This window comes from Lepidochelys kempii, chromosome 18 (genome assembly GCF_965140285.1).
Source record: "Lepidochelys kempii isolate rLepKem1 chromosome 18, rLepKem1.hap1, whole genome shotgun sequence".
NCBI lineage: Eukaryota > Metazoa > Chordata > Testudines > Cheloniidae > Lepidochelys > Lepidochelys kempii.
Window position 1 is genome coordinate 22,003,753 of NC_136397.1, and position 144,179 is coordinate 22,147,931.

General features: G+C 44.4%; 1 protein-coding gene across 6 annotated transcripts; it reads left to right on the plus strand.

Annotated features, from left to right (window-relative positions):
- The first annotated feature begins 675 nt into the window (after window positions 1-675).
- AJAP1 (adherens junctions associated protein 1) lies at window positions 676-113,825 on the plus strand. 6 transcript variants are annotated; one of them, XM_073316611.2, is made up of 7 exons: window positions 676-976; window positions 48,355-49,130; window positions 87,100-87,187; window positions 89,846-89,944; window positions 92,171-92,413; window positions 94,442-94,573; window positions 104,467-113,825. In XM_073316611.2, exons 1-6 carry the CDS (start codon window positions 948-950, stop codon window positions 94,512-94,514), a joined length of 1,308 nt encoding a protein of 435 aa, XP_073172712.1. In that variant the 5' UTR covers window positions 676-947; the 3' UTR covers window positions 94,515-94,573; window positions 104,467-113,825. The 6 variants fall into 6 exon arrangements, with proteins under 6 accessions (XP_073172712.1, XP_073172713.1, XP_073172714.1 ...); XM_073316612.2 differs by having other exon boundaries at window positions 89,849-89,944; XM_073316613.2 differs by having other exon boundaries at window positions 48,373-49,130.
- Window positions 113,826-144,179: the final 30,354 nt, after the last annotated feature.

Genomic DNA, 144,179 nt, shown 5'->3' on the forward strand with positions numbered 1-144,179 from the left:
CCCCTAGTAGTGCAACCCCCCCGTGCCCCGCAGTCCCTGTGCAACCCGCAGATGCTAGGAGTGCAGCCCCCCGGTGCCCCGCAGTCCCCACGCATCCCCCTCCCCTAAGCACGGCAGACCCAGGCCAGCCCTCACGCCCCCCGCGCAAGCCCCCCCCGGCAGACCCCGAGGCGGAGCGGCTCAGACCCCGAGGCCGGGTGGGTGTCCGTGGGGGCGGGAGGGGACGGGGGGTGGGGGCGGGTCGCGCTGCTAACGGGGTTCAGCATCCTCCGGCGGCGGGGGCGGGGGGGGGCGAGTGACGTCAGCCGGGGCTGGCCCACGCGGGCTTGGGACCCGCTGCCCGGGAGGCGGGCGGCGCAGAGCGGCCGGGGCAGCGCGCGGGGCCGCAGCGAGGCGTCGCCGGCTGCCGGGCCGAGCCCCTCCCCGCCTTCCCCGGCGAGCCCCGCCCGGCGAGCCCGCCTCCCGTGGGCTAGGCAGCGCGCGAAGGGCAGCGGCGGAGACGCGGCTCGGCTGCGCATGGGGCTGGCTGGCGGCGGGCCGGGGGACGCGCGGGGCTCCAGCACCTCGGAGAGCGACCTGAGCCCGCGGGCAGGAGGCGCTGCCCCCCCCCCCCCCGCGCCCCTCCCGGCTGTGGCCGCGGCTCCCTGGGCTCCGCCCCGGGCTCTGCTGGCCCGCGGGCGGGGGCGGCGGGGCGATTCCGCCCGCCCCGCTTCCATGCGGGCACGCCGGGGTTCCCGGCCCCCGCCCGGCTGAGCGGGGCGCGGGCTGAGGCGGAGGGGCGCCCCTCTGTAGCCCGCCTCGGCAGCAGGGGAGAGCGGGCGCAGGAAGGACCCCCCCCCCCCCCCCCCCCGGACGCCAGCCTGAGTTTGAGCCCGGCGTGTAACCGCGGGGCGGCACAGATGGCTGGGGAGAGGAAGATCTGATCCTAAACTATTTGAAACGTGACAATGTGGATAAAACAGCTTTTAGCAATCAGGTAAGAGGCGCGAGGCGGCCCCCCCCCCCCGGTTTGGTTTTGGATCGTCACGAGTTTGTGTAGCTGGGTTCCTGGGGATCACGTTTTGTTTAGACATTTCCCCCCCCCCCCCGCCCGCCCCGTAGTTGGCATGGGTTGTACAAGATGAAATGACCTTTTGCTTCCTCCGCTGTAGTTTTCGCCAGGCTAACGTCTGTTGGGCAGTTTCTCTTGCAGAGTTCTGGTGAATCAATACCTTGAGGAGAAACCGGTTTAGTTAAAGAGTAGACCTGGCACTGCCAACCATGGTCAGTAAGTTACTTTTCAGCCCAAGTGTTGATCTGATTTGCCCAATCCTTGGACTTTGGTAGGACCAGATTCCTATATTGGGCGGTTGGGTATGAACATGCAATGCTATGTGGAATCACTATTTCAGTCTGTGCATCCATGTAATTATATAGTTCTACATAGGCGCAGTCCACGCACCAAGAAAATACCTTCTCCAAGCACATTGAGGATGTCTTTACAAAAGTATGCATATACATAGATATATAAAAACGTTGCATAGAGGTTTTATCAACATGCTGATGGCTGCAGTGATGCTGACTGAAAAACCTGCACTTGGTTAATGCGTGTGTCTATGTAACTATCTGTTTGTAATAGCCGTGTATATATATATATACACACCTGCATATACTGCATAGGTTGTACACAGGTGTATGCAACAGTCTCTATGTACACATGGAAGCATATACACAGACATCTTTGTTTGATATATGTATTTGGATGTTTAACTGGCAGGAAACAGTGGATGAATAGAGCTGTATAATAAAATAACTCTAGCATGTAAGTATCTCCCTGTTCATCATCTTTTAAAGAATGGAAGAAAAAAACAATTCTTTCTCTTGCCTCTAAAGTGATAGGTTGAAATAAATCATTGGGATTCAGATATTAATCTGATAAAAGGATTTATGCAGCTTGGTATGCAGTATTTACACACATATATATAAATTACAAGTGCTGAGGAACGTCAGACATGCTAAGGATAAGTGGTACCAGCTGTATCGAAGGCTTAACTTCTGTGTGCAAGTATTTGTGTTCCTTGGAGATTGAACGTTTTGATACTCTCTGTAGAGTGATGGGGAGAAATTGTGAAAGTAAATGTGTTTTTCTTATGTCTCTCCACTGGGATGCACTAGACTCTTACTTTGGACAGAGAAAGAAAGGAAAAGGAACCAGATTTTATGAGCAAACTCCCACCTCCGCTAAAATCTTTCCAAACATAGTGAATGATGATCGAGATTCATTGCAAAGCTATGTGACTCAATCGTCTGTTTTGGGGGTCGTGTGTGTGTGTGTGCATGCATTAACCATTATTCTCAGACTGATATATGTATAAGTCTGAGAGTATGGTTAATAGTACACTCTTTAAAATGCAGAAGTAAAATACCAATCTTGTAAAATACTCCAGGAAGTTTCTATGTAAGAGTAGACATCAGTTGGTTTATTGCATCAAGATAGTATCAACCCGATGTAGGATTATGTAGGAGTTTTCCTGTCACTATGGAAGGACCTATGGTGCAGTGTTGCAGTGAACATTCCAATGAGCATATTTGTTAACATTTAGCAAATCTGTTTCACTGAACTGTACTAAATAAAGGCCTTTTCACACAGATTGTGCTTTCACAAAGGGGGGGGGGAGCAGCTATGATGGCCCTTTTAAAGAGTTTTAAAGCTGAGATTGGGTATTGAGTTGAGTGTGACTCGAGACAGCTTGTCTACTTTCAGAGAAGTACTCAAACAGACCCTAGCTGGTCTTTGTTCCAGACAAAATGGAAATGCTCATTCAATGTCCTATCAAATTTAGTGTCTAATTTTCTCAGTGCTTTGCCTTCTGCCTCCTGCCTCTGCTTTGCCTTCTGCCTCCCGAAGCAGTAATCAGAAAACTCGCAATTCTTCCAGGTGTTTCTTCAGTATAGTGAAGGGTATCATGCGATTACTTCTGGTAGGAAAGTAGACAGACAGACAGACAGACAGATGTGTGCGAGTTGTAGATTAATCAAGAAGTACAACTGAAGGGGAACAGAATCTAAGTGTTATGTAACACATATTTATTACTGCTGTGAAGTCATCTGGCTGAAGTCTTGTTCTTACGATGATGCTGCATATAGGAATCAAAAGCATGATTCTTGCTGCTGATGTTTGAATAATTAAAAGAATCATTATTTTTCTTTATTTTCATTGTGTTTTAGTGGGGTTAAATTTAAAGTGGCAACATAGAAAAAATGACCAGTGAAGAATAATACATTGCTCTATGATTCACAGCAAGACACGCCTAAGTGAAATTGAAGAGGATTGTACTATGATTTTGGTCAAATGGGTAAGGTAGAGTTTAAGTCACAAAAATAAGCTGTGTCTGGTGTTTGGAAGAATGTTATTAATGTGTATGTTTTTATTTTCCTGGTGGGACAGTCATATAGCCTCTTCCAGTCTCTTGCTGTAGGGAGCTGCGGGCCCAAGTGTCTGCTGGACAGACTTCTCTGCTCATTCCAGCTTGCTGCCCTTTGCATGATGGTTTGCTTTGCTGTATAGCACCAGTACAAACTACTTATAAAATTGTGCTACGCAGCTGTCACTCTGCAACTGAAAACCCTGGGGGGGGGGGGGAAGAGTGAGGCTGCTGAAATGGACAGGTTGAGATGAAAGTAGCGAACAATCCTAACCTAGCAAGGGCATTGACAACATGAGACAAGAGGTCTTTTCCATCACTAAGTCGCCATGTGTCTGCAGCACAGACCTGGTCTCATTAGGGACGGGGGCTTTTTTTTTTTTTTGTTGGTGGTGAGCCTTGAGCCTGGAGAGGCCAATAGAGTAGGCAGTGTGGACTGAATTTTGAGAGAGCTGTGTTTAGGATAGCAGAGACCTTAAGCACCTGATCCAAAGCCCTTTGATGCTAATGGGGACTTTCCCACTGACTTCCCTGGGTTTGGGACCAGGCCCTAAGAGAGAACTGTCCACTGACTTTTAATCAAGCTCTCGCTTAAGCTCTGGAGTATGGAGCGGTTTTATTGTTTATTTTTATATACTTTATATTATTTTTCCTGAGCTTCTTACTGTGAGATTAGTATATACACAGCCACCCACCATATCTGGGGTGGTGACAGCCACGTGATGAATTCAAGAGCCAGGTGCCCAATAAATGGATCATGCACCTTGGACTTGTGGGAAGAGGGCAGTGGATGCAGTCAATCTCCCTGCACCTATTGTAACATCCCAGCCCTTAAAGCATCTTCAGACTGTCACAATCAATCAGTGAGGGAGATGCTGTTTAGTAGCAAGGATGAGGTCTTTAATGTGTCTGTGGTATGAAAATTGTGTCCCTAATGACCCTATGGAATTACTGCTAGCTCAAGTATGAAGATATTTTTCATTGCTTCCCCCAACTTGAATTGACTGGAAGGTGAAGGCAACAGTGAGGTAGACAGGGTTGTGGTGTCAGGCTGGAACTTGCAGAAGACAATACTCATGGAAACATCGCAGACTCTGCTCTTTAGTGCTTCAGCTTTAAACTATCAACATGAAAGCCATGGCTATCACTTCCCTCTCCTGATCACTTTAGGGATTCCTTTGTTATTCCTCTGGAGTCCAACACACATTTCCATCGCCTCGGAACTGTAGTCCCTGCTTGGCCTTATCAGCTCGCTCTCTCTGCCTCTGTTTCATTTTTAAGAAGAGATAACAAGTAACTTTCCTCCTAACCTTTTTTGCTGCTGTAGCCTCTCTCGCCAGCTTCCGCTTCAACTCTGATTACATTCTGGCTTTATTTCTGACCTTTCTCCTGTAATTTTTCTCATTTTCCTTTAAGAGCCGCTAGGGAAGCAACATAAAAAAAAAGCAAAAGACCCTTCCAGCTCCCAGTTCACCCCAGTACCTTCTTCCCCTCTAGGCCCTCATGGCTGAGAGGGATGTTTCTCTGGTCCCCCAATGAAACTGATATCTCCTGCTCCAAGGGCAAAGCTGCAGGGTCTGCAGCAGCAGTTGTCAGCTTGGAGACCAGTTGTGCTCCTAAAGCAAGTAGGAACAAGACTAACTCCTAGACTCTTAACTCCAGTTTATCTTCAGTTCTAGCTTCTTCATTTCTTTAAATGGGAACTTTCCACTTCCAAAATTCTTCTGGGCAGAGAGAGAGAGAGTGATCCTCAAGAGACCCAATCTCTTTCAACAATTTGCTAATTACTCCCCAGCCACTGAGAGCTTCCATTAATAGTTGTTATCCTGACCAGCACTGCAACTACCCTGATCCATCCCATCCCACCCCACTCAGAGACAGGAGTTATTAGTGCCATGTCCAGAAATGTGATTGTCCTGTGGTAAATTGGACTGCAGCTATGTATGTATAAACCCAACAAAATTGGGAGCTTCACATATTAGCTCTTCTTTCTTTTAGCTGTAGCTGTGAACATTCCTTCTTTAGGTGGAAATTGGATATTTTAAACAATATTGCATAGTCTTTACAGCATTTTCAGATCAAAACCTATTGGTGGTATAAATAAACATGTTGCTTGCAGTTTCCCTTTGGTTATGTAAAACAAGTCACTAAAAGCATATAACCTGGCATATTTGCATTGAGATAACTTTAATGGCCTTATAGTTAGTGCTGAAACAAAAAGTTAACGTGCATTTCTCTCATCAAGTTCACACAGATTCAGCCAGCCATCAAAGATGTGAACCTTGCATTCTCAGTGCTACTGTGAATACCAAATAGTGGGAGTTAATGGTTTCCACTAAAGAGGTTTTCACGTCTAGTAAATCTGTGCCGTGTCTGAGTCCCAGCAAGCTGTTGCTGGATGAATTGATTGCCACAGAAATTCATCTAGTGTCAGCGACTATGATAGTTATCAGCTACAATAATACTTGAATAAACTGCACTTTTATGCAGCAGTTCATCCCTTGTAACAGGCAGCAATTTCACAGATGAGAAAAAGGGAGATGTGCTGATATGAACACCCCTCTTCCCAGTGGTATGAATAATTGTTGTAATAATATTGGAATCATCACAGTATTGCCTTTTATTGTGTGTATTCAACAGAGTGAGAGCTGGAAGCTGGCTGAGTCACTGAGCAAGCACCTCAGCCTGCAGATGCTTTGGAGGCTTTTATTCTGGAGCGCCTGGTCCCTGGGCTGAGCGCACCAAGGAGCTTCGTAGAGATTGTACCTCATGTTCTCCAGGGTGGGGTCCAGCTTGCATATCTCTCCTATGCTCGAACCATGGAGCAGCAATAATTTCTGCATGAGACATGCCTGAGTGCTGTCCTAAAATGCCTCTGCTGGCCCTAGGAAGGCTACTTGCCAGTCCAGCGTTCGTTTACACAGTGACCCACTGATTCCTAGATTTCCCCAAGCCGTCTTTTGGAAGAGTGCACCGTAGCTTATCCGTATCCATAAAAAGGATACCTTGGATTGTTGTATGGATAAATGCAATGTTAGAATGATCAACTGGCTGCCCATCTGCTCTGGGGTTTTGAACAGTACTGCTTCAGTTTGCCTTATATAACGGTCATATGTTTAAAATAAGTCATTGCTAAATTTTCTTCAAAGGGTAACGTGCAAGCGGCGTCTAAACTGCTGTGAAGATTAGCTCTGAAAGCCGACTGTATGCCTGATCTCAATTTTTCTGTTTGAAGTCTGGCCCAAGAGGCCTCATTGTTACCCAGTGCCGTTCATGTGTGTATACAAGCAGTGGAGAGACATGAGCCGAGCTGCCTCACTCAGCAACTTTATAGGGTATATGTGGCTGCTCTCGGCATGTCTGAGATTAATTATGAAAATATGCTTACACCTTTAAATATAGCTAAGGGGAGACTGACTAGGAGGAAAGATTAAGGGAATTAAATATGCACAGCCTGGAAGAATGGAAGACACAGATCTAGTGTGCAGATACCATACAGAATGGAGGAAAGCATTACTGTAATTAGTTAGGAGTGATGATAAATAGTTTACAGTAACTCAAGACCAGTCCTGTTTGGATACTGTAGAAAGAACCCCTTCTACCTCCTCCTCCTCCACAGAACAAACCGTATTGCCTAGGACTAACCCAGGGAATGGATCCACAATCCAAGATAGTTGGTGGAATTCAGACCCCTCAATATCCCCAAGTCCCAGCTTGACAAGCACCTCTTGGGTGCTACCACTCTAAGGGACACTCAGAGAAGCCTAGTGAAAATGAGGAGGGAATGGAGGGGGAAGGCTTTTTCTTGTTTTTCCTTTGGACTTGCCAAAGCTGGGACCTGGCCTAAACATCCAATACTGCACACTAAATAGTCCCAGAGATGAACATCTCCCATTTTATGGGTGGTGACAGTGAGGCACAGAGAGATCATGGCCAAGATTTCCAAAAGTGACTAGTGGTTTTGGGTGCCCAACGAGGCCTGATTTGTCTGAAAGTGCTGAGCACCTGACTACTGCACTAAAGTCACTTGGAAATAGAACAAGTGTTTAACAGTTATAAATATCTATAAGACAAACCTCTGAACCCAACTGTTCCTTTGAAGAAAGAGTCAGAACAGCAATGCATATTTCTTTGTGACTCATTTTATTTTGACCTCTGCTATAGAGCTTGGTGGTTACAACCAACATAATTTCTTATGATAGGGATGCACTTAATTTAATTTCGCTCTGAAAGATGTTGATGGAATTTGGACTGCTGAGAGGTTTAAACTCAATCTCTGTTGCCTGAACTTAACTGTGGGAGATTTACCCGCCTTCATCCTTCAACATTAATTTTAGTTTTAGGGAGATTCTTTCTGAATTGAATATTTGGCCTGGCATTGAATCTGTTACTTTCCAGCTTTTATCAATTTCTTCTCTGGTCTCAGCATCTGTATGAGTCAATTCTGCATTAAAACCTGCCTCCGACCATTGTCTTGGAATGGCTTTAAGCTGGTTAGTACATATCTGTTAAGAGATACGTGCTCAGACACTATGGTGATGGGTGGCACTGTAAAACCCTAAGATAGATAGATAGATAGATCATTAACTAGAAAATAAGAGAAATTCTTCTTCCTGCATCATGTATTCGATAATCCTGGGAAGTATTTTAATTAAATAATACAGGGAAAGAGCTTTGTGGTTTTAGTATTCCAGGTCCTCTAGGAATGAACTGTTTTCAAGCAGACCCTTTGCAGTTCAGCTCTGACCCAACAACATAAACATCTCAGTTTCTCTAAGGTGCACAACAGTATTAGGAAGCAGATCCTTTTTGATGAGGTTTACTAGGTAAACGAGTGAAAATGAGTGGTATGGAAGAAAACACAATTTATATTAGCAGAGCTAGCTACAGTTACACAAGCGAGCATATAAACATTTCTGAAACACACACAATGTAAGACCAAGGTGCATGGTACCCTTTAAAGAAAGGTCTCTTTTGGGTTTCTTTCTCCTGAAGGTGATTACTCTTTGGAATTCCTTGGCTCAGAGATTCTCTGGCCTAACAGGTTCCACATTACTGGGAATGAAGAAAACATGGAAGACAGGTATCAGTGGGTATATCAGGGTATAAAATAGGATTGAATATTGAGCAGTGAAGAATCATGTTGTTTAATTTAATCTCATCTGTCTCTCAAAGTGTTTCTAAGGTGCCCAGTCACCATAGTATTTGGGCACAGGGGCTCACAGGGTTGAACTTGCTAACTACAAAGTAGGATTTTTTTTTCCCCCTCAGCTCATATTGATGAGGAGCTTGAGGTCTTCATCAGCTTCCCGTGGAGCACCGAACAAGGAGTAAAGATGGAGGGGGCCAAGGAGCATAAAGTCTTGAGGCCTGCTAGCAAAACTTTGGGGCCTTCCATACAGACTCCTTTCATTACTCCTTGCATGGACTCTTGGCACCTCATGCTTCAGGATTTACACCAGTCTATGGCTATTAGGGATTAGTATGAGACCTCCAAGGGGGAGATTATCCCACATCTGCCTACTGCAGTGTTTCTTGCCCCTTATTCTGAAGCATACGGTACTGGCCAGTGTCAGAGACAGGACTAGATGAACCTATATCTTCCCCTCAACTCCTTAGTTTTACTCCTAAATTAAACCTCCCCGTTCCACCCCCAGCAGCAATCAGCTGGGTCCAGCACCACCATCGGCTACCCTGCCTCAATGTTCTGGCTGTTCCCCCTTCTAACTCCAGGGAACCTGGTCTCCAGAAATCACCCTGGGAACATCCCTTAATACTCCAAATAATAGACATCCTGCAATTTCAGGAGAGCCTCAGTTCTTCCATTCTTCTTTTTCAAAGATTATTTAAAGAGAAACATTGATACCTGGAAAGAGCACGATCTGTTGTTGCAGTGTGTCATACACATTAACGTTCAGCTGAGCAGTGGCACCTGAAGGTCTGGAAAGTCACCCGAACCAAGCAGTATGGAAAAATCTTTTCTTCAAGGTTTTGAAGACTAATATTTCATCTGGAAGGCCCCTTTCCAAGGAGATCATTTCAGAGCTAACAGGATGGATCAGCAGATAGTGGTTGATTTGCCTAGGATTTCCCTGTGGATTTTAATGATCTCAGGTGCTGGCTCAGGCTAGGTACTTGGTGAAGTGGAAATGCTAGTTAAAAGTTTCAGTGTGAATAACAATAAGGAGCAGACAGCATATGGCAAAAGGGAGTTTAAGTTCCTTGCCCAGCCAACCCTTTCAGCCTCCTGATGTCCAAAGGTGGGATAAAGACATCACCGGAGAACCCCAAATGCAGGGGAATTAGGATGAGTTGGAGATTAATTTCCTTAACATTTCCTTCTATCTGTGCTCAGGGATGCAGCATTTCTGATGTCAAGCAACAATAAGAGTGAGAGCAACCAGGCTTGCTGGAGAGGGATGCACAATTGTGCCTGAAATAAGCATGTTCCCAGGCAGTGGGGACATTTAAAAGAAATAGAGCCAGCTAGCATACAGATAATGGCCTCTGCCAGAGTGATACCTCAAATCTTATCATTGCCTGCAACCGCTCAAGTGGTGAGAAGGGGAAGAGACAGCCTGTGAGATCAGGATTCAGTTGCATTAAGACAACACTGTTTCTCAGCACAGGGTCACCCTCCCATCCCAGTATATAGCCACAGAGAAATGCTTCTGAGCTTGCTTCTCTTATAACCTCTGCAGATAGCATATTCCACTTCAGCTGAGTCCAGCTCCGCCCTCCCCACCCAGGCTGGGCTCTCTGACAATCAATGAAGAGAGCAAATACCTGGGTGAGATCTGCTGTTCAGGGAGTTAACTCTCGTCAGGCCAGCTGCTGGAGGGGTCTGTACACCAGGTACTAAATCCTTCTCTCAGCTACAGGGGCTTAAACTGGAGCTACTCCATTGATTCTTCTGGATTTACTCTCCTTCCATGGCAGTTCCATTATTTTTTCATTTTAAGTTGTTTTGTGAATTCTAGAGCTGGTGGAAGGTGTGGAGTCACCAGGGCACTGGCAAGACTATGCACCCTGCCGTGCTGTGCCTCTGACAGTGCCTGGAGAGCCCCTTGTCGCAGTCAGACTGAAGCGCGGTTGGCCCTCGTCTCACGCTGCCAGCTGGGTTCCCAGCTTTGATTCTGGTTTTGGTGCTGTTGGGGAGGGGATATATTTTATAATTTATATAATTATAATAATTGTATAATTATTATATAATCCCGGGGGGAGGAGATATCTTTTATTGGACCAACTTCTGTTGGGGAGAGAGACCCGCTTTCAAGCTGCACAGAAAGCTTGTCCCTCTCACCCCGCCTGTCCCACCTTGTCTCGCTAATATCCTGGGCCTGACACGGCTGCGGCTACACTGCACATCTTTTGACCTCAGGTATTTAGCTGGCTCCCATCGCTGCAGTGTTCGAGTGCCTTGCAGCCTAATGTATTTATTCTCACAACACCACTGTGAAGCAGGGTAGTACTATGATCCCCATTTTACAGATGGGGAACTGAGCACAGAAAGACCAAGGCCCTAATCCTCCAAGGTATTTAGGCTCCTAACTTCCATTCAAATCAGTGGAGGTTAGACACCTAAATATCTTTGAGGATCTGGGCCTAAATGACTTGCTCAAGGCCCACAAGAAATTAGAACAGCAGGAAATTGTACTCTGGTCTCTGAAGTCCCAGATTATGCCCCTAATGCCTGGATCATCTTTCCTCTCTCATAATTGACAATAGCTGCTGGCTTGTACTGAATTGAAGTTAGAGGATAAAAGCTACCGTGTTCGTTTGCTGATCTCCCTAAGCAATGCAGCACCCACTCCCTCTTTGCTAGTTATCATGAAGACATTAAACTTAAGTAAAAAAACTCCACCCCGACTCTCTCTGGGAATAAAGCATTTGACACTGTTTGTAGAAATGTTCATTTTCAATTTTAATCTGAAAAATGCCATCTCTGAAGAATTGTGATTTATAAATAAAGGGAGGAATTATATTTCAAGTCAAATAACATGTGATTTTTTTAAAAAAAAACCATGCTCTGAAGGTCTTTCTCACAAGCTGTAATTTAATGGAAATGTTATTGCATTGGCAAGTGCATTGTATTCTTTCTTATAATAGCTACTGGTACGTAATAAATTTTGATGAGTAATACCACCAACAATTATAAATACAGTGCTCTTTTCACATGATACAGCATGTGAATTTGTGCTTGTTGCTTTAGGATATAAATGCCATTTGTTCGGAGCCCTTGCCTGCGAGTATCACAAAATGTTTCTGTATTTCTGTAATGAAGAATGAGGATCTGTACATATCCAGCAAGAGAAGTGTGGTGCACAGGCAGACAAGGGGTATGGACTGAATTTACTTCTGGGCATGTTGTTAACTGCCCACAGTACAAAATGCTGTCAGTGTAATGTATGTGTCAAAGCTGGGAAGCAGGGCCAAACACTGGAATTTTTCTCAGCCTTTAATCTAGTGAAATCCCAATCGAACTCTAAGGGAGTTTTGCCTGAGTAATGGCTCTGTAAAAGCTGATTTAAAAAGCTCACAATCTGGTCCTGTCTGTCAGTAGTAAAGAGTCTCTTGCCAAAGGAATAAGGTTTGTGCTGGCATGGTGTGTGTGAGCCTGTGTTTGTGAGCTGAAGGAGCGAGTGAACGTATGTGAGTGTGCCCCAGTGAGCCAGAAATGAGCGCACAAGGGAGCTTGTGCAGATGTAGCTGTGTGTGTGACAGAGGAAGTGCATGGACTGAGCGAGAGAGGAGGGAAGGGGGGTTGTGCAGGTGTGTGTGTGAGAGAGAGTGGAAGGCTGAGTATGTTTGAGAAACTACGTATGAGGGGAACTGAGGGTTTGATCCTACACGTTGAAGTCAGTGGCGCAGCTCCCAGACTGGGCAGATTTAGGCCATGAATAAGAAGTGGAATGTATAAAGCTTTAAAGGGATAAAATCCAAGACGTGTGTCCCAGAATTTAAATGCAGCCACTTCCTCGTCTTTTTACGGTACTCAAATAAAAACACGGTTTTATGGAATTTAACCACAACCTCTTGGCAATCATTCACTCCCATCTATAGGGCACTTTGTCATAGCAATGTGTTGCTTAAAACCTACTGCTGCTGTAGAAATGTATGTTTTGCTAAACTCTCAAGCATTGGTTTATAGCTCTATAAATAAGGGATGTGAATGGCAGGTTAGCTGAGTAACTATATTAGAAACTGTGATGCTCAAGAGTTACAAAGACTGGTTGATCACCATTCAGGAAGCATCTGGGTAGGTTAAGAGCAACTAGTCAGACCTGTATGTTTTGCTATTTTAATGTCTATTATTTAGGATAAGTGGCAGAGCTTGGACTAGACCTCATAACTCCTTGCTTTGTACTTAGTCCCCTAGACTTGACCCTGCATGCTATAGAAGGCTTGGTGCACCATGTGTTCTGGTGTGAGCAATGTCACCTTTTCCAGGTGTAATGTTTGCCCCCATATAATTAATTCCCTAAAATGACACAAGACCTTGTATTATGATGTCACCGCCCCCTCTTCCTCAAACAAGGCTTTAAATGATGGAGTGTTAATTAATGCTAAATTGACATGGATTAGAACATCCACTTCAGTACCCAATGAAACTGTGGTGATTAATGCCATGGAAGCAAACAGGAAATGAATGAATAATTATTTCCTGCTTCTTCAGCAGTGTGATCAGACATCTGCCTTGCCCCTTTGGAATCACTTTCACTTGACCAGTTGAGGTGCCACATTGTGAATGTCTGAAGAGCACGTGTGTGTCACGTACCCTGTGCTAAATCTCCTGTGTTTTTAATAAACTTTTTCTCTGCTTGGAACTTCACATGTTGGAATTTTTGATTTGAAGAATGCTGCATCTCCAAAAGGAATAAGCTCATTTTGTTACAAGCAGTTGACATTTAATAGGTTTTCTCATGAATGAATGGGGAGATGCTTTATATGCCTTATTGTTCCTTGCTTTATAAGAGGCTCTATACTGCTCTTTAGCAGTGAAGTTCTATGAAGTGAAAAATTCAAAACTTATTCTGGGTTCCAGTCAAAGTGACACACTCTCTGCCAAAATTAATTTTGATAGTTTTGTTGCAACAGAATGGAAACATTTGTTATGGGCTTTACCTTGAGACTAGGCAGCACAAGCTGCTTTTAAGAGGAAAGGATTAAATTCGTTATACTCTCTTTTCATCCTTCTCTGAACTGAAAAGGTCCAGGCCCCTAAGCTTTGCAAACCTGCTGTCATGTGGACATGGCACTGATCTCTCAGATCACACATGCCCTGGTGCTCCCAGCTGGACCTTCATTTTTTGCAAGTGCAAACAATTGTGGGGACAAGGTTGCTCCCATGTGTATTGTTGGGTCTTTTGCAAAGATAAGTTCTGTTCCCATCAAGAGCTGAGTTTCCTCTGCTCTCTGTGAAAGCATCTCATAGTGATGGTGAAGTACAGAAGACCAGACCAAGGGTTCTTCAGAAGGACTTGTATTTTAGAGGGGCCTGGGATTAACTCAATACTAGTTTCACATTGGCCTGCGAGGATCCAGGGAGTCCCCTATTCCTTTTTTTCCCAGGGAATGTAAGAGATGACGGCCATAATGCAAGATGAGGCTATAGCTTTTCAGGTATCAGAAATTGTAGTATGATTTGCAATTTAGAGATGGAAGGGACCTGTTAGATTATTTAGTCCCTTCTCCCATAATGATAGCACAGGATGTGTCTATGTAGGCAAAATTGGGTTGAGATGATTCAACCACACATTTTCACTGGATCTATTTGTTCAGGAGGAGTCTCTCTTTGTTACTCAACTCATGGGGATAGCTCCTTCTGGCCAAGTATGGCCAAGGGCACATTGCCCTGTAAAACCTGCACCAAACATGTACGGTCAGAATAAAAGTGCATGTATGGGGAGGATATTTTAGGCTCCTGCTCGAAGTTCACAGTGAATTCTGTCACCAGAGCCCACCCAAGGGGCCTAATTCTCCTCTCACATCAGTGTAAATTAGGAGTAACTGTTGAAGTCAATGGAGTTAAAGTGGTGGAAGATGGGTGCATTTGGAGTATTCTTGGGGGAAGAACAGTCAATTACAACACAGCTTGTGTTGCATGGACAAACCAATGGAGTGAGGGGTGAGCCATGAAGAACAGCGCCTTCACTGCTGCCTTCACTTTCTGAAATCAAGAGCCAGATGGCTATTAAAGTCACAGTGACACCAGCGTGAGTGCCTAGAACTATTGTGTCCCCATGGTGCAGTGTGTCCATGTGGTGCAGTGTGTCCCCGTGGTGCAGTGTGTGAAATGTGTCCCCGTGGGGTGTGTGTGTGTGTGTGGGGGGGGAGTAGAAGTAAAGGAGTGTCAGGCACAAAAACGTGAAGCAATAGAAGGCCAAGAATGGTAGCCTGCCAGCCTACCCCTTCCTACAGGAATGCCTACAAGAAGCTGAGGTCAGGCTGCATCTGTGTCTTGAGGAGATTAAGCAATAATGAGATTGAATGAACTGTAAAGCTTGAAATAAAGCAACGAGGAAGAAGAAACCCCTCATCCTCATCTCAGTCTGCTAGGTTGAGACCCTGGACTCCCCTTTGCAGAGAATTATTTGAAATGTTTTATATTTCTTGCAAAAGTCTTTTCTTTTTAACAAATTGCAGCTCAATCTAATATCTGACTAGCAATTGGACTTGACAGCCTCTGGGCTCACAAACATGCTCCTTGCAAAAAATAATGCCCCTGCTGAGTCACATTCACCTTTATCCTGCAGAAGGTCACCCCTGCTGTGACTGTCACCATTATTGCCTCAGTCAAAAGTCTGCATGCTGCCAGCATGAGACTGTGATCTTCTTCTCTGTGTGCAATAAGATGGCCGTGGCAAAGGGAATTCCTATTCTCCACAGAAAGGAAAAGAAGAAGAAGAAGAAGAAAACGTGCTTTACACTAAAGGCATGTTGTGGACCTCTGTGTGAAGGGGTCAGAGCCATTCCCCCAGGATTGCTCTTAGTGTCTTAAGTTTTTTGTTTTTCTCCATCTTTTTAGCTCATTTCATTTTCTATTACTTAGAACCGAGCTATAAACCTCCTCCAGAAGCAAGCCACAGTCAGCAGTTTCAGCAGCTTTCAAAGATGTTTTTTTTTTTATTGAAACTTGTGCTTTTAGGGATGAGATTGACACTAGAGCAGAAACTAGGACAGACAAGGACCTCCCTGGCACAGCAGAATGGGCTGACATGAGAGTTTCCAGGGTTCTCAACATTGGTTGTTATAGCTGTGTAATTTTATTTTGAAAGCCTGGATGCTGGCAAAGTGGTTAAGCCCCATGCTTACCCATAGCACTGTATAAATAATAAACAGGTCAGCTATTGCACTGTGAAGGGTATCCCTGTTCCTGCTGCCTCTTGTTCTACTTGGAGTAAATGAACCGTGTTTCTTGTGCTAGATACAAACTCAGTACAGAAGAGACTGTCTTTGTCCCATACAGCACCCAGCACAATGGGGCCCTGATCTATTACTAGGTACTACCACAATACAGATAATAGTAATGATTAAATTCTACCCTTGGTTTTGTAGCCATATGTTTGTATCCATAGCCTTGTTGCACCAGGGCAGACATGCTCGAAGCCAGTGGAGTGGCTACATCAGAATCTCTCACTCTTCTCCAGCATCTAAACTGAACCTTGCTTGTTCCAGCTCAAGAAGCCTGTCTAATTTCTCTGGTACATAATTGATTTATCCTTTTAATGAGAGAAGTGCCCAGGAAATGAGGCAGGGCTCTTTAATAAGAAAAAAATGACTTGCGTGAAGATGCAGCACCTGGAGTTGAGAGGCCATGGATTTTTGAAGGCATGAGACCTGCTCTGGAAGGTTTGCTAAAGTCTTCAATTACATTATTTTCACGCACAGTTTCTGTTTGGTTTCATCTAAAAGGGAAACTTCTTTGACTTCCTGTAGACAAAGGTGTAGGGGCTGAGTCTTCTCTCGCTTGAACTGGTTTTAAACCCATGTTACTCCATTCAATTCAGTGGAATTACTCCTGATTTACACTGGTGAAGGTAAGAGGAAAACCAAGGCCCCATGTATTTTAAGGCCCAACCCTGCAAACACAACTGAGTGTAGTGCTTACTTCTGAGAGTAACTGAGCACATCTGAAGTACTCACCATGGTAAGCACTACTCTCAGTGCTAAGTATTTGCTAGATTGAATAGTGTCTCACTCAGACCTGGACATCACCAGCTGTGGCAGCTACAATGACATATAATGTAGTAACAATTCAACTGGACTCTTTTTTTTTTTTGCTGATGTAGGTTTTCATGAGTGGCTAAATTACCAGGTATTGCAGCAAGTGTGCAGTGAGATGGAAGATTCATTAAGAAGAACAAGGCAAACTTCCCCTCAAACCTTCTCCCTCCCCTTGACTGTTGCCTTCTGAGCAGAGAGGACACCGAGGCAGTGTGGAGACTTGTGTTCTCACTGATCACATAGGCATTGAACAGAATCATCCCACATGTAATAAGCAGCTGCAGGGAAGCAATGATCAAAGAAGCTAACGTTTGCAACAGAGCTTGTGCCACTGACATTACCGAATAACAACTGCACTGCAGGTTGCTGGGCTGGCTGGCTAGCTGTCTGTGGTGCGTCTCCTTTCTTTTTGCACCAGATATCATGTCTTCATTTCTTCTAGTCTCTTACGCTGATATTTTAAATTTTCTTGCTTTTCTTGTTCCTTTTGTGTTCTGTAAACGTCTGTAGATGTTCCTTTCTCTCTTGCTTCCTCAATTGTCATTGGGTCTTATTTTGCCACCACCCTTTTGTCCATCATTCATTTCCTTGTGGTGGTGATCAGAATTTTTCATGCACTGTGCACTAGCTTGCAAAAGTACCTGCTACTTTAAAATCAGAGGGTCAGAGCCTGAGCTCAGTTACAGCAGTGTAAATCTGGAGTATCTCCACTGACTTCAATGGATTTGCACCCTGTCCCAGATCAGAATCAGGACCAGTTATTGTCAGTGTCCATCTAAGCCTCAGTAACGCATGTGTGTACATGATTGTGTAAGGCCATTGTGAAAAAGCGACTACACAATGGACTTAGGGTATGTCTACACAGCAAGAGCTGTGTACGGGTTAGCCTACTGGAGCTAGCTTGAATACAGATAGTGCGGATAATAATAGCAGCAAAGACATATGTGCCCAGTGTCTGTGCCAGGCTTGTACTGCCCAGGCTGTGCTGTCTTCACCACTGTTGTTACCCGCATTAGCTGGATTCAAGCTAGCTCAGGCAGGCCAACCCATACTCAGTTCTTGCTGAGTAGAAATACCCTTTGGCTTCGGTTCAGCAACTAACTTAAGCACCTGCCGAACTTGAAGCATGTGAGCAGTCCCACTGGAGTCAGTGGTTCGGTTCACATGCTTAAAATTAGGCACATGCTCAAGTAAGTTACTGAATTAGGGCCATGGGCCATTGTCCGTCGCCCGGGCTAGATGAATGAAAGAGGCATGGGGCCATGGGGGTCTGGGAGCCCCTGAAACAATTGTATTTAATACAGTAACATGCATATTTTAGTGGTTTTGAGTTCAAGCCTTGGAATGAGGAATTCTTGAGTTTTAATCCAGGCTCTGATGCTGATTCCTTGGGGCAGAGCTTCTGTACCCCATTTCCCCCATCTGTAAAAGGGGAATAATACTTCTGTCACCTGCTTTGCGTGGGGTTGTGAGGATTAATTATTTAATGCTTGTAAACTGCCTTGTAGGTTGAAAGTGTTACACAATTGTTGCTAGTATGATAATCATATTTTTATTTATGAAGGTTCCATACAATAGTGCTTCTTACTTTGAAATGGTGAGTAGCTCTGAAAATTCCAGTGGTCCCAGGGATACCAGTGATCGAGATAGAACAGCCCTTTTAGAACATCCAGTCCCACTACAAGAGCCAATGCAGGACTGTGTCCTAGAGCATAGATTATAAGTGTGTTGTCCACAGAAGTTACAAAAGTCTTCCTTCCACGCCTGTTCTTTTATGAAAAACAACCCCCAAACTGTCACCTTTCCAAGGGCTAACTGGATTCGTATCCCGCTTTTAAAATGTTCATTTGTTTATTTTGTCATGTAAAAAAAGCTTGATCATTCTGCAGAAAATCTGGTTGGTTCGTAAATTGATTAGACAGGCGATAAACGTGAAAAAGTCTGAGAATTCAAGAGCAAGGCAGAAAAATAACTCGTTTTTCATTTGTGGCTATAGGGAAAACACAGATTCCACATACAGCCACATCGATCACTGTCTGCATCAAGGATGCCAATAAACTAAATCTGGCAACTTTACTTTTCAACTTCTTGATGGAAAAAATGAATATTGCATTGCTCAGCTTTGGAGCAATGACAGCAAATTGGATAGCATTTGTTACAAGGGGTATGTAATAAAATAACCCCCTGAAACAATAGTGTGGCTTGTATCACGCTGTTACGATGATGATTATTTGTATTGCCCAAAATGGGCTTGTTGCTGAACAAACACAGAAGAAGACAAGGTGCGTGCTCCAAAGAGTTGATAATCTGAGGGTGCGTCTACACCAGAGCTGGAGACGTAATGTGGAGGAGATGCATGTGTTCTAGCTTTGATGGAGCTAGCATGCTAAAAATTGCAGCATGGCCGCAGCTGGCGGGACGGACTAGCTGCCAGAGTGTGCACTCAGAAGTCTTTGATGGGATTGTACTTGGCAGCAGCTAGCCTATCCTGCTGCGTGTGCTACCGTGGCTTCACTTATATTTCGCTTGCTCGCTCACTGAAAGGTAGCATGCCTGTGTCTGTTTGAGCTGGAAAGGTTGGGAATCGTTAAGAAAGGGATAGATAATAAGACAGAAAATATGGTAACGCCTCTATATAAATCCATGGTATGCCCACATCTTGACCGCTGCGTGCAGATGTAGTCTCCCCACCTCAAAAAAGATATATTGGAACTGGAAAAGGTTCAGAAAAGGGCAACAGAAATTATTAGGGCTATGGGGATAGTCTGGAGGAGAATCAGGGGAAGTGGATACTGGGAGTGAGCCAAGGTTGGGGATTAGTGGGATAGAGAAACAAAGGAGTCAGGAATGGAGGGATTCAACACCAGAGTCAGGGGAAAGAAAGTTGGTGGGAGGGGCAGCAAGCCTCCTAAGTTCTGGTTGAATTAGAGGGCAGCTGTTAGAATCTGCCCTGTCCCCTAATAAGGGAATCTGTTGAAGGTCATGCAGTAGTAGCAGGCCTAACCTTCAGGTCCTTTGAGTGCTCAGGCAGGCCTTCGCCAGTGGACCATTCTGCCTCCATAGCTCAGACCTGCTTTATTGTCATTCATCTTCCTGCACCCCAAATCCCTGGGGAAAGAGCAACATCATAATATTTTGTCAGCCATGAGGGGCAATGTGACTCTGAGGTAAAATCTCATCAAGATGCTGTTAGATCATCTGGGGAATTAACAGACCTGTAATTTTGAAAGGAATATGTATTTAGTCTGGTCAGTCAAACCAATATCATTCTGAACTTGCCTGGGCCTGAAGCTAACTTATCCTGTTTTTATATATTCCTCATAGCATTAGAGACAATCTCTAAACACTTTGGTTTATTGGTTTCATACATAGATCATGGTCATTTTCCTTTAAAAACACAACTTTTGTGTGTTTTAATGCTTAGGTGAGGTTCTCTAAGCCCTCTGGGTATGAACAGGAGATAAGCACAGAGAGTGCAGGCTTCCCCTACATGCACTGACGACAGCTCTGGGTTGGACGGTCCCACTCTCGGGATAAGAGAAGTTTTCCAGGCTAACGCAATCTTTCACTGCTTAGTCTGCCTGAAAAGGGGGCAGCTGTGGTTGTGGCTTGTGTGGTGTGGGCCCACCCATTGAGAAATGAGCGGAGGTCACTAAACACACTTCAAACAGTCCATTAAACCCACACAGACAATGGTTCTGAGTAACCAGGATGTTAGCTGGGTTTTGTGCCAGTGTAACTCCCCCGGTTTCAATAGGGTTATACTGCTATTGAGCTGGGGTAACACTGAGGTGATTCATGTACTGTGTGTCATTTCTAATCCCACAGACATGACGCTTTCAGCTCTTTACAAATCTATTTCCTGGGCTTATTTACATTTTTTTTTTTAAAAAAAAAAGCTCAACCCCCAGACCTTCCTATTTATTTTAATTTCTCTGCCTTTTCTTAGTTGCACATTTTATTGGGATGGTTCTTAAGTAACTCTGATTTTCCTTGTACTCTTTAAAAGCCAACAATTGTGACCCCCCCCTCCATGCCGCTATCAAAGTAGCTCTTGTGTTTTAGTTCTCTGGGTGCATGCTAGGTCTTCTGGCAAGGGCCCTTGTCAGTCACTGCTGCTGCAAGAAGGAGTAAGATCTAGTCACCGTCCTATGGGAGCTCCTCTAAGGACATCCATATATGCTGCATGTCTTGGGATTCCAAACGGATTCAATTAGATACTTGCTAATTAGGGAGTATAAAGTGAATAGACAGTATATCCTTAGCCTACCCAATAACATAATGTGATAGCTCATTATAAACGTACAGGTCATGTTCGTTTTTAAAGTTTAGCTATTGCTTTTGCAGTTACTCTGCTGTATACTGAATTGTATCTGTTTTCTCTGTGTTGTGGATTCCTCCTTTGTCTTTCCAACATATTGATATTTTGAATACATGCATGTGTGTCATGCCAAGAGCCAGATACACTGCTACTAATTAGATTATAGTTGCACCCATCGAAGGCCTGGTGCTTGCTAATAAATACAGTGGCTTCCAGTGGAGGGAGAACCGGAAAGCTGTGTTTCCCTTTGGTTTGTTTTTGGAGCTTTGTAACCTGAAAATCTGAGTTAAGGAGTACAACTTTTCTAGAAACTTTCTAGTGGATATGGAATTATTACTAAGACAAATTTCCAAGAATGTTCTGTTTGATTTATTTAACTCTTCCCCCTAAGATTCTGAACCAGTAATGGCTACTAGGGAGAATCAAGGAGGGAGCTGCAGTTCAAAGAGACAGGTGCAGTTTTTAGTTTAAACAGCCAACTCATACAAAACCCCTTTGTCAAGACTGGACAAACGCCGAGTGTTATTTCAGACAGTTGGATGAAATGCCCTACTGTCCCTCCAGAGCACACTAAGTACATGCAGTGTTTGGAAAACTCCATTGGAAGCCTGCATTTTCAGAAACGCTGACAGGGTGCAAAATTGTTGCAGACTGCAACAGAGAACAGAGTCAGAGGAGAGGAGCTATCGGTGATTTCTTTAAATGGCCCCTGTCTTAAAGGGAATGGACGTTCACCAGGGAAGGAGAAAGAAAAGGAGTACTTGTGGCACCTTAGAGACTAACCAATTTATTTGAGCATAAGCTTTCGTGAGCTACATCTCACTTCATCGGATACATACTGTGGAAACTGCAGAAGACATTATATACACAGAGACCATGAAACAATACCTCCTCCCACCCCACTCTCCTGCTGGTAATAGCTTATCTAAAGTGATCACTCTCCTTACAATGTGTATGATAATCAAGTTGGGCCATTTCCAGCACAAATCTAGGCACAATCTGCACTAGAGGGTGCTGTTCTGATGAGCTGAAAAGAAGAGCCGTAGCCCTGAGAACTCATGATTTATTTCTCTCTTGAATCTCTGCAGCCTCTTTCTGGGGACTGTGGCTGTGAAATTCTGGCCATCCCATGTGCCCATTGATGCATTTTATTTCCTCTTGTATTTGCCAGCTAATCATTCAAAAATGAGGTATTTTCCAGTGCAGTGGGGATACCTAATGCTGCCAGACCAGAACGGGCAGCATTTTACATCCATTCATCCCTCACTTGGGACTAGAGTAAATGGTGATACTGAGTTCTGGGCCATGGACAGTTTGGTACGTGCCACCGTATTCCCTGCTGCCTTATTGGAGGATTGAAGGAATTGATTTCTTACCACAAGATCCTAGGGATTTTAAGAACAGAAAGAGTTTTTCCACACGAACTTACTGGCACCTTTTAAAATCTATTTTATCCCCATCTTGCTATTTCACCAGCCTCTGCTCTTGTCCTCCAACCTGTTTTCCTTCTCCAGACACCAGCCATTTCCTTCATATATACTCTTCATGTTCTCCTTGCCTCTGTCATCATCCTAGTGACACCATCCTTTATCTGCCGCATGGAACACTTTTGCACAATTTCCCGTCAAGTTTCTGTAATTTTTGGTGGCGTACTTTAATTTTGGACAATCTCATCAGTGTGATTAAAGCATCTTTAATCAGACACAGGCCCTTGCTGTGCTGATCAGTTCTGGATCCAGGTTTGCAAGTGGATCCACACTTCCCCCAATATTGGGTGTCTTTGAATGTTTTGAGTTCATTATAGAGACAGGACCTGAGCCATAAGTTCCCGACACTGCACTGCATACACTTCCCCCCGTGGAGAACAAGTGACACATGACAGATATTATTCATACCACGAAATGCTCTCAGATACTACAGGGCTGAGCAGAGTGAAAGAACCTTTGCAGAACAGAATCTGAACTTCCCACGACTGTGAAGGTCTGGGTGTCAGATCCGGGGTTCCACTCGAGACCCATTTTTCTTTTTAATTGCTCACAGCATTTCCAGGAAGAAAACCCAGCTCCTGTAGCCTTTCCTCAAAACTTCTATTTTTCAGGCCCAGCTGGTAGCATCTTTAATTGCCTTTTTCTGCCCCTTTCAATAGAAGTGAAGCCTGTCACACAGAAAAGACAGAAGCTGATGCCATGTGTCCTACAGCTTTCCTAGCACTTCCTTGTGATTTCTGAAGGATGAAATTATAATCCAAAGATTCTTCCTGGGGGACCGGAGTGTACATGGTGGGGTATAGACTGCTTCGAGCAGCAGCAGGTCAGAGCAACCTGTGAATAACCGAGCTTGGATTTTAGATTTCATGGGGTTCTTCCCTTGTTTCACCACCCTTCCCTTTCACCCCGTAGCCTGAAATAATCCCATGAGAGCAGTGAAAGCACCTAGAGATTTGTGTCTGACATTTTCTTCGTTTTAGTTACAGCAAATCTCAGGTAATTTTTTTTTCTTAAAGGATCTTAATTTTAATTATCTGGTGCTACATGAGCCCAGTGCCAGTGCACCGTTATTACTTGGTGCCCTTTGAATCACTCTCCATTCACTCCCATGCATGTCAATGCGGGGCAGTGGCCACGAAGACTACACAATGTGCTGCAATGAGGTTGGGTACAGACCTCAGCCGAGAATTGAGCTCGGTGTGTGCTAGGCTGCACTTATTTCCCTGTGTCCTGTAGATGAATTTGTGAATAACGAGGCCATGGCCAAAATTTTCAAATCTGGGTGCCTGAAGTTAGCACCTAAAGATCAATTTAAGCGCCTAGATATAGGTCTGATATGTGTCTGATTTTCCAGAAGTTCTAAGCACCCACAAATCCCATTGATATCAATGCAAGTGCTCAGTAACTCTGAAAATATGAATTTAGGAACCTGATTTTAAGCCTCCAGCTTTGAAAAATTTGGCCCCCGGCATTAATAGAGATTAAGCAGTTGGCCCTTGTGAGCTAAACTCCTAATTCTCGAGTGTTCCCCACACATTGTGTGCCTAGACTTGTAGCACATTGAAGGGCAAACCATCCGATGAAGTGACCTGTAGCTCACGAAAGCTTATGCTCAAATAAATTGGTTTGTCTCTAAGGTGCCACTAGTCCTCCTTTTCTTTTTGCGAAGACAGACTAACACGGCTGCTACTCTGAAACCAGAAAAAAAATGTTTCTCATATCACTGAGAGGTCAAAAACATTCCTCTGGTACAGAGATGAACTTCACCTTCTCCATGGCCTTATCTGGGCTCCTAGGACTGGCAATGCAGGGCTTTGGATGTCTGCTAAACAAGGTCCATACCCTTAGCCAACCTTAGCTGGACCATCACTTGGTTTTGGAACTCTCTTCTCTGTTCAGTATAAGGCACAGACACAGGATCTAAATCTCCTCCCATGGTGATTTTACCCTGGGGTAACTCATACTTCAGTGGTATTACCCCGATTTCCATCAGTGTGTGCCAGAGGCCTTCAGATGTGTTGGATTGCTGCCCCCCCCCCACTGTTACTCACACCTTCTTGTCAACTGTTGGAAATGGGCCATCCTGATTATCACTACAAAAGTCTTTTTTTTCTCCTGCTGATAATAGCTCACCTTAATTGATCACTCTCATTATAGTGTGTATGGCAACACCCATTTTTTCATGTTCCATGTGTGTATATATAAACTTCCTACTGTATTTTCCACTGCATGCATCTGATGAAGTGGGTTTTTGCCCATGAAAGCTCATGCTCAAATAAATTTGTTAGTCTCTAAGATACCACAAGTACTCCTCATTCTTTTTAGAGTTAATAATGGTTTTGATGTATGTGCTGAATTGGAAAGAATCTTGACTGGCCAAATTCATCTCTGGTGCAACTCCACTGACGTTAAAGGACTTACACCGAGGGATAGACTTGGTGTACTGTGTTCTTAGTTACCATCACATCTTGTACTGAGCAGAGACCCAATCATATGTCAGCAGATGCAGAGACCACTGGGTATTAATTATGACTAGGCTTGAAAAGATTAGATTTTTACCAGTAGTTGTCAGTAGATGCTGATTTCACCGTACACATTGGCTGTACACACAAACATATTGCCATCAATAATAATCAAAATGTATAGATGGGCAAAGTAAGAAAAATGCTTCTTGAGAACTTATTGGAGTTTGATCTGAACATATTTACTAAGTATCTTTTGACATGGGATGTTGGATCATTTGTGTTTTAATGGTTATAAAGCTTTAACTTTTTGACTCCCAACATCTGCTGTCATTAAGTAATTATTGTCTGACCCCTTGCAACTGTGAAAATTTAATTAGATAAAAATTGAAAAAAAAATGCTTAAAAAGAAACCTCAAGGAATTACCCATGTAAATGATAAAAGAATGAAATTCGACCAACCCTAATTATGACCTTTCACTCTGATTTCTAGTCACATCTGAAGATTATTTATTTGCATTTGGGGGAGCTACAGATTGTTGCAGAAATGCTATATTACTGCACCGCTCTCCCTCTGCTCTTCACCTCTCATATCTGCACCGTCCTCTCTCCATGTGTGTATCCTCAAGATATTTGAGACAGCATAATATGCCTGAAGCAGAGGAATTACATGTAGCTTTTTAGGCTGGGGTTTTCAACAACACCTGCAGAAATTGAATGGCTACATCCCACTGAAATTCAGTGGCAGGTGGGTACTTACCTCTCTTTGGCTCCTTTGAAAAGGCCAAGCCTGAAAGAACTTAAGAGGGGAATATGGCAACATAGAATATTAGGGCTGGAAGAGACCTCAGGAGGTCATCTAGTCCAACCCCCTCCTCAAAGCAGGACCAACCCAACTAAATCATCCCAGCCAAGGCTTTGTCAAGCCAGGCCTAAAAACCTCTCAGACAGTGGCAGATTAATGATTTTGTGGCCCCTAGGCCCTGAAATAATTGCCCCCCCCGCCCCAGCTCACCTCCGCTCCGCCTCCGCCTCCTCCACTGAGCACGCCGCCAAGTCCTGCTTCTCCCCGCTCCCTGCCAGGGCTTGTGCGCGAAAGAGGCTCGCGAAGGAGGGGGGAAGAAAGGGGAACGCGGCGCACTCAGGAGAGGAGGCGGGGCCAGGGCGGGGATTTGGGGAAGGGGACCAACAGGGGCAGGGAGGGGGCGGGGAAGGGGTGGAGTTGGGGCGGGGCCTGGGCCGGAGGGCACAAACCGGGGCCAGGGGAAGCAGCCTCTGGCTGCTATTATAAATTTGCCGCCCCTGCAATTTTGCTGCCCTAGGCCTAGGCCTTGTCAGTCCAGGCGTTAATACGCCGCTGCTCTAAGGTAAACATGCAGCATTAAGGATGGGACTGGTTGTTGGATGTACAGGGGACCCAGACCCTGATTTGCTGCACAGGTTATGACCTGATCTTGCAAACACTCCTATGCTCTCACAGAAGCAATGCCTTCCGGACGTATTATAGCTCCTCTCACATGGTGATTGCACGGGGGCAAGAGGCTGCAAAGAGCCTTTTCCCTCCCATCCCCAGTGAGTCCATGGAAGGAGACAGTGAATGGTGTTCTCTGAGCTGAAAGGAGGGCTGCTGGTGGAACACCACACCCCAGAGGGAACCTGTGTGGGTGGGGATGGCACTGGGCTCCCGTTGTGACCGCATAAGGTGGCTCACTGAGCTACTGCATCCATTTACATTAAAAGATTTGACTAAATGAATCTAATGGGAATGGTTATTTTTGCTGTTTACCCTGTTCGATTGAGCTAGGATTGTTCTTGTTTATTCAGCGAACTCTAGTCTGAATACCCAAGTGCCTCTGGGAACATAAGGGTTTTCTTTATGCCTGGTTTATGCTGTTGATATTCTGCTGGCTTCTGCATTAGGCACTGGGAAGAGTGGACTAGTTTAGGAAACGGGGGCTATGTTCCCAGCTCTCATCCCAGCCCCTTCCGAACCCATGTGCTCCAAGACTCATTATCTTCAACACCCAAAACCTTTTTTAGAAACAAAACTCTGGCTGAACGTTTGGTTATGTTGTGCAATCTCTGGCTGTGGCTCTCTCACATCTTGTTTCTCCCAAAACTGGAACCGGGGAGTGCCAGGCTGCTCTGAGAAAAACTATTCTCATAGTGGTTCCATCTACAATCGGCAGTGCTTGTCATCTTGCCTCTTACCATGAGATTTTCAGCTCTGCTTCAGGTCTTGTGTGTGGTAGGAAATCAGTACCCGTTTTCCAGCAGCACTACAATCGTACCAAGAGCTGTCTAAAGTGTAACCTTGTATAAATTGATGGTAAAAATCCTTTAGCCCTCTCTAGACTAGTTCTTACACTGTTGGTAGCAATGAAGTGCTGCAATGCGCATGGCAAAGTTACTAGTTTTCCTAGTCTAGATGCACCAAGGCAGGTTGACTAGTTTGAACCTGGCTTGAACTTTCTGGGGTTCACCCCAAACCAGGTATTGGACATGAGCGCCGTGTGACGAGCATGCCACAAACCCCAAAGCCTTGTGAAATTCACTTGGTTTCTGTTTTTTGTTTTAAAAACTCTGAAACCCCTTTAGAGGTTTGCTCTGGCATATGAGACTGCCAAGCAGACGTAGGTGGAGCTGAGCGCAGGTGACTGATGAATATCATGGGGACTTTGTGGAGTTTGGATGCTAAACCAGATTCAGCTGGGTAGTTTGGGCTCCTCTGAATGTTGAGATTTAGGACCCTCGCTTGAGACTCCTGAGGTGTGAAAATTCTGACGGACCTGAACCGCAGGAATTGTTTGTACACACTTTGCAATCTCAGACCAATGTGCTTTTCTCAGCTGTTCTCAATCTTGAAAGGTGCTGGACCATCCTGTGTGGTGTTGAGAGCTCACAGCTTCCCACCTCCTTCAGCGAGAGGAGAGGGTGCTCAGCACCTGGCCGGTTTGAGCCCCACATGAGCTGTCTGATCCACAATATTCCCATAATCCACAGAGACCTTCCTACCAACACTACAAAAAGAAGGATTCTAGGTGGACTCCTGAATGTCGAAACAACAGACTGAACTTCTACATAGAGTGCTTCCGCCGACGTGCACAGGCTGAAATTGTGGAAAAGCAGCATCACTTGCTCCATAACCTCAGCCGTGCAGAACACAATGCCATCCACAGCCTCAGAAACAACTCTGACATCATAGTCAAAAAGGCTGACAAAGGAGGTGCTGTTGTCATCATGAATAGGTCGGAATATGAACAAGAGGCTGCTAGGCAGCTCTCCAACACCACTTTCTACAAGCCATTACCCTGATCCCACTGAGGGTTACCAAAAGAAACTACAGCATTTGCTCAGGAAACTCCCTGAAAAAGCACAAGAACAAATCTGCACAGACACACCCCTGGAACCCCGACCTGAGGTATTCTATCTGCTACCCAAGATCCATAAACCTGGAAATCCTGGGCGCCCCATCATCTCAGGCATTGGCACCCTGACAGCAGGATTGTCTGGCTACGTGGACTGTCTCCTCAGGCCCTACGGTACCAGCACTCCCAGCTACCTTCGAGACACCACTGACTTCCTGAGGAAACTACAATCCATTGATGATCTTCCTGAAAACACCATCCTGGCCACTATGGATGTCGAAGCCCTCTACACCAACATTCCACACAAAGATGGACTACAAGCCGTCAGGAACAGTATCCCCGATAATGTCACGGCAAATGTGGTGGCTGAACTTTGTGACTTTGTCCTTACCCATAACTCTTTTACATTTGGGGACAATGTATACCTTCAAATCAGCGGCACTGCTATGGGTACCCGCATGGCCCCACAGTATGCCAACATTTTTATGGCTGACTTGGAACAACGCTTCCTCAGCTCTCGTCCCCTAATGCCCCTACTCTGCTTGTGCTAATTGATGACATCTTCATCATCTGGACCCATGGCAAAGAAGCCCTTGAGGAATTCCACCATGATTTCAACAATTTCCATCCCACCATCAACCTCAGCCTGGACCAGTCCACACAAGAGATCCACTTCCTGGACACTACGGTGCTAATAAGCGATGGTCACATAAACACCACCCTATACGGGAAACCTACTGACCGCTATTCCTACCTACATGCCTCCAGCTTTCACCCTGACCACACCACACGATCCATCGTCTACAGCCAAGCTCTGCGATACAACCGCATTTGCTCCAACCCCTCAGACAGAGACAAACACCTACAAGATCTCTATCAAGCATTCTTACAACTACAATACCCACCTGCTGAAGTGAAGAAACAAATTGACAGAGCCAGAAGAGTACCCAGAAGTCACCTACTACAGAACAGGCCCAACAGAGATAATAACAGAACGCCACTAGCCGTCACCTTCAGCCCCCAACTAAAACCCCTCCAACGCATCATCAAGGATCTACAACCTATCCTGAAGGATGACCCATCACTCTCACAAATCTTGGGAGACAGGCCAGTCCTTGCTTACAGACAGCCCCGCAACCTGAAGCAAATACTCCCCAACAACCACGCACCACACAACAGAACCACTAACCCAGGAACCTATCCTTGCAACAAAGCCCGTTGCCAACTGTGTCCACATATCTATTCAGGGGATACCATCATAGGGCCTAGTCACATCAGCCACACTATCAGAGGCTCGTTCACCTGCACATCTACCAATGTGATATATGCCATCATGTGCCAGCAATGCCCCTCTGCCATGTACATTGGGCAAACTGGACAGTCTCTACGTAAAAGAATAAATGGACACAAATCAGACCTCAAGAATTATAACAGTCATAAACCAGTCGGAGAACACTTCAATCTCTCTGGTCACTTGATTACAGACCTAAAGGTCGCAATATTACAACAAAAAGATTTCAAAAACAGACTCCAACGAGAGACTACTGAATTGGAATTAATTTGCAAACTGGATACAATTAACTTAGGCCTGAATAGAGATTGGGAGCGGATGGGTCATTACAGAAAGTAAAACTATTTCCCCACCCCCCCACTCCCCACTGTTCCTCAGACGTTCCTGTTAACTGCTGGAAATGGCCCACCTTGATTATCACTACAAAAGGTTTTCTCCCCCTCCCCCCCTCACTCTCCTGCTGGTAATAGCTCATCTTAAGTGATCACTCTCCTTACAATGTGTATGATAACACCCATTTTTTCATGTTCTCTATGTATATAAATCTCCTCACTGTATTTTCCACTGAATGCATCCGATGAAGTGAGCTGTAGCTCACGAAAACTTATGCTCAAATAAATTGGTTAGTCTCTAAGGTGCCACTAGTCCTCCTTTTCTTTTTGCGACTATTCCCATACCCTCTTCTTGAGGGAGCTTGGTGTTAAATGACTCCTCCTCTCCCTACCTTAGGGTGACCTGGTTCTGCATCATCTATAAAGACTTCAGGAAATGGATACAATGGTTTTGGTCTTTGAATATTCAAGCAAAGCATCCAGAGTGCAGCTGTTTCACTATCTGCTAATTCTCCATATTAAATCCCAGCCTGTCCAAATGTTGCCAGTTTAATAGCTCCTGGAGGGAGAGGGAGAAATTAAGCAGCTTTACACATCTTTAAAGTTATTTTGTTAAATAATGGTTTTATCAGGAGGTAATCCTGAAGCTGAGTTCTGTAATGTAAACATGTATTGACATGGCCCATTTAATTTACCTGGATACTTCAATATGTCAGCTTTGGGGACTTCATAGCTGATCTCAGCTTTAAGTGTTTTTAAAGCCATGTTTTCTAATAACTATAAACATGTTACCTGGAGTCAGATATTGTTTCATAAGAGACTATAAACCCTACCAGCTATTTTCTGCCAGACGTTATCACGTTGATTTGAGAGGTATTCTTTTGGGCGTACAGCATTACTCATGTGAGTAAGGGTTGTGGAAGTAACATCTCAGGAAGATGACTGACAGAGACTATGGTGACCAGGTGTCCAGTTTTCGACTGGAACACCAGGTCAAAAAGGGACCCTGGTGGCTCCGGTCAGCACCGCCGACCGGGCCATTAAAAGTCCAGTCGGCGGTGCTGCGGGGCTAAGGCAGACTAGTCCCTACCTGTCCTGGCTCCGCGCTGCACCCCGGAAGCGGCCAGCAGGTCTGGCTGCTCAGTGGGGGCACAGGGCTCCATGTGCTGCCCCTGCCCCCAGCACTGGCTCTGCACTCCCATTAGCTGGGAACCGCGGCCAATGGGAGTTGTGGGGGCGGTGCCTGCAGGTGAGAGTAGCGTGCCTCTGCCTAGGAGCCGGACTGACTGGCTGCTTCCGGACGCAGCATAGAGACAAGACAAGCAGGAAGCCTGCCTTAGCCCCCCTGCCACGCTGCTGACGGGGAGCTGCTGGAGGTAAGCCCACGCCCCAACCCCAAACCCCAATTCCCTGCCCCAGCCCTGAGCCACCCAACCCTGAGACCCCTCCTGCACCCCAAACCCCTTTTCCCCAGCCCCACTCCAGCACCTGCACCCCCAGACAGAGCCCTCACCCCCTCCTACACCCCAACTCTCTCTCCCTTTCCAGTGCCCCTTCCCATACCCTGAACCCCTCTGCCCCACCCCCCCAGCCTGGAGCCCCCTCCTGCACCTCAAACCCTCATCCCTGGCCCCACCCCAGAGCCCTCACCCCCAGCCAGAGCCCTCACCCCCTCCCGCACCCCAAGCCCTGCTCCACCCCAGAGTCCTCTCCCGCACCCTGAACCCCTCATTTCTGGCCCCATCCTGGAGCCAGTGGAGCTACAAGGATTTACACCTGCTGAGGCTCTGTGCCTGTATTTCAAAAACAACCAGAGAGCCTGCAGAAGCGACTGCCTCACAGAGAGAGTTTAGCTATCTGTATCCTGTCAACATTCAGGCTGCTCCTTCCAGATTGTTGGGGCTGCAATGTACTGAGCCATGACCAGATACAAGAAAGCCAAGGGAAATGAATGGCTAGTCTGAGCGGCTGCCCTGGTGAATATCTTTTGTGTATCCCATGAAGTTTGGGGCTTTCTGTAAAATACCCCCAAGTGGCTGGCCTGATTCATATTCTTCGGAGCCAACTTTCCTCAGTGCGGACTGGCGCTTCTATTAATCTATAGAGGAATCAAATGAATCCAAAATGTGACAAGAGCAGAGAAGAGTAAAATATTCAGATTCCTCCCTCTTATTAGCCCCTGAAATCTGCGTGGTCTGGCCACATGAATGCATGTGTTTCTCTTAAGCTACCCGTGGATAGCTTTCACTATTGAAGGGTGACCTTCCTTTGAGGAACAATTTTCCTAAACTGTACATCCAAGTAAATTCATTCTCCATTACTGGAAATATGTAAAACTAGACTGGGCCTGTCACTGGGAAATATACTATAGAGAGAGACCCTTTACTGGCTGAGAGATGTGACCTGTTAACTCTATTCTGTTGCTAATTTCTGGGACTCCTTAGTGTACCTTTCTTGTGTTTTCCACAGTCTTACTTCTCGGGTTTGCTCTTTGTATTTGAACAGGCTCTTCCTGTCTTCTTCTCTCCCAGCCCAGCTATCTATGCCATTCACTCTTGCAGTGCTGAGTTGCCATGTATTGTAGGTTCATAAACACAGGACAGTGAATACACTTCAGGGTTTGGCCCAAAGAAAAGTTGAGCTGAGGAAAGAGAAATGCTGCAGCACAAACCTAGATAACTGCAATACCAGCAAAGGGAGCACAGACAAATACAGGCCATGTAAACTGCTGTCTGCAGCGACATTCGCCTCTCCAACCTTCCAGTGTGAATGTCATCCTTTGAGACATGCCTTTTTTTTCCCACAGGAAGAGAGCAAATTCTTGTAAATTCTCTCATAATAAGTCATTTTCTGCACTTCATTGCAAGAAATAAAACTGTCCTGGCAAGGATGCTTCTTCTTGCTCTTCAGCACACAGACAGTATCTGCCTGATTAAAGGCAGGCTGCTGTGAGGAAGCCAGGTTTTGCTGGAACAGAAGCGAACATCACTTTACAGTTCTCCTTATGGCAAGTGGCTGTACTGCTGGCTTTTGTGCGAACATTTTTTATCTCCGTTTTGCTTGGTCTTTGGAGCTTAAAATGCTCTGAGTTAATAAATCATCAAAAACAAGGACATAACCTTGATTCTGTGTGCAATATCAATACATTACTTAACGCAATCATGAAACGGAAGAACAGTTCCATTTGTATAATTCTGCATTAAAAACCAGCAGATCTCTACATTTTAAAAGCAGCCTGCAAAGTGTCTCCACCACCATGGGAATGAAGGGCCCCCTTTTTTAATGGGAAATAAGTAGCCTATGAAAAGGATGCAAATGAGCATTTTTGTGCCATTGCCTACCCTATAGAGCCACACTCCAGTCGTGCTTTTGTGGCTTCAGTGAAATGGATTTGCAAATAGCCTGCAAGCTGGTGACAATTAGTGTGTTGCAATTTGTCTAAGCCATTCTGTGGCCATGATCCTAGTTAATTGCTTTGACAGATTACCGAAATCAGGGATTTCGAGTCTGGTGGGCACACAGTGAGTATCTTAATTTGTCAGCTGCTGGGATTAATCCCTTCCCTGCCACATAGGATGTTAGTAGCTCTCCTGGGGTCCCACCTTCGTCTTGCTGGGAGCCCATAGCCCTTTGTGAAGGAAAGATATTTGTCTGAGGGCCATCTCTCTCGAGGGAAAGCACCTTCTTCTCTGGTCCTAGGCCTGCTATTGATCACATGATTAATATAAAGCTAGTAGGAAGCGATTCGTTCATTAATTTCTGTTTGCTGAGTCCCTCTAGGTATAGTCAGGGATTTCAAGAGGCAGGTGGAGGGTGTGTATGTTTTTGACCTTCTAGATCCTAAGAACATTTAACCCCAAACCCAATATGAAATACTCTTTTTTCCCCCCCATTTCCCTCTTGCTGTTCATCATAAATGTTAAGCCTATATTTGCTTTATTCCCTGTTTTGAGTGCAACTGTCTTGCTGAGTTTCTTTGTTGGTGAATCTCAGAGCACCCTCTCACTCTTGCTCCTGTGTCATTTGCTCTCATTAATCCTATGCTGTAAAAAATCAAAACCAAAACTAACCACGCTCCATGCTAGATGTGTGTAGGAGCAGGAAGTTAAGCTCATGTTCTGTGGGTGGAGATATAAATGACACATTGTGGGGCTGACCGCATCTCCATTTATTTACTCTTCTATGGTGCTAAACACCATGGTATCTGAGCATTTCCGCTCACTTTGAGAAGTTGTACTCTCTTAAACCAGGGCAGTGTTTGGCTCAGCAAGTCCGGTAGGTCTGTAGAATGCTAAACAATGCAGCTGGTTGAGATCTGACATCAATTTTGCCCCATGGCCCTACTCACGGGTTTTCAGTGGCTTTCAGTAGTTTCCAGCAGCAGGTTATTCAAAGATGTCTCACTGAACTGGCTCATGTTTGATAACTCTCTGGCAGGGCCATTTGCAGCCACTCTGTTGCACAGCACCCTGCTAAGCCTTTGATTCTGTGTGAGAAATCGCTGAGACAGACCAACAGAGACTAGCCGTTCTCTGGGCAAGCGGCAATTGAAAGCTGCCCCGAGTGACGCGGAAGTGGATAATTTCCAAAACAATATCATTTTCCCAAAACAGAGCTGGATTTTACAGACCTGAAAACATGGCACCCAGTGAATTAGAAAACAGGCCTTTCCCCAAAATACCAGTTTTTCTGAAAGGATCTCTTTCTTGTCCAGTAAGGGCATCTTCAAACTGTTTTGACCTCCTGCTCCCTGAGTCACAGAAGCACAAATAGCTGGGATAAAGAAATTAGCTAGTGCAAAGTCAGGGACTCAGTTGGCCATTTCCTCAAGGCCTCACGTCTCAGCATTTTCCCTTCAGCCAAGGAGAGTTACCTGCGATGTGCTACATCTGCCCTCCACACCACATTGCTGGGCCACTGAAGAGCAATGCAGGGCACCTGGTCTGCTGGAGGCTGAGCACCTTGTCCTCTTAGAGGGAAGATTTGATTGTTTATTACTATGAATTACTTGTATTACACTAACGCCAACCAAGATCAGGGACCCACTGACCCAGTGTGGTACAAACACATAGCAAGAGACACTCCTGCCCTGAAGAGCACACACACAGTGGTAATGGAGAAGACAGGCAAAGGAAAGCACTGTTATCCCCCTTTTACCAAGGGGAAACTGAGGCCCAGAGAGGCTAAATGACTGGCCCAAGGTCACATGGGGAATCTGCTGCAGAGCAGAGAACTGAATCCAGATCCCTGAGTCCCAGGCCAGTGCCTCAACCACAAGATCATCCTTCCTCTGGGCACTGGAATAAAATGCTTGTGGTTGGCAGTTCACACTAGAGATAGAAGACGACTTCTGGATCAGAAATGGACAGTGCCGTCAGCTGTAACTCAGAGTGAACTCAGCCCATTCTGCACTTTGCAAAGGTTGGGTCCTCGTGCTGTGCTGTAGCTCATCATACTATCTATATGTCCAATAAGTCTGATACCACCTTGGGGACCAATACCACATACGGGATTGAACTCAGAGAGTTTGGCCAGCTCTGCTGGGTCCTGTCTACAGATGCTACTTTCAGGTCAATGATGTTTATAGTTTGGAGAATCTTTGTCTATTTAACCAGTTAATCTCGGTTTATTTCTGTTGTCACCCAAATGGCAGCTGTGCAAGGGACTTTCATTGCACTTCTGAAGCAGCAACAAGTAGCCAGTCGATTGGAAGGAGAGAGCATTAGAGATTGACTTCTGCTGTGGCAGATGATTGGCCAGCTCTGAGCAGCTCCAGAGGGCAGGTCAGAGTAGACTGTAGTGATAGCAAAGAACACAGGCAGCCAAGGCAGCGGAGTCTCAGAGTTTCTCCTCCGCCTCCCCGCTAGCCCCACGAAGGGTGCGCTATCCTCGCTATCCTCGGAGATCTGTTACAGTCTCAAGAGGCCTGTCATTTCCACTAGAATATTGCAGGGATCATATCAAAAGGAGGGAAAGAACATTTGTAACGGGATCTGCCTTTGAAGAAGAAGAAATCCTCTCTCTGCTAAGGCAAGAACAATGCTCCTTTTCAAAAGGAAAATTCAAAGGCAGTCCGGGCTAAATAAATAAATACACCAAGCCCCATGTGAATCCCGCTGATTTAGCAGTTCGATTGTTGTTCTTTTGCCAAAGAGTTGCCTGGTTGCATGTTCACTTGCTAATTCACTACATGGAAAGGACCTATTTTCTAAATTAGCAGCCAAAGGTGCAGTCATTATGAGCGTGTGCATGCGAATGCAAAATGGGAAGCTAATGTTGCGAGTCAGGACGGAAGGTAATTTACTCCAACCGCCTTCATTGTTTTGAATGAAATTGTTTTTTCAAGTTTCTGTTTGCGGGGTATCACTCAATGCCAAGTTCAGAACCCTGGTGATATTATTTTACTAGGAAATACAAATTGCATCATTATCTTCTTTGGAAAAAACAAACACAAACTTTTCTTTACTGCTCATTATCTTTTCCGATCCATAAGATAACCACTCACGTATCTAAAGAATGTTTGTGTGGGATCAGATTGTGAAACTGATACAAAGATGGTGGACCCCAATCTGACATGAGGAGGTAGATTTCCAGAATGACAGGACACAAGCCACCTCTCTTGAGATGCTGTCAGACAGGCTGAGAGAGGCCTGGGGCTGTGTTTGCTGTCCACTATGCCACTCATTTACCCATGGCACAGTCAAGGGCACAGGTGAGCACTTAGCATATAGGGAATAACAACAACAGCAATAATAGCCTTACATTTACACAGCGTCTCTCCTCCAAAGATCTCAAAGCATTCAGGGATCTCAAGGACATTAGCTGAGCATCACAGCACCCTTCTGAGGCAGGGACTCATTACAATCCCTGTTTTTACAGATGGGGAAAACATGGCACAAGGAGGTGATGGGACTAGGGGTGCTCAGAGCCAAGACTTGAACCCAGAACTCTAAGTCCCAGGCCTCCTGGCTATCGATCGCTAAATGATGCTCCCACTACAGATGCAGCAAGCTCAGGGGAAGAGCTCCTCTGGGTATGTAGGCTTCCTCAAGCTGGCCCAGGGGAGCTACAGCATAGACTTTAAAAGGGTCATTTCTTTTCGAAGCAGCGCTATAAATGGTTGGCTGCTGACCCAAACTTTGTAAACCTCCTGAGCCTAGAAACTGGGCTGAGAACTTAGTCAGACCAGGTTTTCCTAGGAGTTTTTCCAGCACTTCTTGTTCCCACCCCAGCAGGGAGTACAGCACAAATAGCATTTGACCACTCTGCTTCTGGTTTAGGCCAGAGCTGGGAAGTGAACAAAGTTGACTAGGACATTTAAGACTCTTCAAGCATGAATCAGTTTGAGTTTAGCTCTAAAAATGGGTGCAGGCTTTAGGGGCTGCTTCTCCCATCCCTGACCTTGGATGAAGAGGGAGGAAACATACATTCTTACCGCCAAATGGATGGGGAATAAAAAACGTTGCCAGCAGAGAAGTCATGGAGCTGCTGTAGCAAAAGCACAGTTTTCAAAAGGATATTGCCCTGGCATGAGCGTGGAGTGGAGTGATTTGAAATTATTTGTTTCGAACTCCCCCAGATTTCTGAGTTTGGCTGCATCATCATCATCAGACTTGAGCCTTGGACATGAAAGCACAGCATTGGACTTTTCAAGATAAGCAAAGAGTGCAGTTTGCCGAGAGCCTGAAAGTACTGTTTCCTAAGTGCCAACTTCCTACTTCATCGAAGCAAGTTGCTCTGTTTGGAAGAATTTAAAGAGGGACTTTCATACTGGGGAAAACTTTCAAACATATCACTTAAAGCAGAAAGCCAGGCACTTGGTTCTTCAGAAATGCCATGCTCTGTGTGCAGAATATGAAACACAATCATGTTTTTAAGCAGAGGGACCCTCCCTGTCAACCTGCCTTGGTTCCTGCAGCAAAGTTATAAATTTGAAGTTGAGACGACAAAAATAGCAACGCACTGATGCCACGAGTGCAAGATTAAGGCTCCACACCTTGATCTGGCAGAAAAAGGGGCCATCTATGAAGGAGTAAACTTTCCTCCCCGCACAGGTAAGTGGATACCAGCAAAGGTGGTGCAGGGTCAAACCAGCCAAGCAAACAGGCTCTACCTCTCAAGCTTGTCAGCCTAAAATTAGGCACCAAAACTCACATCCAGGCATCTAAACAGGTGCCTTGATTTTCACTAGTGCTGAGTACCCACAGCTCCTGTTCAAGGCAGTAAAAGCTGTGGTTCCCTAGCTGGACACCAGGCCACTCTTATTCAGTTGCCTACATACAGTTTTAGGCGATGAGCTTTAAGCACCTACATTTGGGGCTGTGCTGGCCTTGGCTGTGAGGACAGTCCTGCTCTGGGTCCTTGGAACAGACAGCATTGGCAGCCCCTAAAATCTGCAAATGTAACCCCTTTTCCCCCATACAGCCCTGAGTGCAGGAATTGCCGCTCAGCATTTGCGGGAACCAGGAACTGAGCTGCAGAAATTTTGTTCTCTGGTGCATTTATTCATGATCCTTAATTCCAGAATTAAATCCTGGGCCTGGGCGGTGGATCTGTGCGCAGCGGGGACCCTGCACCCCATCAGGGAGCTGTGGCCTAGCTCCGAAACAGTGACCTGCCACGCTCCTGCAAGTGGTGTGTCCAGTCCAGACGGGGAACAAATGCCGTGTGGGAAAGCGGACCCCGCTACCGTGACCAACAGCTGTGCACTGTCGTTGTTGGGCTTCTAGTGCTAGTGAGCCCTTAGCTTGATCATCCTTATGTGTCGGCTGCTGGAGGCCATTCCAGGGCACGCTGAAGACACTTTTGGTGCAGGTAGAAGAGGTGCTTGGAGTTAGTTCTATTGAGGGATCTTAGAGGCACATTTTCACAGCTGTCAGACCCCCAATTCAAAGGCACCATGCCCACCTTTCTGTGTCTCTCAGGTGAAGCTGACCTAGAACACTACAGGCAGATTCTCACCGTTTCGGTTGCCAAATGTGTGTCAGAAATGATTAGTGTGAAGGAGAGGAGAAGAACCTCCTTGGCTGACGTTAGGGGACAGGTAAAGGAGAATGCGTCAAAAGCTGGACCATCAGCCTTCACGCCCTGGAGAGGGTTGGGGTAGAGGGGGCTTCACAGCAAAGCTTCTCCCACTATCTCTTTTTCACCACTTCTCGCACATGCCACGTTGTCCTGTCAGCTCAGTCCTATGGGCCCTGGCTCTGTGTTTGCTCTGATGAAGCGGTCGGAAGGGATGTCTGTCAGAAGGCAGGGGTTTCCCTACAGTGACAATGCTGCTTCCAGTAAATAATACACCCCGGGTGGGCCCATGGCTAAAACTAGTGTAGCAAGATAGGCACCTTCCCGGGGGCATCTCGCTTTCAAGCAAGAGTAGCCCTGCCAAACTTACTACCCCAGAGCCAAATCCATCCTGGGGGAATGCCACTTACTTCGGCGGGACCAGGACAAGTTTGGCCTCCAGTAGCTTTGTCCTGGAGACAAAGAGAACATCCCCTGGGATCGGTATGCTGGGGTAAAGTGACTCCCCCTAGGGAGGATATCCCAATGTACCCCTGTTCCCCCAGTGTCTCTATCCTGAGCTAAAGCACTCATTCACTACTGAGAATTAATGACTCCTCAGTGAGAATACTTATGGCCAAACTCCATCCCTTAATATCTTCAGTTAACTCAGTTTAGGCACAAACCCTGCCCTTTATAGTCACAGTCACGGGGTGGCTGTCTGCAGTCACTTGAACGCTACCAGCCTTGCTCCCACTCAGACCCAGAGGTTGCTGCCTCATGCCCCAATTCTGGGCCCTGCTCAGATGTGCAAAGGGAACACCCCCCTGTGCAGGGAATTGCAGGTGCTAGCCTCCCCAGAAAGGGGTCAGACAAGAGTGGGGTCTTGGTCCCCCCATTCCTGGGGTAGTGACAGTGGCTAATTAAAGGGTAGGGAGAACGCACTTCACCCTGTCCCAGATAGGGGAATGGCTGCTGCCTTGTGTGCCCTTTTGGCGACCCGGGAGGAACCCTGGCTCTGCATCAGCCACGTGTGACGCAATGTTGGTAGCCAGAGGATGGGCCCTGTGCACCTTGCCTTGCCCTGGAAAAATCACTTTTACTGCAGGTGCTGCTGATGCTGGCCCTTGTCTTCCTCTTGTTTGGGCACTGCATGGCTGTTCTCTGCAGTGGTACAGTGAGGACAGGAATTTGCTTCATTGTCCTCATCCTTTAGTTCCATTTCTGCGGCATGAGCTGAACAGCAATGCCTGAACCCTCTCCCTCGGCCTCCCACCTCAGCCCTTCTCTCTACCAGCTATCCCCAGATTCTGCCCTAGCCACGCAGCCAACCTGTCAGAGCTGCCACCATCCCCTGGCCTTGGGCCTGAACTTCACATTTCCCACATATCCACTTTCTCCCAGAGTCCTTCACTCCCCCACCTTCTACCAGTCTACCTTCTTTCTTACAATCCAGTTAAAAGAAAAAGAACCTAATTAAAATCTAAATAACAGACTTGTAATTATCACAGTGTTTAATCCTAGACGTTGTGCCTTTGACGCACTATAATTTAATTTCATGACTGGCTTTCTTGCTAGTTTATAATTAATCTATTTTTTTGATAAAAAAGATGTATTGCAATAGATAATGTACTCTGGAAGCCTGTCACAGCCAGCCTGACACACGCTCTTCTTGGAACGAAACTTTTCAAACAACAGTTTTAACCGGTGCCGGAGCCATTGGGACAGTTAACCACTAACGTCTCATGTTAGCCCCTGATCTGGAAAATACTTACCACTCTTGTGCTTAAAGTTAAGCACGTAGGTGAATGTTTGCAGGAGTTGGGGTTCCTGTGGAAAGCTAAGGCTTTCTTTGCCTCGCATTAGATAACGTGAGTGAATTTAGAGCTCATAATGCGAGAGACTGATCGCGAGAAAGATGGGGGGAGGGGGGAATGATACAAAATGTCATTGACATTGGTTCCCATTTTTAAAAAATTGAAATTCAAAATTTTGATGAAAATTTTTCTTAGAAACTCCAAAAATTCAGGGCAGCTGTAGAGCTGGTCGGGAAATGGGGAATAAATATTGCATAAACATTCAGTATTTTCCTTGTTTTCACTGAAATTCAGAATTCTCTGAAAAAATTCATTGCAACATTGAACTTCTGCAAGCCCCAAGCAGCTGCACTGATAACACATATGCAAGCCCTGCCATTGCATCTCATCCCTGGGCAACAGCACCCCCTGCTATTTCATTTCCCCGGATGCACGCACACAGCTCTGCCACTGTGCCTTGTTCTTGCATGTAGCACATCCCCTTATAGCCCAGTCTGCATGTCTCAGCACATCAGACTGTTTAGCCTAACTTAGAACTTGACCCCATGTCTCTAAGCCTCTCAGCTGTGTGTACCTTCAGCCTATTGACCTGTTTTTAATGGAATAAAACGCCTCCCTTTGGAGTATTTGGCAATAAATTATTTCAACTGCCGAGAATGTTTTCCTTAAAACTGTTCTTGCTCCGATCTGCTATCAGTGAAGAAGATGTGGGTAGGATAACTGAAGAGAGGGGAGTAGCCATTTCTGTGTGACTGACAATGATGAATGTCCCAGAAGTCCTGCGTCTCAGAATGGATGGGCTAGTCTGGGGCTAATCCGAAGAGTATTTATTATGTGATGGATTCCACCTAGAGAATGCTCAAAACCTTATCAAGATCTTCCACTATGGACTAGTATCCCTAGTAGCTAGCAAATTGCTAAGTAATGGCCTAATTCTAAAGGCAGGAGCTGCTCCAGTGGTTCTATTCTTCACCATCCTGAGCACCATCACCTGACAAAGGGGCTTACGACATGGACCCGACCTGTGATTTTGAGGATGTGGAGCAAGAGGGAGGCAGTAATTGGTGGATGCATTAATCCTGCCTTTAGCTTGCTTTATGAGGGAGGGAGGCATACGAATGGGATGCAAAGTTACCAGATCCACGTTCCACCTTTTCCTGTGGTTCCCCCTAAAAGTTTAATGCAAATCTGAGTTAGAAATACCTGAAGTAGACAGAAAGATGCTGTCCAATCCCAGAGCCCTTCTCACAGAACAGAACCAATTCATGTTAATTTATGGTAATTAATTATTTCCACCTTATAGCCAAGGATGACTCTATCTAAGCCACCTATTGCTGTGCTAGCCACCCAGTTAGGATCTCAAAGCAATTTACAACCATCAGTTAACCCGTAAACCTCATGAGCAGCCAGTGAATATGATCATCTCCATTGTAGAGATGGGAATGCAGAGGCATAGAATGGGAACATGGCTTCCCCACTGCTATATAGTGGGTTGGGGAAGAATCTGGCATAGAACCCAGGAGTTCTGACTCCTGGTCTCTCACTCTAACCTCTTAGCACACTGTGCCCCAAGGGCTGAGGGGAAGGAGCACCCTTGGAGAGCACCAATGGGCACTAACACCGAAGTGTGCCTCGCTTGTTCCTTTGGAGTGGCTGCCACAGACTTTTCTGTCGGGCAGCAGAGTCCCTCCCCATTGCTAGTTCTGAATAGTGGAGTGGTGTGTTGCCTAGACAACCAGAACTCCTACACATTGCTATTTATTCTGAAAGACATTTTACCTTCTCTGCTGTTGCGAAATCCTAGGAAGAGTGGGGGTCACATAAGATTACCTCCTGCGAGGTGATGGGGCTTCAGACTCCTACCCCAAATGCCCCCTCTTGAGGGGAGCCATTAGGCAATTGGGCAGTTTGCTTGTCTGGCAAAATGTCATTTAGAGTAAAGGCCCCTGACCTCACTCCACTCAAATGTACTGTAAAAAGTGAGGCTAATTGGGATGTCCACATAAAACTGGGACAGGGTCAGATGCCAGCCAGCCAGGCATTATTAGCATTCCAGGTCTTTGCATTCCAGCAGTGCATGGAGTGTGCCAGGCACGGCCCATCCCCAGGAAGACCTGGTCTCAGCCCTTGTGAGCTTATACTCTAAGGGCAGGATTGCATCTGGGAATGATGCAAGGAACCTGTGCATGGGGTCCGGGTGGTTATTTTTGCTGTGTTCAGGCTGGTTTCCTCTGAACTCTTATGTTAGTATCTGCTAAACCTCCTTGAAACAGCAAATGCGCATTTGCAATCCTCTGAGCTGCCTACGTGTTCCTGTGTCCATCTTGGCACTGCTTTTTACTGGTTTACTGCTAGCATCAACGTGCTGGCTGTGCTCGTGGCTGGCACGCTGCGTACTCGTATTGGGATTGTGGCCATGCTCGGGGCTAGGTAATTGCACTCTGCTGCGTACACTTTGGCAATGCAGCAGGGTCAGCTATTGGTGTGCTTGTGTATAATATGTAGACTAGTAACTACGAGCCTGGAGTTAGCAATTTTTTTTAATGCGCTGGTGTTCCTAGAAACAGAGCAACAAGGAGATATTAGGCCAGTTTCTCAGCTAATGTAGATTGACATGGCTTTGTGGATGTCATGGAGCTGTGCTGATTTACGTGAGCTGAGGACCCGGCCCTATTATTTCAGCTTGGTCATGTGACAAAAGAACAAGGGAAATATGAGGAGTGTAGAATATACCATATTCTTGTAGGTTGTGAACCCAAAACCAGGGAGAGTTTGAATGGGTAATTGGGAAGATCAAACACTGCAGCTGAAGTGTGGCCACAATCAGAGTATGGTTGGACTGTGCTTGGCTGTCAGCATTTACAGGCTACTAACAAAAGCACATCATTCTCATCCTGTTTTCTTCTTGAGAAACAGCCAAACAGCGAGTGACTGTGTATGTGTGTTTGTGTGCACAGGACATAAGAATGTACTTCTTCAGCGGGATATGTTGTCAAGGAAGGCAGACTGCATCTTTCATTCCTAGCGAGGAGAAATTCCAAATCATATTAAAAAGTTAGACAAAGACCGAAATGGAGTCTGACATGCCAGTAGAATGACGGCAGGGCTGTGAATATTATTAAGGTGAATCTGTGTTTAATGTTCTCATTGGAAAACTGAACTCCTGGCTTCTAACCAGCAGAGAGTGGGTGTTACCGACTGAGCCACAGACATGCAGCATATGGGAAATGGCCCTTATGCTGGAATACAATTACTTTCACATAGCAGGTATGGTAAACCTAGGCTTTGAAAATCCAGCAGGGGACCATGCTGCATGTTTAACTCCAGAGAACAAACCCTGGTACACATCCCATGAAAATGTATGATGAATAAAGTAACAGATTTGAACTTTTCTGATAACAAAACAACAACTCTGGCCAGTAGCTCCATTATGTGCTGTGAGATATACTTCTATCAGACTGTGAATTCAGCCGTCTCAAAGAGTTTGCCGCTTAGTGCAGAGAACACGAGGAAAGCTGGTGAGTGTGCAGTCATTTCCTGAAATCTCTCAGAGAGTCAGGAATCAGATTACTGTATGGAAAACAAATGGAAAAAACAATAAAACTGAACTGAGTTTTGGGAAAAAGACGCCACCCCTAGAGACCCATAGAACAGGCTTCCTCTCCGCAGCAGGGGCCACGCATAGGTGTGAGACAGGAATTCTGTCTCCCCTGCCCATTCCGTCCTTGGCTTCTCTGCAGCAAGGGGGCATCTGGTGCCAGTTGTACTGTGGTTTTTAATCTGATTTGGGCACGTCAACAAGGAGCAGGGCAGAGCTGACTAGCTCCTTTGGCATGCTCTGCCAAACAGCCCGCAGATAAGAACCGCTTGTATTGCTGCTGGCGAGAGCTGGGCTCGCACCAGTGACTTGGAGGGGAAAGGCTACATCTGCCATTCCAAGTCTGCAGGATGGTCCAGCCATCCAGAGGCGGGCTGGTATAATGCAGCAGCCACTGTGAAGACCCGGGGATGGTTTGGCGGCTCCCTTTGTCTTTCCTCCTATTGCACTGAGTGTTACTTCAGAGCGCTGCTCTAACCACACCGCTCCACCTCCTTTGAATCTCTGCTCTGACTTCCCATTCTCCACCACATCAGAGCCAAGCTTCTTGTCTCTCTTTAAGGCATTTTCATTATTCTGCCCATCCCTGCTGGTCAGCTGTTGTAATGCCCTCCCCTCTGCTTTTCCAGTGGTCTTAGAATCATAGAAAAATGGAACGCCCCCCCAAATGAACTCTCTTTGGGTTTTTTGGAGTTCCCTCATTTCACTGCCTTGTTCCTTTCACAGTTTTTTGTTCCATTTTCTCCTTATTTCAGCCAAAGAGAATGGGGCATGATCAGGTACTCAGAGGTGAAAGGACTCAGATTTGTGCTTGTGTTTCAGTTGTGGGGGCAAAGCATGAGGGCAGAGCATCTAAATCACGTCTAAAAATTGTCGTGAATTTTGCTCTGACCTCTCAAGGTCCCTTCAGCCTTACATTTGGGGGGTGTTCCATTTTTCTGTTGAATAATTGGAAAGATTAAAGAAGACAAAAGTTTTGAATGAAAAGTTTTGACCAGCTCTGTTTGCAAGTACAGTGACTTCTAAGAAAGAGGAGGAGGATGTGATTTGGAAAATATGGCCCTACACAGAGAGGTAGCTTTTTAAACCAGTGGTGGACTGTGTTTCTGAGTGTCTGGGCCTTAGTCTTATCTACCTTCATTTACTCAGGCACCACGTGGGTTTCAGAGTGTTACCAGAAGAGAATGGTAGGTATTCGCCTCTGCTTTGCACTGGCATGAATGACTGCACAGGATGTCAGGCAGGAAAGGGTTAGTCCATCTATTCATGAAAGGCACCCATTAACTCCCACTGACTTCAGTCCCAGCTTTCCTTGGGTAAATGCTGTATAAAACCAATTAAGGATTTCAGGAGTTTTAACGGTAAGAGTAATTAACCACTGGAAGTGCTTACCAAGGGTCGTGCTGGATTCTGCATCACTGGTCATTTTAAAATCAAGATTGGATGTTTCTCTAACAGATCTGCTCTCGGAATTATCCTGGGGAAGTTCTGTGGCCCATGTTCTACAGGAGGTCAGACTAGAGGATCACAATGGTTCCTTCTGGCCTTGGAATCTATGAATCTATGATTTGGCCCAATGATTCTTTAGAGAAAAGGATATGGGCATGTATCTAAGACATTGCGCTGGTTATCGTTTTAGCAAACTACTTTAGATTAGTTAAGTAAAACTTTAGTGGCGGGGGGCAGGTTAAAACTCAGAATTTTGTAGTCCTGGAATAAAAGTGGAGAAGAAGCAATGCTTCAATATGAAAGAAAGTCTGAGTATTTTAAATCAGCTCAAAATAAAAAAGTGACTTATGGTGACAATTCAATGCGAGGTGCAGCTCTTCGTTTTATGTAAAAAGACTAATTAAAATTGAAGTGCACCCCACTGCACTTTCTTAATTGTCTGTAACATACCAGACCCCTTAATAAAACCTAGAGCGCAGGGTGTACTGCAGGGACATAAACTGGTAGTTAATGATGTAATATACAGTGAAGTGCAGTGCTTAGCCAAGCAGGTCAGCCTGGTAAATGAACTCCGGAGATAGCTGCTCTGTTTGAAGCACCTGGTTCATAACAGTGGGTTACACATGAGGAGCAAGAGTGCAGCCACTCTTAGCCTGGAGCTGATTAACAAATTTGCATTCCATGCACTTCCTTAAGAAAAAGAAAACATCACATAGAATATTGTCAGTTCCCTGGCCTGTTTTGTGTTAACTCTGTATACCTCTCTGATCATGCCAGATCTGGTCATTCGTTATGGACAGTCAGCAGGCTGTAGTTCATCTATTTTTCTGTCCTGTCTCGTTCTGTTTCATTTCATAAAATGTTTTACAGCCCCATGGAGGTGCAATGTAAAAAGGAAACACAGACCCTTTTATTCCAGGATCACGTCATCACAGAAAGGAGAGAAGTGACCCATTAAGTCAATTTTCCTAGATGCTGTTGACAATAGAGGTTGAAGGATATAAACATGATCCCATAAGGAAACTAAACGCATCATTAATATAATGTTATGTTGTTTTAAAGCTGTGTATTGGAACTGTACTTGTATACATGGCACACTGTAGCCTCAGCATTTAGCTTTGTACTCTTGCTAAACTGTCCCTGGCATAGCTATTGGTATCTGTATTTTGAATGAAGTTAGGTATGTACCCAGCTATAGAATGTTGCCATGCCAATTTGAGCATTGCTGACAGCACAGTTCCTGAAGATCAGCACCACTGACATTCTGCAGAAGAATGAGGTTTCATTTCCTGTGGGCTACTTTCCTTATGGCTTTAGTGGCCTGGATTTGGGATTGGATTTAATTAGCGTGTAATGTCAGGTCTACTTTGGGAGCTTGTGAGAATGCTGCAGGTAGGGAAAATGGATCAGTCAATTTGTGTGTGTGAGAGAGAGAGAGAGAGAATTTCATCTTACTGGATTCAACCCTGAAGTTTCAGAAAAAGTAATTTGTTGTACATTGATATATTTTCTGTCTCTGAGTTCAGAAAACTCTTGCTGCTGACCTTCTTATTTAATTTGTCTTATCTCCTTACTTCTAATGGGCATGGACTCCAGGTAGATAAATAAGAAGGAGACGTAGGGAAAGGTTTTTTGTTTTATGTAGAAAAAAAGAATTTGATATGGAAAACCTGCATTTGAGATGCAAAAATTAAAATATATGAATTTATAGATAAACATATTTAAAGGCAGGGAAGAGAATGAAAATGACTCCTGTTAAGGCACTGTTATTGAATGTTTCTGGTGTGAATCTGTACATTGATAATTAATTAATTACACAGAAAGCCGGGGGAGACATCTTACCAGCAAGTGAAATGTTTATTCTTCATAACTACAAAGGCAGCCCCAAATTTGCAATGTGTTTCATACAAGCAGCGTGGAGTATCCTTGAAGTCAGTGAGGCCCAGGGGTCTGTGCACACCATCGGTTGCAGGATCTGGACCTTAAAGGTAGATTTGGGTATAAAAGTCAAGCCTTTTATGCCAGGATTAGTAACATGAGTCTCCTTTTCAACCCGGCCATGATTGGAAATGCCTCTAACCACTCGAGTTAGATTTAAGTTTGTGAATAAAGAGACAGGCTGTTGGGAGCATGACTATGGGTTATATACTGTATCTAGCTAATATACAGTTCAGCTAAGAATGCTGAGGTCAGAAATGCACACACACTGGACATATTGCTAAGGACTTTTCAAAGTAGAATCCATTCTTGAGTCATTCAAAGCATGGCAGTGTACTGTTCCTGTTTCATACCCCTACTTAAAAAAATATTTAGGCCAAAATTTCAAAACTGGACATTGATTTTGGATGCCCCAAGTTTTGGGGGTTCAACTTAAGACACCTTGAGGTCAGTTCTGAAAATGTTGCCCTTAATATGTAGAAAAGCAGATGGCTTATTCTTTTGAAGCTACAGAAGTCATTTTCATTATGTTTCTTCTGGTCTGGTTATCAGATTTTTCTTCTCAACATGGGTAAACCTGGCATGCTACTCTAATAGATACACAAACATTGCATTGTAATCTGTTACATAAATCATTTTCTTTCTCTTTTTCTAATACAGTTCGATGTCTGTCCGCAGGTCAGGTTGCCCGGTAGGAAGCCATGCTTGGATATTAATAGCCATGTTTCAACTAGCCATGGATTTCACCATCTGTGAATCTGTAGCCCAAGGCCAAGGGTTTAGGCTCCTGCAAAGGCCTTCTCACTGGCATAGATTGTCCCATAGTCCTTTGTGGAGTTTTAAAAATGGACAGCAACTGAGGATTCCTGGCCCTTTTTGGAACCATGTTTCTTCTCATCCGGAACGATCTCATGGGCAAATACAAACATATCATTCAAAAAGGCCACACAAAGCCACAGACCAGTTAGCAGGCTTTTATAAAAGCATGCAGTCCAAGCACTCTGCTACTGCAAAACCAGCCCCTTCTGTTGTAGATGGGAGCAGCAGGAGTACAGACCAGCAGACTCCTTTGAAAAGGGGGAAAAGGCACCTCCGAGGAAGCAATTTTGATCACAGAGACAGGAGGCCCACCACGGTGCCTGAAGTAATTGTATGGGGCCCAACAGGGGAAGAGGACTCCATGGAAACCAGTACATTCCCTGGGAATTATGGCACCACCACGACTTCCGCTTTACAAACCAGAACGACTACTGTGGCAACCACCACCACCACCACTTCCACCACTGTACGGTCTAAGGGGTTCACAGCATCACCCATGCCAGGGCTTAACAAACACAAGAACAACCCTGGCAGGATTAGCACAACGGAACCCTACACCAGCCACAAGAGCAATGGAAAAGAAGCCCGTCCACCTAAGTTAATGGGAGACACTACAGGTATTTTCTGTCTGTTGATAGGGTTTTGTTTTAACTGTTGATCTGGGCTAAGTAAGAGCAAAAAACCTATTGCCGAGGGCAGAGGTGTGTCCTATATGATGGGCACCAATGAGGAGACGGTACTGCGGGACAATGCCACAATATAAACAAGGTGCAGTGTCTGACGAAGGCTTCATATTGTGTTGGCTTTGCCAGGCTGCAATCATCATTAAGGAGTAATTAAAGAGAACATTATAGTATAATGTCCAGGTTTCAAAACAGTTAAGCAATTTTCAGTTAGGGAAAGGTGGGTGAACAGCTTTGAATAAAACGAAAACTGACCTGAATTTTTTTCTGAAATTTGATCTAAACTTTTTTTGTGATTTGCAAAACATCTGTATACTCTTTCTACTGTATTTAAATCTTCCTCTGCCTTCTTGGGTTCCCCAGGAATATAGCAGTATTTTTGGTTTGATCAGCAACAGGAAATCTCACAGGAAAGACTAGCCCAACAAGATTTGCAGCCTGGTTTTGCAAACTCAAGAAGCGTCCAGATTTTGGGGTGTTTGTCCAACAAAGTATTTTGCTGTTCACATATTTCTTTCTAGTCCCTTTCATACAATATGTCACTAATCATATACACACTGTGGTTGCTAGCTCTGAACTGCAGACAGATTCTATATGCAACATACAAGTCTTAACAATCCCTGAAAAGTGTAATAATAATCAATGTATTAATGTGGCACTCTGACACAGTACAATATGCAAACAACCTAGATTGTTGGTGTTTCAGCTTTGGTGACTGCGGAGAAAACTGAGTTTGGTTTTCACTATTCTTTCCCTGATTTAGATGCAGTTTTTCATTACACAGAAGCATACAGCAACGCCTGCTGAAGTCATTATCATAATTGTTTTCTGCCTTACAATAGTACTTTTTTCTCATGCAGACTGGACACAAAGGTTACTTTAGTGCAAGTTAAGCTGGGAGAATTCTGCTAAAGAAATCACAAACCTTTGAGTCAATGAGAGCTACCGATTCCTTTCATTTCTATTGAGGACTCTTCTCAATTGCTCTTCACGAACATTTGTTGAGTAAGCGTGTTTGCAAGAATGTTCTCAGTCAGAGAACATGCAGTAACTATCCATGTTGTGATACATATGCATGCATGTTGATGATAAATGTGTGTGGGCCATCTCAGAAGCTCTTTTTGGCCTCAGGAGTAGGAACAACTTCATTTGACTTAGGTGATCAGACACACCAAGTTCTGAATACTCAATGAAACAGTCGAATTGAGCAATTCATGTGCTGAAACGTGTTCACTTACAACATTCCTCAAGTTATTGTGGTTAATTAACGTATTGGTAAAAAATCTGCAAATCTGAAAAAAAAAGCTACAAAAAAACCCCATGTTCTAATTTCTTACTAGAGTCAGGGGATAAATCCTTCATTAAACTGTTCACTGTGACTAGTTTGTTCAGCATAATTCAGGCTCACATCAGAGTCTCCCATCTAGCCTCTGCCAGGGGTTGTGAGCTTCTAGCATCTCACTGATAGAGTTGGTTTCTGATCAGACTGCAATGTAAGTGTTAGCCTGGGATCTCAAATGCTCCCTATTCTCCTCAGCATCATGTACAGTGTATGATATTAAAAATAAAAACAACCCATCAGGGCAGCACTTTGGATTACCTAGTGTCCCTGAGGAAGATGGTAATGGGATCAGGCTACAGGCATAGAGCATTGATTAGTGCTTAGGACTGGGACACAGCACCTAGCAAAAGGGGGTCCTGGTCCAGGACTCTTGATGCTACCACAGTACAAGTAAATAATTTTAACAATAATAAGCCTGGGGTTGTGTTAGAGGCAAGGTCTTCTGTCGGGTAAGAATGTTGCAGAAAATTGAGAGGAATTTGGGTTTAAAAATGAACACTGGGTAAGCCGATGAGAACTCTGATCCATCATCTTTATGTAAGACATTTGCTAGGAGTTTACAGAGTTTGCCTATTGCCTCTATAAATCTACAAGCCTAATCAAATTTAGTGCAGCACTCATTTACTATAGTATTTAGTAATATTTAGGAAAATATACTATTTTCCACCGACACCATTTGCTGTGTGGGAAAGCAGTTTTCCATTTATTCCAAATTATATTTATTTATTACTAAAGTTATACCATGGAACAATATTATGTATCTTGGCAAATTAATTCACATTACATGGACGCTGAGTAGTCCAACAAGTCAGATGCTTATCTGAGAAAGAATTATAGGGTTTCATGATGCAGTCTCCATCCTGATTAATTTCTCTAATAAACCCTCTTCAGAAAAAATGTCACTCCTAACTTCAAGAAGTTATTCATATCTGTGAAAAGGAGCCCCGCCTACACAGCAGATGAGATGTCAGCCTCAGCTGGCTCAGTTAGCGACAGAATATCAGTCACACTCTCCAGCACAAGAAATCTAACCAGTTCATACTAAGACATTTGATGGAATGCTAAGATTTACTTCCCAAACCGCATGTTTTTTTCAAAGCAGATAGTGTCATCAAGTCCTATTGTTATTAGCAATACTTACATCTGTAGCTAACTACATTTGTACACATGCGTCTGAAATCAAATAGGTGCCTTGCACTGAGAAAATTCCTGTTTATTGCTGTGGCTTAATTACAAATGGTATAACACTGTCAAAGTGTTACAGGGTATTGTTGAGCTGCTGGGATATCAGGGGAGTAAGTCAGAGGAGAGTCTTCCTCACCCTGGACAGCTGACATAGGCTTTTTGTCTAAAATGTGACTCATCATTTATTATCCCTGTAATGTCAAGATTCATTAACTGTGTTGCCAGTCAGTGGTCCTGTATCTGGGACACCACTCTGTGATCTAGGCACATTGCCTAGGTCAGTAGTTTGTGTCTAAGTCGTTGCCTTCTCCTCTGGTCTTTATATCAGGTAACCAATGTTATGATATTTCAGAATTGCCCAAGGTTTACTGAGTAGTTTGAAGATAACACTGGCAGTTTGGTAAGGGTATCTGACAGATATATGTCACTATTCAGGAAAACATTGCAATATGTTTCTACTTGAACTATCAAATGACCACTGATAATTGTCACTGCACAAACAGGCCTTCAGCAGATTTCTGTCCTGCCCACTAGGATGACAGACAAATGATCTCAATAGATCCAGTATAATGTAGGATTGGGATATTGAGGTGGTGTTTTTATTTGCTTTTCTCACCATTGTACTTTTGGTTGAGTTGATCTGTTCAGTACACGGACTTCAGCGGAGCCGTTCCACAATGAGTTTGATCTCCTGGCTTGGCTCAGAAGTGCCCACAGTGATTGCAGCGAAGTCTTAAATTTGTATTGGTGATTGACCTCTCGAGGTTCAGTCTGGAAGTGTTGTCCACCATTAGACAGTAGCTGGAGCAAGCCTCTAGAAGGATTCCTGCATTTGGTTTCTGGCTTAGATGCTGACTGGGTCTATTAAGTTGATGAAATAACATAACAACTCGGTACTGCAATTTACCCATCCGTAAAGGGTCATGGGGTGCTCTACTCACCAATGGGGGGTCTTCCTTCTGGCAGTTCTGGTGATTAGCTCCACCTAGTTCAGCACCTCCTTTCTTCTCTTCCATCATTGCCGCTCTCCTCCCGCTCATGGAGATGTAATACAGCCATTTCGTGACTCAGCCCTTCAGCCAGGTCACACTGTGTTTTTCCCTTCCAGGGGAGTCTTTCAAAGACCCTCTGCACCAGGGTTTCTACCCCCTTTCTTTCTCCCTTACCTCAGGGAGAGACACTGCTGGCTTCTTCCCTCGAGAATCCTGGCTTGATAGGAGCCTTGCTTGTTCCCTCACAGATGAGCTTCCTACTAATTAGCACCCTCTACACAGCCTAAATCTCCCCCATTTGCAGCTTAATTGGTTGATTGGGCCCACCTGGCCTAATTCAACTCTCTCAGGGTACACACTGAGAACTTTGTGACTATTAGACCCCTTTCAGATATCTCAAGTTGGGCTCCCAAAACCTGAGGCACCTAAAATCAGTAGTCACTTCTATAAACGTAAGCCTAGAATTCTAGTGGCTCTGCAGTTGTGTGTGAGGCATCTTTAACTGCTGTACAGTGAGGCCCTACAATATACAGCACATAAGGAGACAAATGTAAGCATGTTCTAATGAAAGAAAACCCTTTGATCTTCATAGCTATTCATAGTTTGTTCTCCAGCTTAGATCAATCAAAACTCAAGGATGAGATAGCATGGACCGAGATGGAACAATGCTTGGTAATTTTTATTTTGGTACTGGAATTCGCTTACACCTTTTCAAGGATGTTCCTCCAGCTGCTTTGTCCTTGTCAGCATGATGCCTCTAACATCCCTTACCGCGCTGACAGTCACAAAGTTTTGCTGCGGCCTGACTGATGTGGCTCTTGCTGGGATTTTACCATTTGTGGGTCTTTGAACAGCTTCCTAGCCTCAGCTTTGCAGTCCAGCTCAGCTGTGAGAGCTGGATGCTGTTCTAATGAGAATCAAAAATGAAAGGGCAAGGTGCATCTCCCAAACCCTATAATTGGGTTTAAATCCATGGTTGTTAGTCACCCAGGGCTGAGTCCAGTGCCCCTCGTCCAACTGAGTATCCCTTCCTCAGGCCGCAAAGCTGCTTGAAGCGACAGTCACTAGGTTGTTCCTGAGGGCTCTGCAGGACAGTGATTCACAGAATGCTAGTGGATCTGCACAGATCAACAGGCCTTCATCCTGCCCAGCCTCCACGTAGCCTGTGCTGAGACATTCCAGATCCAAGCCAGCCTCTCCCAATTCTCCTATCCTGTCCCAATCCCCTGAAGGCTCATGCTCAGCCTGTGCTTCTAAGATATCTGGGAATTGAAACTCACCAGCTGACTTTAATCTTTTAGCTCTTAACTCTCATTAAGGAGTTTTCAGAAAGATTTGAGTTTTCGTTAATTGGCCTCTTTTACTGAATAAGTGAATACAATAAAATACTTTTGTTGGCTAAAGGACCTTTCTGACCTTAGCTGTCCACCCTAACTTGAATAAAACCTAAACTCTGAATATCCCTTTATTTTCTTCATCTGCATTAAATCATAGAATCCCAGGGTTGGAAGGGACCTGAGGAGGTCATCTAGTCCAACCCCCTGCTCAAAGCAGGACCAATCCCCAATTTTTGCACCAGATCCCAAATGGCCCCCTCAAGGATTGAACTCACAACCCTGGGTTTAGCAGGCCAATGCGCAAACCACTGAGCTATCCCTCCCCTCCCAATATGCTGGCTTCCTCAGAGACTTTTTTTGGGGGGGAGAAGCTTTCCACTCAGCTCTTTCTCACTCCCTAGGTTAAATCCTAGTAAGGGCTTGCAATTGTTTAGGTTAAAAAAAACCACACAAACAAAATGAAGACCTCCCCCAAGATGGTTCATGATTCATACACTGGGGCACAAAAGGTTAAAATTCTAGCAGGGGATGAGATTGGTAGAGAGTAGATGTTTGATAGAAACTAGTACATTGTGGGAAACTGATTAAATAAATAAGAGGATATATGTATATACACACAGTCTGGGCCAGATCTTCCTCTAAACTCCAGTGATGGTTAAGGGGTGTGAACTGGGATGGAGCATCCTCAGGGAAGGAAACCTAGGTAAAATAAATATTGCTCCAACATCTAATATAACCCCCCCTTTTAAGACAAATACCCTATATAGGTACTTACTGATTTCACCTGCTCAGCTTCCCATTGGGACACCAAATTATGCCCCGGGCCCTGGTAGTTTGCTCTTACAGTGTGTGAGAAATACCAAATATTGCTGTGCTGAGCTGCATTAAATGGGAAGAAACATTACAATAGCAGTGGGGTCTCCCTGCATTTCCCATCACTTCTGCATGGAAGGGCAGCAACCAGCTCTGTCTTTAAGCAGTGAGTAAAGTATCCTGTCTTAAATAATGCCATACATATGTAAGGCCATGCATTTTTCAAATTCTGCTGCTCTCTGCTACACGAGGCTGAGGCAATGGAAGTAGTTATACTTTGCCTGGAAGTACTATATGGTTAGACATTAAGACTATGCGACTCATCTGTACTTTTTTGTCTAGTTCAGTGAACATTACAGATCATTGTCTTGCAGTCTTGTTACATTAGTGCTGCAATAAGCAGAACGGATAAGTAAAGTAAAGCTTTCAAGGCTGGAACACTTCCGTTTTCCACAACAGATCCAAAAAGTAAAGATTTCTATAGTGTTTACTCCCTGAAAGATTCAAATGAAGAGAAATAAGCTTTGGTAATAGAGAAGGTGGATGTGAAAGACTATGGATTGTACCGCAGAGCTGCAAACAAATAATCAAACTCTGCTGGACTACAACAAAACCTCTGTTCCAATCCCACACTGTTTCGTATGGATTGAATGCTGTTTACCCATGTGTCTTTCTTCCTCTATTTCTGTCATGCACACGCACAAACACACGAACACACACCCACCCGAACTTGTGCATATGCACACAGAGACGCTCATACTCAGACATTGGAGTCAGTCCAGATTTAACCACAGCAAGAGAGAAAAATGTGGATCCTATACTTTATGGGATGAATGGTACAGAGAGATAGGACTAAACGAAGTTATTGAATATTAATATTCTCTAGAAATGCTCTGAATGTAGCAGTTGACACTACACCACCCCTAGACGCACCTGTACACCTATGCGATGTCTTTCCTGCTCAGTGTATATTAACAGTAAGGGCCTTGGGGAACAATCTTGGTATTTCCTCGGGGATTAAGAATTGCTACATCTGAGAACATCAGCTCCATCCATCTGGTTGTTAATCCCCGGAGCTGCTCTGCTCCTCAGTCCTATCTTTGTTAATGGGTCTGTGTCCAGTGTGATCGGCCAGCATGCATTTTACTATTATTATTTTAAAGCAGTGCAGGTGTTTGTTGAACATTAGCGATAGCCCTGCCAGTGAACAAGAGCTGCATCTCGAAGACCCTGGGGACCAGATTTTGGCTCCCATTTCAGCCCCTCTGGAACATTTGGTGTCAAAAGGGCCGTAAATTGCCTTAACAAAGTGACCGAGCTTTGTCCTGGCAGGGGGGACCCTGCGTGCCTTAGCATCGACAAAGGCGCTCTATCGTCTCTCCTTCCCTCCAGATGTGTCTGGGGCCAGAGTGTTGCTGCATCCCAAGAACCCTTGGATGGCAAAAAGGCCCCACTGGGGCTGTTACCAGCTGACGTAGTCATTTGGAACGGCATCTGGGCTATTCTACCCTCTCAGGGACAAATCAACCCCCAATAGCTCTGGGAATCAAGGAAGCAAAAAGGTGATGTATAGTTACCTTAGCCCACCTGACTGCCTCAGCCAGATTCAAGTATTGGGGCAATGTATTGAATACATCCTGTAATCCAAAGGTAACTGGTTTCCCCTTTGTTCATAAAAAGTCTTCCTATTCAATGACTGTATTGCAGTAACAGAAAACGCCTGGAGCCCTGACATGTACTAATGCACCCTGGCATTAAATTAGTTTTGAGATAGTTAATTCTGATTAAATACCTAGCATATTAATACTTCTATATATAGCTAACAATACATCATTGTTTCAAAACCCAGAGGACTGGGTGGGAACTTACTTGAGTAGGAATATAACAAGTGAAGAAAGAAGAATATGGCCTGGGTTAAGTGGCTGTACCCAGACCTGTTCATTTGTAGACTTTCATACTTTTGAGGGAGAGTTTTTCTCTGGAAATTATACTTTATTTTCTTTACATTAAGTAGACTCCACTGATACATGAGTAGACACCAGTTCTGCAAACACTGACTTGTGCATTCGGATATGTCCATTGGAGCAGTCCAGTGTTGTTATAGTATTAAAGTTTGTTTATATTGTGGGAGAGCTCAGGGCTCCAGGCCATAGACCAACAGCCCATTGAGCGGGGCACCCATACAAACAGAGAACAAAAAGATGGGCCCTGTCTCAGAGAGTTTGTGAGATTGCTCATATACATAAGTGTTTGCAGGGTCCTGGCCAGAGATTTTAATTTACTTATTTTTATTCTGGTCCAAATCTGTGAGGGGTGCACTGTGAATATAGAATCTGCACTGGTTGCTGAGTGCTGGGCTCATTCCCTTCATACAGTGCCTCTCCGCATTTTCCAAACCAGGCGCCCCCTCCCAGCCTCTGCTTCAGTACCTTCATCAGTAGTAATGAGGTGCGCCTCTTGTCCTCTGAATGTCATTGGTGCCATATACCGTTACCTTAGAGACCCTGCAGATTTGTGTTGGAAGGCTGGACTCCCGGAGGCAGAACAGGTAAAATGCTGCATTCAATATACAGTTTGTTTTTCTTTAGAAACCAACCCCCTTAGGCAAAAATTCTCTCCCTCCCCCACCTTACTGAATAAAGGGAAACCAGAAAACAAGATTTATCTGTGAGCCACTAGCTGCAAAGCAGCTCTTAAGGTAAATTCATGTGGAATAGAAAATATTCTGCTGGTAAGTAGGAAAAAGATAGAAAAGTGAGTGTGTTTAATATACATAAAAGTATATACGTGAATAGAAAGACTAGTCGGGGGTGGTGGATTTAATTGTGCAAGGCTTTTTGGTTTCCCATTGAGGCAAATAAAATCAGGTATGTTTATCTGTGTGCAACCCCAATTTGTTCTGTGTGTGGCACTCCAGGCATGTGTTCACCCAGGCATAGTTTACAATTATGCTTTTCAAAATGTACACCTCCTTTTGGGGGGGCTGTCATAATAATTTTACAATAGAGCATGTAAAGAAAGAAATAATTAAAATTCCATATTGCTGCCAGACACAAAGGTTGTAATGGGGCTTTTAACACAAGGCAGAAATGATTGTCTCTGCAAAACATGGTGTCTTTTGCAAAATGCTGAATATCCTCTTTTCCTACTGGCTAGGCTAAAAGAAAAAGAGGGCATTTTTTTTGTAGTCTGGGCATGTCTGGCGCTCACTGAGTTCTCTGAAGCTTTCTTTTTATTATGATTAGAATAAAGTAATTAAACCTGTAAGTGCTTTCTATGGCATAAGGCAGCATAGCTCTCTGTGCAGTCTGCTTCTCTGAATAGCTGTTTGAAATGTGGTCAGTGTCTTAGTCCTCTTCTTAATGGACAGGTGTCCACATCGCAAATGAACACTGCAGCTGGTACTAATTAGCACCCTTCCTTGAGAGTGGGGAAAGAGGTCAAGGATTGACTGGGTCTAAGCATCATCCTCCACCTCTGTCCAGTCTGTCTGTGTTCATCTCTGAGTTTTATGGGACATCACCCCTCATAGGCACTTTCTCCATCAATTGAGACACTTAGTGTGGGAACCTTGTTTGGTACTGCCTAGAGGGCTTCACTCTCCAGGGCTGTCAGTTGGAATCCAGAACCCCCTCCTCCACCCCGAAACCCAGGTCAGTTCACTAAGACTTTAAAATGAATAGACAAGAACCAAAATAGTCGGCTGCCCCACTGAGAAATGACCCCCATCTTCAAAAAGCGGGTATAGGATAGGGGGTGCTGGATGAGCAATCAGATGGTGCATGCCAGAGGCTTCAAAGGAATTAATTAGAGCTAAAATATGTTTAAAAGAAAACCCTGAGCAGTTGGAAGAGAACTGCCTCTTTGATCTGCTTTGCTAAGACATCATGATCTGCTGCAGATCTGGGAGTTCCAGTAGCAGCAGAGAGGAGTGAGAGAAATGAGGTTAGGAAAAATTTACTGGGAGACAGTAAATTTACCTCAAGAGGTGGCTGGTTTAAATTGTATTAACAGTGCAGGTGGATTTGACAATGATAGCGAGTTACTGATACTTGCAATTCTCTGCTCCGTGGATGCTGTGTGGGGCACCCTGCCTAATCACAACTACACGAATGCAGAGCAAAGGGGCACCACTCCATTGTGCAAGGGGCAAGCGAGACTCGTAGCTCCACATCTTTTTGAAATGCCCTGCCGGTCTCTGCAGTGCGTTTCCCTGAGGACAATCCCCTCTGGCAATGGTGCCATTTCCTCCACTGCATTCACGTATGGTGTGGCTGCACCTTACTGCAGCCAGGTGCCTCGTCCTCCATCGGGTGCGCACAGTACATTTGAAGCCCAGCCCCGCTGGGTTGCAGTGACTCACGCAAGTAGGCCAGAGTTGGGCCACCACCTCTGAGATGTCAGTGAGGTCTGAGTCGAGCTGCCGTGGGCTGTGAATGTGAGCAGGCCCCATCACACAAATGCTTTGGGCGTTGTAGAGGTGGAACCCACGTTCTACCACTCTCCCGTAAACAAAGCGGTGGCAGGTTGGAGTGACTGATTATTCATCAGTGTGAGCTTCGTCTTCCGAGGGGTGCATCATCATTTCTAAGCCCTTTCACATCTTGCACTGGATAATGTCAGGCAGCCTCTTTCAGACTCAGTGGGAGGAGATGTTACCTGTGGTGAGGAGGGAGGGGAACAAAGCGTATTAAGGGGATCCAAGAGTCCCACTGTAGAATTACAAGAGTCCCTGATCTTTAGCCAGTCCTTCTTTTGGAAGTGAATTCGGCGCAGCTGAATTGTCACAGGCTGTAGAATGTAGCTGCAGGGCCGGTGGAGCTGGGAAGCTGCAGGGTGGGTTTGCTACGATGCCCTTGCCAGAGCAGTTCAGCCTTGACGCTGGGGGCGGGGGGAAGTGTTGACAGATAGGGGGAGAGGTCATAGCACCGAGCCTAGGAGGAGAAGCTTGAAGAGGTAATATTTCCTGGGGTGTGGAGTTTGAATCCTGAAGGTAGGTTGTGGACGGGGGAGGAGGCTGTGCTCGGGGGCGTGGGGCTGAGCTTCCAGCAGGTGGGGACCAATGCAACGGTACACAGTAAAGGGGTAGCAGTCACTGCACGGGGCGGGGTGGGGGGTAGATCTGTGTGGCTGTTGTTTATAAGGTTGCAGCCATTGAACCTTGAACACAAGTGTTTTATCTCTATGTGGGGTTTTGTGGCCTACTTGCAGGAACAAACAGATCCTGTACCTCCCACATCGCTCACGGGGATTAGGTGTGTTCCTTCTGAAAGGGACAAACTGATCTCTGCCCCCCCCCCCCCCCCCCCGCAAACAATACCTACTGTTGCAACTGAATGAACAGCTTCACTCACTCCTTGGGGCTGAATAGCCTGGAAAATCTCTGCCACTTCTGTCCCCCACTGCATCTCCAGATGATACCAGTGGAAAGATCCAGATCCTTGTCTGATGTAAATCAGCACAGCTTCATTCACTGCAGTGGGGATATGCCAATTGGCAACCGCTGGGGTCTGGCCCTTCAAGTCCACAGTGTAGCTCACCAAGCAGCAGTGCCTGTCACTCTTTTAATCTCCTTACAAGCATGTTACCCCAGCTTCTTGCATTTGCCTGTGAACAGCCCATCAATACTGCAGCAGTGAGTCCAGCAGACAGAAGAAAAGGAAAGAAAGACAAACTCTCTTAAGTGCTCACCGGGAAGTCTATTGATTTGCAGGTTTATAATGGCTGTACTCTCTGCTGATTGAAACCTCTGTCCAAGGCCTAAAATAGCTTCTTACATGCTCAAGTTAACCAGAAATGAGCTGTGCTTTTATTAACTGGTCAGCCAGCTCATTTTCCTCCCTATTCACCTCCAGGCAGGGAAGAGCACTTTTGTTCTGGTGCTAAGTGTTTGCTTGCTCCCTGGTTTGGCAGGTAGGGCCTGACCCTCCAAACCCGTGCTCACAGGAGTGGTCTTATGGCTAGGTTGGCTTGGCTGGGTCCTAACCCAGGAGTCTAGACCTCAAACAGGCCAGAGCAGACAGGCTGTCCCATCCTTTGGCTACAGACCTTCATCCATTCTCCTCCTCAGTGCAGATTCCTGCCAGCCACGTTCCTCCCCACTGGGGGTCCTCCCTCCTTTTTGTCTTCCTGCTAAACATTGTCAGCACACCAGGCATCCTCAGCTGTTCCCCCTCCCCGCACCCATCTGCTATGACAATGCAAATGGCCATGGACTCCATGGAATTTAACTAGATGAAAGTCAATAAAGACAAGGGAAAGGCACGACACTTAGAAAAGAAAAAATCAACTGCATGACTGGCTAGGCAGTGGTACTGCTGAAAGGGATCTGGGAGTTATGGTGTATCACAAACGAAATGTGAGTCCACAATGTGATGCAGGCACCAAAACGGCTAATTTTCTGGGGTATATTAACAGGAGTGTATATAGAAGACCCAGAAGGTAGTTGTCCCATTTCACTCAGCACAGATGAGAATACTGTGTCCAGTTCAAGGCGCCACATTTTAAGAAAGATATGGAAAATTGGAGAGAGTCCAGAGCAGAGTTTCCAGAATGATAAATAGTTTAGAAAACCTGACCTGAAAAGAAAGGCTACAAAAACTGGGAATGTTTGACCTGGAGAAAAGAAGACTGGTGGGGAACCTGAGAACACTCTTTTGATATGTTATGGGCTGCTAAAAGAGGATGGTGCTCAATTGTTCTCCATGTCCACTGAAGACAGGACAAGCAGCGATCATCTTAATTTGCAGCAAGGGAGATTTAGGTTAGATATGAGGAAAAACTTGCTAACTCTAAGGGTGGTTAAACTCTGAAATAGGCTTCCAAGTGTGGTTGTGGAATCCTCATCACTGGAGGTTTTTAAGAACAGGTTAGATGAACACCTGGATGGTCCAGGTTTACTTGGTCCTGTCTCAGCGCAGGGGACTAGACTAGATACCCTCTTGAGGTCTGCAGTTCTCTGATTCTGTGGTGTGAAGTACAACAGACTACATCAGCAAGGGGACACAGTTACAGTCACCAAGAGTACCAGAGCTTGATGTTTTTGTGCATGTATGATCTCTTAGCTGCAGCTTTGCATTCATGGAGCAGGTTGGGGGGAGGTATTGCTTGGTTGGTGTTTTTTGCATTGCACTACCTACAAGAGAAAAGGAGGTATGTGACATGTACAGGAGACCAGTATGGGCCTGCTCAAAAGTCAGTTGCAATTCGTTCACTTGAACATGCCCTAGATAAGTGGGAAAAAGAGTTACTCCTGAGGGCATTCTGCGCCATAAAAATTCTGCACACAATATTTTACAATTCTGAAAAATTCTGCAAATTTTATTTCTCAAATAAATGTGGAGGCTCCAGCATGGCATTGGGGAGCACAGGCCACTGGCTGCACAGAGGTGGGAGATCACTGTACAGCTCTCCCCCACCAGAACATGGACTCAGCGGTGAGGCTGCACCCAACCCTGACACTGCGCAAGGACCAGACCTGCCCCAGAAACATCCCAGGGCTCTGCCCCTCCATTCCAGGTGCACCAGGTGTGGGTAGGCAGGCTCAGCCACGCAAGACCCAAGTGTGCAGGGGCTTAGTGTGGGGGGATCCAGATGTGGGTTGGGAGGGTTCTGTGTGGGGCAATCTGGGTGTGGGCATCTCAGTGGGGGATCCGTGTTGGGGGGGGATCTGGATGCACACAGGCTTGTTGTGGGATTCTGGATGCAACGGTAATGGGACTCTGCAGGGGGGTCGAGGTGAAGATGGTTGGGGCTCACCAGGAGAGGTGTCTGGGTGTGGGGGTGATAGAGCTCAGCAGGGGGGTCTGGGTATGAGGGGGTCTGGATGCATGGGGGTTGGGAAGATGGGGGAGCAGCTCCCTGTACAGTGATCCCTCCCCCTGCAGCTGAGGAGCGATGGGTGTAGGAAGCAGGGACAGGGGATTTGCAGAGTTTCCTACAGCTGGGGGAGAAATCCCGGGAGGTGGGTCTGACACAGCTCCGGATACTGTGCAGGGGAAGAGGAAGTCCCGTCCTCCCCAGCCCAGCCTGGACTAGCAGCTGAGCCCAGCGCAGGGTAGGAGCCACCGGCTGGGTCTTCCTTAGTCCTGCCTCCTGCCCCACAGTGATTTACCTCTCTGCCGGCTGCACCTGAAACATGCTGCTGGGGATGGTCACATTGCATGACTGCTCTTGTGGCTTCTTTTTGCTTCCCCATCAGAAAGTCATTTTTTCTGCAGAGAAGCAAAGAAATCTGCGGGGGACATAAATTCTGTGCATGCGCAGTGGTGCAGAATTCCCCCAGGAGTAAAGAGTAAGTGCATGTGTGGATGAGAGAGAAGACTAATTAATTAATACACTCGGGTTTTTTGCCTGTTTGAGAAGGCCGCAGTACATGTACTGTATGCCTATTGCCCAGTTGGAGGGGAGCTGGAGATGCTGTTGACAAGTTATCACAGATTTTTTTTTTTTTATTTCTTCAGAAAAAATAATGTCTTTAGTTGCTGCTACTTCGCAGCTGAGCGAAACAAATCCTGTCCTGGTAGTATTTATAAGGAGATCTGAAAGCTGGAAGGTCCCATATATATGAGAGCTACCCAGCTTATTACATGCTCAGGCTCTTCCTAAATGACGTGCGTTTTATGGCAATTCGCTCAGAGCTGGGCTGTTAGGATGACAACTGTGATCTTTCCGCACAAGCCTCTGCCAGATTCAGGTTTGCATGCCAATTAATTATCACAGCAAAGCAGCTGGAGGACCCTCTTTATAACACCAGGGAGAAAGGAGCTTTTTTATGTGTGCGAGGCACAAGAAATGCAATTGGCTTTTTTCTTTCCCCTTGGACGTTTCTCAAAACTTCTTTTTAAGACAGTCCATCACCTCCCCAGTCGATCCACTTTTCCTGGAGATCAAGGAACTTGGAAAGAGCTGGATCTGGAGTCAAGGCAGCATGAAATCAATGCATGTGTGGGCTGAGCAGTTTTTGGCATGTGAAAAGCAGTTGTGTGTTTCTCCAAAAGAGCCCCAACTCTTCCACAGACTGACAGAGGCAGCAGCCCTGGCTTCCTGGTAAAAAGGCTCTTTCTGCTGCCAGCTGAGGGCAATTAGGGTTTTACTGCTATTGGCACTGTGCACAAATGGGATCCAATTACCACTCTGATTCTCTTATGGATACACAACATTTCCCTTAATAATAGGCTGGAGTCAATCTCTAGCTGGACTGACAGCCAGGGTATGCTACTCCCTGAGCCCTGCTTTCGAAAGCCTGTCCCTTAGCCCAGCTTTGCTCTGCCTTTCCTGCCTTCACTTTTTCCACCAGAGAAGCCACTAGAATACAACAGGGAGTGAGAAATGGCCTGTCCAGGAGTGTTTGCTCTGTAGAAAGGGCTGGAATATTAAACTTTGCTTTCCTATAGCAATGTCATCGGAGGAACTCAGAGCACTTTGCATGCATTCAGCTTCACAACACCCTCAAGCAGTGCGATCCTCCTGATTTTGCAGATGGAGAAAACGAGGTGAGGGAAGCTTTAAATGTCTCTCTCAAGGTCACCCATCAAGCCAATGATAGAGTGCTAAATCTGAGTTCTACTCCCAGGTCTGTCACTGGCTCAGTGTGGGTTCTTGGGTAAGTCCCTTAACTTATGTGCCTTTGCAATTGGATACAGACCTTCCCACCCTGTCACAGGCAGGTATTACAATGCCCATCTTCCTGATGGGAAAGCAAACACCATCTGGTTTTGTGCACACCATTTTGTTTCAGGGACTCCCCTTTGTATTGCAACCTTCATTCTGGAGCAAGATCTTCCTGTTGTATTGCAACCTCCAGTGTGGATTAGAGCATCCACTTTGTTAGTAGGGGTTTGACACCTCACTGAACGACTGTCTAAGACACCAGCACAGAGCAATCTAGCGCCATCAACTCAGATTAACTCTCAACTACTGGCTCCTCCTCAGAAACCTGGCTGAGGGACAAGGCTGAAGTTCCTCAGGGACATGGCCCAAAGGGGTCAGAGAGTATATTTAAGGGAAAATTCCCTCTATGGGGTGGAGTGGGGGGAACAGGCCACTGTGACATGCAAGAAGACTGACTCACAGACTGATGAGCATGAAGCTACACTTTTGTTTAGAGTAAAGTGCCTGTGGTTAAGAAATCTGTTTGCTAACCGTCTCTCCCTTGCTTTCCCGACACATTGTCCCTGAAATGATTAATTGAGGAGCTCTGAGCTCCACAGGGAGAGAGAACTCTGAGGGAATGTGTATAAGCAAGTGGGGGCCCAGGTGGACTGGGGCATGGTTCTGGGGTTTAAGGTGTCAGGCATGGGATCTACACATGGGAGTGCGTCTGAGTGACCCAGAGCGAGGAACCCAGAGCCTGTCACTAGCCAGATCCAGGGAGCTTAGAAGCATGTGGAAAACAACAGCTGGGTTCACACATGACAGACTGGAGTCTGTCCAGAGAGGGGCACTGGCCCACGCTCTGATGCTACCTGCCTGCCGCCTGAGGGTGTTAAGAGGATGAGTCAGATAATATCTTTACGATTCATAGAATTTAAGGCCAGAATGAGCCATTATGTCTGACTTCCTGCATTACCATAGGCCAGAGAACCTCACCCAGTAAACTCCTCCAGCAATAACTTCTGCTTGAGCTGTAGCACATCTGTTAGAAAGACATGCAGTCTCGACTGAAAGATTCTGAATGATGGAGAATCCACCTTGGTAGGTTGTTCCAAAGGTCAGTTACCCCATACTCTTGTAGTGTCCCACGGACAAAGCAAATGCATCTGTACTGGACGCTGGGTGTATCTCCCTCACCTTATGCTTTTAGCTTCTGTGTCTGCATCATCAGCAGACAAACACATGAATTCTTTTCCAATTTTTATTTTCCACAGTAAAATTGAATGAAGTGGATATGAGACACAAGTGACACAGGATAGATGTCCTATCTGCAGCTCAGGCAGGGTCAGCCACATTCAGGCAGGGTCAACTCAGGAGAACCCCCTGACATACCTATTAAAATTGATCTAGAAATAATTGGCCTCCCAGCATCAATAAAACTCTGACTGTCAGTTCTGTGACAGCACCTGCCCCTAGTGAACCGTCAGCTCCCCTCCCTGGCTCATGCGGGATGCTAACAAACTTCGCTTTTGCAGCCTAACCTTTTTGCAGTATTTTTTTAACCACAAAAAAATGTCTTAAACTGCCCAGGGTGTTCTTGAGAAGCACATTCCCAAACCAGTATGGGGGGTGGGGTGGAGGGAACAACTCAAGGTACAGCTCATTCCAAGAAGCGAGAGTCATTGAAACATATGAGCTGAGAGTACTTAGGTGCTGAATGTGAAGAAAGCTCTCATGGCTGACAAGGAGCAGGTATCCAAAGCACTGCAGAACATTAGTCCCAAATACGTTTTCTCATTAAATTAATTGCATTGGTATTGAGCTGTCTGGCGGCCAGTCCCAAGGACTGCAGACTGCACCGAGCTGAAAGGTGTGAACTGGCCTAGTGGGTGGGGAGGAAGCGGTAGATGTGATGTATCTTGGTTTTAAAAGGCGTTTGGCATGGCCCTGCATGACATTCTCATAAGTAAACTAGGGAAATGTGGTCTAGATGAAATTACTATGAGGTGGGTGCACAAATGATTGGAAGACCGTACTCAAAGAGTAGCTATCAATGGTTCGCTGTCGGACTGGGAGGGTGTATTGAGTGGGGCCCCCCAGGGGTCAGTCCTGGGTCTGATACTATTTGATATGTTCATTAATGGAGGTGAGATGATGGAGTTGAGACGACGCTTATACAATTTGCAGATGACACCAAGCTGGGAGGGGCTGCAATCACCTGGGAGGACAGGGTTATAATTCAAAATGACCATGGCAAACTAGAGAATCGGTCTGAAATCAATAAGATGAAATTCAGTAAAGACAAATGCAAAGTACTTCACATAGGAAGGAAAACTCAAACGCACAAATAGAAAATGGGGAATACCTGGCGAGGTGCTTAGTACTGCTGAAAAGGATCTGGAGGCTAGAGTGGATCACAAATTGAATATCAGTCAATAATGTGAAGCAGCTGGGGAAAAAGCTAATAAAATTCACAGGAGGTAATTGTCCCACTCTACTCAGCGCTGCGGAGGCTTCAGCTGGGGTACGGTGTCCAGTTCTGGGCACCGCACTTTCGGAAAGATGTGGACAAATTGGAGGGAATCCAGAGGAGAGCAACAAAAAAGATAAAAGGTTTACATAAGCTGCCACAAAAGGAAAGGCTAAAAATGCTGGACATATTTTGTCTTGAGAAAAGAAGACTGAGGGGTCCTGTTACCAGTCATGCCAAGGGCTGTTATAAAGAGGATGGTGATCAGTTGTTCTCCATGTGCCCTGACGGTAGGGCAGGAAGTAATGGGCTTAATCTGCAGCAAGGGGGATTTATGTTAGCTACTAGGAAAGACTTTCTAACTCTCAGGGGAGTGAAGCTCTGGAACAGGCTTCCAAGGGAGGTTGTGCAATCCCTGGCCTCATTGGAGGTTTTTAAGACCAGGTTGGACAAACCCCTGTCAGGGATGGTCAGGGTTCACTTGATCCTGGCTCAGTGCAGTGGGTTGGACTTGATGGTTCCTTCCATCATTTTGCTGGAGTCTGTGATTTTAACTCTGTGTAGTCTTTTTAAAAAAACTGTTATTTTTCTGCTTCTAGCACATAAACTGCATTTTGTTTTGTGTGTGGGAGATGGTGTAGGGCATTTGGGAGTGGATTCCACAGCCTGGTGTGTGTATGTTTGCATCTCCGTGTGTATGAGTGTGTGTCGGAGTGGAAGTACGTGCAATGGTATTCATGTAAATGGGTATTGGGCCTTCTTTCTACCAGTCAGTGTCAGTAATATTCTTCTAACGTCCAGCAAAATAAAATTAACATCCCTGCCAAAATCAGTACCTAACGAAGCTGAAATTAAGTCCAAGCCCAAATGAGCAGATCACAGTCTGAGCTGCTCCTAACCAGATGGGAAGCTTGCCAAGTACGGTGTTTGCTGGACACCTCAAAGGAGTAATGACTGCCATTTCCAAGTCCTTGCCCAATGGTCTGTGGCGATTGTTTTGAACATGGCAGTATGAAACAAGTGACTTAGGTGTGTAAATTTCCTGTCTTCTTAAGCCTTGTCTATACTGGCAGAGATGACACCTGTGAATCCTGGTGGCAGATCCACTGGTGGTTACTACTCTGGTGAATTACACATCTTATTTTGTCCTTGCAGCTTGAGGGCAGGACCTCCCGATGCCCAAAGGGGGAGTCTGCCGTAAAGAGAACTGACTTATCTAAGGTTCTGAAACACGCTTCATCTCACTCTCTCAAAGGTTCCCAGTGCAAAATCCTACAGGATAGAAGCTGGAGGAAAAGAGGATCCTCATCATTTCATTTGGAGCTAGAAGGGCAGAGGTTGTGGCCCAACTCATTAGCGCTCTCATTATGTACCAGAGCAATGTTTGAGGAGTATTTAAGGCTCTCTAGAAAGCAATTTTTTTTCTGCCCATTTATAATGAATGTGTCTAATTAAACAGAGATGTAAGAAGATACCCCTTTGCCATGAAGGGTGATCAGAAAGCATCTTACCCTGCTCTTGGATGAGTTACAAATCAGTATCATGGAATCACAGAATATCAGGGTTGGAAGGGACCTCAGGAGGTCATCTAGTCCAGCCCCCTGCTCAAAGCAGGACCAATCCCCAATTTTTGCCCCAGATCCTTAAATGGCCCCCTCAAGGATTGAGCTCACAACCCTCGGTTTAGCAGGCCCAATGCTCAAACCACGGAGCTATCCCTCCCTGCTGGTCCCAGTTGAGACCTGTACCAGGGCCAGGTGAGAGTGGAAACCTCCAGCACACCCTCAGGAGCCTCTGAGAGATGGGACTCAAAGAACAGCTCGCATCCCCACCAGTCTTCTGATACTTTTAAACCTCCTTCCCCTAACATGAGTACCAATTCTGTGGCTACACTTTAAATTCCATTACACACCTCTCCTGTACTTACCCTTGAGTTACATGGTCACTGAGTCAATTTTACTGGTAAAAACCCTGAAGCGGTAAAGGATTTGCAGTCCCACTGTGATTATTATGTAATTACACTTTGTACAGCTCAGGGTATTTCCTGTGAGACCTATGCTGCTGTATCAGAGAAAGAAATACCCCTGTATTTATCCAGTAATAATATGGTTCATGCTATGTAATTATCAGCCCATTTACTACATAGTAATTAACAGGTAATTAAGTGGTCACCTGTTCCCGTAGTTGTTAAAAAGAACTTAGGTGGCACTGGATCTTTGCAGTTTAAAGTGTTACCAGTGGTCTTTATTTAAACGGTAGAGACTTTCAAAGAGTTGCACAGGTTTTCACCCAGCACTCCTGAACAACCTCCCAATAAATAAGCTGCTGGGCAAACCTTCAGTACCAAACCGTAGTGAGTTTAGGGGCCTTCTGAGCAAACCCGACCGTAGCAGAGAAGTTTGTGCACAACCTACACAGATTCATAGATATTTAGGTCAGAAGGGACCATTATGACCATCTAGTCTGACCTCCTGCACAACGCAGGCCACAGAACCTCACCCACCCGCTCATTCACCCACCACCTCCATGCTCAAGCAAACCCTGTAATAACAAATCATCCTCAGGAGTAACCCTACAAGAAGAACCTAATCTCATTTACAAGCAGCCAACCATCATGACCCAGTGTGTGCCTGTATTTCAGCAGGTATCAGGACCCTACAATAATAAGGAATTTATCTGAGTGTCAAGCTTAGACAGGATTATTAGAAACAGTGATTTAAAAATTCCTTTAAGATAGGATGAACACAACACCTTATATATTATCCTTGCAGCATCCAATAAAGGATCAATTAGTTAAAAAAATAATTATATTAGCGCTACTTCTACCCCAGTGTCTCTTGCCCTGTAGCGCGCACCCAACCCAGTTCACCACCCTTCGCCGCTTCAGATCTCATTCTGTTACTTTTTTTCATGCATAGAGAAGAAAATACAGACAGAAAACTTATTTACTCTTTCTCTCCCACGTGTCCACAGTGGAAGTTATCATTTCCTCTTATAGTAACTGCCATCGTCTTGGTGGTGACACTTTCCAGCCATATTTATTTCCCTGCCGACGCTTATCTGACGTTTTCTTTCACGTATAACAGGGAAAGGAACACAAATGCCTGAGCAGCTTTTAAGTAATAGAGACTTCAGCACAATATGTTCGAATGCTGTAGACACATCATATGAAATGCTTGCTACAAATTGTCTCGGAAGGAGCTTTCTCTCCTGCGAGCTTGCCACCTGCACACTTCCAATTACTAATGCAAACAAAGTTCCTTCCAGTGCCGTTTGCATGTCTGTCTTTTCAAGACAATGATAACAGTATTCATGAAACACAGAGACAGTTACGCTGCTTCCCGGAGACCGAGCAGTGAAAGCACTAGAGAAATTGCAGGCCTCCCCCTTCAGCTCAGGCTCAGCACTCAGCTGCATTCGAAGAAAGTTGATCTTGTGAAGTTGGAGTCAAGTTAAACTTGGGATGTGTCTTTTGAACTGGTTTGTTTCCCAGCAAAACCTTTACAAAGAAGTAAATAATGCCAGGTTAATAGAACTGGCTCAGAAAGTTTGAGGTTTTTTGTGGGAAGAGGGAGGTTGTGAACATTTTTGATTGAAATGGAAAGCTGTTCATTTTCCTTGTCGTTTTTGGGCGGTTTCCTCAAAAAACCCAAACACCTGGGGGGAAAAGGTTTAAATTAAAACTCAGTAAATGCCAAGGAAAATGAACATTTTCAACACAAAAAAATTGTTTCTATGAAATGCCAATTTTCATCAGGAACCCCCCCCCATCTGTGAATGAAAAGTTTCAGCCAGGTCTCCTGATTAATGACAATAGCCCCATTCTCTACAATCACCCCTCAGTGAAATCCTTTCCACTAAAGTTTGATTTTCCAAGGTGCTATGTCCCTTCACTGCAACAGGAATGGTGGGTTGCAGGAGGAGTTCTGCTTTTTACCGTAGGGGCCATGATTTCCCGAGGGTACTAAGCATCTCCCTTGAAGTCAACAGATGAGGGCACCGAGTACCTCACAGGACTGGATCCATAAAAGTGGGCCAACCACCATAGGTTTGGGGTGAAATCTTTGACTCAGTGGGAGCTTTCCTTTGTCCAGACCCCTTGAATCTGCAAAAGTGGGCTGAGACTCTCTCAAGAATAGGTTCTCTCATGCTATTTGAGCACTTCTGCCTTGGTCTCAGCAGTAACCTAGATATGCAAAAGCCCTTGCTTGAATTTGAGGTTCATTTTGAGTTTGGGTTCTCCAGCAGATGAAGGATTGCAAGTGGGCGGGGTTGGAGGTGTCGTGGAGGAGGATAATTTTTAATTTTTTAATTTATTTAATTTTTTAAATTTAATTTAATTTTTAATTTTTATGGAACCCAAAATTGTGCTAGTTTACTTCCTGATAAAAATTAAAGAAAAACAAGCCGGGTCCTCACCCAAGCTGTTGATCAGTTTATAAAGTGAAGCGTAAGGATAAATAATCCCTGTATTATTTTCATAGCTAAATTCACTGCAGACATTCTTTTTCACATAGAGTTCCAGTGTGTTGTTTTTAATTTTGCCAAGCTATTTGCCTCAGTACTATCATGTGGCAGAGAGTTCCATAGGTCACTTACTTTGAGAGACCATATGGCCTAGTGGCTTGAGTACTGGACTGGGACTCAGGAAATCTGGGTTATATTCCCAGCTCTGTCACTGACCTGCTGGGTGACCTTGCGAAAGTCACTTCACTGCTATGTGCCTCAGTTTTCCCATCTGTAAAATGGGACATTTTAAGCACTTTGAGAACTACCAATGGAAAGCGCTGTATTGGAGCTAAGTATTATTATTTATTATTATGTGCAGAAAGATATTGCCTTTCTTACGGTTCCTCTTTAAACAGGAGTCCTTGATTGGCCACATGATTAATTCTTTTATACCCCTCCCATCTCTCATCTGACTTCTTTTCCTTACCAGACTAATGGCTTGATCCAAAGCCTATCAAAACCAATGGAAAATCTCCTGCTGACTTCACTTGTCTTTGGGTCATGCCCTAAATATTCTGGACATCTTTGCATAATCAAAGTCAATCACAGTTTATTATTTGAAATTTAGGAAGGTGTCAGCTCCAAGAGGCGTTAAGTAGCAAATTCTGGTTTGGTGAGAGTCGTGTACAGGGCAGCATGTGGGATTTACGAACTGGAACTAGAGGGACAATGTGCAGCAGCAGTGGGGGAAAAACCCTAATTTTGCTTCATCTGCAGAACAGGAAAACGTTCGACAGTTTCACAACTTTTTTTTTTTGTCATTTTCAACAAAAAATGAAAATAGATTTTAGTCTGTCCAGGCTATCATTCACTGTGACAACAACCCCTGTTCATTTGCTTAGTACATGGCAAATCTGCGTTTCAGGCAAACCCATGCAAACGTGCATTTTGCTCTAGGGTGGAATTCATTCATTCTCTCCTTTGCACAACTCTGCTGGCTGAGGGAAATTTCCAAAGCTTGACCTTGACCAAGATGGGCAAAGCTCACCAAAAATTCTTCATTTTCCACATGCAAACATTTGCAAAGTCAATATTGATCATGTCACATGGCTCTTCTTAGTGCTTGAAGCCAACATAAACCTATTTCACAGAGTGAAACAGTTTCATCCAATCTGAAGTACCTTGCTGCAGATATCTGAGCTGTTTATGCAATAATGCTCTCTGATGGCTCAAGGGTTAGTGCACAGCTGGCTGGAGGCGACTGGGTGATGTGCAGAGTAACATCTTGCCATTTCCAATTCAGCTGTTGGGGCTTTGCCCACAGAGATTCAAACAGACAACCTATGCTGAAAGAATAAGTAAAAGAAGGGGCTTGTTTAAAGAGAATGTCCCTGTATAGGAGTACCCCAGAGAAGGGAATTCATGGCTCCTTACGCTGCAGGACTAGAATGACACATTGAACGATGTTCCGTTATCAGTATATTTCTAATCTTATCAGAAATAATAATAACAACAGGGGTTGTTATTATTAATCAGCTCTAGAGGGGAAGGGTTGTCTCATGGTTAAGGCCCTGGATTGGAAATCAAGAGAGCTGGGTTCAATTTCTGACTGTCACAGTTTCCCTTGGGCAAGTTATTGGGTAATCCCACTCCTTGTCTCTATCTTGTCTGTTTCGTCACTGAGCAGTTAAGAGCAGGGAGGTTTCTTACTATGTATATGTACGGCGCCTAGCACAATGGGAACTCTGATGTTTGAAAAGTGGATTTCATGGTGTCCTTAGTTACAATCCAGCCAGATACTAGCTAGCTCAGCCTCATCTCAGCTCATAGCAGCTTAAGTAGAGTTTGGAAAATGTGATCTTTATGTAGAAGAAAACACACTGGGTGAAATCCTGGCAAAACTCCCATTGACCTGAGTGGGGCCAGGATTTTTCCTGTCATTTTATCAATTTGTTCATGGCCTTTCGGGATTGTGTTCCTTACTAATGAAAATATTTGGAAGGTGGCTATACTAAATTTAGGAATTTCTGGACTTTATTTTATTTCATCATTCTGACTGATGCTCCATAGTTCAATTAGACTCTTCTGTCAGCGTGACAAGGAATCGGAAAGTAATGGAAACTCTCATGTAACTATTATAGACTTCAGCTTGTGCCCCTACAACACACAGCACAGATGACCTTGTGACATAGCTAAGGATGCATCACATGTATGTATTAAGCCTATCAACTTTATCCACGGCACAGACCTTTGGAAGTTGTCTGACAGTCTTTGTGCTGATGAATTTTCAACAAGGTTATTCAGCACTAGAAAAAAATAAGGTTTCTTACCACTTCTTACTGAATAACAGCGCACTAATGTACAGAAAAGGAAACATTCCCCTGGAAGCCGCCATCACGGGGACTTTGTGAATTTATATATTGTTATATTCCCCTTAGAATGCATCCGGGCATTCTGTCTTGAAAAGTCCACCAAGAAGAATTGGATTGCTGTTTGCAATAATTGTAGATCATTCCCTTCAGAAGTGCATTATATTTAAATCCTTCCTTTGATAGACCCAACAACCCTTAGCGCACCTACAGAACTTTTTGTTCAAGGGTGTGAAAGTGCTTTAGAAACTTTATCTAATTAAGCCTCATGGCAGTTTTGTCAGACAAATGTAATTATACCCATTTTGGAGGTGGGTAAAACAAGGCACAGAACTTAAATCATCAGGAGAATCAGCATCAGAGTTAGAAACAGAATCCAGGCATTTTGGCACTTCATCCTTGCTCTAATCACTAGACAATGCTCCCTCCAAGAACCAAGAATATAACCCATGAGTCCTGACTCCAAGGCCTCTGTTCCAACCAACAGAACAAACCTTCCCAGAGCTGGGACTGAAATCCAGGAATCCTGATTCCCAGTCGTTGTCTCCCTAGCCCCGCTGCTCTAACCAGTAGGTCCCATTTTCCTTACCTGCTTTGCCTCACTCATTAGCATTCAGGTTGTCAAGAGGCAATTAAAATAATTTGCCAAGATCTTCATGTAGGTTCTTTTCTAGTGAACCCATCTGATGCTGCGTAAAATAAGATTGACCCCTTGGCACAAGAACTAATTGATCAGCCAGAGCTGCTTGTGGTGCAGGGCACAGCAAATGAACAAGGAGACTCTCTTTGGACTGTGTGTGAGATGTGACTCTTTGGACTGGCATGTGCAGTGGAGTTGGAAAAGCCAAGTGAGAGGCAAGCTAAGAAGATTATCTACTACACACGACTCACAATAATTCCCCTTTTCAATTATTTCCTTCTTATTTCCAGAAGTTTAATTTTTAGGGCACTCCATTTTCTTATTTATTTAAAGTTACAGACTCGCAGCTACTAACATTCAGAGTGAAACATTTTGCTTTGTTCACTTAAAAAAAGCAGGGTTGTTTTATTTTATCAGCTGTTGATTTTACACTCCATATTCCTTTCTTTCACACAGATTCTATAGCTAGATTTGCTCTCCAGGGCCTTCTCTCTCACTCACATCATGTCCACTGTGGCTGTGAGGAAATGCCCCAAGTTCTTATATCAGGTTTTGTATCTTGCATTTTGTTTCCTTTACATGGTACCATGTACTGCTTTGAGGGCATGCAGGAAAGGATGCTGCATTCAGCAAATAAGAGAAAGTACACCTTCCCTATTAGCCTCTCCTCCTTCCAGAAGGACAAGTAGATGCCAGTCAGTGCTGTCACATGTTTATTTCTTTGCAGTGTTTTTGACACCTGGTTTGCATTACTTGTGTATCTATGAATTGGTAGTTACATGACTTTAGTCTACTTCACCATTGAGCTGTGGTATCCTACAGCAATTGCATACCTACAGCAACACAACAAACTTGTGTTATCAGGATGCGGGGCAGGAAGAGGATAGCTCAGAAGGCAAATGGGGAAGGGGAAGATACTCTTGGAGATTTAAGTTTGTCAGATTCAAAACTCTAAGTGATGGTTGCTTCCATCCCCTGAGAATCAAACTGCAGCATTTCCATTGCCCTGTGGTGTTGACCTTGCTGTCCTGGCCAGGATTCCAGCTTACGTAATTACACTGCCTCTTGAAATTCACCTACCCATCTATGCAGAGCTGTACATGAGGGGGGAAGGATCCTTCCTGATCCCTGTGATGAACATCTTGTACCCTGAAACATAAGACATATTTCCATTTGTCCCACCTAGAGCAGAGTGAATGGCAGAGTTTTCTGGTTGACAGGCAGTTCTGAAAAATCAGGAAAAAAAATTATTTCAGGTTGAACCAAAAATATTTTCTCCCCAAATTTATAGCAAATCTAAAAAGTAAAAACAGCCCTTAGTTTTAAGTATCAGGGGGTAGCCGTGTTAGTCTGTATCCACAAAGATAACAAGGAGTCTGGTGGCGCCTTAAAGACTAACAGATTTATTTGGGCATAAGCTTTCGTGGGTAAAAAACCATTTCTTCAGATGCGTCCCTTAGTTTTGTCAGACAAAATGTTTCATTTAGATTTTGACCATTTTTAAATGATTTGTTTGTGTCTTTAATAAAAATTGAAATGTTTGGATTTTTTCCCCAGATATTTTCCCCCCAACCAAAACAATTTGGTGAAACAGACACTAATTTATAAAACGTTTTGGTGTCACCAAATATGCATTTTTCACTGCAAAAAGTTTTGGCTGAAAAATTTCACCCAGCTCTAATCCTAGCACATATGGCAACTCCTCTTATTCTACTGATCTAAAATTACCCAGCCCTTCTTCAAATCTGCTCTCTGTGCCTTCTGCTTGGGTAGTCGCAGCTCCTCTGTGGTGCTGAGCCACCTGCATTTCTACCACCTCTTCCCTACTCGAAGCTCCTGGCCTTTCAGAGGGATCCAGCACTAACGTGTTCTAGTATATTTTTAGAATTTGTTTCTTTTTTTATCTTTTTGCAGCAGTGTCCCACTGGGAGCACGTTCAGGTTTTTTTGTGTGATACAGTTAGATTGATTGCACTTTACTGCTGCTAGGATTTGTATTGCTTCTGACCTTGGGACGTGTGTGGCATTTGTGCTTCAACATGAACATTTATTGAGGCATATTAGACAGTGCCTCTTTGGTGTGTGGGGAGCCAATCCGTTTGGTCGTCCAATCTACAATACCACCTGCTGTATTGTGAGTGTACTCTGGGCAGGGTTAATATAGATGACCCCTTTGCACCTGCCAGTTTGTCTCATGGCGTAGCTGGTGGGGTCTGATTCTAACTCTGCCTTCACTCCATTATCCAAAAACTACTACATGGCATTTCTGAGTCAAGGTTGCTACAGAAGCCCATCCCTTCCCCGAGGGCATGGTCCAACACATTTGAGTGGAAAGGATCTCAATAACTTCAGAGGGTTTTGGTTCAGACTGGAGTGTCCGGCGCTCCTGGTGTCACAAGGACATTCAGTTACTACTGGACTTCCTGGAACTCCCTTGTCCCATTGGAAGAGGTCAAAGAGTGAAAGCCCCATCGCCTCTTCTCCATCACGAAAGAAAGGTTGGAGACAGAGCAAGACACGAGCAGTTGTCAGGCCCTGGCTCGAAAGCTGCTCTCATGAAGCAGATAATCTCTCTGGTTAGGGTATGCGGGGAGGCAAGGACAGTCTCCGCCAACAATGGACCAAATGTCTTCCCAATAGATTCCACTGGCCAAGAGAGACTTGGCTCCAGATGGTAGGTTCCAGTTTAGAATTCCCCCAAGCACCTCCAGTACCTCTCTGAGCAAAACTGGCCCTACTCAGTGAGGAGAGACACTGTATTTCATTCCTACAGACACAAAACCCAATGCATGACTGTGAGACAAAACCCGTGTGGGTCATTCCATTGTCGTCATGGCAGCCTTGAGATCTGAAGACACCTCTGTTGATATTTAGGGTTAGGTCCCCTCCCTTCACCTCCTCTGCCCTTGCTTTCCAGGAGCACTGCTGAGCCGATACCTTTGGCATTCCTCTGACGGCTGTCTGAATGACCAAGTTCCATGCCTCCAGACAGAATCCACACCCTGACATGACTGCCCATCTTGACATCCTGCCAAAAGAGCATCCTGCCCTTCTCTGTCCCTCTACAGCTTTTTCCTGGTAGTAAATGGCCTGCTAGATGATGAGGGTTCCCTGTAGGAATTGCACCTGAAGATGCTGACCGAATGTGCAGCCAAGACATCGAATGTGTTGTTGCTTGGGCTTTATTTTACTTGTCCCTTTATCTTTTGCTGTTTTTAATCAAATGGAAGCTGGCAGTGTAAACACAGTGGCTGCTATTTCACTTAATGGCATTGCCCGCCAGGAAACCTTTCAGAAATCCCTTTCAAAGTAACAAAGCAATTTCACCAAACTTTCCCTGCTCCATAGAGATTTTAATGAAACACTGAGATAACTATCTTCCTCCTGCTGCCTGGCTGCATTAAAGCCCCAGTGGACTCAGGGGGCACTGGAGATAGTCAGCTGGACCCTGCCAGGCTCTTGTTTGGAAGCATTTAACCAGACACAGATGAGCTTTCGCTGTTACTGCTTCACTCCCCACCCCCAGTCTCACTTTATGAGTAAATTAGACCTGATGATTTGGCATAGCTGCTGCCTGTCATTCACCAGGGCTAACTGATTGGTAAAAGCAAGGCCTGTGCAGAAGAGTTATTCACTTTATAACAAAGCAAAAGGAGCCAGCTACTTCAGTGATAAAGAAGCAGCAAGGACGGCTTGTTTACTAGGACTGGGATTAGCAGTCAGAACTCCTGACTTCCATTCTCAACTCTGCTGTTGATGACTTGTGTTATCTTGGGCACATCAGATATGGCTTTATTCCATAACTGCTGAGCACCTGCAGATCCCATTGCATTCAGTGCAAGAAGAAGAATATAATATTATATTATTATTAATTATATTATTATTAAGAATCATAATAATGCTCCAGTGCTCTTTGCCTCGTTGGTAATGCAGAGATGCCCCTTTTACTGGGAGAGTTATCTTTCCATCATTACAAACCATGATCATTTGATGGATATCGCAAGTGTATTACCCTTTGGAGGCATTGACCCTCTTGCTGGCACTGATGGGCAGCCGTTCTCCACAAGCAGAACCGCGGTATAGTTTGCTTGGTACATTGAAATGTAACTGGGAGTAAATGAAGGAAATGAGTCCTCTGCAGAACTGATGCTTGAGCTTGGGGAGGAAAAATACTCTCGTCTCACCTCCGTCTATTCCATTTCCCACCACAAAGACATTGCTGGCACACTGGCCAACAGCCACCCCTGCCATTAGGAGGGGGGAGAGATGAGACAATTCACACAGGGTTGAGAAGGGGGAAAAACCCTTGAAAATCAGAAAGACTTACATTCCTGAGCATTCCACTGCCCCTAATTTTAAGTGAGTCGGAGCTGGAGAGAGGCGCTGCTCACAGAAAGCCAAACTCTCCTGTTTGCCCACAGGAGATGTAAAGAACACAGTGAGCTGCCCGGACCCTCACTCTTCTGCCTCTCTGCCAGCGTGCCTTCCCCAGGACCTGGACAGGGGTCTGCTTTCTGAATTTGAATCTGAGTAGGCGTTTGCTAACGCCGGTTGTTAGCAAAATGGATCATTCTTAGTCATTGTGGCTAGCACTTAGCTTTGTTTACGACTGTGACAGTCTTTGTTGCTGAAAGGCGTCTAACCTCCCTGCCGCCTGCCAAAAACATCTAGCCAATCTAGACATGCATTGGAAGGAGCCATGAGCTAAGCTAAACCTAAAATATCCCCTGTGGGGTTTGATCATCTAATGGCAAAAAAGTGGGGATGCTAAGGGGAGGAAGCTTGGTCTAGTGGTTAGAGCATAGGACTGGGAGTAGAAGGACGTTGGTTCTCATCCTGACGCGGAGACTGGTTCTTTGTGACCAAGAGGAAGTCGTTTCACTTTACTGTGCCTCTATAAAATGTGTTGCCCACCTCCCCGACGATGACTTTATCACCAGTGACATCTGCCCAGTCCCTCCTCCTCCCACGCCCCAAAGGTCTCCTGTCCCTTTTTCAGACATTCTGAAATTCCACTCGTGCTTCACATTCTCCTCATCAGTCTTTCACTCTCATGCCCCTAAGATGCTGGCAAACGCTGAGTGTGTCTTTCTTTGTATGTACCAGCTCCCTCTTCACTTTCATTGTTTTTAACACTGCAAGTCTCAGCTGGGGACTGAAATCCTGACATCTGATATTTCTGCAAATGACAAGACTGGGGCAATGTGGAAAGCAAGCTGCTAATCCCTGAGTGCTTTCAAAATGTCAGCACCGCAGTCAGTTTCCGCCTCCTCCGGTTATCAGTCCCTGCTGACTGTCTCACAGCGTTAGCACTTTGAGTAGAGTGAGCCTTTCCTGGCTGTGTGCTGGCAGAGGAGACATTTTACCTACGTACACCCTGAGGTCAGTAAGAGAAGGGAAACCAAAACCCAAACTACCAATTTTGCTCATCAGGTGGCCTGACAGCTGAGAACCTCTGCTGCACAATGGAAACTGCAGTGGGTCGTTGGTGCAGAGTGGCTGCTTTGGATCACAGGGCCATGAGGCAGGCCCCACTCCTGGCCGCTCTGGAGAATGCTCCTGAAGAGAGGGCCACTGGCACCAAAACAGAGCCAGAAACACAAAACAGGGTAAGAATGAAGATGACCAAATTCTCCAGGAGATTCTGACACACTGAATGGAGAGGAGAAAGGTCCCCTCTCACAGAGACACTGCCCTGATCAGCAGGGAGGAAGAAAGGAAGTTGGTCATAACACACACAGGCACTGATGGCTGGGGGAAGAGGACAATGAGGCATGGGGAGGTGGTTTCTGTAGAAAAATCTCACACTTCCTGGGGGCCCCCGTGATCCCAAGGTCCTTGATAGCAAGCCTGAAGAGAGGCAAGCTTGGAAAGGTTCTCCACCCTAAATGGCTAAGAGACACCTGGGTCGTCTCAGGCTCTTGGAGGGCTCCTGCAGTGTGAGAAGGGGGTGTATGAATGTGTGTCTGGAATGGCACCTCTCGCCCAAGCTGAGAGAACTCGTTGCTGGTGCCTGCAGTCCAGGGGACCCTAGACCAACTCGGTCCTTGTGGGCAGACAGCCTGCTGTGGCTAGCACAGACCCAACTAGGAGCAGCTGCAGGGCAAGATGAACATGATTTCAAACAGGAAGGAGTGGGCCTGGTTTGAGCATGATTTGAGGGGATGGTGTGTAAGGATTGGGTGACACGCGTTCTCAGCACCTCCGGTGATTCGTTTTGTTCACCTTTATAACCAGAACCGGGCAAACTCCGTGGAATTGGCGGGTCTGTGAGCCCCATAAAATATTTTTTGAGTTCACAAAACCAGTCTCTGTTAATGCACCTTTTCTCTATCATTTAAACACATTCCCCGCCTCCCCACCCTCCTGAGGAGAAGTTAATAAAAACTGCTGATTCCAGGACTGAGTTTAACCCTTCTCTTCTTGCTTCAGGGAGCTCTAGATATGGATATAGATCAGAGGTGGGCCAACTACGGCCCCCCGGGACCATTCTGCCCGACCCCTGAGCTCCTGGCCCGGGAAGCTTGCCCCAGCCCCTTCCCCGCTGTTCCCCTTCCCCCGCAGCCTCAGCTCACTGTGATGCTCTGGGCGGTGGGGCTGCGAGCTCCTGGAGCAGCACAGCTGCCCAGCCTGGCCTGACCCGGTGCTCTGCGCTGCACAGTGCATGGCTGGCTCCAGCTGGGCGGCCCGGCTGCCTGTCCTGGTGCAGCTGCCCCCCAGCCACCGGTGCTCCAGGCAGCGCGGTAAGGGGGCAGGGAGCAGGGGAGGGGGGTTGGATAGAGGGCAGGGGAGTTTGGGGGGTGGTCAGGGGGGCCGGGGGTGTGGATAGAGGTCGGGGCGGTCATAGGGTGGGGAACAGGGGGGTTGAATGGGGGCAGGAGTTCTGGAGGCGGTCAGTGGTTGGATGGGGCAGGGGTTTGCAGTCAGGAAGGAGAGGGGGGTTTGGATGGGGTGGCAGAGGGCAGTTAGGGGCAGGGGGTCCGGGGCCATCAGGGAACAGGGTGGGTTGGATGGGGCAGGAGTCCCAGGGGGGCCGTCAGGGGGCGAGAAGCGGTGGGGGGGCAGATAGGGGGCGGGGGCCAGGCCACACCTGGCTGAGGGGCACAGCCTCCCCTAACTGGCCCTCCGTACAATTTCTGAAACCCGATGTGGCCCTCAGGTAAAAAAGTTTGCCCGCCCCTGATATAGATAGATGTATCTCCCTGCAGCAAGATATAGCTATATAGATGTTAATGTAATTTTAATTTAAAATGTGTCTTCTGTCGATAGCACTATTTCATTCTATTGTGCACTGTTAAAGAAACAATGGCTCGAGGTAGAGGGGCTATCAAGTTACACATCAGTCTGCAGAGTTTGATTTTATTACAAACCACAACAATACAGCAATCAAGGGGGGGGAATCCTATTGATTGATTTATAACTTGCTGATCCAGCTGTCCCCAGACATTATTCCATGTATAATTTTTCATTATGCGCATGACAACTGATTCTCAGCCACATTAAGACACAGTGTGCAATCACGGAGGAGTACAAAGGACCACTGAATATGTTGGAGTTATAATGCCTGACAGTAAAACTTTGAGGGAAACCAGAAGTGGCTGTGTGGGCACTGGGACACTCCTGGAAATGGAATTTAGTTATTTACTTGTTATAAGGAATATTATCAAACAGCGGTAACTGAGAGGCAGCGGGGACAACTGGGGTCTGCAGCTGGCTGCATTACTACCCTTGGACAAATCACTTCATTTCTGCGTGTCTGTTCCCCCTCTCATCCTTTGTCTTTTAGACTGCCTTCGGGCCCAGGATTGACTTGTGCTGTGGGTATGCACAGGACCCCACGATAAGGCCTCCATTTCAGTTGGGGCCCGGGCACTAATATAGTAATAATGGAACAGTAGGACCAACAGGACAACCTCGTCACCTTCACCAGCACCTAGTAGGAATGGCCAAGAGATAGACCATGGCTGCAGTGTCCACAGAGGGATGAGTTCGTCTGATGTACCCTAGGAACTTTTCTTTCCGGAGATTCTCTTGAAAGCATCTCCACCTATTTCCCTCCAACACAGCTGACACAGCCATCGTGTAGCTCTGCATATTAGAGTAGGTTGAGATTAAGGCCCAGGTGGGTAGTGTAGTACTTGGTTGCACTGAGCCTGGCTAGCCCTTGGTCTCTGTCAGCCCCCCATGGTGAAGTTAGTGAATCTGGATGTGGTGTCTTGTTTAGATCTTGAGGTCTGTGTCTTCCCCCACTTCCCCCTCCCCTCCTGCGCCCCTGACCGTGGCTCTGTGGGAGTACGGGCAGTTCCTTCTGGCAGGGAGTTTCTGCCGTGGTGAGCAGTGTGCCTGAATAAACCTCCTCCCAACGTTGTCTAAACCTGAATCTGCAGCATAGGTTCCTCTGCTGACATGGTGCACAAAAAGCCTTGAGCTGGAAGGAGGAACTTGGTGTCCATTAATGCTTCTGGCAGCCATCGCTTTGCGTTTACCCAAAACTTCCCAAATGATGATGCTGCAGTGGCCATCGGCTCATTAACAGCAAACTCCGCAGGATGTTTCTCCTGAAAAACTCTCCGTATTTCATTCATGTCCATGTGACTAGATTTTTGGTAGATCTGCTTCTAAATGTGAAGCGTACATTCAAAGGAGGCGAAGCATTAGCCTGCTGTCTCTCGTGCCGGGTTACCGAGGTGGCCAGGTATCTTCAAAACAAAGAGGTCTGACAAGAGTTGCTGACAGAATAGTGAACCATCAATGAGCCTCTGTGTCACAGTTCCCTTCCAGATGCCTAGCAGGGTACTCATCAGAGGTGGCTGCATCCTATGGTTCTAAGCTCTGATGAGTACTTCTGCTCTCTGTCATATCTAACAAGCCAACTTTTGGGGTGGGGGGAAGTACCCAGTCCATCGCAAGCTATTATTACCCAAGCACTTGGCAGTGAAAGTGGTGGTGAATCCGGCTTGTTAAAGGTGACCTTGGTTTTATTATATTAAACTGTCAGAGTTCACATTTCTGAGTGTTTGATTTATACTTGGCATGCATCTTGGCAGAGAAGTCTGCACCACTTCTTAAAAAGATGTCACTTCTCACTGATGTTTTCTACATGCTATGAACAGCTTCGATATTTTATCCCTTCACTGCAATGTTGAGTAAAAGTCCACCTCCTCCAGGAGGCTGCCAGATGGAAAGTGAGGCTGCTGCAATTTAAACTTGAGTAATGAAAAATAAATAACAATAGTGAGTAGTGCACATGGGGCACCGGTGCTCAGTTCAGCAAAGCATAAATATGGAGGCAGACAGATACGTGGATAGACAGACTCTGGAGGGCCAGAGCCTCATCAGATGTAAATCAGCATCCTTCCATTGGTTATGCCTATTTACACCAGCAGAAGATCTGTTTCTGAGTCTTTAGTGCACATAGGTCATCTTGAGTCTCCAGGCTAAAACAGTGGAAGAGAGGAGGATGTATCTATCAGAAGGGCCTTTGGAAATGTGGCTCTCTACAGCTAAGAGGTAAGTGAGTAATCCCATTGACCTCCTAGGTAAGAACTAATTAGTGTGAATAAGGGTTGTGGAATCTGGAAGTAAAGAAGCTACATAATGGCTGTTCTCTGTTGTGACATTTCTCTTCCTGAGTGACGTGTGAAGGGTGTTTTCCCTCTGCTCGGAAGCTAACACATGTCACAATTGACTTCAGCTGTCAGGTATTGGTCCATGTCTTTCACTCTTCTTCAGGTTAGAAACAAATGTCAGTGACATTTCTGGAAAATTAGCGGTACTTTGAATATGTGCGGGCAACAACTCTGAGTTAAGGTGAAAGCCAGTAGCACATGCGAACATCTCCAGATACTCGTATCTGTGTCTGACTTTCTCTTGGTGGTATATCAATGCCATTATATTGACAGGGGGTCTCAGCCTGTCAATTAGCTTCTAGAGCACGGGTTCATCTCCTGGCTGGTGCGTGTAGGGGCTGTCCCTTTCAGGCTGAGCTGTCAGCCCCTGACAGGGGAAGATACTAGCAATGTCACGCTAGTAGTAATGAGAGTCATAAATCCTGATGAGACACATTGATAAACAGGAAAAAGGTGTGGGGGGGTGAATTTAAACGAGAACTGAAGGCTTTATATTTCATAAAAGAGTAAAGCAGTAAATACAGGGCTAGATTGTGACTTGGACTATACAGAATAGAAGGGAATGAGAGCCCCCTTTACATGCCTGTAAGGTCTACCCAGACTTTGTGTCCAGGCATGTAGGAATAAACAGAGCTATGCACCTGCATATTCTCTTCCTAGAGTGGGGAGCAGAGAATGGTTGGAGAGGGGCAAGAAACAGGCAGAGCCTTGGCTGCTTCTGACACATGGCCAGCATGGGTGTGGGGAGAAAGTAAAGGTCCTCTTTTGGACAGTCTGTTGTGGAATAATTAGTGTGCTTCACACCAGGGGCTAGTCTGGCATGCCTATTCTGCAATAACCATGCCGATCAATTTCCACATGTAGACAAGCCCTTCCTAACTAGTCAGCCCCCCCGGCCTCTTTCACTACAGACTGTGAAACTCAGACTACTGGAAATTTTGCTTCAGAGTATTTGATTAATGGGCTAGATCCGAAGCTGGGGTAAATTGTCGTAGTAGTACGGTGACTTCAGCTGAAGCCCTGACAATTTACATCAGCTGAGGATCTGCTCATTATACTAGATCTTCTTTCTGAATGTGGTATTTACCCCCAGGGAGCAGGCTGGGAATCCCTTGAAACGGAGCACTTTCTTTCAAGACATGGAAACAATCAAACCAGTGGATTATACACACACATACATTTGCTGCTTTCAGTGCCACACTGGCATTTATTTATTTATTACAAGTATCTTGCACCAGGATAATATTCACTAAAGTTCTAACATCTGTTTGTGAAAGACAGCATCCTTGGGCAGCAGCCAGCAAAATCATTTCATTACAAAATTGCAACTGTAACACACTGCACAAAGCCACAAACCTACTGTACACTGAGATGCTTCTGTTTTCAAACTACTCATTAGGAATGATGCACAAGCCAAAATTATACCCCGTGTAAGGGGAATTAGGAGAAAATGAGCCCATCTGACCTCCTAAGTGATAGCACTTAGTACTGTAATTACTATCTATGGTTAATCCCACTCTCGCTACAAAGCTGTACCGAAGTTTCCGTCTTTCCTCCAGAGGGTATATGTCTTTATGTTTCTTCAGTTCTTCATGCCTAATTCAGGCTGACAAGGAACATAGTTGAGGGGATAGAAAATGAGAAGCCTGGTTTAAAGATTATTTTATATAATGCAAGACAGAAAATTAAGTTGCCACTGTCTGATGGCGGCTCGCTGGCCCTGAGTGAAATGATTTGGGAGGGTGATAGGAGGATAGGTTTTTAGGGGATAGGTGCCAGGAGCCAACACTTCAGTGGGCACTCAGAGGTAGTCTTGTTGGCAGCCTCAAGAGACAGACAGAGACCTGCCTGGGAATGGGGCTGCATTTTCGCTCTGTGTGGCTTGGCCAAGGCCGAGGTATGTTGTGTGGCCACTGTCCTTGCCCTAGCAGTCTTTTGGGAGGGCTTTGATGCCCAAGAGGTCAGTCCAGCACTTTTCAACTAAACCAGCCTCACTGAAAAAAGGTTATTAAAAATCATTATGGATGCAAAATGCTTCGGGCAGGACTGTGATCCTCTGCTATGACTTCAGTAGGGCTGTTTCCCATTCCACTGCAATGAAGGTATCCCCAACTGGCTCTCGAGGACTGTAAGGCATGGGAAGAGGCGCTGGCAGGAGCAGGGAGAGAATTAGTATCTCCTGCTGTCCCCCTGAGGGTGGATACATGCAGCAAACTCTGAGACAGGGTGACCTCAGTGGACGAAGCGGGGTGTACAGGGAGAGGATTATTTCCCAGTGCCACCTGACGGTTATTAGGGTTTTTTTCGGGAAGGCAGCAACGATTGGTGGTGTATGTAAACTTCATTCATATTCCCTGTCTAACTGAATTACACACTGTCAGACTCCCACGCTGGTGTCAGGAAGCACCCCTACAGCCTCCCTGTGATGCAGTTATCCCAGAGCCAGACTCAGGATCTCTAGAGGGTTTGAATCCCAGCCAGTCAGTTTCAATTAAAGAAACTCTTTCATTCCCCATGAATTCCAGAATCCCTCCCTGTGCATCTATGAATGCAGTGCCAAGCCCAGGGCTTAGGCCACTATGTCGCGCTGGACCAGCAGTAAGAACCCGGAAAGGTTGGGCTGAGGAGAGGGAAGCAGAGGCCATGGGAGCCTTGTAGCCCTGTTAGTAAAGACGGGGCAGCAGCAGTGCCCTGAGCCTTTGGAATCTAAAGGGCAGATAGGGAAGAGGCAGGATCTGCAGGGTTGCAGGGACCTGCTGTGCTTTCTTAGGAAGAGGTGGCCAGTGCAGACTCAGGTCCAAGCACACAGGGACACTGTGAGTTACAGAGCCACCGGGCCATCTTGGGGTCCCCAGCCTGTACACCCTTCTCAGGCTTCTCACTCTTGTGTCATCCCCAAAGAACCTGGGTAGAATTGTAGCCTTGTTGCTGGCTCTGCATTTGCTTCACAGAGCTTGGAAGTCTTGACTTGAGCAGAGCTTGAAGTTTTACAAAGTCATACAACTGCAAGTCGGGTCCTTGCTCGTTATTATCCTGGATTCCTTTTGTTTCCTATCTCTACTCTCTTTTGATTTTTCTTCACAGGTCTGGCAGTCCATCAGATCATAACAATCACAGTGTCCCTCATCATGGTCATAGCTGCTCTGATAACAACTCTCGTCTTAAAGAATTGGTAAGGACCACTGTCAATCTGCTTGGCCTGAGTGTTGGTGCTGTCTCTGGAGTGCGTGGAGGGGTAGACTGGGAATCAGGAGGGAGAGACAGGAATAATGATTCTTTTGAATTGCAAAGAAATAAAAAAATCAGTAAATACTCAGACATCATGGGAATGCGCTCCAAAGAATTGCAGGGAAATTAAAAATAATCTTTGTTTGGGTTGAGATTTTTAAAGAAGGGCCCTCAACTCTCTTTGAGTCTCAGTCTTTTTGTTTAGAACTTAGAATTTGGAATCATGCCCAGCCTTGCACTATCCAGACATGTTAGCAAGAATGGAAAACAAAACAGCTTTTGCCCACCACATGGGCACATGAAAAAACACCCCTACCACTAATGTATCAGCTAAGTACTGTGGTGAGAGAAAGAGAGATGGCACTCTATGACTACTGCTAGTCAATGCACTCACTCCCCAGAGTCTTATATCAAAATTCAGGTTACACAACTGCATCTCATTTTAAGGCCCCTAAATCTAGGAAGTTTGCATATTGCCAGAGCTAAGGGATTCAGCTTCACTTCATAATACCCCTTGGACTTCACACTGGCAAAGGATGGTACTGCACTCTCTTAGTTTAGGAGCTACAAAATGTCTCAACAGTGGCATCTTCTGGCGAGGTCAGAGTAATTTATTCTACTGCTCTGGGTTTCCCCGCAAGGGTAAAATGCACCCTGCCCTGAATAGGAATGACTTTATTGCTTGTGTGCTGAGTTACTGTCTGAAGCTAAGCTATTCCCTTAAACACAAGACTGGCTCAGCACATAATAATTATATTTTCTGACCTTTTCTACAGCTCTAGGGACTGAATGCATCTTCTGAGCTTCTTGAATGCATCTAGTTTTACATTTGCCATATCCCCTAGAGTGTCCATGCACTCCTCTAGCCTAATTTGCTCTCATTTATTCTTCAACATCAGCTATGCATAGAGTAAAATAGGTTAGTTCTTAGCTTCAGGCATTCCTGCCTTTACCTATTTTCCAAGAGAAATTGTCCTACTTTGAGGTCAGTTTTGCTGGATGTAATAATGCTATTGCACCCGTGGGGAATCTGAAAAAATGCAGCGTAACTCTGCTTCTCTCCTACACAGTTCTGAGGCCTGTAGTCCGTCGTCGCCCCCCCCCCCCCAGCAACTATTTCTCTAATAGCTTCCAAGCTTATCAGTCATATAGTGTAAATTCCCGCAGGTGATCCCAGTACTCTTCTCAGGTGATTGGATAAAATAAGATATTGATACTAGAAATATATTGAAAAGTCTGATTGAGAGTCAGGAATCCCCATATTAAACAGGATTGAGAAGGCTCATCTTAGGTTCTGTGTAGTTAGAATATACACCCCTTCTCCACTGAAATGTTTTTGAACAAAAATCACAGTTGGGTATTGTTAGAGTCTTACAAAAATGAAATGGTTGAAAAGTTTGCAATGTTCTTAGAGGAACTGTTTTTGTCAACCCAGTAGCAGAGATGTATACTTCCACATGCCATTAAAATATGTATTATAAGGCAAGAATTTCTCAAATAAAGTGATTTTGGATGCCTCTGTTTCTAGGTGCCCAATTTGTCTTTTTCTAAAAGGGCTGGTATTTCTTAGAGCTGGACAAATACTGCAAAACATTCTGGGAGAATATTTACTCAAATTTATAAATGAGTTAGCTTTGGACATGTGGGTGGCTCTCTTCTGTCCGCTTTCTGCAATTCAATTTTCCTGGCATGGTTGCTCACAGAAAGAGGATATCAGAGTTTCATGTACCAGCATTTGTAGAAAGCTAATTTTAAATTCACAACAGAAGTGCTTATTAGACCTGGCCAACCTTTTGGATTTCAAAAATTGAAAAAAATTATCAGAATTTCACAATTTGATGACAAAATTGGGAACAAAGAGGAGAAGCCATGACATTTTTGTCCTCCCCCTTTTTTAAACCAATTTAGCATCAGTTAAATTTTTTAAAAAATATTCAAAAACTCATCAATATTTCAATGAAAAAAACCAGGAAAACATTCAACAAACATTTTTGCCATTTCCCCCCTCTCTTTCCTGACAAACTAGAATGTTATACACACATCAAAACAGAAAACTGAAACAATACGACATGATTTATGTGACCAATCTCAACTAATTAGCACAGGTCAAATAGCAAAACTTGGAGAGAACTGCTTGTGATCGGTCCAGTGTGGGGAAAAAATCTGCCAAAACAAAACATTTTTGGATAATTTCAAATAACAGATAAAATATCAGGAAATCTCACTTTGAGATATTGCTCAAGAGCAAAAAAGAGCCAAAATCCCTGTGGCATTGTGATTTATTTATGCAGCTCTAATCTTTGTCCAATTGTATTTTGAGTCCTTGTATATCCCAAGGAACCAAGGGAGGCAATGTGGTGGAGTAACAAGAGTGGTAGACAGGGAGGTAAGATGTTTGGATCATGAATCCCTTCATGCCAGAGACTGACTATGTGACTTTGGGCAAGCCATGTAACCACTCTGTGACTCAGTTTTCAGTTGTATGAAGTGGGGTTAGTAGTTTACCTCTTTATAAACACTTTGAGATGAATGATTGCTCAATGCAGTGCAAAGTTTATATTATCTGTGTAAATTCACAGTATGGGGAACTGCTTATCTTTAGCAGGTGTCTATTTCAGTTTGAGAAATCAATGGAAACTGTACAGATCGGCATTATGGATGGACGTCTGGATGTACACAAGGGGCCAAAACGATCACTGGTGTAAGTGGTCGTAACTTTGTTAACATCAGTGGAATTGCTCCTGCTTATGCCAGCCATGAATCTAGTTTATAGAGTTATTGGTTAGGATTTTCAAAAACCTCTAACATACATAGGTGTCTAACTCCCCTTGACTTTCAGTGGGGCTTGATTGCCTAATTTCCTCAGGCCCTTTTGAAATTCCCACTTGATATTTATAGCCAGCTTTTTCGAGCCTACAAGTCAGGATCTTAATAAATCCATATTTTACTAAATAAAAGTGCCCAGCCATCTGATGTGCTACTGAAGTCAATGCTCAATGGTTTTGCACATTAAATCATTCCTATTCAGGATTGAGGCAACTAGCTTTTAGCACCTAAGTTTGAAACTTTAGGCTTATTTAGAACAACATAAGAACAGCCAGGCAGCATCAGACCAGGGGTCCATGTAGTCCAGTATTCTGGCTCTAGCAGTGGCCAGTAGCAGATGGTTTGGATGAATGCCCATAATGGACAGTTATGGAATAATGTGCTCTCAAAGGCAAGTTTCTTTTTCACCTGCATCAGCTAGCTTGTTTTCCTATGATCTGAAAGAAAAACAATATTCTATCAAGTGTAATATTCCCATTATCCATACAAATGCATCCACTCAAATTCTCTGTTGGTGTAATTCAGTTGAAATGGAATTATGCCAGCAAAGAATTTAGCACCTAATCTTTTTCTGAATTCTACTAAGTTCTTCACCTCAATTATCTCTTTTGGCAATGATGATATTTAAACCTTGGAAAGCCACGGTGGTTGCGGTCATAGGTATGGCTCATCACAAGTCTGAAAATGACCCCTAGTCCTTTTTAAACTTCAGAAATATTTCTAACAATCCTGGGCTCTTCGGGAACTGGAAATACTAGAAATGCAACTATTCTTGGCTGGACTAGGGTGTGGGAGAGATCAGGGATGAAATCCTGATCCCAACCAAGTCAATCTTACCATTGACTTCAGTGGGGCCAGGATTTCACTCCAGGAGTGAAAATACATGAGTGTTTCAGCCACATCGGGGAGAATAGGTAAAAGGCTGGTGGTGAGAGAAGGTTGCTCCAATGGTTGTGCCAATGAAAAATACTGACACTAGCATGTGGGAGGCTAATTTTTCAGTATTTCTAACTCAGCCAAAACCGAAGGGACTGTATGTCTCACAAGAAAGCTTTTTCTCAGGGGATAGGGAAAACAAAGGAGTTGAGCTAAGCACCCTAATGCTTATCCTGAAACTTTGGCTCTAGAGGTAGCCTAACCTCTAGAGCCCAAGTGTTCCTTATCAGTCTTAAGGATCCCCTTTCCCCCTTTTCTCTCTAGCCCTTCCTCCCGTTATTGTTATATGTAATAACAAATGACTGTACATCTTTCTTTTTTTTATCCTCATGCACCTTCTGGTGCCTGGGGCGTCCACCAGTTTCCACCATTTATTTTGATCTTGTGCTGGTCTGTTTAGGCTTCTGAGTATTGTGCTGATGGATTTGGCTTCTTTCTCTATTGTTCTGCGTAATGTTTCTCTAGGTCTCCATCTTTGAATTGTATGACCATACATATGGTTCTCCAAATTGTCCAGGACATGTAATGTCCATGTAGCAGGTGCCCTGTTTTGTGCCTGTATAGATCTTGAAATACAGTACATTTCTAGAAAGAAGAACATCCCATGTCAAACTCATGAGGTGCAGTAGGTGGAAGGGGATGAAATACAGAATCTCCCCTGTAGACTAATGCACCAATGAGTTATCAGGCATGATTACATGGGGCTTCAGAATCAATGAGTGAACCATATCCAATGTATCTGTAAATGTTCTCTGAGTCCCAGTGCTTCTCTCTCAGACCAATTTCCTGCCATTATTTGTCACAACAGCTTCAAGGACACAAAAGGGTTAAGTTGATTGTTCTTGTTTAAAATCTTTGTGCAAAGAAAGTTCTAACTTCCTGCAAATACGGCTGCACCTCTTATCTCAGTAATTCTTCTGAGAATAAAAGGCTCACATTTAAAATTTAACTTTAAACATAAAAGATAAAATAAAGGGAATTGATTGCTTGATTATGGCTGATCTTTCCTAAGTGCTTGTGAATTGTAATCTAATATTAAATGATGTATAATTAATGGTAGGTAATGTAAGTTCCTCTCTCAAGGGTCACAGTTGTATTTTGGGTTGTGTTTTTTTTTTTTCTTTTCTTTTTTCTTTCTTTTCTTTTTTTTAAATTTAACACCCAGTTGTGTGCAAAGTGGAAACACACGGCGGAACGGCCACCAACGCAAAATCAATCAGCAGGAAGAGAGTTGCCAGAACTTGACAGACTTCACCCCAGCCCGTGTGCCCAGTAACCTGGACATATTCACAGCCTACAATGAAACACTACAGTGCTCCCACGAGTGCGTCAGGACACCAATGCCAGTGTATACAGAGGAGATGTTACACTCGCCCGGTGATTATAAAACAACGTTCAATGGAAACAGGTAAGACAGGCATTGAGCAGTCTCTTACTCTACAATCTCTCATGCACATTTACATTTAGAGGATTCAAATTTATTTGGGGTTACAAAAAAGCTCCTTAAGCTATTACACTCAAGTTATTATTTTGATATGTAACAGAAATTCCAATTAATAATCAATATTGATAAAATCCAGTAGTGAAGGAAATTGACACCATTGGATTGCAATGGTTCTTTAAGCTATGATGTGCATTTTCCTTCCCAGATTTACCTAGTCAGTTAGAAACATTTGCCAGCTCTGAGTCTAGTTTGGTTAGCACCATCTAATATGTAGAACCAGGAATACCAAACTTCTCTGTCTTCAAAATAAGGACAATGATTACTCATGACCTATGTGACCCATAGGCATAGGCCATTGATTATTTCTAATGCCTGTAAAATGGCAATTTTAAGTACTGCTTTTATCCTTGCAATGCCAGCTAGGCTCACCTAGAACACATCTTGTTAAGCTGTGCTGTTGTGTAGTACCACACATTTTTCAACTCCCCTCTACCACTTCCAGCAAGGAAATTTACCTCAAATCTATCTTCCAGAATTTCTATGCTGCTTTTTTGAGTAGCATCTGTCAAGCTGTTCAGATTTAAGTGACAATGTGATTAACACAAGAATAGGCTGCATGAATCCATTTTGTCTGGTATGAAATAATGATACATTAATAAGGGGGAGTTGACAGAATATGGAATTAAAGATTTGAGCCATCCTTCTATATGTCTGTTGTCTGTGTGGAAAGTGAGGCTGATCGGAGAACTTGGTAAGTTACCTTTACCCACAAAGAAATACTAAAAATGTTAGCCTTCTAATAAAGGGTTAATTGCATGGGGTGCTGGGTATGTTGCTAGTTTTGTTTGTGTTTTTAGGAGGAGGATTTTCACTATTGATTGGTGCAGAGATTTTCCAGAATTGCTCCGCACAGTAAATGTATGTTTGCTGTCAAAGCTAGAAAACAATTTATTGGAAGTGAAAAAATAATAATTCACCCCACCCCCAAGCCTTCTTCAAATGTATAACCATGTTGAACTCTAAGGGATATTTATTATAAAGTCCTTTATCCTAAGTGCATGAAGAGCAGAAGTCTAAAAGCAAACAATGATAATAAACATATTTTTAAATATCTTTGTGTGTGTGTGCGTGGAATTTTGCTAGCTGTCATATTCTGGGATTTCCTCCGATCTTGGGAGGCAGAGAATTGGCAAGGATTTTCAAACCATTTCATTGAGTGTATGTATATGTTAATTCTCACATGAACCCCAGCCACCAATGCTGGGGCACAAAGCGGGGAGATTTTTGTTCTGTTTTCCTGTCCTGTCTCTGCATGGTACTGAGCATAGTCCGTGTCTATTGTTTGCGCTGCTATTAATGCCATCCATTGGTATATGAGCATTGGTTGGAAAGGGTTCATTGCTTTTTTGTCTTAAGGTAATGCTTTGTTGGAATATATTGGCCTCCACACTTTTTGCTGAAGCTTGGTTCAGTCTGAGCAGTCACATTATAAGTCACTAACAGTGGCAAAGTCATATGTTCTCCCAGCAATAAACCAGCTGTCCCCCTTATGTACTGCATTTTTCCAGGTGACCAATCTCTATTTGTCATTGCAGTGTTGGGGCGACAATCATGCACTGCAGCTGGGAGAAACAGGAAAGTAGCTCAGGAGAAAAGGAAAGAGGAAAAAAATACTTAAAAAACACAGAGATACTGTAACTCATCTTTGGACTGTCTAAGACCCCCCAGATTTGCATCCTTAATTGGCTTAAGAGTTACCTTATTTCAATATTTTCCATTTCCACTGAAAACACATGGCATTAAATTTCATCTTCTTTGTACAACCCTCAATTGCCAAGGCCAATAAGCCCATTCAAAGCATTATTTTAGAGAACTTTTTTCCTCTTAAAAAAAAAGAAACGGAAACGCTAATTTTGGCAGCAGGCCGGATGAGGCTTGCTCGTTGTGTGTTACGTACCAGCACGTGCAAGCCCATTTTTCTGCTCGCTGCAGACCCTCTTCTTCTGATCGGCATCTAATTCCTGTGGCCTTTGTGTCTGAGAAATGGTTTGAAATCTCCTGCTGACTGGCCGAAGTCTGTTTTACTTCCTGGGGGCAGGGCAGACGCCATGTGTCTATTTCCTGGTACGTACCACTCTTACAAATTTTTTTTCAACCACTCCACCTCACATAACTATGAACATTTCTGTGCATAGCGAGGTCTCCTTCACCATTGTATTCCCTGTGTAATGCTTACCAGCTAGCTGATCCTTTTTTTAAACATTTGACTTGACCTAGGTGCCCCGAGCAGGGGATGATAAATGTCTTCTAAGATAAAAGGGGGACTTGGTACCAAAATGGCTTTTCCGTTTGGTGAATTAGAGGTGGGCAGGAACTAAAATTCAAGACCCATTCACCCTGGATTTCATGGAGTGATGGCCTCTCACTCTTTAGAGGGCCAAACTAGATCACCCAGATGAGAGCACACTTAAACTTTTGAGAAAGTTCACCTCTGGATCCAGACCTTGAGTCCCATGCGGGAACATCTCTAGAACTGGTTTGCTTTCAGCAAATGTTGTGAACATCAGTGCTATTAAATGGCCTCCTTTTGTGATTAACTTTTTGTTGCATGATGGAACTCCAGAGCCTGCATGTATTCTGTGCATAGTCGGTTGATAACCTAGAGCTCACGTGGCTGGGATTCTGAAATAAGTGACCTTTTCATGCTTCCACTGCAAGAGTAGCAACAAACCCCTTCTTTACCTTGCAGGAAACCATATCTGCCATCCCTTAGGCTGTCTGGGGAGTCTCCAGACCTTGGGGGCTGATACACCCACACTAGTATAAAAAACATTGTTTTGCAGATCTCTCCCTCTCTCTTTTTGTTGTTTTTTTTTTGTTTTTGTTTTTAGCTTGTGCCATTTTCTCCTCCTTTTCTTTCTTTGGAAGGTGGCATTGCAGATAGCAGTGGGAGGAAAAGCAATTAGGATTAACTATGTGGCATTTTACTGTAGGGCAGCACTGCCAGTTTGAGCCATGCGCTCAGGCAAATTAATTGGTCAGTTCCAAATCCCTGCTGTAATGAATCACATATTCACTCTAAATGAAATTTCCAACCTTCCCTAACTGTGACTTGCTCGAAATAACCTTTTTAACTTGATGCTCAGTTTTTGAACACAGAAATGTAATTAGATTAGAATGGAAAGAGAATAAAAAGTTAATAGTCTCTGCTGTGACTTGCTATGGTTTTGTCTGGGCAGGCAAGGTGAAATGTGCCCGTCTAGCTAAGTGCATTGATTAGGACGGGATATACAAGACGGCAAATATTTTATCAGGATTTGCATCACAGTCTTCCTTCTTTGTCTGCAATGCTATAACGATCATGCTGATTAAAGCTACAAATGACACTCCTTTTGTAGCTGAAAATGAACATGGCAACCAAGAACCTGGTTTATGGCTGGAGGAGTTTCATTTTTGTTGTGGTAAAATCTCTGTACCAATCAGAGCCCGACGGATGCAGGACTTTGCCGTTACATTAGAAAGACAATATGATAAACCCGCTGCATCTTGTAAGCTATCACACACACCCATGACATGAGTGGGACTCAGGTCAGTAGTAGGAAAAAGTTCTTTCCCCACATGTACAAAAATTCCTCTGTAGGGGGTGCAGGAGATAAACGGGGACTGGCCAAGCCCCCGCTTCACAAACGAGGGGGATGTGTGTCGAAATATAAAGCTCTGAATCCCGGGATGCATCAATGCCCCAAGCACCTTCTTTTCCAAAGCAGGTGTTGGCTCATGCTGCAGGATATTCCTGGAGGTGTACAGAGAGCACTGGGCACTGCAGTTAGTTTGACCAGGATGGGTTTGACCTCTAGGTCAATTTTGCTGTGTTTAATACCCAAAGCAAGGACGGTTTAGTTCTATGTCCCTTTTTATCCAACCCTCCAAATTCAGTGGGGATAGCAAGAGTCTACAGTTCTGGACTCTTGTCTTTTTTTATTTTTTAAACATTCCAGTAGTGTTGTGACGATTTAATCCCAAACGGCATGTAGGCCAGAGACCCTGCCCCATGTGTGGCCCCACTGGGCTCCGTGGAGCTACTCACAGACATAAGGTTCTGCAGGACTGGGACCTTAACTGGGTCAAACTGAATACTTTAAGGTTCACACGTCACTACCTAGGACAAAGTGTCCTTAGAACAAGGATTGGCTATATGGAGATGTTTAGCTTGGGAATTGTTACTTACCATTCTACTGCGCTGTCACTGGACTGACCCTTCAAAATGCAGTGAGAAATGGTGAGCTTAAGACTGTTTCCCAGCTCCTATTTCTAGGACTGTGAGTGGTGTAAAATGTATTTAGAAATTCTTGCTGACTTCAGGCTGCAGCCATCTGCTGCAGGTGTGAATATCTTCTTGGCTGGATTTGATAGTACCAACAAAGCAGCATGAAGCTGAGTAAGTCACCTTTAACCAGGTGCATCTCAGGAGAGATGGAAAGACTTGCTAGAGAGCGCAAAACCACTTACGTTCAGGGGTTGGATCCTGCATTCCTTTTCCCAGAGCATTTAAACCTCTTTCACTGAAGAGTTTGGGGTGTGTAAGAAATGCAGGATTGGATTAGCTGTAGCATGACCCAGGCCACTCAACATCCCATAGTGAAATCACCCTAAATCATAGTTTCATAGATGGAACAATATAAATTATATCAGACTGAACATTTCAAGCACCTTTCCTCAAAGGAGCTCAAAGCATTTTACAAGTGTTAATTAATTACACCTCACAGCACTCTTGGTTAGTAGTTATTATCCCAATTCACAGATTTGGAAACTGAGGCACAGAGAGGGTATCTGGCTAGAGAGGGAAATGGTGAAGAGCCAAGAACAGAACACATGGATGGGTCTGCACAGAGCTTTTGTAAATTAACTGAAATCAGGTGAAACTAGTTCTGACTGCAAGTTGAAAGCAGATACTGAATACTAAAAAGACCACCAGCAGTGAAAAATTTGTGAGCAACTCAGAGGCTGAAATATGTTCTCCTTAAACATTAGCTGAATGTGAGTAAGTTAGGACAATGAATAGTAATAGTGATCTGCTTACAGGGGATTTGCAAACCAAAAAGTTTGAAATTTGATGAACAGTTCATCCAGTTCCAATTACAAACCTGGAACACAGGACAAGTTGGTGACCTTCAGAGGTTTGCTAATTTAGGAGGAATTTCTGGGAACCCTGGAACAGACTACGATTTCCAGTGGACAACTTGAAAATGACAGAGATTTTACATGGGTTTGACCTGGAACCAGGCAAAACTTGGCTGATTTGGTTGAATTTCATTTTGATTCTTGGCCTTTGTTCAAAACTGAAATTCAGAGTATCTCTGAGATAGAAACTGAATGGTTTTGCACAAACTCCTGTGAATCAAAATGTGGTGTTTCACCTGGTTCCTGTCCTGAATTCTAGCCTCCTGCTGTGTTTGACTAAACAACCTGGAATGAGATCATATAAAATTCTATAAGGCACATCACTTGCTGACCGAGTTTGCACACAGGGGCCCTTCAGAATGCAATATAAATATTACATACAGATTACAGTGTATTAATTAAATAGCATTTACACAGAGTTATGTAAGTGTTAAGCATTATTATTATATAAATGACTATTTGGGATTCTAAAATGCTAGCAGTATCAGAGGGCTGAAACTGCCCCGTCTTTCACACAGAGTAGGTCGAACTCACAGCACTTCGTGGTACTTCTCTGCTTTGAAACCTGCAGCCTGCTGCTGTGATGCCCTCGTTCTGCCTTACAGCACACATTTTTGCGTTAATATTAACAGATAATGAGTCATCATAAAATATCCAGGCTTGTCTTAGAAAGAATAACAGCATTGCATACACAGACCTGTTACAAGAGATTAAGTATTCTAAAGCATCCAGTTAATTAAGACTTCAGTGCTTTCCATGGGTGAAAGCTGGTATTTCTGTCATCACCTTCCAGCAAGAGAACTGAATAGATTGCATTCAAAAACATCAAACAAATTACAGACTATGCTTTTTTCTGTTACAGATAAAAAATTGGGGAAGGAGCAAAGGGTAAATTGGGCTCCCATCTCCCTAAGAACAAGTTCTTGATAGTCTTTGACTTTCTCTTTTAGGAGATATTTTTCACTTGGGCAACCAGGGCACAGAGAAAACATAACCCAGAACAAATGTACTGTGCCAGCAACACGCTGTTTGGCTCCAATCCTGCCAGGAGCAGAGCACTCGGGCTGGGCTGAACACAACAGCGCGGCTCCTGTGCCTAAATGCTTTGCTGGATCATGGCAAGCTGATCAGCACCTGGCATGCTGAACCCTTTACTGACCAAGGACATCTGCCAGTAGCTTGTGGTCTTAAACGAAAGAATGAGCGATCTTAAATTAGAAGCATTTAAAAAAACAACTAGAGAATCACCTTCTTATAAGATCAATAGCACTTTCAGAGTTCCAAGGAAAGGTCATTGAGAAACCATCAGGAAGTCGCCCCCACTGCATGACAAATCGGTTCCTAATACTCAGGTAGAGATCTAAGTCAGTTCTACACCAGAAACTTTTGTCCGTGCAGCACTATCAGTGATTTGTGGTGACATTTTGATACCAGCAGTAGCCCTAGTATAAACACAGTTATACCAGCATAAAATTGCTTTTGCTGGTAGAGCTTATTTTGCTCAGGGCACCGGTATAAATTATGCCAGCAAAAGCAGTAGTTTAGACGCAGTTATACCAGTGTAAGATCATAAGGATAGCCATAGTGGGTCAGACCAATGGTCCATGTGGCCCAGTATCCTGTCTTCCGACAGTGGCTGTTCCCAGAGACTTCACAGGGGATGAACAGAACAGGGCAATTTATTGAGCGAGCCATCCCCTGTCATCCAATCCCACCTTCTGGCACTCAGAGGTTTAGGGACAACCAGAGCATAGGGTTGCGTCTTGACTGTCTTGGCTAATTACCATTGATGGACCTTTTATCCTCCATGAATTTATCTGATTCTTACTTGAACCAGTTCTACTTTTGTCCTTCACAACATCCCCTGGCATCAAGTTCCACAGGTGGACTGTGCATTGTGTGAAGAAGTATTTCCCTATGTTTGTTTTAAAGCTACTGCCTATTAATTTCATTGGGTGATGCCTGGTTCTTATGTTATGTGAAGGGGTAGATAACACTTCCTGATTCACTTTCTTCACACCAGTCATGATTTTATAGACCTCGATCGCACCCCCCCTTAATTGTCTCTTTTCTAAACTGAACAGTCCAAGTCTTTTTAATCTCTCCTCATATGGAACTTGTTCCATTCCCCTCATCATTTTTGTTCCCCTTCTCTGTACTTTTTCCAATTCTAACGTATCTTTTTTGGTAGGGGGTGACCAGAAGTGCAAGTGGTATTCAAAGTGTGGGTTTACCATGGATTTATATTGCGGCACTACAATATTTACTGTCTTATCTATCCCTTTCCTAACGGTTCCTAACACTGTGTTCGCTTTTTTTAACTGCTGCTGCACATTGAGCAGATGTTTTCAGACAGCAATTAATGATGACTCCAAGAGCTCTTCTTAAGTGGTAACAGCTAATTTAGACCCCACCATTTTATATGTATAGTTGGGATGATGTTTTCCACTGTGCATTACTTTGCATTTATCAACACTGAATTTCATCTGCCATTTTGTTGCCCAGTCACCCAGTGTTGTGAGATCCCTTTGAAACTTTTCACAGTCAGCTTTGGACTTCACTATCTTTAGTAATTTTATATCGTTTGCAATCTTTGTCACTGTTTACTGCTATTTCCAGATCATTTACATGTTGAACAGCACTGGTCCCAGTACATATCCTTGGGGGACCCTGCTATTTACCTTTTTCCACTGTGCGATGAAATTGCTTTTTTCAGGTATAGCTTATTTTACTCAGGGAACCGGTGTAAACTACACTGGCAAAAGCCTTGTTTTGCTGGTCTAAGTTGCATCTACACTAGGAGAACTTGCTGGAATAGCTTATAATAGTATAGCTATACATTAGAATCATAGAATCATAGAATATCAGGGTTGGAAGGGACCTCAGGAGGTCATCTAGTCCAACCCCCTGCTCAAAAGCAGGACCAATCCCCAATTAAATCATCCCAACCAGGGCTTTGTCAAGCCTGACCTTAAAAACTTCTAAGGAAGGAGATTCCACCACCTCCCTAGGCAACGCATTCCAGTGTTTCACCACCCTCCTAGTGAAAAAGTTTTTCCTACTATCCAACCTAAACCTCCCCCACTGCAACTTGAGACCATTACTCCTTGTCCTGTCCTCTTCCACCACTGAGAATAGTCTAGAACCATCCTCTCTGGAACCACCTCTCAGGTAGTTGAAAGCAGCTATCAAATCCCCCCCCCTCATTCTTTTCTTCTGCAGACTAAACAATCCCAGTTCCCTCAGCCTCTCCTCATAAGTCATGTGTTTCAGACCCCTAATCATTTTAAACCTTTCCTAGTATGGACACGTCCTTGCCCTGCAGAACTGAGATGTGGCAACCTGATCCAAAGCTTATTGAAAGCAACAGGAGTATTTCCATAGAGTTCAGTCATCCCCAGGGCTTGATTGACATGCATGTAGCTATGATGGATGGCAAGAGCTGGAGGTATCTCTGTTAAGGTTGAGGTGCAAAAGCCTGCCTCCCACGTGGTTGCTGGAGCTATCCTGGGTCTGTGGACGTGGCACTCCACAAACAAGCAACCTCAGAGGCTGTTTTCCTTTGCTCCAAACCCCATGACAGTTGCATGAGTTTTTTGTTGCGTTTGAATGATGTAGGTATGATATTAGCATTAGAGGAAAGCAGTAAATATCATCCCTCTCCCACTTTTGATAGAAACAAAGAAAAGGAAAGCAAACAAGTATCTTAATCCTCAGTAAATACTTAAAGTAAATGTAGAGAGCCACATTTTTGCCCTCGGTTATAACGGTCATGGGTTTGCCCAGTTGTAACAGAGGGCAGAAATTGTACTGTAGTGTGTGTTTAGTATGGGGTGCCTGTTTCATAAAGGTTGAGTCAAAGAAAGACTAGTCTTGCAGTGAAAGTACTAGACTGGCCTCCCAGAAACCTGGGTTCAAGTCCCAGCCCTATCACAGGTGCCTAGTGTGGTCTCAAAGAAGTCTCTGTTTGCCTCAGTTCCCCCTTATTAAATGGTGGGGATGATGATACATCCTTTGTCTGTCTTGTCTATTTAGAATGTCAGCTCTATGGGGGTAGGGATTGTCTCTTACAATGATTTTGTTTAGCATCCAGCACAATGCTCAGACCTCTACGTGCTACAATAATTAATAAGAAGGAAGGTGTTTGAGGACTCGTTCCTCTCCATTCACCTTAGTCAGAGTAATCATTATTGAGGAAATACCCTTTTGATTTAATAAGATACTTATCTAAAGACAATAACTACCAATTAATTGTGAAGATTTAATTAATGTTTAATAACTAAAAGAGATATGTATCTCTTACATGGCAGTTAAGTCGCTATACATATATTTTAATTATGATGTAGCATTTATTTAACATACAATCTTGTCTTTTTAAATCTAAATTAAATGCACATTTGAAGCGTTTAAAGTGTTATGAAAATTTCACTCATGCACACACTCGTGCACTCACTGCATGTAATGTTTGCACACATATGCACTCTCAATTACATGCAAAAATGACATATGCACATGCCTCACAGATCACACAAAAAGGTGTGCATACTTCATGTCTACACACACACATCCATACAGAGTCAGCTCATGCATGGAAAACCCACCACTAAGCACAAATCATATATTCACACATAGACACAAATAACTACACACATTTATGCCAACACATATATGTGCATATACGCAAAAACATACATGCATACCAAATATATGCAGCATATACATGCAGATCCAAACACTAGCATGTGTTCATTATTAGAAGCAACAATTTCCATATAGAAGATTTAAAGAATATTATGTTGTGAGTGAGCTTTAAGAAGATGACAAATTAACAGCTAAAGAGAAATTTCAGTGGGATCTCTATTGTTTGTGTTTAACCAGTTTTCTATGGATTCCTTTAGGGCATTTAAACATTAGAAAATCGTGTTAGTGCTCATATTCTTCTTCGCATCTGCCAAGCCACTCAATATGCTGCTTAGTCTGAATGTGAAAAGGTCTAGAATTCAAGGATGATCAGAAATGAATTCTATTTTGGAAAACGTATTGAGGAGATAAACGTGTGAAATAAGAGCAGCTAAGCCGCTGAGTCATTCCCACTGTTCTCGAGAAGCATCTCTACCAACACCATTTCTGGAAAGCTGCAACCTATTGCAAAAGGCTTTCCCCCAAAAACACACTCAAGGTTTAGGTGAGCCGTACAAATCTGAAGCTTTTCAAGAGATGTTTGAGTAGTAAGCCAATCTGAAATGCATCCGATGAAGTGAGGGGTAGCTCATGAAAACTTATGCTCAACTAAATTGGTTAGTCTCTAAGGTGCCACAAGTCCTCTGTTCTTTTTGCGGATACAGACTAACACGGCTGCTGCTCTGAAACCTGTTTAAAAACCATGATTGTGCTATATCAGTCTCATAACAGAAATATGCAATACTGCTGCTAGTGATGGGTGATCATTAACAAGGTTTGAAGATCCAGGAATTCTCTGGGTAGAACAGTCTGGGTACATGCCAAGCCACAGAGGACCTAGTTATGGGTCCCTAGTTCTAGATTCAGTTTTGCCCCTGTACACGGTGCCCTCAAAAGTAGATGACTATGGCCCCCTAAGTCGTTGTTCATCAAGTGAGTAGCAGTTGGTGCAGTAGCATTTTGCCCACATTCCCTCTCTCCAGGCCCTTCATAGCAGGGTTTGCAGAGTTAAGTGAGGTAGGAGCTGGCTGCCCAAGAGATTCAGCTGCATTGCAGATCCTTTGGACCAGAAGAGTACTGCAAAAAGGCCAGCTTGCCATTGAGAGGCTGGCCCCAAAGTCTGGTGGTATTTTAAGAACATTATCCAAAATATCCCAACTTCTTGGTTTTTTAAAGTTGGGTTGGACAGCACATGGCAATATGCATCCCTATTGAGACCTTCCAGTGTTTAGTACTTCTGGTGTGACTAGCAAAACCATCAGAAAAGATTTTCTTAAGGTATTTTAATAGTTGGGTAATTGCTGATGCATAGTGGCTCTCCATCAAACATCAGGGCTTTGGGTCCCTCATTTTGGTTAAGGTCCCCAGGCTCCAGGAAAGCAGCAGAATTTGCTAGCGACTGGCCAGCAGGCTTCGCCTATCCATTTACATCAAGCTGACTGTGTGGTTGTGTATTTACAATATGGAGTTTTCTGCTCAGCAAGCTCAACTAAATGAGGAGCACCTAGTGCTCTTCCTCATGGTATCCTGCAACCCTTCCTCATAACTGTGGCTTTTGTAGCTTTCCAGCCAACTGGTAAGATATTAATGGACTCAGTTTACTCATACAGTAATGAGTCTAGCAGCCAGGTTACTTTGTCCTTCACAGGAGGAGTCTAGTATGAAGGAAACTGGAAAGTGAGTTAATACTCTGCAGTGTATGCAGAGAAAAGGTACCACAGGCAAACAAATGAAGTGGCATACATTTGGGATGCAACAGTTTTAATGGACGCAGGAGCTCAGCATGTCATTTCTGTGTGATGTTTAATGATTCATTTTGCAGTAAGACTAAATGTCCCAGGCTGGGCGATAGAATCTATCCCTAACATCATTCTTTGACTATGAACTATTACCATTGGGACACTTACCAATTACCATTTTCATTTACATCCATAAATCTTATTGTGGTACTAAGTTTCATGCAAGATGGAAGCATCCAGCATTTTAAGAGGATAAATATTAATAATTATGGTTTTAATGTAGGGAAAAGAACTAGCCAAGTATTCATGAAAACATGCGTGACTGAGACATTACCAAAAAAAAAAAAAAAACCAATATATTCTGGCTAAATTTACCCATTATAATTTAATCTTTATTTTTCTTTTCATCCTTAACAGGATTCCATTGGTGAACCTGTAAAAAAAAAAAAGGGTTACCAATACCTACCATTTCTGTTTACCAGTAGGAGACTCAAACAGCAGCACTCTATGTGCCAAATATATTTTTATAAAAATGAACACACCTGTAGGAAACTGCATTTTCAAAGCGCGCATTTATGGGAGAAGAGAAAAAAACATGCAAGCAAAGAAGCCTATGAAGAAAGGGGAAGTTAAGACGAAATAAAGGAAAAGGACTGAACATCTGGAGTTTGGGATATGGACTGTGATTCTGAACCTGTGCCAATAATACCATTATGTGCCATGTACTGATCTGAAAGACTTCACAAGAAGCTGAAGCTAAGTGAATTACACATAGAAATATTAGAGAAAACCGGGGTGGGGAATCTCTTCTGATAGAGTCAGTATTTCTGGTTAATATACATATATACATATAGATATAAATATATATATATATATACAAACACACACACACACACATACACACACTTTTTGTACTGTAGCAATTTTTGAAAGTCGTAAATATTCATTTTTTAAAAATTGTGTCATGGGTTACAAATCTGATTTCTTTAATATTCTTCGTTTGAACTAAATAAACTGATGTTTTCTACTTTGGCAGCTTGCCTTTAAAACACACACCCACACACACCCACACACACCTACACCCACACCCACACCCTCTATTTGAAATAAATTTCCACTAGTGAACAAATCGTTTGCCAGGCCTAATAAACCATTGATTACAGAGGATTCCCTGAGAAGGCTCTGAAACTCTGTTAAAGTGACAGTTCTCTTATCCATTGTAGAGTTGCCAGGGTGTTGGCAAGACCCAGAAGGGATTATGTTAAACCTAAAGCAGAAACGTATGGCAATGTTCATTTATATGATCAGTTGGTTCTGATAGTTCTGAAAAGAAAGAGAATGGTTAATAAATAGTATTTGGGGCTGTTTTGAAACAAAAGCAGAATTGAGATGTGTTTTGAATACAGTTAAAGTATGGATGCCTCTGGGCCAAATTGACAAAGACCATTCCAGTTATTGTGAAATTAAAAAAAAAAATCCCCAAATTTAAACCACACAGGCAAGGAATCAGTAGGAGATCCCTTGAGCAAAGCCCTCAGATCTTAGCCCAGAATTCAAGTAATGGCACTGCTATGAAACAGCAATGAGCTGGAAGAACATTCTGTGTTTGGAGAGTAAATTTAAAACCAGACTTCATTCCAAATGGCCCCAGTTGATACTATTTAAATGGCCTGGCTTCTGCTCCATGTAAACCATTGTGCCCTGGCCAAGATCGTCAACAATTATCTCATGCTATTTTCTGTGTGGTAAAATCAACAGAGACAAATTTCCCCCTTCCATTCCTCAACCCCAGTCACTAGACATTGCATCTGTAAAGACACCAAAGTGATCAACTCTCCATTGCACTTTCTAGTTTATGGTAAGACATCTGAGGCTAAGATACACTGGACTGGACTGCTGAAAATCTGAAAGTAGAGTCTGAAGGCTGCATCGGCGCCTGTATCCATTCATTAGACAATAAATACTGAAGAAAGTTCACAGAAACGAACAGCTGAAACCAGCAGCAAGGGTTACGGTCACTTTAAACCAGGTATAGGTGTTATAGTGGTTGCCCAGGGAAATGGAGTGGAGAACTTTTTTTACCTTTTGGATTAATGTATCAAGAAGGAGCATAGAAGGAAACCCTGAAAACAACTCTTAAGTTTCCTCTGTTTTATAGTGCCCTGACCCCTATTTGTATGTTTATGGTGTTATATCTAGGGGCTGCCAGGGACAAGTTTTAATCATTACTCAGTTTGTGGGAAAATGTAGGAGAAGGTTCCACTGTTGACACTTGTGTTTCGCTCATATCAATATCATCTTATCATGGCAAATTATGAATCACCATATTACACAAAGCCACTGCATTGATGATGGGTGAAGTAGCGTTTTACAAACCTTGTTCCCTCGTGGAGCTGCAGAGTACTTCCAAAAACAGGTGTGCAAATATTCATTCTGATTTTTAAATGCATTCACTATGACTGTGGCTCTGGGTATGCCTCTTCAGTGTTTGCTTTTTGTGAACTTGCTATTGATGGTGTTTTATTGCCATAAAGTGAATTTCTAAGTCAGAGGTGAGTGCTCTTGAAGACTGAATATCAGATTTCTGTGTGTGATTATTCATGCCAGAAAAGCCTGTAATCTCATCCTATCAGAGAAGAAAAACAATTCTGTGTGACTCCTTTGGGCAATAACAACTAACCAACGTTGGACCTGATCCAAAGCCAACTGAAGTCAGTGGTGTCCTTCTATTGACTTCCCTAGGCTTAGATTACGTCTGTAGCATGAATAGCAAATGCTGATAAAGAACTACCGGTACACAGCCAGTAAAAAAGACCTCAAATTATTTTGTATAATGAATAAAACTGAATGAATGTGTCAGTCTGCTCACAGAGATTCCGCCAGCAGAAAAGGTGAAGGCAAATTTCTTGTGATAAATTATGCTTTTGTTTAAGCAGCTCCAGTTTCTTACTTTTTAATAACATATCACATGTCCATTCTCGAGGTAGTCTTTTTTGCTAAGGGTAATAAACTGTTTTGAACTTGTTGACCTATGCACTAAAATTTGCTGTTTGAACCTTTGCAGTGGGATGGAGGTTCTGATAATAGGCAGTAGGGTAGCAGGCGGAGCTGTGCTGGATAGCGAGATCAAACTCAAAGTTCAGTTTGGCTGTCATCTTTAAATACGAGGTATGGGAACAGCTCCACCCCACTAATAGCCGCTGATATCTGTCCAGGGACTGCTTCTGCAGATTGAAAGGTGTCCTGCTGTGTGCACACTTGGACAAATAAGTAGGTGACTCTTCAAGATAGACTTTAGCAAACAGTTTTCAAAGGCTCCTCCTATCTCTAAAGTCTGCCTCCCTCCCATGCATGAAAGAGGGCATCTTCCATTTTACAAATGACTTATCAAACTCCCAAGACTTGTAGCTATTTTTTTTAGATAGTGGCATCTGACTCATTTTAGCTGAAGCATACAGCACAAATCATTCATATGACCTGACATGTCTAAAATACCAAACTCTGCTCTAGTGATTCTGATGTAAACCTGGAGTAACCAATGAAATAAATGTCAATGGAGTTAGTTTACATCAAGGTAACTGAGAGCAGATTTTTTAACCCAAAGCCCCTAAATCCCCTTTCTAAACTGCTCTCTCAATGGTGGGATTATCCAGAGCTACATCTGTATTTATACATTAGGTACTAGACTCAATTTTTCTGTGACATTCAACATTTAATTATTTTAGAAGAGAGTGAAAACACTCCTCGTTATACCTAGGCAACGGTGCACATTGCACCTGTGAAACATTATAACTCAGGCAATCGCTTGTCTTTCTAGATTACTTTCTATCCATTTTTAAAGCACCTGTGTTTTTCTAATCTACTGCTGAGCTCTGGGAGGAAATCTTCCTTGCCCTGCTCCACCATAACATCTGTGGGCCTGACTCAAAGCCCTTTGAAGACATTGGAAAGACTCCCAGTGACTCTGATGGACTTTGATTCGTGCCCTAAATTCTTTTTCTCAGAAGACCCAGCCACTCTAGAGCCACTCTGGCAATATAGATGAGACGTATAATAGAATTTTGTCAGTGTGCACTATTATATTTTTCCATGTTAAATTTTATCTGCCATTGTGCTGCTCAACATTTAATTGTCTACATCCCAGCTTAAGTTTATCACTGTCCTTCACAGGTTTTATAAAACAGCTATTCAGCAAACTTCATCAACTCGGCATCCATTTTCCCTATGAATATTAACCCCCAAAGTAAACTAGTACTAACTTCTATCCACTGTGTGCGGCAGCTGTACATTAGCAGTAGGTTTCATAGTGCACCTAGTCAGTTTTTGTTCCATGACAAAACTTTTCTCCTGATACTATAGTCATTTATTGCCTCAGGGCCAGATTCTGATCCTCTTAAGTTGAGTAAATACCACTTGACTTCAATGAGACTGCTCACAGTGAGGCACTGTTCAGTATGAGTTAGGGGATCAGAAATTTTCCCCTTAATAATATTTTACAGTTGACTTTAGCAAAATCTTTCAGAAAACACAAGTAAAATTGTGCTCCTGTGTGACATTATCTGCTATTTCAAACAACTCCAAGGCTAGGCAGACATGTTAGATTACACATACTTCCCCAAATACTCTGCTTTTGTGATTAGTTAGACTCTTCTATTGTAGCAGGGTGAAGTTTGCTGATCTGTAATTCCAGGATCTCCCAGGGCTACTTTTAAAAGAACTTCATCCCCGACCATGACTGAAGTCCCATGTATAGCCTATTAAGCAGGATTTAAGTGGTACACAGTTCTTGTTTCCTGTTCTCTATACAGGGGGAGAATTTCACATGAAAGGGCTGAAGCGCCTTCAGCAACTTCCCTTGGAAATATAATGTATGTGTATTCAGTGCTCTGCCTCCACCTCTCTAAAACATGACTGCCATCAGGGGCAGGTACTGTCAGGCCCTTCTCCAGTCACCAGTGGAGTATTAACCCATGGCCAGGTAACAGCTTGACTTCTACCTCCTAAATTCAAATTCACTGAGGTGCTATGCTCATCCAGTGCGACATCCCAGACATTATGATGCAAGCACTATATTCACTATATTCACGGAGGAGAACATACACTAGATTGCTTTAGTAGTGCAGAAAGCTGAATTAATAAGCATAAAGGACTACCCTGTTTTGATTGATAATTCTACTAATCAGCATTATTATTTCTATATATATATATATATATATATATATATATATACGGGCCTTATTCTCCTCTAGCTCACGCTGGTGTAAATCAGGAGTGACTCCATTGGTGTCAGTGGAGTTACACCAGTAAAGCACCTTTAAGTGAGATGAGACTGAGACCCCCCCACAGCATGCACTCCTCAGAGTCCCACCCCAGTCTGTCAGCATATCACAACTTCTACACAATGAGGGGTACGCCGTCCTTAGCACCCCCTAGTGCACTCAACGGACTGTAGAGGCACTAACCACAATTAGCGATATACCTAATAAGCAACACTTTTTTAAAACAAGCAGTTAAATCAAAATTTGCACGATTAATGTGATTTTGGGGTGATTACTTTGGTGCAATCTGTTGATTCAGTGTATGGGGGCTTTTGTATTTTACCAGTGTAAACAGTGCAGCCCTCAAAAACTATCAAAACTCGCCAGCATAGAGTATATACATTTTCCTTCTTTGTTTTACTTATATAGCATTGACCCTCTTCCAACTCTGAAGACTGTGTTTTGTACCTTTACCCATTGATCTTCTATTTATTTGTATTTTTTGGCTGCACTGTATAGTACTTGTGGGTATTCCATTGTAACCCTAATGGCAGTTTGACATCATAAAATATATTTCAAATCCCTTATTCCAAAATGTTTGAAGGATTGTTACATATTTTTGCATCTCTGGTGTTAGAGTCTGAACTAGACTGCAGGAATATACTCTAGTAGGGAATGGAGTGAACTTTGTATCCCATGTGAGGTAAGCAGGAGGGGCCCAAACTCCCATGGGATAAGCATCCTCAAGAGAGAATACCTTGGACCTCAGGAGACTCAAGTATGATTTCAGATGGCAATTTCAGGAGCCTTCCATACACTCTGCAAAGGGACAGCTTTGGTCACTGTGAGACCAGACAGGGGCAAAACAGAAAACAAAACGACATGCACAAACTTCCCTTCTTTGTAAGGACCAACAGCACTTGCACTTTATCAAAAGAATACTGACATCCCTCTGTATGCTAAACAAACCAATAGAGGGACCAGCCAGCAGACCCACCGGCAGGGGACATAGAATTCAAAACTGCAAATACGATTCACCGTGCAGAATTCTAATGTCCTGGCCTTTTATATGTTCAAATAAAAAACAACAAATTAGGTTTAATTCATTCCTTGTATCTAATGGTAGCCAAAAAAAAAAAAAAGTAGAATTATATGGTTGTGTGGAATAGATGCTTACCAATTCTTTTTCTGTTACATCAGAGAGAACAGATTCCCCCACACTCTGTATCTGATGATAAGAGTCTGTTTAGATTTACATTATGCCTTCAGCCAGATTTCGCCATGGGAATCTTACAACAGCAGCATGCCATCATCTTTCAGTGCATCCCCTTTCTGGTGAACACGTAGGCCACATCTGGGGCCGATGGTAAATGGCATAGTTCCATTGACTTCAGCTGTCACCAGTGGAACATCTGGCCCAAAATCCTTTAGCAGTGAAGAGCCAAATGCTTATGTCATAGAATTACTTTCCTCATGCATGTAGTTTCACCAAGTTTAATGGGACTTAATCCTGTGAGAAAACTTACTCGGGTGGATGTTGGTAGGATCAGGCCTAAGTAAGTATTTTGTATTACAGTCAGAACCAAAATCCCTTTTCCAGCCAAACTGCACTCCATAGGGTGGTGTGATATCCTGTACATCAAAATAGAGCATGAAGACCCCGGACAGTTTAGTTTTATTTACATTTACTCGGGGCAATAGCTTTTTCCACTCACGGGCAACCAATGTCAGAGCAAGTCTCCTGCAAATATGCTTTATATTTCAAGGGAGATATTGCAACAATGTTACGCTATGGAATATGGGGTATGTATTTATTGTGAATAGATTAATAGATCATAAATGTCGATATGCAACCACATATAATATTAAGACTAGCGTTCCATCAGAGGGTTCTGCTGACACTCAAAACAGCAAGGACGGGCTGCTTTTCAGCAGAACTCCATGACAGAGTTTTGTTGCGGCATATGTGGGATATATAATATCTATATGCAAACTTTAGAATGTTTCTTTCTGGGATTGTTTTCAGTTTATGTTCCGTGGGCTTGATTCTGCTAGGTTCTAAGCACTTACTGGACCCTGTTCAGAAAACTCCTTTCTCCTGTGAATAAAGCTGATTTCAGTGGGAGCTGAGAGAGCTCAGCACCTGGTGGGAGCAGGGCCCATGTTCCCAGAAAGTCATAATAGAGTACTACCAATGTGATGTCACAATAGAAGTTTTAGGTGGACAAGAGGTTTTGAGAGGCAGCATTGCCTAGCTGAATGTGCTAGGGATTGTCCTAATCTCCTGTCCTAATCTCAGCTCTTCCAGAGACTTACTGAGTGATTTGGGACAAGTCACTTAAACTCTCTCTGCCTCCTTTCCTTCACCTGTAATATGGGGATAACAATGCTTCCCAAATCTACCTGGCAAGGGTGTTGTGAGCATTAATTATCTGGTGTCTGTATTCTGTTTTGAACATGTTCAGCACAATATTCGTGCTAAGTATTATTATGTCCAATCAGTAGCACTGCATTGTCTGCTGGAATTCTCAGAGACCATAGCAACATTACCGACAAGATACCCATGGATTGCAGTGATATTCAGAGATTTGTAGAACACAAGATACAGGTCGTAAGCCAGAAGTATGTGTTGCTCATTATATCATATTCCCTGAGTTTGTCATATCCTTAAAAATATACATTTGATTTTTCATCTCAATGCATTGCAGATAATGCAGTTCAAACAAAGAACTGTGGTGTTTGTCAGGCCAGACCATTTCAGTTCACCTCTTTCAGTTTCCATTCAGTTCATTTTATTTGACAAAGAATAAACAAATACACTACAACAATTAAGTTGCTATAGGATTCCAAAACTTGTCGCAATCTACTCTCTCCTTAGTGCATATGACTGTCTCTCAGTAAAAGTAATAGGTGGGAGTCAGAGGGTTACATACACCAGGAAGCTGCCAGTCCTTTTGCCCTGAAGCTGAACCTGCCACATGAACTTACTCTAAGGTTCAGAATAGTTTGGTTCATTTTTTGTGCCAAATCCATATCCAGGCCTTTTCCTGCCAATTATAATGCATGTGAGCTGGGACTGGCTGCATCAGGAGAAGCCTGAAGGACCAGAGCCTTCCTTTTTACTTGCTCAGAAAAAGCTCCCATTGACTTCAGTGGGGATTTTCCCCCAGTAAAGACCGAGCAAAAATTGAGGAAGAACTTCAGGTCTTGGGGCCTGTTCTAAAGTTCTCTGAAGTCAATGGGAGTCTTTAGATCAGGACTTTTGATCAGGCCCAAGGCCCTCTTATCTGCTGGTGTTACCTGGAAATAGAAGGCAACCCATACTTGTACTTCCAGCCTTATTTCCATGCCAGACAGATTCAGACAAGCATCCGGTCTTTTGGCTGCCTATCCAGAACATTGCCAATCACTAGTGGGAGAACAATTAATTCCCTAATTTATTGCAAACTAAATATTTTCAAAAGGTAGCAACTGGTGTTAGCACCACTTGGAAAGATGTGCATCTTTCAGCCGTGGTGAGATTTTGGGTAAATGCTGATGTGGTTTTATTGTCCTCCAGCCAAAGTGAAAAATAATTGTCTTCATTTGCAGCATCTTTAAAAAATCCAGATATCTCCTTGTACCTTAAAAGGTGGCCATTTCTCCAACCACATCTTCCCAGTTGGCCAAATGGCTCAACCCCTCTGAAATATTATTTTAAAGATGTGTTTCAGTTTACTTCTTTCCCACTTGTTCTGAAGGAGTGCAATGGAGCTAAAAGATTAGTCAAACAGTAAATATTCGACACATTATATATATAATTCACCCATGCCCTTCATATATAATGCAGTTGGAAATTTGAGTCAACCAGGTATGAAATATGCAAGAGATTTGCAAACAAGTAAGAAATCCCTCCCCATTTTAAAAGCCCAATTGAGGTCCGGTTTATACTGCAGAAGTCACATGATGCTTCCCACTCACTCCTTTTTTTCTTATTCGCAACATTTGTAGACACATACTTAATATGTGTGGAAAAAATATATCTTGCACAATACATACACTAAGGGCACAGGGTTCTGATCAAGATTATTTTAGCTTCTGAGGGGTTTATTTTTTACTTTTATTTATTATTATTTTACATCTGGAATACCTCTTGTTATTTTTCTGCAAAAATTATATACCATATGTGGGTACACACCCACCCACTTACACACACACACACACACACACTACAAACATGTATGTGAGTTTATCAGTCTTAACAGGTTTAAATCATTGTGTCAGTTCAATGTTGTACTATCCTTTTCTAGGCATATCATGGCCATATTACTAATAATAAATGACAATGGGTTTTCGGAGGGAGTCGAATGGCTGCGATTCCATACAGGTGAACTATTTTATCCGAGAGTGTTTTTTAATTTGTTTATGTATTTCAAAGCTATGTACTTGGAAAGCACTGTATATGCGACCCTATAACAATTTCCCTGTGTATATTTAGTACTCTGATGTTGCTATTAAAAAACAAGATGAGAAAAACAAGCAGTTTTGACTTTAGGTTCCTATGGTCACAATTCTTTAAATATTCACAGGAAAAACCTCTCTTCAAAGACTTGCAAATAATTTGAGAGCCTACAGAAATGAACGACGAAGTAGCTGCTATTGTTTGCCTCACTGTACTTGTGGTGGCAGTTTTATTCCCACAATCAAAAGTTAATATAGGAGAAAAGTAGCAAACCATTTTTAAGGAAATCATATTTTATTCAGAAAAGCAAAGTCAGAAAAAGGTTAGCAGTAAGAAAGGCCTGATTCACAGCCAGTGGAAACACTCCCATTATTCTCAATGCGCTTTGCATCCCTTAATGTTCTTCTGTATGTTTCAAAATATTATCAGTCATTTAGCCGGGGGGCGGGGGGAGGGGGAGGGCGGTCAGGGATTACCAAAGACCAAGGGGAGAAGCATAGAGAGCACGCAATGCACCCACTGAAATCACAGAGGTTAGGCAGGCCCAGAGCCCATTGTTTTATCCTTGGATTCTGGTCTGATTCCGGATTGCCCAGAAAAGAGCCCCTGAATCCGTGGTGCTTTGCCCGCAGATGCAATATGTGCAATCTGAATGGAAGAAAACACCTGTCCCTGTCTCTGCAGCTTCGCCAATGGCTGCGAGCAGTCGGGAGTTCTCTCTGGCTAGATATCACGGGGCTGGAACGTCTTCCGAGCAGCAGGCGTTCTGAGTTCTCTGTAGGCGCCGGATCTCGGTTACAGGTAGGCTTCTGGGAGCTTATACTGCACACTTTTGTTTTTTCGGCAACAGGCCCCAGCCCATCATGAATGCTGCCAACAGGCTGAGGCATAAAAGTCCTGTTAACTTGTTTTTTTTTAACTCTAAACTAGAGATAGGCTGGGCACCACCCTGCATCCTCAGTCCTCCAAGCTTTGGGAAATGTGCTCCAGGGTCTAGTTCTACAATGGGTCGCTGTTTCCCATCCACATCCAGCTCCTGTGACATCTTGTACGGCATTACTGAATAGTAGGCTAAGGTTGTTAACTTGCGTTCAGTCCCATTCCTGCTAGGCACGTTACCACATCACCACTGGATATTACCAGCCCCAGGGCTCAATAGGACACTGAGCTTCTCTCTGGCCACCACGAGTGGACATGAGGCATATGGGCGGGGTGCTGTGGCTGGAGTTTGACCAGCCTCTCCCCAGGATCCCTCCTTTGTGTGGATCAGGATAGGACTTGAGCCTGCCAACCTGTGAATCTGGCACTTCTCCGGTGAAACTCACCTCTGCCCCCAGGACAGCTAAGATCGATGTCTGTAAGGGGCCTGACTGGCTGGCTTTGAGAGGCTGATGGATGGCACAATCTGCCTCTCTGGAACACATGGTCACACAGATGTACACAAGCATCTGTGTGGGTGGCAAGGCACACTTGGCTCAGCTCTGACTTGTGGCTCTCTCCGCAGTCTGAGGCGTCAGAAACCTTCCCACACAAAAGGCCGGGCCCTGTGCTCCCAGCCTTACTGTTGTGCACAAGTACCTTCCTCTGCATGGATTCCAGGGCCACTGGCCTGGGCAGGACGGTACCCCTCTGCATCAGTCTTCTTCTTAGCTTACATGCCTCAAGTAGCACATGACCAGGATTCATCACCGAATTTGGTCCGCTGGTTGGATCATTAGCTTCCCTGGCCCAGGGTACTGACAGGGAGCGTGACATGAACACTGATCCACGCCCCCGTCGGCATCAGTAAGGGAGACAGAATCTGGCCTTTCAAATGGGGAGTGCAAAGGGGCCGGTCAGGATCAGGGCCTGTTCCTGATGGCTCTCGGCAGTGACACAGAGAGACATGGCCACTGCCTTGAAGAGCTCGCAGGCTAAGGAGGAGATTGGGGATGTGCCACAGGCCCTGTGCAGGGTGCCACCTGAGGCATAGCCCAGGAAAGGAGCTGTCCCTTTGAGAACACAGTCCTTTCCTTGTTCCTAGGGGATAATATTTTGGTGCTGGCCTACACAAAGTTACCACACTCCCTGTGCTGCCAAAATATGTTGGTGTGAAAATGCCAGCTGATCCCTTCTGCCCCTCAACCCAGCTTCATTTGGGCACCCGGGCTGAGGAGAGTCTTACGGAAGGATGTGGAGGAGGACTTATTAAGAGTGGGCCTCCCTTCTGTAAGGGACAGCATGGGTGAAGGCTCCCCATGTTTATGAGGGGCAGAGGGGTGGAGGAAGCTGGCACCATTGGCAGAGCTGAGGGGTTGGGGCAATGTAGTCAGAGACAAGAACAGAGAGGAAGCGAGGGGCAGAAAGGCGGGGAAGAAGCCTCAGACTTGAAGCTCCACATTCATTTTATAAGAACATAAGAACGGCCATACTGAGTCAGACCAAGGGTCCATCTAGCCCAGTATCCTGTCTCTGACAGTGGCCAATGCTAAGTGCCCCAGAGGGAATGAAGAGAACAGGTAATCATCAAGTGATCCATTCCCTGTTGCCCATTTCATTCTATATTTACAGTTTAGAGTTCGTTCTAACCAGAACAGAAGCAAAAAGAAGAAAAGGGCAGTTCACCCTGTCACAGGCCATCCCTCTCAAATGTGGGGTAGTGCTGTGGGCCTGGATTGCCACAGGAGATTGACTAACAGACTGGCTGAGAATTGTCAGTCAAAAAGTTTTCCCGCCAAAAAAATGAGGTTTAATTAAAAAAAAATTCCACAGGAAATTGTCATTTTTGAATATTTTTCCTCTATTTCAATGGGAAATGAAGTAAAAGAGTTTGTTTTCATTCTGTTTAATGTCCAATTGAAATTTTTGTTTCATTTTGGTTTTCACAAACTGAAAAATTTTGGCAATTTCAAAAGGAGTTGAGGGAAGTTAAGGGAAAAAGGAAAATGGAAGGGAGAAAAAAAACCGAACCCTAGAAACAAGTTTTTCTATTGCAGCCAATGGTGAAAAAAGGGGAGGAAACAAAAAATGGAAATTTAAAATATTTTTTTTATTTTAAGGGGGAAAAAAGAGAGAGAGAGAGAGAGAGAATTTCAGTTTGAAACAAAATGAAACAAACATTCCATTTACTTTCATTTAAAAATTTTCCTGCAAAAAATTAAAATTTAAAATTTTGAATAAAATCGTGTCTTTCAAAATTGTACAGGGAGTAAAAAAAATAAGTGTTTTGACCAGCTCTATTGACTTGCATCTATAGGGAGTGCACACCCCATATTTGCTTGTATACAGGGGCTCTTCTGTATGCTGATTGGATAGCTGCTCGCTGATACCATAGGCACAAGGATTTGTATGTCAAAACCTGCTTGCACACAAGTCTACCATCAGCAAGCTGGGACATGGGACTGGTGAACACAGCAAGCTGCATATACACATTTTGTGCCTGCATTTGAAAAGCTAAAGGCATAAGCCTGCATGATGCATCCTTTTACTTTGTGACTCTCTTTCTCTCGGAAGCAACCCAAAGTGTGGAATGGGCAGTGCCAGGCTTGGCAAAAGGTAAGACTGCAATTTCATTCTGTACCAGAATTATTAATAGCCTCACCAATTACAGCCGCACACTGCATCCTGCAGCAGCCTGAGGACTGCAGTAATTTATGCATCTCCCCTCGTGAATGGTTTCTTTCTCCTCACGCTGAATATCTGTAGTTTGCACAATGCCATACAAATTGTCTTGTCTTGTTTTCCCAGCAGTTTTTACTTTTTTTCAGAGTTGTGCATTCCTCAGATGAATGACCGAGAAATAACCTCCTATTCAAAAGGGGGAAAAAGAGCCTCATTAATCCCCAAAAGGCATAATGACCTCAGACAGATTGATGAATGAGGCTCATCACTGCCGTCAACAAACAGAAACAAACAGGCCCATTTTGGTCATTTTAACGAATTAAAAGCCAACAAAAAAGCCTGGACACAATTAAAATAAACTCATTTACTAACAAGCATGAGCTGAAGATGGTCTTTTTGCAGTGCACCTTCGGGAAATGGTCCAATCCTTACAGTCATGTCAGACCTCATAAAGGCAGGAATGTGCTGACATTCCCTGAAAGGGAGAGTTCTCAGATTGCTTCAGTTAGAGGCAGAAAAGATCTATCAAGGCATTTAGCCTCTCCCCATCTGGCTTATGAGGACTGTCCCTACAAAATGCTCTCTTGCACTCTGCCCCTCCCTGACACCCAGTGGGGCCAGTTGTGGCTCTGTGAAAAACACCTGGAAATAATTCAACAGGCATGTCCAGCTGTGGGTACTTATGGTCCAAGCACCTGGGCAACAGCATAGGGATGTGCTCACAGCACCCTGGTTACAGAGGGTCGTGGACAGGTTAAAGGAGATATTAAGGAGGAGGATGTATGAGCAGTCCCATGGAATGCATGGGGGCGGGAGGGTAGGCTTCTGCTAAGAACTTTGGGTTCAAATAACTTCGGGGGTCAATAATGTTTTCAGGAAAACGTCCACCCACGTTCAACACGGATGGTTCAGTAAATAGATCAATGTTTTGACCATGCACAGCCTTTCCCAGCAAATTCCAAGTCCTGGTCCCTGTTATCTCCATGAAGCTGCAAGAGGACACCATAACTAGGGAGTCGAAAGCTGTTCCATGCGAGTGCAGTCCAGGCTACTCCTTATAAGTCCCTTTGCAATTACCATGGAGGAACTGTATGTGCTCTCTTGGCCGCACATTAACTAAGCATGTGGCAGAACTAAATTAGCTCATTTAATGGCAAAAGATAGGCCCGTTACAAAGTAAAAGCTAAGTGATAACATTTGAACCCGGGGATCTCGCACACAAAAGCTGAGCGCTGCTGCTTGAGTCAAGGACAGCTCTCTGCTTTCGGCCTGGAGTATTTCTACCCTCTGAATCTGAAGTTAAAGCACCTCATAATGTGCTACTCAGTTACATGATGCAAGCTCTTGTGGTGTCACCAGATCTTGATGCTTGAGCAATGCACTTGTAGTACCTCAGATGTCCCCTGTCAGCATGACACTGAATTAAGTGAATCCCAGCAAACAACATAGCTGTCCTGCCACTCAGGGGACGCCACTAAAAGCATCATTGCAATCCAAGCGCACTGACAGTATTCTCACGGGTTTCACCGGGGTTGTTTTTCAGCACATGTGCTGTTCAAACAAAGCTCCCATTGTTATGGTTGAGCCCATGCAATCCATCAGGTCTCCTTCCCCTTGTATAACATGGGACTCCATCACTCCTTAGAGTCCTTTTGGGAGGGGTTAAAGTGCCTGAAACAGGGAAGTCATTTACATTTCATAGGACAGTTATCAAATTAATTGAACATCATTAAAGATGTTTTAAATAAACAGTTATGCAATAAGATAAGCATCTTTTCTATAACCGCTTAACCTAGTTACATATTATACATAACAAGTGGATATTTATTGCAAGTTGATGTATATTTTACTGTTAAAGTGATATTTATTATATGCGAAGTGAGGTTGAAATGGATAATCATAATTGAGATCTGTGTTTTTCATTTCTTGCCTTTAGACTGAACCTATTTTGACTGTTTTGCAGCTGCACTCTGATTGGCTCATGCAATCTTTGTTTGCTCAGATCATTAAAACCCCAGCACACCACGGGTCACAGCAAGACACCCCTGCTCCATCATGTTCCTGCCCCTTCGTGTTCCTGCCTCCTACAGTATCACTGCCCACCACATTTGGGTGACACCTGAGGAGACACTGATCGTTTGAGCATCCAGATGCCAAATCAGAGTCTGAGCATCCAAGGTGGTGCCAGGGACAGTTCAATAACCCACTCTGGGTTTCTCCTGATGCAGCCCCATTGCCAAGATGCTGAGGGAATGCCTCTGAGCTCCATGTCTTCTTGGTTCATCATTATGTCGAGGTGAGGAACAAAATTCCCTTTTTAGTTGGAATGTCTGCAAACACAGCTACCTCTGTGGGATTAGAAAAGAGCTGCTCAAGGCCAGTGTGCTTTGAGAGGACACACTGTCATCATACATGTAAACCCAGCATGTCTGGAGAGCGGAACCCAGCCAGAAATAAACCGGACTGCCTATGTGCAGAGAGCATATTTCCTAAACACATCCGTGTGTAGAAGGTGTGTTGGATCCTGATTGTGCATTCTCCTGTTCAAAGACTCATCATCCTGGAAGGCAATTCTAAAGACAGTCAAACAACATCCCTAATCTATTGTGAAAACAAATGAATGCATCATGTGAGTCTTGGCTTTATTGTTCTCAGGATGCACAGTTGCAAGTCAATTTCTATGGTTCAAGTCACACATTCAGATCAGTTGCTCTGAAGATTGTGACTGAACATGATCCTAGACCCTCCTTTTCGTCAGCTGTTTAATTTTTTTCCCTAGGAAGGCATCACTTATAGCTCACGTGAAAGATAAATGAGAACTGCTGCATCCAGTTTTGGTGTCTGAGGGTGACCTAATTGAAGAATTAGAGTCTCTAAGAGCTTTTATGTCAGCCATATCTATGGCTGTCTCAAGCCAATGCACATACACAGTGGAACTGAAGAAACACTCAGGTCCCCAAACAATTCAATTTTAAAATCAAAGGACTTAAGAACATGCTTTAGTGCTTTGGTGGAAGAGGGTTAAAGCCAGTACATAACAGGTAGCTGAGCCTGGATCACTACTAATCCACTAATCAACCCAGTAATATGTGTGTTCATGTATTTCTACCCATCCTTGCACCAACAAGATATCCTTCCGGACACTGAATCTTGTTTGCACAAGAAAAACAGCACCACACTGGAGCATGGCCGATCACCCTGCAATTTGGATTTCACAAGCATGTTCCCAATGAAAATTATCCTTGTTATTTGCCCAGGTTCACTCTTCCCCCATGATACAGGCGCTGTCAAAGCACAGCGTGGTGTTGCGTGTCCCGGTAAGGATGGCTCCTTGCAGCGCCAGGAATGGCTATTTGGAGCTTGGTGTCAGTTTGCCCAAGGGATGGGAATCAAATGGCCTGGTAACTTCTGGATAAAAGCTTCTACTTTTTTTTTTTAAAGGCCACCTGCAAGTGCTATTCTGATTGATGATCTTTTTTTGCATCTGTATTTGCCTCTCAACTTTCCTTGCTTCATATCTGCCTCCTGCACACTGCAGCCTGTGACAGCATAGACTGAGTAACCAAACTAGAAAGGTTTCAGAGTAGCAGCTGTGTTAGTCTGTATTCGCAAAAAGAAAAGGAGAAAGCTAGAAAGCTCCTGTATGCTCCACTACAAGAAGAGCTGTGCTAATGTCAGCCAATGATACAGATGCATTTGTTGACTTGACACTGCAATCCCACTAATTCCTTCCATCTGTTTTTTTTTCCCCTGCTCTGGGGGGTTCTCCCTCTGAGAAGTGACCCATTTGCCTGCTGTGTTGCAATCTATAAACTCACCCACCATAAAGCCCCGTGATGAACGCTGTAGTAGAGCAGCAGCATGATTTAGCAGCATGGATGCAGTGAAGAGAGCATATTACAGTAATTGCTGCACTCTGTTGGCCTGTGGCTGCGGCCAAGCTGCCCTAACAGAGCAAAGCAGGAATCCAGGCTGTGACTCCGAGAAGCTCTTCATGTTAATTAGGTTGCATTCCTGCTTCATTAATGATGCAAATATGTCTTGGAGGCAGAGCACCTTGTTTTACTGCAGCTCTGCAGTATGATTGTTCCCATTATGCTCCCAGCACCACAAACTCTTGGCAAAGTGAATCTTCCTGTGCTCCGGGCCATGTCATCAGACACTCTGCATGCAGAAAGCCTTTTTCCCTTTAATTTTACATGTCTAATAAATTATGTGCCAGGTCTCAGCTGGTGGAAATCAGTCAGCAGAGCTAGGCTGATTTCACTGGAGCTGGAATGATTTACACCAGCTGAGGATCTGGCTCTATTTGTTCTGAGAACCCTTTACTGACCATTTGATATGCCCTCTGCTCTAGAAAAGATATGTCTATGCATCCTGAAGACTGTGGTTTGGAGAATACAACTGGCCTCAATGAAACGGGATGGTGATCTTGCTCATTCCGAGAGCAACAGAGGCTGGCATTACAAAATCAGCCACCACAACTGGTACTCCTTGCTGATACTTTCAGCCCATGATCAGCAGAGCTATGGAGGTGGGAATACCTTCTACCCTTCAGACTGATATAAAAGAGATGCTTATTAATTTTCATAGACATTAAAGCTGGGTTTTTCTTTACCATCTGAAAGCCAAGAAGGAAATGTTGGAGTGATTTGGATGTGCAGAGGTAGCAAAGGAAAGAAAGGAAGAAAGAAAAAAAAGTTGGAACAAAATCATTTCTGGAACAACATGAATGTTTATCTTCTCCTGTGCCAAACATGACGCCCAATGGCACGTGGAAAGTGGAACTGGATATGGTGGATATTACACAGCCTGATTTATCTGAATGTCTCTGACAGCACCCTGTGAGACGGGGAAGAAGTGAGGGGCAAAACGAGATGCTCATTTTTGGACCAAATTGCCAGCTTCAATCACCATGAAGATGTATACAGGCTAACAAAATGAGACTAAACAGGATGCTATATGTATCTCAATCAGGGGAGCATGGTACATTGATATGCAAGTGAGTTTTCAGGGAATGAAATACTGTGCTGGAATTTTATTCCATTCCTTGCTATTTATCATGCCAGGAGACATATTTAGCAGCTTGAGTTGTTGTGAGTGTCATTTCTGTAAAAGCAAATGAAAAATATTATTCTGAGCTGTGCGATACAGGAGATCAGATATTATGGAATTTGATGCTGGAGATGAATGGCTGGAGCAATATTGTGTTCTGTGCTCTTCTATATTTGAATGTATTTCAGACAGAATACAGCTTCTCTAACGGACTTAGACAATCAATAACTCCACAAGAGAAAAGCAGCAGACATGTCACTATTTTATTATCAGCAGCTTTATTTTTGCCTCATATTTATGTCCCAATAAAGATCATAGTCCTCAAGCCACCACAGTTCCTATAGAACTAGACATGACTCAGTTACCGGCCTAAGAATCCCTTGGATGACTGGTGCCTTTCTGCTACATTCCTGAATCAAATACCATCTATCTAAGGTTCTTCTATGACGCCCATTACTGCAGTAGCTGAGCACGTCTCAGTCTTTAATGTCTATATCTTCACAGCCCGCCCGTGAGGCAGAGCAGTGTTGTTATCCCCATTGTATAGACAGGGAACTGAGAGATGCAGGGCTTGGCTACACAAACAGTTAGACTGCAGCATGCAGTCGACCTACACTTGCCTGCCATGGTCTGTCTACGTGCGCCCTGTGGACCTTTCAATAAGGTGCTTTGAGCTAGTGTTCCCAGTGTGCCCGCTGGCAGTGAGACTGCAGCAGGCTAGCGGGGGGAAGACAGTCATACTCCAGCTTGCCACAGTCTCACTGTTTGTGCAGACAAGGCCTAAGTGACTCCCTCAAGGTCACACAGGAAGTCTGTGGAGGAGCATCAACTTGAACCCAGGTTTCCCATGCGCTAGGCTAGTGCCCAAACTGCTGGGACCATCCTTCCTCTCTGTGCCTCAGGAGAGCCCTGTCTCTGAGGGACAGTCAGTCACACTGCCCTCATTACTCCTCAGACCTTGGCTTCCAGGCTCAGACCGCCAGCAAAAGAGATAAGCGGTGCCTGGCTTGTGCTGAGCCACCTCTCCCCACTGCAGCTGGCCTGCAGGGACCCTGGGCTCACCACACACAGCACCCCAGGGCAGCCACATTCCAGTGTTCTCTACCTGGGCCAGGTTGGAAGCAGAACCAGAGAGGGAAAAGGCTCTTTCTCCCATTCCCAGTCCCCTTGAGCCAGCCAGTCCTCCTCCTCTTGCAGATTTTAATATCTATGGGCCATATGCTCTGCCTCATCACTTGGCAGAGCGCTCGGTGTATGTGGCTGTGCGGGTGGGCAGCACATTGAAGCAGCATCTTCTGTCTTGACAAGTTGGTGCCTTGTGGTTCAGAAGGAAGGGGCGGGGGAGCCAGGAGAGACAGACACAGATTAATGCAGAGGCCACCCTTCATTTACACAGGCACGTTGTGCAGTGCTTGGGGAGAGCTGTGCTTGCCGCACAGGACAGGGCCGCATTACAAGACCCTCATGGAATCTGAGATACTTGGCCTCAGCAATAAGCTGAGGGGAGAAGGGAGCCCAGGAGGTCCGACTGCAGCACAAATGGCCCAGCGTCTGCATCCCCATCTGACTGGCCCGGAGGGGATCTTCACAGCTGTTTGTACAACATCTGTGCTGCTGGCCCAAGAGTGAGAGTTCGGTTCTGGAAACAGCCCATGGGCACGTCCCACCAGGCCAGGATGGTGGCAAGCACAGGGAGTGGGAAGGATCTGTCCTCTGCTGCAATCAAGCCCATAAAGCACAAACAAGTGTGAGTCTCCTGGCACTGCAAGCAGGAAGTGCTCATCAACCCCTGCAAACTGCAAGCCAGTCCACAGCCACATCCCTGGGGGTGGCAGGGCATGGACCCAGCGTTCAGTAGCCTGCCATTGTTCAGTGCAGGGCAGAGGATGTTCGGGCCTCTTATAACTGATGCTGGAATAGAATCAGGAAATAAAGGATTTGCTTTGGAGAAAGCTCAGTGCTGGTTCGCCAGTCTGTCCCACAAAAGGGAGGTGAGGGCCAAAGCAGTTATTCCTCCCAGGCCAGGTCACCCTTCACCCAGGTGACCCATTTCCACATGACAGGTGCAGGGTCTGCAGGGCTGGGGAGGAGTATGCACATGTCTGCCAAGTGGTAGCAGATGTCAGGCCTTGAAGTTGGCTACCTGTTGTCAGAGAAATCAGGGATGCAGGGGCTGGGTATATTCTTAGTTTTCACAAGCCCTGGAACAGAGGTGATCAGCTGTCACACACAAGCATTCCCTTTGTTCAGGCATCTCAGCCAGGTGCGACTGCCTGGTTCCCAGGGACCAACTCTGTACCAAGAATTGACTCTACTCAGAGGGATTATGGCAGAGAGCAATCTCTGTATGCGAATCCCAGCCTCCCTTCCATGTGTGCCTGCCTGAGATGTATTTTGGAACAATAGTTCCTTTGCTCACCCAGAAGTGGCCCAGGTCCAGAAACCAAAGTCAGTTCTCTTGATGGAAACACCCTCTTCCCCCACCAGGCCTTGGGTTTACCTAACACCGGCTTGTTATGTTCTGCTTATGGTGGCAGCAGAAATTTTACCATGTGGGGAGCAAAGGAATGAGTTCCGCTGGTATGTGCCCTTTTTGCAATGCATCCTCCTTCTACACCCCATTGTTAAGCCAGATCCCCATAGCTCACTGCTCACAGCACAACCTACAAACATTTCCAGTCAAAGTACACACCTGCTACAATTCTGCGCGCTGGCCCAGTGAGATTGCTTTTTACTGTCAATGTTAATAGTCCACTGTAAGATTCTTTGTTTGGACCAGCCTCTCTGGCTGTGCTTTTCAAACCCATCATAGATCAGCTATGAGGACAAGAACTTTGCTGCCTCTTAATCAGAGCTGGCATTTCTTGGATCCATGGTCAGTAATTGACTGGAATACTCATGCAGCTGCCCCTTTCATCCAAAGATCTCCAAGTGCTTAACAAGCATTAATTAATTACATCTCAAAACAATCTCATGGGGCCAGAATTATCGCCATTGTTCAGGTGAGAAACAAGGCACAGAGTCACTAAGTGACTCACCCAAAGCCAGGCAGTGAGTTCATGGCAAAGCCAAGCATGGAACCCAGGAGTCTTGACCATGTAGCCCTAGTACTAGACTACACTAGCTCCCAAAAAAGGCATTTCAGCAAGTCCTAGCTCACACAACTGTAGGAATACAGTGGAAAATAAAACTTTACTGTATTGGTGCATTATTCTTCTAAACATCAGCACTATCCATGCTTAATTATTGTAATTATACTAGAGAGAAGTAACTGCCAGAGGTATTTTAAGCATCAGCCAACATATTTTGAAAAAGGAGTTTCTGATTTTTCCAGGAGCAGGTACTAACCACCCACATGTAACAACACACACGTCAAAAATACTTAATTTGGCCTCTTTGCCTTTAGCAAACATGAAAAGCATTTTATTTGGGGTGATGAAGGGATGGCTTATATTATGTGCAATTCTGCATCCTATTATCCTCTCATGTCAAGCAAGAAGTATGTCAGCAGTGGAATTTTTACAGCTGCAAATGCCACATAACCGTCTCAGCGCCATATTGGTTGATGAAAGCTGTCATCCTGCGCTCGTCTGCACTGAATTCTGACCCAGCCATGATGGAGTCCGGCAGAAGCACAAACTGTTAACTAGCACAGAGCCTAGGCACTAATAGATGGTACCCTATGCCCACTTGGTGCCAAGATCATCAGGCTCGCTGATTTGTGTTGCAGTCTCTCTCACACCTGGGTGTCAGGCTAAGTGAGCTGTAACTCACGAAAGCTTATGCTCAAATAAATTGGTTAGTCTCTAAGGTGCCACAAGTCCTCCTTTTCTTTTTACAAGACAGTAAAACACTCAGTTCTGGGCGAACAAACACCAGTTAAAGAAACGTGAGTGATCCATATAAAGTCACATAAAATTGATTCAAATTTGGCTTATTTGTTTTTTTTTCTGAAAACTTACTTTATTTTCTCCTGCAGTTACTGAGATAATGGCCTGTATGTCTCTCCATCAAGTCTCTCCCTCTTGCTTAACTGTATGTAAACTAAAATACTTGTGTTTCCTTGATACAGAATGCAACGATTATACAAGACGATCACCTGTTCTGTTCATTCCCTCTGGGGCACCTGGTACTGGCCACTCTCAGAAGACAGGATACTGGGTTAGATGGACCTTTGGTCTGACCCAATATGGCCCTTCTTATGCTCATATGTTCTCAAGTAAGATACAATTAATGTATGATCACCACTTAGTGGTGAATAAATGACACTACACTTTTAAAGTAAGGTTTTAACTGCTGTTCATAAAGTTGTTTGTTCAAAAACTAGGCATGGAAATAATCAGATGATCTGGCAATGTAGTGATTGGTGCACTGCTAGCCAGGGTTGGAATCAGGCCTGCAAACCAGCAACCTAGAATTGGCAGATTGTTTTCCATTTAACAATGCGCTGAGCCATCCAACTCCCCAGTATTGCCTGCATCAAGGGCTAAAAATAAGAAGTCAAGCTCCCCAAATCATGAGATTGGCTTTAAAAACATGAGTTTAAAAAAATAATACAAATTGAAGGTGTTTCTGGTGGGCCTACTGGTTACTGAGAGGTCAGGATATGTTTGTGTCATGGTTTCAGGCTTTTCTCTGCAACCATGAGGCTTTAAGAAAAAACACCAAACAGCAGGAGACTGTGGATAAAATTGTGTGAGAGAGCACACGGAGTGCACCTGGCTGTCCATTTTCTCTGTACCCTAAGTAATATATTTGAGGAATCTTGGCTGGGTACAGAGTGATTTAATGATGTTAAAATCATTTAAGCTTGTTGTTGAGATTTCAGTGGCTCTCTGGCTGGATGTTACAAATTGTCTGTATAATTCTGAATCATTCTTAACTCATCCAGGAAAGGCACCAGGGCTCAGAACTGAAGCAACAGCAGGTGCTTCTGTTCAGCAGATGCTGCAAATGTGCTAAATTAGGTGGTATTTCTTACTAAAAGTTTTAGTACACCATCTGAGCTGATGGGTCTTCGAGCCAAGATCTCCATGGGTCCTATTATTTTCAAATGTCATTAGTTGTATAGTAAAACATACAGTCCCATGAAGACATCAGCAGATCTGATATGTAATAGACTCTCTGTCACCCTTGCTTCCACTTAAAGAACATCTTTGGGGAAGATGCATGTAGTGCTGTGTCACCCAGCTGGTGGCCAGATGTTGATGTCAATGCAACCAAGAAGAGATGCCCCATCCTTTGACCACACCTTCTCTGTATGTCCTGCATGTTATTGCAGATAAGACTTGACTTGCAACTCCTGAGTCCCCAGGCAGAAGCTGCACGGGGTGAGTTCCTCCTAGCTGAGCTTCTTGGGTCTATGGTGCAGTTGCCTCTGCTGGAAGTTGTTCTTTGCATGGGTTAAATATCGTGATATTTGATTGCTAACTCTGTGAACTCTAGGACTTCCAAAAAGATTATATGAAAAGAAATGACCTTTTGTGTGTATCTCTGGAAGGCAAGAGGCAGTTTTATCATTGCTTAAGGACATCAGACATGGCAGCCAGTTCATGGGGACTCTTCTAAGTGGTGAGCCTCCTGGTAAAAGCTCTGATCTGGGAAAGGAAAGTCTGACTAGAAATGGAGTGCTTCTCCATTTGTACTGAACTGTGTTACTGAATATACCCTTGAATCAGGGGATATGACACAATCCCCGCTAAGAAGAGTGAAACCAGACACTCTAACATTAATAGGCTTAGCACAATTGTCTGGAATAAACCTCAAAAGCACCAGCAAGGGAGTTGCATGTTCAATTTAATTTCCTCCGCTAATGTCAATGTGATTTTTGTGCTGCATCCCTTGCCTCCACTTTGAAAATTAACTTTACACTGATGGAGACTGGGGGATGGATCCTCAGCTGGTGTACATGGGCCAAGGTCCAATGGATTTAATGGAACAATGCACAGTTATACCTGCTGTGAGAGAATACATTTGCAGGTTTCGAATGTTTATCTGACGTAAATGCCTGTAATAGTTCCCATCTGAGGCACCCAAAGTGTCTCGTGAGCACTTGGCTCAAGAAGCAAGGCTCCTTTTTCTATGTACATTGTTCATATGAAGGAAGGCGCACTCCCAATGAATAGCTAACATTGCAAAAGTGCTTTACTACTTCAAGGCAATTGCTGGTAATAAGCAGTTTCAAGCTGTAAAGTCTCTCAGCAAAGTGTTGAATTATGGAAGAAATTCATTTAGGAGCAGGAATTCTGAAAGAGCAACAGCTAAAGACAATTTTGGGAGGGGAATAATAATTATAATAATCATAAAAAGCCACCTGTAGCCTCCACAGTTGAGCTCATTGTCATCCTCAGTGGCTACATGCAAAATCCGTCTGCCCGTCTATCTGGGGTATTTAGTAGCATAAGACTGGAAGACACCTCCTGGGTCATCGACTCCAGTCCCCTGCTATTGCAGGAACCCCATCAGATAATCCCCTTCAAAAATGTTTCAAGTTCCTGCGTAAAATTACTTAGGTTGTTTGCTCTTGTTACTTATACTGGGAGGCTGTTCTGGAACCTCACCCATCAGATGGTTAGAAACGTCTTCTAGTTTTCAGCCTGCATTTATTCATGGCCCCGTTAGTCCATTTGTTCTTGTGGCAGCATTGTCCTTTAGGTTAAATAGCTCTTCTCCCTCCCTGGTGTTTACTCCCCTGATATATTTATAGCGAACAATTTATAGAAAGTATTTGCAGAGTGCCAATCACCATATTACAGTATCTGGGCAATGACATATTAATTCCCCTCTCTGATTTGCAGGTCTCTGTTGCAGTGTCCTCTCCTAATTCCACATGAGAAGCATTAAGGCAATGCAAACCTACAGATTTTCAGGTGCAGAATATGACAACTACATTACAGCAAACAGAGCTGCCGTACATAGTAAGGAGGATAATCTGGCCCTAAATTAGCTGTGTTATCCACAACCAAACCTTTGTCAAAAGACATTAGAACTTATCTTGCATTGCGAGGAGTGTGGCGCGAATGATTTATTTGTGAAATTCCTAGAGGATGGGAAGGCTTGCACAGGTCAGTGAGCCGCAGGCTGAGGCAAACAGTATGTCACAAGCTATTTACCCAATGATAACACACACTAGAGCAAAAAGCGTAAAGGGAGTAGGGGACAAATACCATCCCTATATGGCAACTTAGTGGGTTTTTGGAACAGAACACAAGTCACTTAGAGGGGAGGATTTTTCTCTAGCTTTCTCCTCCCCAAACAAATCCCCATCCAAAGCTTCTGACGCTCGTATTGTGAGGTTGCACTTGTGAACAAAGGTTCTACCAACAAATATGAGGATTTATAAATGTAGAGCCAAATTTAGGACTCACCTCACTCACTCAAGCAGCTTCATTGGCTTCACCAGTCCTACTCAAGTCAACTAGCTGGTCTAGAGCTGACTATGGGCCAACAGAGCAATGGATCCATTCCACCAAAGGATAAGTTTTTTGTGCCTATGTTTATAGATTTTACGGTCAGACAGGACGATAAAATCACCTCATCTGACCTCTTGTGTAACACCTGCTAGAGAATTTCACCCAGTTACCCCTGTCTAGAGCCTAATAACGTCTGTTTGACTAAATCATGTCTTCCAGAAAGGCAACCTGTCTTGAAGTTTTCATTAAAGGTGGACAGTATGATTGACAGTGTAAATTATTTTCTTATACCAGTGGTGGAAAAGAGGGTGTCAGGTGGAAGATAAGAGAATTCAGCAGAGCTGAGAAACTTGGCCATGTTCAGAGGTACTTACCCAGCCCTTGTTTGGTACAGCTAGTTCAAAAGCGATACTGATTGACTTAGAGGTCCAGGATTGGGTCCATAAGCACTACATATCTCCTTTGCAGGGACAAAAAGACAAAGCTAAAAGTCTAAGCAAAATCATTCTCCTCCCTAAAATGGTCTTTCTGGACCAGTGGCTTCTAAATTTGGGTTTCCTTAATACAGCCACTCCCAGGGAGAGTATGAGTAGGGAAAATGGGAGCTGGAGAAGGAGGTGGAAGAGCATATACATGATTTGAGATGTTTCCTTTGAACATGAGCATTCCTATTCATCTATGATTTATTAAAATGAAGGCTCAGGAAGTGTGTGTGAATGGGATTAGCAGGGTTGCAAGTGCCATGTTGATTTTAGATCCAGTGGTGGTTCTATTGCGGGTGACGTGATCTGATCTCACAGGCTCTGACCAGCTCAGAGTTCTGCCAGGAGTGACATGTCCATATATTTTTAATAAACTTACAATAATGAAATTCTCTCTGTATTTGTAGCTCTGTTTATACTCTAGAGATACTATTAACTGAAAGGCACAATCACAGAACTCACATTTATGTTAGTCTCATCTCAGGCTTTTACTAGGCCACATGTTCTGGGGGCTTGTTGGTTTTGTCCCATTCAGAGATTGAAGTGCAAATGATGAGTATCTGAGGATGTGAAATGCATGCAGCAATGTGAATAGTGCCCTGAGCAATCTGCTCGCCACCCCCAGCCAGCTGCTCATCCAAGCAAATCTCACTTGCCAGCTTCTCTGCCTTGGGTAGTGGGAGTCAGCCGTGCGCCAGATATGCGGTGAAGAACATGGAGGGAAGACAAGAAAGGTGACACCTGTGAGACCTGTCCAGGAACTGACTGTGCATGAAATCCCTGTATTGGTTTGTTCTGGAAATGCATCTCTCTCTCCTCCATGAGGGGGAACCTGATGGATCTCTCAGAGGGGCTTATCAGAACCACTCACTGCTTTTCTTTAAAGCTTGGCTGAGCCAGGCTCTCTTTCAAACCTGCTCCCTAAGAGAAGGGGAAATGGAAATGGTATTTACAGGCCTCTCAGAAGACTGCCTCCTAAAAACCAGGACTAAGAAGATGAATGTGGAGTAGAGATTGGATGTGACTGACCAGTAGGTACTCAACTGATTTCTAAGTCAAATTATGATCCCTGGAGAAAATATATTTGCCCACCAAAATGACTGGTTCCCAGCTATGAGGAATCACGTCTGACTTGCTATGACTTGTAAAGTTAATGTGATACAGTGAAGATCAATCCTTTTGTTTTGTTTTCAATGTATGGACGCAGTCTGGAGAAGGGGCAGCAGATCCGTCTTTGGGATGCATGGGGCAGCAGGTGGTACCCAGGAGCTGCTGATTCCAGCCTGTTTTCACGGAAGAACAGTGCTCTTTGTCAGCACTCCCTCCAGAGACCTGAACTCCTGCTTCGACTGCACTTGCCAGAAAGAGCTGAGCTAAGGCTTTGTCACTTCTCCGGGTTGAAAAGGTTTCTTACCGCCAAGAAAAAAAGAAAGCTGGGTTTGCACAAGGAAGCTCTCCCTTACATGTGCAGTACAGGAGTCAGGTGCTTTAGCAACGCTGGAGAACAGGGGCCTCGGTACTGGAATATGGCGATGCTGTGAGTGGTGCATTGGCAGCGTTGTGCAGAGAGCCTGGAACTGGAAAAGAAAGGGTGCTGTAGGCCAGTACTGAAAGGCATGAAGAGATCTGTGTGTGGAGCCTACGACTTGATTAGCAGTTTGCTGAAGGTCAGAGGTCTGTGATGTATAGGTTGCGGGGTGGATGGAGTACATAGTACTGGTACACTCCATCCAAGTATCTTACACACTATGTTCACTTGAAAAACAAATACATTCTTGGAAACATTTCCTGCTCTGTGGATTAAAGTCTCTTGACAGGTACAATATTTATTGACCTGTCAAAGGGCTTTAATATGGTTGACCACTCTCTCCTCCTACAACAATTGATTTCAGTCAGTTTAAATCAGAGAGCAGCTGATTGCTTTGTCTAGTACAGTACTTATTCTCCAAATGGTACGTATTGGTGAGTCTATCATTTAGCAATTCCAGCTGGTTGGTATTGCTTAGTGATTCCAGCTGGGGAGTTTTAGGGAAAATATTGCTTAATGATTTGAGCTGCAGAGTATGGGCCAATATATCATGTAGTGATTCCACCTGGGAGTATTGCCCTTTACTTTTAACTTAGGACTTTGGTTTCTAAAGAGAGCAATACTAAAACATTGCTCATCCAGCTCTATCTAGCACCAACTCTCCAAGGTTAATCCGGTTTATTCTATTTTTTGGCAAAGCTGCCTCCATGTGCTTTGATTCCCGCCAGGTCTCAAAATCTAAGCAACATTAGTCTTGGGCAGTACTCCATGTAGGAGGCCTCCGGTGAACAGCATCGGGACATTTGCAGAAGGCACTTCTGCACAGATCCAGTACCTCCCCAGTGCTCCCAGACCCACCTGACGGGCTGGTTCCCATGAGGTCATTTTTGGCTGCTGCCCCAAAATCCCATCAAGTTGGTGTGGGAACAACATGCCAGATGGCGCTGACAGAGTCAGCATTTTCTTTTGCTGGAAAATCACCATAGGTTTCAATGGAGCAGCAATGTTAATACCTAATTCTGGTAGCAAGTTCTAATCTGCTCATTGCTGAGAGCAATTTACCCAGCAAAAGCCTCCTGGGGCCAGATTTTCCGTTGGTGTAAATCAGGTTTCCCCTTTGAATTCAGTGGAGTGATGCTGATCTACACCCGGTGAAGCTCTGTCACACCCAGCAACAGTGTAAACAGCCCAATGCTGGCACACCTTTGCCAGATCTCAGTGGCAGACAAGATCTTGTGCCGTGCGTGTGTGTCTCCGACAGTGAGGCTGCCAGCAAGAGTCAGTGCCAAAGCCAGAAGCTGCATTTTCTATCTTTCTGTTCTTTTGTTTCCCCCTTTTTTGTGTGTTTGCCTTGTTTTGTCTCCTGGGAAATGGATCAAACTTTAATAACAACAGATCCTGCCCATTTCAATGAACTTTTTCTCTTTTCCCCAAAAAGAGTGGTTAGTGCCATCTTTAATATCTTTTAAAACACTGTCAGAGTCTTTCTGAAAACTGACTAAAACTAAAGAAAAAGGGAGCAACAAATGTTAAAATAAAAGCCTTATTTAATTCTTTACATTTTAAATATTTTAATTGATTCCTTCTCTTCTCAGTCTTTAATAAACAGTTAAAATATTAGTAACGTGTTTGCCATGGCACTAAGCAGGCTGAGGTCTCTGTGTTCCAAACCCCAAGCCTTGTTTAAAACTGTTTAATGTTGGACAGTAGCAGGATCACACTAACACCTTTAACTCTTTGGGATCATGTATTCCATCAACATTCGTACAACAGCCAAACACGGTGAAACTCAATGACTGCATCATAATGTTGAGCATGGAAATAGCCAGGTGTTATATCTGCCTGCTGCTAAGGAGAGCTGAATTCTGCTCTAACCCCCTGGCCTCATGTTTTCAATTACCAGCACATCCTTCTCCTCCTCACAGAGTTTAAAAGGCTAGCTAGCATTTTGTCCTCAGTCTATAAAAATCCCAGCTTGACATTTATTTATTTTTCCTATTTCATTTGCATTTCCCTCTTTCTTCCCTCAGAGGCTGTGCAGACATCCAGACCAGCAGCTGTAAACCTACCAGAGTGGAGTGTGGCCAAATCCATTTATACAATCAGAAGAGCAATATTTCTGGAACCGGCCATAAACCAGCACACTGCAACCATTAGCCATGATCTCAGACAAACGTTCACTTTCAATGAAACCGGAGAGCTATCCAGAAGGGACTCATTTTACTATCAGCCAAATACATCTAGATTGGGGAATGTTTTATTTGTTAGTTTTGCACTGGTATTGTCTCCCTTGTTTGGAAGGCTGATAGATGAGCTGCACCGTTGGAGATGGGGATGATGTAAGCTTGGTAATACCCTCCGAATTTCTATCATTGTCATACATCGGCTCTGATATGATTAAATATCAGCTGCAAAGGGAGCCAAGCTATGACACATTGCCATGCCAAGAAGGAGCACATAGCACTCCGTTGAGAGTACGTGGCGATTTCCATACACACCCACTCAGGATTGTCAGTCATTATATGCCCTTTTTCAAAGATTTCCAGGTTAGGGGCCCATAATTGCTGACCACTATTGAAAATGTTGCCCCAAAAGCAAGACTCCTTAGTAATAGCTATAGTGCCGAAGGGATCTGCTTCTAAGAACACTAGACCCATGCAGCCTGGGAAAGGCATAGACTCATCAGTCTGGAAGGGACGTCAGGGGTCATCTAGTCCAGTCCCCTGCATTCATGGCAGGACTAAACATTACCTAGACCATCCCTGACAGGTGTCTGTTTAACCTGCTTTTAAAAATCTCCAATGATGGCAATTCCACAACCTCCATAGGCAATTTATTCCAGGGCTTAACAACCCTGACAGTTAGGAATTTTTTCCTAATGTCCAACCTAAACCTCCCAGGCTGCAATTTAAGCCCATTGCTTTTTGTCCTATCCGCAGAGGTTAAGAAAAACAATTTTTCTTCCTCTTCCTTGTAACAACCTTTTACGTACTTGAAAACTGTTATCAAGTCCCCTCCCAGTCTTCTCTTTTCCAGGCTAAACAAACACAATTTTTTCAGTCTTCCCTCATAGGTCATGTTTTCTAGACCTTTAATCATTTTTGTAGCTCTTCTCTGGAATTTGTCCACATCCTTCCTGAAATGTGGCACCCGGTACTGGACAGAATATTCCAGATGAGGCCTAATCAGTGTAGTGTAGAGCGGAAGAATTACTTCTTGTGTCTTGCTTACAACACTCCTGCTAATACATCCCAAAATGATGTATGCTTTTTTTTTGCAACAGCGTTACACTGTTGAGTTATATTTAGCTTGTGGTCCACTATGACCCCCAGACCTCTTTCCGCAGTACTGCTTCCTAGGCAGTCATTTCCCATTTTGTATGTGGATAACTTAGTGTTCCTTCCTAAATGAAGTACTTTGCAATTGTCCTTACTGAATTTCATCCTATTTACTTCAAACCATTTCTCCAGTTTGTGCAGATCATTTTGAATTTTAATCCTATCCTCCAAAGCTCTTGCAACCCCTCCCAGCTTGGTATCATCTCCAAACTTTATAAGTGTATTCTCTATGCCATTTTCTAAATCATAGATGAAGATATTGAACAGAACTGGACTCAGAACTGACCCCTGCGGGATCCCACTCGTTGTGCCTTTCCAGCATGACTGTGAACCACAGATAACTACTCTTTGGGAATGGTTTTCGAACCAGTTTTGTACCCACCTCATAGTAGCTCCATCTAGGTTGCATTTCCCTAGTTTGGTTATGAGACGGTCATGTGAGAGTATCAAAAGCTTTACTAAAGTCAAGATATACCATGTCTACTGCTTCCCCCCATCCACAAAGCTTTCTTTGACAGGGTAATGAGCCATCAGGTTGGTTTGACACAATTTGTTCTTGACAAATCCATGCTGACTGTTACTTATCACCTTATTATCTTGTAGATGTTTGCAAATTTATTGCTTAATTATTTGTTCCATTATCTTTCCAAGTACTGAAATTAAGATGACTGGTCTGTAATTCCCTGGGTTGTCCATATTTCCCTTTCTATAGATGGGCATTATCTTTGTCCTTTTCCAGTCTTCTGGAATCTCTCCCATCTACCATGACTTTTCAAAGATAAGTGCAGTGGGGGAGGGACAGCTCAGTGGTTTGAGCATTGGCCTGCTAAACCCAGGGTTGTGAGTTCAATCCTTGAGGGGGCCATTTAGGGATCCGGGGCCAAAATTGGGGATTGGTCCTGCTTTGAGCAGGGGGTTAGACTAGATGACCTTCTGAGGACCCTTCCAACCCTGATATTCTATGATTCTATGATAATCGCTAATGGCTCAGATATCCACTCAGTCAGCTCCTGGAGTACTCTAGGATGCATTTCATCAGGCCTTGGTGACTTGAAGACATCTAACTTGTCTAAGTAATTTTTAACTTGTTCTTTCCCTATTTTAGCATCTTCTGATCCTACCTCATTTTCATTGGCATACACTATGTTAGACATCCAATCACCACCAATCTTCTTGGTGAAAACCAAAGCAAAGAAGTCATTAAGTACCTCTGCCATTTCCACATTTTCTGTTATTGTTTTTCCCCCTCATTGTGTAACAGACCTACTAAAGATTATATTAATTTCTCCATTTGAATCACTAAATGGATTATCCTGAAATCTGGGACCTATTCTGTTGTTAAAAATACAAACAAAATTCATAGAGGACGATGCCCATGTAAAGCTCTTCCAAAGCCACCAAGAACAACACTTTTCCTTCTTCTCTTCCACCACAACCCAATCCACCCCCAGGAAGCTTGAGGACAGGGGCTAGATTAAATAACAAAACACTCTGGCTCCTCCTAACTATTATGATTCTGTGATTCACAGGGATAAAATGTATCATATTTCAAAGACAGCACAAGGAACAGGAAAACAGAGAGCATATCAACGGCAATTTAGACTTTTTGATATTGCTCCAGGGCACATAGTTGTCAGGAAACGTGGCGGTGGCAAAGATGGACAAAAATATCCATGGGAGATTCACTACCTCCAAACATGGGGTTAAGTGAATCACTGTCTGCTTGTTTCATTGCATTGCGTTGTTCCTACAAAATAAACCAGAAGAGACTGGAATAGAAAAATGATCGCAGCAGTTGCTCTTCCTTGCTCTAATTGGCTGAGCAGAGTGAAGGACAGCAATGTCAGAGGCTCAGCAGAATAAACTGAACTACACTTATCGGGGATCTATTTGCAGTTATTAAGCAAAACCTGTGGCTTAGATACATTGGTAAAGCAAATGATATGATAATTACATGATCATATAGGCACACAGTAGGGTCACATAAACATACCCTTTATAATAAACTCTATTTCTCAGCAGCATATTGCTTTGCCTTTCTCATTTAGTTTGAGATGAAAGGCCATTTCTGGCTGTGAGAACAATGAAATTCCAGATGGGGTAAATTCATGATGGTTCATGGTTTTGTCCTGAGGAGTGCAGCAGGGAGAGAGAGGGATTTGTCTCATTGCTTTGGACCACAGAAAGCCATGTTTATTGGAGGAAAGGTTGATACTTTGACTTTCTCTAGAATGAGCTTACAAACTCACTCCCCTGGAAATGACAACTTGTGCATTTGATAGCTGCAAATAGAGAACTGTGCCTGATCCTAGCACAGGGGGAGAACTTCCCCTCCCACTGGTTTCACTCAGGACTGGGACATTCCAGCCCTCATCATTGTCCCTCTTCAGAAAGATTTTTCTTTTCCTGGCAGGAGCTGAATGCACTTGGCTGCGTATTTGAAAGTGCGACCCCTTATTGGCAGCTCCTCATTCTGAGACCCAGAGCTGCAAGGGTGACAACAAAATCCCAGACGCAGTCAGCAGCCAGGCAGGTGTGCACCCCAGGTCTGATTCATTGTGTCCCAGGACTGCGGCCCCAGACACCATGTGGCAATGTCACCCCCATCTCCTTTATTTATTTCAGGGGCACTCAAAGGCTGCAATCAGACTCAGGGTCCCTTGTGCTGGGACTAGGATGAGCACACAGCAAGACATGGTCCCTTCCTTGAAAAGTTGATAATCAAATCCCCTAAAATCAATTTTCTCCCTTTATTATCACAGTTTATATTAGTGTAGCAGCCAGTGGCCCCATCACAAGAGGCACTGCGCAAACACTGGGAAAGACGTCCCCGGTTCCAAACAGCTAACCGTTTAAAGAGACAAGACAGAGGAAAGGTTGCAGAATGGAAACATTGCACGCTCGTTTTACAACTGAGGAACTGAGAGACTGTTGTGGCCAAGGGGCAGATCTAGGAATAGACCCCAGCTCCCCTCTCACTGCACCATGCCTTCCTCTCACTGCACCGTGAAGCACAAACCTGGGTAAGAAAGCAGGCTTCCTCTGGGCTGTCAGGTTTCTTCAGGGCTGCCAGAGGGGCTGAAGCCATGAGGATGACATGTGTCCTTCATTTTCTAAATACCCCAGAACCAAACCTTTTGACAATTTTTAAATGCCCCTATGGTGGGGCAGCTGACCCACAGAGGGAGAAGAAGGGGTTAAAATCAGCACCACGGAGGCTGCACAGAACCCACTAATCAGGAAAGGGCTTATTGAGCCCACCAATAGGGGGAAGGCTCGCTGGAGCAGCCAATCAGGGCTGGCGAGGGCCATATATAAAGGGCTGCTCAGCAGAGCAGAGAGGAGTCTCTCCCTGGCAGACAAGGGAGGAGGACTGGCTGCCTGGGAAAGCGCCATAGATCGATCAGTGCGGGGCAGGGGCAGCAGAGTGCGAGGGAGACCTGCTGACTGACCACTGCCAGGCTGGGGCTTTGCTACAAGGGCTGAGAGGTTGCGAGGGCTATGGGGGAAGTGGCCCAGGGAAAATAGGCAGCAGGATGGAGGAGGGCAGTAAGTAGCTGCCGGGTACAGGGCCCTGGGTCGGGACCCAAAGTAGCAGGGGGGGGGCTGGGTCCACCTCCCCCCCCTTGCCAATGAGGAGAGTGGCTGGTATACAGACTACAGTTTGCCCCTGAGACGAGGGGCTGGACCTTGGACTGCAGTTGGCTGAGGCAAGTGGTGGGACGAAGGACTGCCAGTCCCCCAGAAGTGGGGAGATACTGGAGTGGGGGCACAGCCAGAGGATCATGCCCAGAAGAGGACACTGCGGTCAGGGGAGCAATGCGGGTCCAAAGAGTGGAGACAGCTGAGGGCAGGCGTGACACCGCTAGCTGAAGGCGGACTAGAAGGGCCGAGAGCTAATTCCCAGGACGGCCAGCAGGAGGCGCCGCAGTGGTGAGTCATGCCCGGTTACACCCCCCCCCCCCCCATACACATCGTTTTGAGCCTGGAGATTTGTCAAAACCAGCCCTGTTTCAAACAGCTTTGGTTCTGCCAGATCGGTGTTTCTCAACAAAAACAAAATCCAGCTCTAATGTTCACACGCAGTGAAGCTTGTGCTTCTCCATATTCCACTCTCACAACTGAATTGAGAGAGGCTTCTGTGGAACAACTGGGCCCAGCTCCAAGGCTCACCATTCAGGTGAGGAGTGCAGAGTCCTACTGATGAAAACAAAAGTACCAGTACTGGATCTAATGATGGTAGATAGTTACTCGTTACGGATGCTGGTTTGTCTGAGCTGTCCTTCACCTAGAAGGTCCATTCACAGACACAATGTGTGTTCCTGAGAGAGGATTACTGGCCTTTCATTACAGTATTACACGCTGAGTTAATTGTTTATGGTGCCAGTTCTGTCCTTTTTCACGTTCACTTCTGGAAACAGTGAGAAGGACATAGAAGACTTTGTGCATATAAAAGCCATGCAGTCCTGGGACAGACCTTTAGAACAAGGCAAACCCTGGTGCAGTGCTGGTTTCCCATTTAAAAAAAAAAAAGAAATTAAAAAACACTTGAGAGCTCCTTGTCTGTCTGCGGAGTGACAAAATGTCAAATCTCAGCAACCTCCTTTCTCCTTGGATCTTGGGAAGAAACAAGGAAATAGCACAAACTTTCAGATGGCAGCAAATCAAAGGCATGTTTAATGAGCAAGCACGTTTAATGAGAGAATGGAGTGACTGAAAAAAGGACAACAAAATGTACTTGTTGCTTTAAATTATTTGACTAATTTTACTTCATTCTCTAGATTTATTTTGAGCACCTCACTCTGTATTCAAGCTATGATGGTTGGCTGTGATAGGTCAGGTAGGTCACATGGTATTCTTTCTGTTCTCTGATTGGATGAGTTTTCTAGTGAAAAGCCTTGTGTGAAGGAAAGATGAGCACAAGTGAATACTAGCGGTTACAAATGTAAAATCCTGGGGTTGTTTTGCAAATATTTGTACACAAGAGGATGAAATTCCCTTGCTGCAAAAATGTATGCCAGTGTAAGGCCTTTGAAGTCACACCAGTCATGCTGTCATTGCACGTAAATAATGTAACTACTTTTGCCATGTAGAATTAACAAGATCAGTAGCTAACGTAAAGCGGCATCATTAGGACAGGATTTGCCCATATGAATAATATGTATAATAGAATGCCTAGAGTAGGCACTGCTTGTATCCTTGTGCTTGCTGCATCTCCATGATACTCACTAGGTGCTCAGTAATCATCTATACTCTGCTTCTCACAATGTGTCAAACAGGGGCCATAGTGGCTGCTCATGCCAACCAGATGAAAACCCCTGTCCTGTAAGATGCAGCATGTCATACTGGATTACCATAATGGGCCCCAGTTATGGCCTCCAAATTTATAAAATTATTAAACCCACTGATTCAGTGTGTGTTACACACACCCCTAGTGGCTGGACCCCAGAACGGGCAAAAGGTCAAGTGCTACTACCAGGAAATAAGTTACTCCTTTAGGGGTAGAGGCCCATTCTTATAGTGCTTGAGGTCCCAAATTCAATCCCTGATGACCACCCATTGGCACAATGTAAAAATGAGAGGACCTGTCTATGTATGGGAGCGTGGCCAGAGCCCTGCCTCCCTGTACACCATGGAGGGCAGGAGGCCAGAACTGGGGAGAAATGCATGTTATGAGCATAGCAAAGTGCTACTTTAGAGCATGCTTCTCCAGCAGTCAGAGTAGATCTTATAGCGCTACCCTGAGACTCCCTTCAGCTCCTAAAGCTGCCCCCGCCTCCATCTACCCAAGCTCCGCTGGCTCCCAGAGCCACAAATCAGACCTAAATGCATAAACAAACTTGCGTTAATCAGATGCATAAGTGCATGAAATATAAATGTAGCATTAATAATGAATGTGAGCAGTGTTCGGTACAGTGCAGGCAGCATCTCTTGGGGAAACATGGTACTGTTCCATCCAGGCGGGCTTCCTTTCTTTCCGCCTTTCGAGTGAAGCCTGAAAGGGAAGGAGGAGTCTGGAGCTGGGGAGTGTTTCCAAATGTTACCGTTGCTATAGAAACCCTCCCTGGGCACAGTATGTCAATGTCTGACATGTTGGTCTCACTTGGAATTTGGCTGACAGTCGCTGAGGAGGAAATATGGAGCACAGTCAAATGGGGCTTTATCTTTGAAGCAGGGTTCGGATGAAAACTGGACTTGCTAATTAATTACCTATGAGCCAGCAGAAAAAAACCCAACAACTGCTGGGTGTTGTCACAGGGAACAAGCCTTTAGCAAAATGTTCAATGGGGATTTTGAGATTTTACATTTACCGTGAGGTTTCATTTTATTTCTCTGAAACAAAACAAAATTAAGACGTCTGTAAAGGGGATGATCTATAGTCCAATGGGAGCCTCTCAGGTGGATCAAGCCAAAAAACAGTGTTCGTGCACCAGGTGACTTTTCTGAAGGACTGCTAGAGGCTCATGAGGCCAATCAGAATTGTTCCCACTCTGTCATCAGCACCATTGTCCTTGTGGCAAATCCCCAAAGGGGGTGGTCAAACTTAATTGGACTAATTTCAAAGTCACTCAAATATCCTGTGTTGGAAAGTTGCTTTTTCACATTGTTTGGAATAGACTGTGGGAAAGGAGTGAAGAGAGTGGGGAAAAGAGATTCAAATGGAAAGAACAGATACATTGAGTCTGCTTTTTATTTCAGATGTACCTGTGTTAGCTGGGAACAATGCTGCTCAATTTAATCAGGTTACTGGGGCTGGTGAGATCAGAATCTGCTGTCTGCATACATTTTTGGTGGGGGAGAGTGGGTAGGGTTACCATATTTGAACATTCAAAAAAGGACAGCCCACGGGGGGGGGGGTGTATTTGATCATGCCCCTCTAACCCTGCCCCAACTCCACCCCTTCCTCACCCCTTCCCCGCCCCCATTCCAACCCCTTCCCCAAAGACTCTGCCCCCTCCCTGTCCTTCCCCAAATCCTGGCCCCGCCTCCTCCCCTTTGTACGCCACATTCCCCCTCCTCCCTCCCAGCCACGTGAAACAGCTGTTTCATGGCGCAAGTGCTGGGAGCTAGGGGGGGAAAGGCGGGCACTCTCTCAAGTGATCAACTTTCACTCTCCTTGAATGATCAACTCTTCGTTGGGGAAAAATAATAATAGCAAAATCCCGGACGTTTTTAAATATTTAAAAATTCCTCCCGGATAGCGATTTAAGAACCAAAAAGCCAGACATGTCCGGGAAAATACGGACGTATGGTAACCCTAAGAGTGGGCGGGCAGGTCATAAAGTTTCCTCCTTCTCTAACACATAAAACATATTTCCCTTTAGGTAGAAAAACAGTTTCAAAACAATGAAGTCATGCTCTAAATAAAGATTATGGGTGAGATCCTCAGCTGGCATAAATTGGTGTAGCTCCATGGACTTCAGTATGCTGATTTACACTAGCTGAGTGTAGTATGGTGGAACTGGAGAAAGAGGGTCACATTAAAGAAGGGACCTGGTTCAATGCAGAACCAGGTGTTCAGGAACATCCAGCATGTAACACTAGCTACTCAGCATACTCAGTAAAGGAGAAGATCTCTTTCATACAGCTCTGCCTGTTTGCTGCATCACCTTTTGCTAAAGAAACTGAGGATCTGGTCCTGTGGATTTAAATGGTTGGAAAAAAGGGTTGCAAAAATGAGCTACTTTTGCAGACTCAAAAAAAAAAAAGTTTAAGGTTCACCAAATCCTGAACTCTGTGGAGTTCAATCACCTCTAGTTACAGTTAACAGAGGATACTTCATTACAAGGGAGATTGATCATGACAGAAAAACTGCATAGTAGACTGGGGCATGGAAAAGACGGTACAGAACTCACCAAATAAGGATAGGGACCAAGAGAAGAAACAAGTGGAGAATAAAGAGAAGGCAAGAGATAAGGAGAAGGTGAGGGATCTGGAGGATAAAGAAGAAATGGAAAAATCTGTGCCCAAATTGGATACGTCTCCACAACTCTAACATGGTCTGTAAGCACTATTAAAGCCAGAGATCAGTGAAGGGGGAAATTGAAATGTTAGGGCATGGAATGGACAATGAGGCATGAGAATGGCATAATAGCACAGGTGTTTGCAACAAATACTTTGAGTGTGCTGTAAAGAGCAGTAAAACTCTCCCATGTGAGATCATCCCATAGAAGTAGTCACTCAGCTGCCTCCATAGATATTGAGATCAGTGAAGCAGCAGCGTCACTCCACGTGGCTTTGCCCTGAAATGAGTGGGACAGCCTAGGACTACCCATGTCCAGCAATTGGGGTCTGCTGTTTATGACTGGGAGCAGGCCACAGGTGCTGGTACGTCAGGAATCAGAGAAGTGACAGCACACAGTGAGAGACAGAGGGACAGTGAAGTAGTAGAAACCTAGAGAGTCGAGACAGGTGGAGCAATGGGGATGCTCGAAGTGCAGAGCAGTAGGAGAAATACTAGGGCATGGAAAGCAGAGGGGCAGCTAGAGGGAACACCCAGCAGGAAATAGGATCAGGATTAAAGACACCCTGTGAAAGGGGCTCTGTTGTGTCCCACCTTCAGCTTAATTCCGTACACATCATCAGACAGCTTCTGTTCTGCTCCAAGCACAAAATAATGCTTACAGTTCCTCCCCTTCCTCTTCTGGCTCGTGAGCCCCACAGAGAAGAATCCTAGACCCAATGCTAGACCCATTGCCTCAGCAAGCCTCCTGAAGAAGTGTCTCTATTCTGCTCTGGGTGTTGCTGAAGAGAGTGAGCTAAACCCTGAGTAAAAGCCAGCGTAACTGGCAAATGACACGTGCAATGTGGGAAGCAACAAACTGGTTCCTAGTTGCAATTACATCTGAGTAAAATTTCACAATTACCTTGTGCGTGTGCGTTGGCAGAATTCTATAATTGCATAAGGCAGCCCAACTGCTCCTGATATGAATATTCAAAGTTTGTCTCACCACAGAAAATCTTTCCTGCATTGGAGGCTGTGGTTGAGGCAGAGAACCGTATTCAGAAGCTTCAT

Bases quoted from the DNA above. Each gene is read 5' to 3' on its own strand.
- AJAP1 (XM_073316611.2), top strand. From the start codon at position 948: ATGTGGATAAAACAGCTTTTAGCAATCAG. The intron at 977-48,354 runs GTAAGAGGCGCG...TTTCTAATACAG, and splicing joins AAACAGCTTTTAGCAATCAG to TTCGATGTCTGTCCGCAGGT. The intron at 92,414-94,441 runs GTAAGACAGGCA...TGCTCGCTGCAG, and splicing joins ACAACGTTCAATGGAAACAG to ACCCTCTTCTTCTGATCGGC.